Source organism: Camellia sinensis, chromosome 11 (genome assembly GCF_055761805.1).
Source record: "Camellia sinensis isolate YWXY chromosome 11, ASM5576180v1, whole genome shotgun sequence".
Classification (NCBI taxonomy): Eukaryota; Viridiplantae; Streptophyta; class Magnoliopsida; order Ericales; family Theaceae; genus Camellia; species Camellia sinensis.
The window spans coordinates 151330124-151474302 of NC_138971.1; the positions used below are offsets into that span (position 1 = coordinate 151330124).

A 144179-nucleotide genomic window follows, 5' to 3' on the forward strand; every position below is an offset into this window, starting at 1 on the left:
GGGTCGTGACAGAGTTTCTTTTCATTTTCTTTTTTTTCTTGATTTTTTGTATCTTTTCATTCTCTTCTTTTTTCTTTCTTTTTTTTTTGTTGATTTTATTTCTTCTCTTTTTTTGTATTTTTCTCTTGCTCTAACTTTTGCCTAGGTCGCCTTTCCGGGTTTTCGGCCCAGCGAGCCTCTTAAAGGGTAAAAGGGTAACAAGTCCATGCCAAATGGTTTTTGAAGTTGAAGCCTCTCTGTATCTAGGAGAACAGCTGTTGCAATGATTTGCAGAAGAATCCATCATGGTTGCTCCGCGAGCTTCTTCTGGTGAGACCTAATCTTTTTGATTCGGCTTCGGTGCCTCTTGTTCGAGGGCTGTTTCAAAACTGGCCACACGGGCCTCCTCCGACAGTTGACTGTTGAATGTTCCGAATGAGTTCGAGGTTCAAAACAAACAGGTCGAATCTTGAGGCTGAGAGCGATCCTAGGCTGCACAATCTCAAGAGCGATTCCACACAGGTCTTCACAGGGCCGCGCAAAACATTTGTTTTTGAAAGTTTTTAAGAAAGCGACAAATCGCTCGCGCCGAAGATAGTGTGGAACCAATCTGGATCAAGCCAGGGTCCTTCCCAGTACTCACGCTGACAAGCATGGTTTCATTCATTAAGGGCTTAGCATGCCTCTCTTTCTCTCAATTGATCAATTTTTTGCAAAACCGGAGGAATTCCTTTCCCTTCGTTTTCACCGCAGTGTTAAAGAGGTTTTGAAAAAAAACATAGGTCAATGCGATGATTTTCAGGGCACAAGAGAACAGGTGGAATGCACGGCCGTTTGATTCAAATCCTCTGGCACAATTAGCCCAAAACAAACAATAAGCACGGAAACATGATAGCCACAGCTGTTTCATTCAGGCTTCTCGGATGTAACTGGCTCCACAGTAGAGATAGACTCAAAAAGAAAGCAAAAAGGTTAACTACAAAAACGGTGTTCGAGGCAACAACCCCGGAATCACTCGTCACCCTATACAACGGGACTGACTCGGTACCACAAGACAGACCCAAAAACAAAAAGACTGACTAAAAGCAAAGAGGCAGACTCAAAAACAAAACAGAGAACTGACTCAAAACCCAAGCCAGAAGCTACAAAACTGCATTTACAAATGCTCAAAAAGTGCATGCCAGACGCCACATCTGAAATACACCGAGCGCCGCCCGCAGGTGGTCCAACCCCTAATCACATACTCACAGTATCCTCAAAGTCCAACAACTCGGTGGTAACAGACTTCGCTGAGGTAGGTGGAAGAATGACCTCATTATCGATCAGATCTTGCACTTCATGGCGAAGGCGGAAACAGTTATCGGTGGCGTGACCGGTCTGTTGGTGGTACGCGCAGTACAAAGCAGTATCATGTGTGAGAGGGAGATTCTTCGGGAGAGGCCAAGGTTCAAGGGGTTTGAGGTGCCCCCTTTCGGCAAGAATCTGAAGTGCCTTAGACAGAGGCATGTAGAGAGCATGAAAGACCCTACGCCCTCGGGGCAGGTACTTTGAAGTTTGAGTATTCTTACTAGACGCACTAGCAAAAGGGTCGGCAGGCACTGCCTTGGCTTTCTGATCTTTCCCAGTTGCAGGGTTGGGAATAGGAGGAACTGTTCTGGCATGACGGGGCCTATCTCGATTTTCTGACTGATTTGAACTACCCTCAGGTGGAGTGGGGAAAGCATCCTCCACAGTTTTTGCCACAACTGCGGATATCTGTTGCCTGTTCATCCCCCCGGCTTTCAAAGCCTCGACTGCCCGCAGCAGTTGTTTAATGGGATCGGCATCTGCCTTCATTTTGTTCTTGCCTCTGGCCTTGGTCTGATCAAGGGTTTGGGTTGCTACATCAGAGTGAAGCCCGGTTGTTGCTGACACGTCGTGGCTGTAGCTGGAAGCCACCTCTGGCTGGCTGAGCTCTATCACAATCCGCCCCAGTAGCGGGGGCTCCTGCGGTATGAAATTCCCGGCATACGGTGCCACTGGCGGTGAAGCCGACATTCCATAGGCCAGATCGGCCACGGATCTCTGGAGGTCACCAATCATTCCCATCAGCTCGAATGTAGTGGGCTCGCGAGCCTGATACAACTGGAGGGTCTAGACTGGGTGTGCGACAGGCAACCTAGGCGGATGCGATACGTCAACATTGGTTTCATCCCGCAGGGTGATCCCTTGATCTAGCGTAGCTGTCATAACCACAATCTCTTCTGAATTCTGCGTCATCATAAGTCCTGCCTCAACAAGGGGGAACACTAGCTATTCTGTATCAATTCTCTGGACACTCTGAACTGAAAGGAAGAACAAACAGCATTTTAGCCCACACAGATCAATCACAGGTGTAGCCGAACAACTGCACTCTACTACTGATCACTGTTCCCCAGAATCACTGTTCCCAAAACTGTACTTGATGCCCGCAGATAATTGATTTCTCAACAACACTGATGCTGGTGCCCTCGGGCCTAATACTTAATCTTGCAAACTGGTATGTACGTTCCTGCAGAGATACACTCTAAAAGTACATAGCAGATAAGTGAGAACCAAAACACCCCTATGTTGGGGTAGGGTTTCCCTGTCCTATTTTGTCAGGAGCTAGGGTTTCACTATGCACGCAGCAGTTTCAAACAACCTATAATCGGGTAAGCAACCTGTCCTAATTTGGAATGGTCACTATGGATCTGAATATGCACTAGGTCGAATGGTCGAAAAGGGTGCCCCGGTAAAAACCGGGGTTTGTGTTCCCATACTGTCAGAGCCCATAACCGGTCAGCCTTATGGTCATGCCTTGACAAGACAAGCCTCCGGCAAACCGTTCAGGAATGGCAGATGGCAAACACGGTGTCCTAGGCGCACCAATGCACATGCAATGCAAAGAGACACATAAATGAAATTAAAATAGGATATCACGAGTTTAAGTCAAGCTCTCTAATCCCCAGCAGAGTCGCCAGAAACTGTAGCACGCGCCCGCGAGGGACCCTCGTTACACGCTACAGTTCGGACTCGATTTTGTTTGCGGTTCTAAATCTGAACCAAAGAGTCCAAATCTGGCAAATCGTTTTGAGAAAATAGATTTTTGAAAAGAAGTGCCAAACATGGACTGCTTTGCCAGATACAGAGTCGCCACCTAAATGTTTTAATGGGGGAATTTAGGAAACCCTGACTCGGTGCCAAAGGCCACGTGTCCGTCATCACCAAAGTTACCTCGGCTCGGGAACTTGGGTACGATCAGGGAAGGTCAGCTATGAGCACCCCCTCTCGCCCGATCCGAAGATCGGCCTCTACTAACCATGATATCCGTTTTTGAAAACGTTATGTGTTCTTATTCCAGTTATTAGCCTAGAATTACTATGTTATGCGCACAGCAAACAAGTATAGACTAGATTGCCTAATTTGGAAATAAGCATTGCATATCCGTTTGTCTTGAAAAACACTTTGGAATTTGCTACTCGCAAGTAGGCTAAAATACGGATTTCAACGAGTTTTTCCAACTCAGACAATCCAACCTTCACCCACAGGCATTCAAACAGTTTATCATATAAGCATCTAGCCACATGGTAAGCATGCTGTCATGATAGCATTCACACGCATGTGATATGCTAAAGCATGAAAATACTTACATCGTACTCCGTGCCAAAACAATAAACTAGGTAGCCAACATGCATGGTCCTAGTTCATGTCAAATTGACTAATGCAACACATACAGGATGCAATTAGAGTAGGCTCGGCTAACCTAAACATGGCATGTGAAATGCAATCAATTGATGCACGTATTCAATTTAGAATTGAAGTACAAATGCAGTTAGCATGATGTACCGAGCCCGGTGCATGCAAGACAAATGTATGGATGCACGCATGCATAGCATAAGGTATGCTAATTTAAACATGCCCTAATCTACCTTCATAAGCAGGTAAATAAAAGGGAAGAAAGAAATGGGGATTGGAAGACATGCACACACACGCACCCACACTTATTACAAATTCGCCCTCGCCCGGAGGGACCAAATAAATATTACAGATAATTAACCTACAAGCTAATTAAATATTACAGGGCATCTAATTAGCTAAGCAAATTAACTAATCTCGGGAAAACAGATAAACCGCCTCGGGAAGAGAGCCCAATGCAATGTATGCTCGGTCCTGCTCGGAAGTACACTGCCATGCGCAAGCTGCCTCTGTTTTCCTTGCTGTACTCCTCTGAAGACTGCCAAAGTCTCAGGATGTGCTTACTGGATGTTGAGGAGTGCCACCGGCTGGAGGAAATCATCACCGGTTGTGATTTGGTGTCCATCAGCACACAATGAATCCATCGGCCACCGGTTTATTGCCGGTTGGCACTATATGCAGTCGATCGGCAAGAAGTTCCTGCAGAACCTGTTTGACAGCAGCAGAGGACAGAACTTTGCATGGCAATGCAATTCAAGCCATATGTGCACCAATCATGTCCCTTATCATGTGAGTGAGTCAAAGGGACATGCTCCTTGGTTCTCAGACCATCAATCGCGCATTTCTATGCGTGATGGCCCAAGGGACCAAGTGTGCACATTTTGATGTCAAATGCAATGCAAACCAACAAACCAAAGCCCAATTCTTATCACTAGATCAAGGAACAAGACATGCATGCTAGATACAATGCAACCTAGGCATGCAAGCTAAGGATGCAACATGGGAATGCAAGATGTACATGCAAGCATGCAAACAAACATGCAAGGTAAGCATGCAAGCAAGCAAAGGATGGACGCAAGCATGAATTAGGCAGCTCTAATTAGGCCCAAAATAGTGGCCATAAGTGCTATGAAATGAGGGCTAAACACACATACACACATGCACATGTTAAAGGGCTAACACTCAAGCACAAAAGGGCAACTCTCAAGCACACTTGAAAGAGGCATAACATGGACTAATGGCATGCAAGGTAAGCATTGAAAATCATGTTACAAAAGGTGCTAAGCCAATTAATCAAGATAAACAAGGCATGCAAACAAAGCCAAAAATCCAAGACAAGCCAAGAGGCTTAAACCAAGACTAAGTCAACCAAGCCTCACAAGGCTAAGATGACTTAAAATAGGTCTAAAGTGAACCTAAACAACACCCAAGGGACACCTAGATGGCATCTAAGTGGTTCAAATTCAAAAGCATGCACAATGACCAAAACATGGAGCATGCAAGACAAGCTTTCAAAGCTTCAAAGAGGCATCCAAGGCAAGCATACAAGCATGTTAAAGGGACTGAAATAACATGGCAAATGGTCCCAACCCACTAAATTAAGGCAATGATGCATGCTATACATTCACACACTTAAGGCCAACAAACCAAAAATGCAAGGGGCTATACTAAGCATGCCAAAGTCGACCCAAACAACTATGGGCAGACCTTAAACATGGCAAACCAAGCATGAAATCTTCACAAGGCTAAGCTTAAAATATGCTAGAATAATGGTTTACAACCTAAGGCATGTTAAGGCAACAAAGTGGCATTACAAGGCATGTATGCTAAGCAAGTATGGTGTACCAAAACCAACTAAAAACAGAGGCATATTATGACATAATAAGCACAAAAATCAATTAAGGCATGGTCAACAAGAGCCTAAGCTAGGTGCTCCCTCAAGAGGCCAAAAATGGTCCTTTTCAAGGACAACAAGGAGAGGGGGTGGCCCTCTCCTTCTTGGGACCTCAAGGCACCATCCTCACCTCTGAAATCCCTCAAGATTTTAGTGGTGAGGAGGCCCAAACACCAAGGTCTCGGAGCTCACACAAAATGGCACAAAATGGAGCCTTACAAGGCTTAAGAGGGGTCAAACAACCTCAAACCACAACACTCTAAACAAACTATTTAGAGGGCCTAGAAACAGAACTTTTATGTGTTATATGCAAAGCCGAAAAATAGTTGCAAGGTAGGTAAAAATACAATGCAAAAATGGAGAATAAATGGACAAACTTCTTACCCTTGAAGACCTTCTTCACAAATGGTGGACCAGCTGCTTCCTTGAGCTTAAACCAGCCCCAAAACTCCAAGAACAGACTTCTGGTCCTTCAGAACCAAGAAAAGGTGCAACACTATGTGTTTGTGTGCAATAGTGAGCCTAAACACACACACACACTAATCACAAGAGGAAGAGAGATATAGAGCTAGGATATAGACAAACCCTAACCCTAGAACTTAAACCCTAAAATGGCTGTCTAAAATGTCTAACCTCTTTCAACAAGAGAGAAGACCTCTCTTTATAGAGCTTTTTGTCTTGTAAAGCTTACAAGACAAGCTTCTAAAGAGAGAGATCCCTCTATACACATGTATGGAGGGGAGCCAAATGCAAGACAGCTGTGTTAAAATATCTGCAAAAGCAGATGAACAGTAGTCGGCTGCTCAAAATTGCCATTTTGACAAAATGGACTGCCGACCGGCAACAAAGAATGCCGACCGGCAATATACATTGCCGATGGCAACAAAACACCAGCCGGTGGCCTCTGGCCATGGCCAGTAATGTGTGGGGATGCCTCACAAGGTATACCCTGCCCCTCCAAGGCAAAACACAAGTGTTTGGTGTAAAACCAGACACTAAACAGTCGAGTTCGGAGATCCTGAGGCAAGGCGCGTAGCCGAGACCTCCGGGAACTCCAAACGAACACAAACATGGATGATCACCGGGTGTTCAAACGGTGACGTCCAAGTCTTGAGGACGGTCAAAAATGGGGTGTCTACAGGTGGGTAGTCCTCTATTTTAGATATGATGGACATGGGTGATGTAATTGTTTTAGGAAAATTCTCGGTTTGTCTTCGATGACTTACATAAGGAATATCCTAGAACGATTCTAGATGCAAAATTGCAAACCCATTGACTTACCTATCAGTAAAAGCTAGAGCCTTAGCTATTGAGTGAATCTTCGGATTGTCTTTGGGAGAAACAGATGACCTATATTCCTTGATCTTTTCTTTGTTGTGGGAGCCTAAAGTACGCTATGTGGGCGTATTCGGCATGATAAGTGTTATCTTTGGTAAATGGTCAACTGAGTTGTTTAGACATTGACCTTGCTCATTAGACTGTGGATAAAATGTTTTACTAGTAGTATATTAATTTGCTCCTTGTAAGATTCAATGCGCTAGTTGGGCGCATTAAGAATGAACGCAAATTGGTCACTAAAATATCTTTAGAGAGGTTATTGCACAAGAGGTAGTGATCTTAAATTACTTCATATGAGGCGCACATGGTGGATTCCGTTGTATATACTTATCGCAAGAGGTGCTGATAAGGCTTATGTTTGGAATCTATAATTGCGCAAGCTGTGATTTTTTTTTAAATCGATCACTTATTTTGAGATGATGGGATGTTGACACTATTATGGTTTGTGTCATAATGATTAGCAGATTATGATGTCAGCAGGCAAGATTGGCTTACTCACACGAGTAATCGCCCTTGGCGCTTGGGAGCGAGCAAGGATGAGACTAGTGATTTTTTATTTGGAGCTAAGAGAGGCTTAAATCATCCACTATGTATGTCGCCTTGGTTATAACCAAGATGAGGTCAAGTTAAGGACCAAACATGGATGTTAGTACCCACTTTCCATGTTGTGCCTGTTATGATTAGCCAGATGCGAGATCTCATTTGGCGCCTAGAAGGCGAGCAAATAGAGAATTCGGGTTAGGTGTTAGAAAGCGACTAGACTAATATCTGTACGGTGTATCGAGTATGACGTCACTCTTTATGGAAGAGTTACTCCACCGTAGCATGTATTCATACTATATGTGCTTGGCGACCGAGTAATGAGGTGAGAGAATGGATCCCTGCTTCCTCACCGTGTGAGTCTTACGTGTCATTATTGATATGACTTTCATTTATGTACCCTTTTGTGACTTTTGACTATGTCATAAGGTAAAGGGTTGATGTTCTGCTACTTTGGGGTGTTGCCTGCGGTCATGTATGATTCGGCCTTAAGGGACATCACTGGGAAAGCAATCAATCCTAAACTAAATGGCATGAGGGCAAAGGGAAGATCATCTAGTATTACACCACTGTTGTATATTCATTGCCGGCAACTCACATCGCTCTGTATGAGAGGCGGATTGAGTGTGAATATATTGCAAGAATTGAGAGGGTCAAACATGCTCTTTTTTGAGGGATTAGAGATGTTTTTTTTTTTGTGGACTGGTGTAATTAGATGGGTTTGGGGTATATGAGACACTATTTCTGTTCTTTTTGGGTAAATGTCTCTATGCTGGCTCATTTTGAGTTTCTAGTATAGAGCTCCCACATGCAGGTGTTCTCAGTGGTCGCACGGTGCATTGGCTAGTATGAGACTGTTCATTTTTTGGGGAGATTGAGATAGAGATGTGGCAGTGTCATGCCAACTCATGTGCGAGTGGGAGATGTTAGAAATAGGTGCCCATGTGGCATGACCATTTCAATACTTTGAATTTATAATTGTAACTCCTGCATTAATGAGGTTTGTAACTCCTGTATTAATGGGGTTTGTAACTCCTGCCTTTATTGCAGAGGTTAATGGTGCATTAATTACCAGCCATAAAGGCTGGAGGCTTTTCCTCTCTCCCCTATACATGTATAAATTGAGACCCTCCTGTCAAGTCTAAAACACTCAGAAATTTCCCATATTCTGACTCTCTTCCAAAAATAACGATCAAAGCCGTTTGCACTGTGATTTGTGTGGGTGATATTCACTGCTGTAATATCACCCCACTGCTGGGTTGACTGATCAGATTCAGGAAGCACGTGATTTACCCACGAGATCTTTTCTATTTAGACTCTGCAGGAAAGGTATGACCATAATTTTTATTCCACTGCATTATACTGCTGATTTACATGCATGATTAATTTCTACATAGTGGTGCAAAACTGATGGCTTAATCTATCATGAATGTAGAGGGGTTACACAAATTATATATACACATGTGTAATGTGTATAATTCTGCAACCCACACATCTGGTTTGGCCCAAAAAGATTAAGATGGGTGGGCCAAACCCAACCTCACACTTAATCCAGTTCCAAGTCCACGGACCTGTCCGGTCTGTGCGGGCGGACGACGCCTGTGGCAATTTTTGCATAACTAACTTGGACCATTGTCTTAGCCTAAATCCATCCTTGAAGCATTCATAACTCTCTTCTTTCGAAAAATTTGTATGTATCAAAGGGCTTACATCCTTAGGCAAAAAAATGAGATTTAAATACCTATCAATACTCTCCTCTACAATCAATATGGAATAGAAGGTTTTACACATTTCCCAATATCTCTTTCATGAAGACAACTTAATAAGTCAATTTCTCGTTTAAATTTTAATATTTTTTATTATTCTTTTTGTGGTGTAAATATTTCACTATAAAAAATCTAAACCCACTTTATGTTGTCAAATAAGTATTCTCTCAAATCAAGCTAGGTTTGGCAATTATTTTTTTTAGTAATTAAAAAAAAATAAAAATTGTTATTAAAAATTGATATATTTGACAAATGTTATTTTTTTTGGTTATTGAAAAAGTTTAAGTTGATGTAGGAGTATATTTATTTTTATAGTATTTTTAATTTTTTTTTATATTTTCTAGAGTAATAGAACTGGAAAAATACAAATTTTAAATATTTTCACTGAAGATTAAAAAATTGAAAAAATAATATTTTTTTTAACAGTTGTTAAATAGAGATGAATCTTATTAAAAAAAAGTTAAACAAGGGCAATTGAGTTAACTCATACAAATTTCAAAATATTATAAAAGATTCATCTTTTCATCATATTATACACAAAGTATTGAAAAAAATATTCTCAGCATTTGATGCCCAATATATCTTGATTTGAAAATCAACAGAATATTCTGCAAGACAAGTTCATAGTTTTAGATGTAGAGACGCTTTATCCATGTGATTGAAAACTGTGTTGATAATTTAAAACATAATTAACATGATTAAAATATTTCATAACAATCAGTATGGTATGTGGTAACTTTTCTTATCAAAATAATTTGTCACATTCCTTCACACATGATTCGTAACATCATAATAACGTTCATAATATAATTATAATATTCATAACTTTCACTTTAAAAATGCACATTATCAATTTATCCATTCGTAATTTGGCTATAAAGTGACACAGTTAATGTTTTCCACTTCAAATTGTTTGTTCGTTTTTAAAATTTGTACCCTTTAATTAGGTCAATAATTATATTTTTGTTAAAAAAAAGTTTAAAATACTTTTTCACAAATTAAACTTTTTTAATTAGTTCTTGTAGATAAAATTTTCAAAATCGTTAAAAAATATAAACAATTTTTTTGAGATATCTAAAATAGTAAAAATGAATAAATAATTTAAAATCTGTAATATATTTTTTTAATATTTTAAAGTCCACATGTCAATTAAATTGAAATAAGTTTGGAACCAAACAAAACAATTCAGAATTTTCTAGGTGAGTGATTGTGTGGTGAAAATTAAATTTATGTAATGTCAAATTTCGTATAAAAAATAAATTTGAATCATAAAATAATAATTCTGAATAATTAAATTTAGATTAATAGTATTATTGATTAAATTGAGGCTTAGAAGTCACATCATTAAGACAGACCTATAAATTGGAGGCCAATTGGATATATCATAGTTAGCTATAGTTCCACAACATTTGAACAAATACTATACGACACAACATTTTGGCGTGTAACAAAATTAAAAAACAAAACAACACACATTATTTTAATAATATTATTATCGTGATAAAAGCATACATGTTCAAATTAATTAACATGTGATTATAATTAAAAATAATATAAGCCGTAATATAACTATGCTAATATGTACTAGGTACTGCGTGGATGATGCTCTGCACATGTTATCTTTTATTTTTTAATAAAAATTATTTTCCAATAGATTCACACCAAACCAATCAGTACAAAGTAAACCGTTGTTTGACAATAGTTGAAAAAGACATTTTTTTTTTTACAAATTATAAATTGTATTTTGAGAGAAATTCATAAAAAAGTTTATTGGAAAAATTCTATTTATATACATCAATTAAATTGATCATATTTTTCATTTTCTACTCATAATAACGGTGATCCATATACCAAGTAATAATCTGGGGACTAGAGTAAGGTAGAGCGACCAACTCTATTAGAAAATATATGAATTCTTTGCGTCGTTATTTCAAAACAATAACAATTGTTAATTTATTCAAAAGTTTTAAAATATGTAAATTTCAAAATACAACCATAAATAAGATTTATCACAAGAAAACATAAAAATGAAAAATATATAAAATTCTTCTAACATTATTCTAAATTTAATTTGAATAATGTTAATTATTATATATCTAACTCTGTCATCTTAATATAAATAAATTTAAAAATAATATTTTAAGAATCTTCAACATTGTCTAGAACTTTAAAATATAATAAATAGACAAAATAAAAAATAAATATTTATATGTAGTCTTTTAAAATACAATAATTTAATCATTTAAATTTGTCAACTGGTATTCTTTTAACACTGGTTGACAAAATACAATCATAAAGAGACCATAGTCAAAAGTCTTATCCTCCGAGCAATTATTCAACGCCCAAACCATTGACGGGACCATGTTACAAATTAATATCAGCCATTCATAGATGTGGGTCCCATAAAATAAATGGCTAAGATCGATTTAAAGATTGCCCGATGAGGCACGAAATAATTGTTCCTCCAAGAGCATTAACAGAGTTGACGATTCTGTGTCATAGTAATTCATCCCAGCCGTCCATTTCGGGCTACACTAAAATCCAACCCCTCCACTCATACGCGTTCGTTTGTGCGGCGCGTGAATCCACAGATTTCACTAGAATACGCCACGTGGAATTTTAAAAAGTTCCTTTATCTAACTACGGTACGGTTTAGCAAACTCTAACTCTAACTCTCACTTTAACTCTTCTTTTTAGGCCTCGTTTGAAAAACAAGTTATTTTAGTAATTTTTTGATTTTTTATGAAAAGATGTGCAGAAAAATAGAGAGGTGATGTGACTAGTTTTAATTGACTTTTTGACTTTTTGACTAAAATAGTCAGTCCTCATATAATTTTTTGATTACTTTAACTTGGATAAAATAGTTTCCTTTGGAAATAATTTTTTAATTTTTTTGAGATAAAAAGTAAATTAATTATAATTTAAATATGATATTTAGTCTTATTAATTTATTTTATTTTTTTATACTTTTTTAATTTCAACTTATTTCTAGCTCCCTTGTCAAATGACAGCTAAGTGTTAGTAAAGAAATATATTTTTATTAAAAATTTATAATTTTAATTATTAACATATATTCAAATTTTTTTATTAATTTAAAATTATTTTTTCAAAACTCCATGACTTGATATTTTCCATATAAATATGGGAAGCCGCTTTCATATTTAGCAATTTTTTTTTAAAAAAAATTTTGATTCTAAAAAACTATTCATTGGTTTTAATTTTTTGAATTTAATCTTTTGAAAATTAAATTTTTTATTTTTTATTTTTAGTGAATATTTTTGAAAATTTTAAGCAATTGTTTACTTTTTAAATGTACTTTACTTAGATGTATCTAAAAAGTAAAATATTATGAAAAAATATTTTAAAAAATCAATAAATACATGAAAAAATAAAAATATATTGAATTTTCATATATATATATATATATATTATATTTTGGGTGTTTAATGAAATTTTTAAATGTTTTTTCAAAAGTACTATACTTTTTAAGCGTATTTATGTTAGGTGTAGGAGTGGATGCGGGTCAATTACGGCTACGGAACCTCCAATCCGTCATCCGTCCGCTAGATTGGAGAATTGGAGAAAATCAATCCGCATCTATCTGCCAATTCGACAGATGTGGATTGAGCGAATTGACAAATTGGTAGATGGATGCGAGTCGGTTTGACGGTGTAAAATTTTATAAATTTTCAATATAATTCAACTTGTGCACTTCCTCAAAAAAAAAAAAAAAAAAGAAAAAGAATTACTGTCAATGACATAAAAAAATATTATAATCACTGCATGCCTTATCCAAAGAAAGAAAGTTTGAAACTTTAGAATATTACAATCACTGCATGCATCATCCACATATTATAATCATAGCATGCCTCATCTATATAAAATATTACAATCTGTGATTTTTAAAATATAAAAATAATTCAAACCATTAAAATCATGAACAGAGTAATAGTAGAGATTGTATGCATTTGTATTGTTACATCTATATTTATTTTTGAAAATAAAAACCAACCAGCATATATCATCTTATTTATTTATTATTTTTAGAGTTAGATTTAAAAACTAAAAAATATATTCAAGTTGAAAATCCTTTTTAACAGAATATATTTAATATAATATTTAAACTCTTTTTCAATTAAAAATATAAATAGAATATCTAAACAAATTGAAAACATAAAATCTTACAAATTACTAGGGGTGCTCGCGGTTTAACGGTTCGGTTGCGGCTAAAGCAACCTCAAATCCGCTATCCGTCCAAAACTAGGCGGATTGAAAAAAATCAATCCACAACCGCCTGCTTGTTATCACGCATCCGTCCAAAATGCGGCGGATTGGTTCGGTTCGATCGGTTTGGGCGAATCGGTATATCCGCTGCTCATCCTAGTTAGGTGTATCTAAAAATTAAAAAATTACTTAAAATATTAAAAAAATTCAGTGAATTTTTTTTTTAATTTTCTGAAAATTAAATCCTGAAAACCCAAACCAAAAAAACTTATTTTTTCACTTTAAATTTTTATGTTTTAATTTTTTTTCAATTTATTTTCAAAGCTAATTTATATCTTAGGTCTCGTTTAGCAACCCTTTGTTTTAGTTAAAAAGTTAAAAAGTCACTATAAGTTGTTACATCACTCTCTTTACTTTTTGTACACTTTTTTCATAAAAAGTCAAAAAAATTATTAAAATAACTTGTTCCCAAACGAGGTCTAAAATTAAATAAAAAATAATACATTAATCACTACATGATATAAAAATATTTTATTATATATAATTCATACATTTGATACAAACGCAGATCTTAATATAATAATATATCGTTTATGTTATGTAATAGTTTACGTAATATCTTTTATCTAATTTTAAATAAAAATTAATTTCAAAAGTAAATTAAAAAAGTTTAAGGGCAAAAGTGAAAATACTAAAATGAGAAAGGAAAAAGCCTCCGACCCCAGTGGGGGTACTGGGGGTCGCGTGTGATTGGTGCAAAAAAAAAAAAACTGTTTATTTTTATTTTTATTTTTTTTTATTTTCAGCCAATGGGAGGCGACACCTCACTGGGGGTTGTCAGTAGGGGTCGCCCCACTGGGGTCGGTAGCACGGCTCAATGAGAAAATGGCTTGAATGGGGGAACTTTATGTAGGTGGAAGTTAGGGAAAAAAATAACCAATATATGGAGGGGGGATCTAAGAAAAATCGATAAAATCGAGCCAACTGATCGAAATTGATAGAAATTTTAGTTCTTGGTCTGTTTTATAATGGTCTGTTTCAGTTTTGAAATTTTTTATATCGATGCAAATTGAACAGGCAGAATATTATATATAAATATTTTTATATTATAATTTTTTAAGAAAAATGCTTGGGAGCACTAATTAGTGCTCCCACTAATTAGGTGGCAGTGGGTCCCGCCATTAATGATGTGATGTTTTGGTCTTGGAGTTGTATTTTTTTTTTTTACTTTTTTAATGCATTAGTGCTATTAGTGGTGATGTTTTTAGTGGGATGAATCATTGTTGATTTTTTAAATATTATATGAGAAGTAGCTAATATAATTTACTTTTGTGATAAAAATTATGGAGAAAAACATTTATAAAGTAATTTTCATATATTTTTTTCATTTATTTTTAATGTAAAATTCTATAATCTACGATAAAACTTTTTAAAACTTTATGTAAATTTATTTTCTACATCAAATGGACAAAATCGATGAAACTGAACCGTAACATACGGTTTGTATCTGTTTTTAAATTATAAAAATTAAAATGATCAGTTTGATACCAAATATACTCTCAATACCAACTGAATCGAACCGTTTATACCCTTAGGTACAAGTGACACTTGCAGGTCTATAACTTTTTATTTGTATCCCATCACAGACATACTTGCATCTTATATATTGGTAATTTTTTTCCCTTCTCTTACCTGCATGTAATCCTTCCATATAGAATGGTACACACAGTATATATTTTATAACGAAAGAGAAAAATGATATAATTTCATACTTTTTTGAGTTATAACTAAAAAAAAATATCATAACTAAACATAAGTAAACATGTAATGAATCATAATTAAAATAATATTATAATTAGAGAAGAAAATAGCATAATTAAGATGGATATAGCCTGTGTTTGGCAAGTGGGTTTGCAGGCTTTTTTGGCTATTTTAGCCACAAAAAACAAAATAGGCTATTTTAGCCATAACAAACAAAACATCACATCCAACCCATAATCATTACATTCTTCTCTCACAAAAAAATTCAAAAAAGCCAAAAAGCCCTTCCCAAACCAAGCTTTTAAGCCCAGGCTAAAATAGCTAAAAAAGCCAAAAAGTCAAAAAGCCAACCCACTTCCCAAACGGAGGCATAGTGGTGTTTTGAAAAGTTGGTAAAAAATTAATTTTTTGATTTTTTTTATGAATTTTTTGACAAAAAATTGAATTATTTTGGATAAAAAAGTTGACTTCTTCAACTAAAAAAAAGCTAAAAAAAACTAAAAAATTAACTTTTTTAACCTCTTTCCATACTGCCCCATAATGCAATTAACTTTTTTAACCTCTTTCCAAACTGCCCCATAATACAACTTTTCAAGATGTGTACATTAGAATTTCCCAATATATATATATATATATATATTTATATATGTAGGCCTTTTTTTTTTCTCTCTCTCTCTTCACACATTGTGTGTATATATACCCATATATCTATCTATCCATCTGTGTGTTTGCGAATCTAGTGCAGAGAAAAAGATTGATTAGGGCTTTGATTCACCGAATTTGAGAGTAGGGTTTCGAATTCCGAATGTTCTTGAAAGGTTATGAGTTTTGGAGCTGTTTTTTTTTGATTTTTTTTGTTGCCGACAGAGAGAGGTTTTTGAATTCGAATGGCGTCAATGGCGGAACCAATGAGGAGATTCGGAGTCGGTTACGCTCTCGCTCCGAAGAAGCGTCAGAGTTTCATTCAAGTTTCGTTGGTGAATCTAGCGAGAGAGAGAGGTATCGATCTCATTCGTATTGATACGGACAAGCCTTTGGTTGATCAAGGACCGTTCGATTGCGTGATGCACAAGCTCTGCGGCTCTGATTGGAAGAACCAGTTGGAGGAGTACTCGATAAAGAACCCTAATGTCCTGATAATAGATTCCCCTGATGCGATTGAGAGGCTTCACAATCGGATTTCGATGCTCGAGGTTGTTACAGGTTTGAATAACATTGAGACTGAGACCGAATCGTTTGGAATTCCGAAGCAGATTGTGATTTACGATACGAGGACGCTCTTAGATCCGAATCAATGGGGTGAGGGTTTGAAGTTTCCGGTGATTGCCAAGCCTTTGGTCGCCGATGGGAGTGCGAAATCGCACAAGATGTCTCTGGTTTTCAATCAGGATGGTTTGAACAAGCTAAAACCTCCGATTGTGTTGCAAGAGTTCGTGAATCATGGTGGGGTGATCTTCAAAACCTATGTGGTTGGGGACTATGTGAAATGCGTGAAGAGGAAATCTTTGCCAGACGTTTCGGAGGAGAAATTGAAGAGTTTGGAGGGTTCTTTGTCGTTTTCACAGGTTTCGAATCTAACTATTCAGGAAAGAAATGATGATGAGTATTACAAGATGATGAATTTGGAAGAAATTGAGATGCCTCCACAGAGTTTTATCACCGATATTGCTCGTGGACTGAGGCGAGCAACAAAGCTTCATCTTTTTAACTTTGATGTCATTAGGGACACTAGAATTGGGAATAGGTACCTTGTAATTGACATAAATTACTTCCCTGGGTATGCGAAAATGCCATCATATGAGACTGTTTTGACAGACTTTTTCTGGGATGTGTTAAGCAAGAAAGACACAACAACAGGTCTTGATAATAATCTTGAGGTCATTAGTTTTGAGAAAGAAGCAAGGAAGTTAGTTACCAATAATGGGTGTGAAGGAAATGATGAAGAAACAGAGAACCCAATTCAAGTCTGATGGGACTTGAGACCATGGTTTACATTGTGGGTTTATTGGCCAAAAGATTGGGTCAGCAGAAGCTGCTCAAAGCTATGCACATTTGTTTTAGATAGCAGTTAGTACAGTGGTGAATAAGTAGGTTCTTTGCTTCTGTTTTTCAGCCTCCCAAAGGCATTATTACTACATGGTGTTCCTAGTTGATCATGTACATTCCATGTTGCTTTGGAGATAGGTACTTCTCAAATACTCTGGAAGTTTTTAGGAAGGTTAAGTTGTCCCTTTGAGGCATATGTAATTCCTGGCTTAGAAACTGTTCTGATTTCTTCCTTTGGCAACTTTAATCAATGAATCTTGCCATTTTGTCAATGATAGTTTCATTTTGTTTCCTTTGCATATCAGTAAGCTTAATCAAATTATTATAATTTTTTTTCCCTGGAGCTGAGCTATGAAATTATTTTTCTTGCACCGCAAAATCCAGGGCCATTACCAGCCTCATGTACTATTTAATTCCCATGGTTGACTGCTGGGAAGTGATTGGCCATGAAGGGCCTTGGTTAATTTGGTAAATGTAAAAATTTGCTGTTAATTTTTGGGGAAGTATCACCTCAGTGTATACTCAGAAAAATATTTTCAGATCAGTGGTATTCATTGTAAACATTAATATGCAGAATTATAAACTTTTTCATGATTTTGTCATTTATTTTTGAAACCACCACTGACAAGTAATTCCCCCTTAATTTTTTATTTCTGCATTGTCCAAGAAGACTAGATTGAAAAAGAAATTACAGATTTTTATTTGCTTTGCTATGTATCCTTCGTTATCAATCTAGCTTGTACTTACTAATACAGAATGGATTTATAGTTCGCGACGGACTGCATGTTTTGAAGCAATTTGCCAATTTATTTTCATTTTCCTACCTTGCTTAGTCTATTTGAGCTTATTCTTGGTTTTTGTTAGACTTTGTATGCCACCAAAAAACATAAAAATATGCAAGGTAAGAAAAAAAGTGACTGGCATACTGACTTGGTAGTTTGAGCATCTCATGCCTGATGACATGGGCCACTTTTTGGAAGCAATGAAGTTGGATGTGAAGTTTTCATTTTCTGTATGTTGTTTTTTGGAAATTAAGATTCCATATTGCCAAAATGGGAAAATAAATTATTGATTTTGTTTTATTTTATTTTGGCTGCTTTGTGTATTACACAGATTGGAATTACAAACTTATAAATAGCTGTATGGTATTGAAGCGTTTTGATGCCCATATTTCATGCTCAGAACTGCAGTTTGCATGTGGACTGTACTAGGAAAGTCCCAATTGTGGTGCATTGATTGATGATTTTGTTTTATTTTATTTTGGCTGCTTTGTGTATTACACAGATTGGAATTACAAACTTATAAATAGCTGTACGGTATTGAAGCGTTTTGATGCCCATATTTCATGCTCAGAACTGCAGTTTGCATGTGGACTGTACTAGGAAAGTCCCAATTGGGGCGCATTGATTGATGCGTTTTGTTGGAGTTTAATGAACAACTGGAAGTAAATATACATTGAAAGTACCAAACACTTATTGTTTGTGAGTTTCCTTGAGTTAAGCCTGATTTTTTGTGCAGCTTCTAAGCCGATTCAGAGCCTGCTGGTAAAGCTTGTTTAGATTTGGGCTTTTTTCAGTCATATAGTGTAGGTCTGCTTTGTTTTGTGCAGTATTCTTTTGTTCATCTCTTGATGCTGCAGATTCTTGATCAAGTATTGACAAAGAATAATAAAGGAGGAGAAGGGGCTTGAGTTCTATTTACGCAAATGTTGGTAACTGCTTTGGTCTTGTACTTTAACTTTTGTTTTAGGAAATGTCATAGAAGATACGATACTGGTTTCTATTCTGACATATGTAAGCTTTACTTGCATGCTAAAAAGTATGGTTGAATGCATTATTTCCATGTGTAGATGAGAAATTAAAGATGATAATTTCAAACTTTTTTATTGTTGTTAATTGTTTATGCTCTTAATACTACAAGCTTTGGAGCTTCAAGGGATGAAGAAAAAACAACCATGTAAAAAACTTTTCTTTTCTTTTACAGTTGTGTGCATAGCGAGGAATGTACTGGGGTAGAATGTCGATCAAAATAGGATGAGTTCTTTTATTAACATCGCTTTCTCACCTTTGTTGTGGATGTCTTTGGTGTATATTCTGATAGAGAACAGAAAGGGAACTTACGAGTCCTGGTAACCTCATGGACGGAAATAATAAAGAGAAAACACGAAGAAGGAAGTTCTCCTTAAATATAGAATTTGACATATGATATCCTTGGCTCAGTTTTTCCAAGCTGATAAATTTATCTCCCAAAGTCTGAAATAGGGAATTGTTAGTCATGGTCAAGTATGAGTTGGTGGAGGTGAGGGTGGTGGTAATGATGGGTCGGTTTCTGAGATATAGTTTGAGGTGATATGGAGATCATAGTGTTGAAAAAGAATGTTCAAATGGCCATTAGTGGTGGTAAGGCATCGTCAATTAGGATTAAAAACCATGGTGGTGGTGGGGTGGATTTCCAGCAGTAGAGCTAGAGCTACTGGGGTGGCTAGGGTGATGGTTGAGGAAGTGGTGGTCTGGTTTTAGCTTCTACTTGTGGATGATCTGTTTCTGCTGAGAGGTTGTTATAGGTGTATTTTACAAGTTCGACATGAATGTCATAGCTTTAATCATTGAGTTGACTAAATTTGATTGTCATTTGGAGAAACTGCCTTACAAGTTACAGAGGATAATTGGAGGCGTTATACCCAACAAGTCTACAAGTGTCTAATGAATCATTGTCGCTGACTTTCATAGCTGTATTCAATGAATTTGTTGAAATGTTTCAGAGAATTGCGACTAGTGAGGGGGAACCAATTTTCAACCCTGTTCCTCTCCTAGGGGCTGGGAGTTCTGCAACATCTATGGATGACCTAATTACATGTGAATTATTCGTCCGGAAAACATCTTCAGCCCCGCTCTCTCCCCATTAGCTTTTATGCAAAAATTAGAAACCGCCAGCAATGGAAAATATTTAAAGAGAAACCAGTCTGCAGATCGGTATGTGTGTTATATTTTGTCTAACAGAAGCCAGAAATCACACATCATATTTTCATTTTCAATTTTTTTCCACCTTACTTTGGTTGTTTGATGGTAATTTGCTTTTGTCTTGAATCAAAAATTTTCCCCCTACTAATGGATTTGCCAATATTTTTTGAATAATACTAGGGATCATGAAAAAAATATCATGAAATGCATCACGAAAATTTTTCATCCTTTGATTAGTGTGTGATGTTTTATTGTGTATAATCTAAAGGTGGAGAATCTTTTATGATTATTTTTATGATATTTTTTTCATGATCTCTAGTATTGCATATTTTCACTTAGTTTAGGAGTTTGGTAATTTAGCTGCCTTGCATATTCAAGTTGTAGATAGATGAGATACAGCATAAATTTTCGGGGTCTTTCGTTTTAAAACCGACCACTCCAACCCCCCAATGCCAATGTTTTACTGGAAATCCACCATGAATTTTGTGCAGATACAAATGAGGATAAGTTGTCAAAAAGAGAGTTCTCTCTCTCTCTCTTCCCTGAATTTTGGATTTTGTGTTATGCCAGTGGGATCAAAATTGATGGAATTTTGTTAATAGAGTAAGGATTAACTGTGTTTGTGGGATTATCACCAAATTTGTACAGAAAAATGAACTATAACTTGAAATTTCAATTGTCTCCTTTTCTAAAGAGTGTTAGTGTATATAGAGCTTAAGCAAGGAGTTCTAGAATTGACACTCCCTTAGCCCCTAGTCCTAGTTTTGATGAAAATTAATCTTGATGACTGTTGATCTGAGTGCAGGTACTTAAAAGGAAATACTGAGGTCTAATTGTATGGTCTAGGGCTGCATAGAAGAGAAAATATTTTGTGTTAGCGGTACTTGGCATGGTGTATCAGTTACACAAAAACGGCTCGCTTGTGTTGTGAGAATAACCCAACACACCACTTTTCTGCTATGCTGAATGAAATTACTTGTACCTTTTTTGTATGCATAAGTAAACATAGAGTAGATTTGTGTGTGAATATTCTAACCCAACCAAAAAAAGAGAATTTAACTTGTTTTACAACTTTAAAAATCCTTTTGCAATATGATATGTGATGTTAATATCTTGAATTAAATAATTATTAGGTTGATTTATATAACAAAGTTAGTCTACTTGGGTGTTGTGAGATAGTATAATTAAGACTCAATTTTATCTTCATATAAAATTAGGTTCTATACAGAAATTATTTTGATGGATACAATTTTACTAGATTTATCGTTGTGGTCTATTTAAAAAATTATTGTCCATTTTATTTTGTGTCTGATTTTATATTTAATTTTTATTTTATTTTTTGTTTTGCGGGGTACAGAATTGGCAACAAATTTTGTTTTTCTGGTACAATTTATTTATTATTATTATTTTATTTTTATTTTGGAGTCTGAAAATGGCAACAATTCATGAGTACAAAATAAAGCACTATGGGTTGGTTTGGGGAGTGGGTTGACTTTTTGATTTTTTGGTTTTTTTGGCTATTTTAGTCTAGGCTAAAAAGCTTGGTTTGGGAAGGATTTTTTGGCTTTTTGGATTTTTTTTGTGAGAGAAGAGTGTAATGATTATGAGTTGGATGTGATGTTTTATTTGTTGTGGCTAAAACAACTTATTTTATTTTTTGTGATTAAAATAGCCAAAAAAATCCACAAAACCACTTCCCAAACGGTGTTTATATATGATGATTGGATTCCTCATTGCCTGCCTATATAGAAGGTCCAATTGACAAAAGTGAGGGGGCTCATAATTTGTAGGGCTGATCCAAATTTATTTCTGTGGTGAGTGTAAATTTGGCTCGGTCCGGCCCATGTTGCGACTCATAGGTTCTTGCCAAAATTTGGGTAGGGCCGGCCGGTCCACGGGTCAAAAAATTAGGTCTAAACCTAGTGGTATTCGGGCCTTGGGTGGGTTGGCCTTACCATTTTTTTTTTGTTTTTTAAATTTTTTTCTATTAAAATTTTATTATTTTTTACTAAAAAAAACATTGGACCTTGTGTAGACCAGGCTTTGAATGGGCCTTAAGCGGACCGATAAGTTGGGTCACGGGTCGGACTGGGCTTCAAAATGATGGCCCAAGCCAAAGGGCTTAGATTGGGTTCGAGCCCAGATTTAAATAGGCGGGGCCCATCCCAGGCCGTGGGTCATTTTCTCCATAAGTTTTTTTTAAAAGTTTTTTGTATTTAAAAAAAAAAAGAAAAGAGTATTTGTTGGAAGTCCTGATTTTTTCTCTTGAGCAAGGAGAACTCTGTTTGGAAAGATAGTTTTGAGGCTTTTTTGACTAAAATAGTCGCAAAAAATAAATTAGATTTTTTAACCTAATAAGACAAAACATTACATCCAGCCCATAATTATTATATTCTTTCTCTCACAAAAAGTTGAAAAAGCCTAAAGTCCTTTCCAAACCAGACTTTTTAATCTCAGGCTAAAATAGTCAAAAAAAGCCAAAAAGGTAAAAAGTCAACCACTTCCCAAACGACACTTTTTGGTATTGAGCTTTTAAAAATAATTTGAGTTTTTTCATTTTTCATGTTATGTTGTTTTAGTCTACTTTTTTTTTTTTAAGTTAATTTTTTTTATATGGACCAAATCTAAATGTACTTAAAATGTAAAATATTTTTAAAAAATTAATAAATGCAAAAAAATAAAAATATGTACTATTTTTTTTTTTGTATTTAGTGAATTTTTAATTTTTTTTAAAAAATTTATATATATTTTAAGTATATCTAAATTAAGTGGATCTAAAATGTTAAAAAAATTGATTAAAATATCAAAAAATCATTAAACAAAGAAATACGGATTGATTTTTTTTTTTGTTTTCCTGAAATTCCAAAACTAAATAGATTTATTTATTTATTTATTTATTTATTTTTACATGATAGGATTCATCCTTTTTGTATATTAATTATTTAATGTGTCTTACCATAAGTGTGCAAAAAATCTACTAAATTTAATGAAACATGCCCATTTGATTAAGTCATTCTATTTTTGGCTACTACCTAAAGATTCTAAATTCATTACTGATTTTAATAATTTTTAGCATGGTTCCATTAGTGATTTCATAATTCAGCCCCCTTTCAAATCCGGAGGCTTCATTCAGCCCCCTCTTGTTTTTTTTGAGATACTTTTATTTTATTTTATTTTATTTTTTATTTAGTAGTATTTTTGGGTCAAACATTCAATATTTTATTTCAGCATCACTGAGACTAAAAGACTCTGAAAAATTAAAAAAAAAAAAAAAATTAATTAGGCTAACAATCATCATTGTTTACTTGTAAAATTTAAGATATATTTATTCTTTATCTATCAACCACCTAATAAAGGTGGTCGGCATTATCTCCATATAATTTTTTTGCCACTACAATGAGAGAACTACATCAGTAATGCCAAATCTTAGCCATTTAATATAGTTAGAAAGTTAAATTAAAAATATTAGCTACATCTTAAAAGTGTCCCAGGACATTAATGAGCATATATATATCAAACATGTCTTTTGAAGGGGAAATCGGAGGTGGGGTTTCAACTTTGCATTTGCACTTGTATATAAGATAGGTGGATTAAGACAATTAACTATATATAGAAGGTTATGGTGGTTAATTCAGTTGGGAACATGGCTAAGCCCTCCCCAACTTTCTGGATTTTGTTTGTCCTTCTCCTTACTGCATCAGGTAAATTGTCTTTGTAAGAATTTAGGACAACAGTCGCTCATTTTGCTGGATTATGTTTATTGATCATTTATTAAAAAAAAATGGTATACTCCTTATTTATTTTTTGTTTTTATAGACAAATGTAATGCAATATGTGATTCTGGATATCCAGTTGATTTGATTTTTATTAAGCACTATTTACACACAAATATCTACAAAATGAACAGTTAAAATCATCGAAGTAAAACTCGTGAGGGGTCCGATGGACCCCAACATTACAGTGGACTGGAAAGAATTCTATCTTTTTTTTTCAGAATTTTGGAGTTGTACCAAATATGTTATTTGTTTTTTTTTAAAAAAAAAAAAAAAAAAACTTGTTATAAAACTGGCAACATTCCACTTTGAATTGTGACAAAATTTTTAAATGCCCAAACACAAAATGTATGTTTAATCATTTATACAATGCAGTGCAGTGACAACAATGGTGCCAACGGTGGAAGCAGCTAGACATTGCTCTGAAAATCTGGGCGGATGCAATTCAGCTAAGGACTGCAAATCCAAACATTCAAAGGGTTGGTCACATTGTGTCGTCAAATTATCATGCACGTGTTTCTACTCTTGTCCCCGTGGTACAAAACTGCCTCGTCCCCACCCTCTGCCACCAATGCCGCTGCTACCACCTGGTGGAGGGGGTGACGGTGGAGGAGATGAATCAGGAAAGGTGAAGGTGTAGTTTATTTTGATGCTATGAAAATTGAAGTATGTATAATGTACCTCAAAATTATCCATAATTGAACTAGTTTAATAGTCTCTTCTCACCTATGAAGCACAGGAGCGGGGTACAGATATAGATACGGGTACGGGTACGTCGATACAGTAAATTTTTAAAAAAGTAAGATACATGTATGGCTGGGGTATGCCAATTTTTTTTTTTTTAAAAAAAAAAATTTATAACTAAACATCCAGTATACAAATCAAAGTTTCAATATCAAAACTAAAAAGAGAATAGTTTGTTTAAAAAGTTATATAATTCTTTATTTTTCTTTTTTGATTGTCTAAAATAGGATGCAAAAGAGAACGAAATCATGACTCATGGGTGAAGGATGTTGGAAATAAATTACTTGATATTTTCAAAATTAAAAGAATAACAATAAAGGTTGCAACAAATTCTAGCTGCTGCTGCTGCTAAAAAAATAAAATAAAAAATACCACGCCATATCGATACTGTAGCCACTACGTACTAGTGTTGTACCCACGGCATATCCAAATGTATTTGTTGTACCTAACATGTATTCAATGTTCCCGGTATGTGTACCTGCACTCAGTAAGTAGCCAGTACTCGTACGACGCCATTTTTAAAGTACCGGTACTTCATAGCTCCTCTATCTCTTCCTTCTAATAAGTTTGAGAATATGTTTTTTTAGTAACTTTTTAGCTTTTTGACTAAAATATGATGTAAAAAAAACTAGTATGTTTAGAATGATTTTTTAATTTTTTACGAAAAGATATGCAAAAAGTAAAGAAAAAATAAAATCTTTGACTTTTGGTACATGTTGTTAACTTCTTAATTTTTTTAGTGACTTTTTAACTAAAAAAATTACTTGTCAAACGAGATCTAAATTCTTTTTCTCTCCTCCTCTCACGCAACATTTTGATTATTTAACTCATGGTTAATTGTTTGGCTATCAATCCTTGTAGAAAGGCCCTTTGTAAGTGAAAGTACAAGACATCTCATAATAATATAATTGCGAGTCACAAAATTTTGATTATTAACTCGTGGATAATTGTTTGGCTCTCAATCTTTGTAGAAAGGCCCTTTGTAAGTAAAAGTACAAGAAATTTCATAATAATATAATTGTGAGCACGTGATGAATAATAAATTAAAAATTTTAAAGGCAGAGAATCCTATAATGAATTATCGTGCATGTGCTTTTTATCCTCGTGAATTTTGGTGGTGGTGCACTGAGACGTGGTCTTCCAAAACCATTTATTCCCTCCATGTAAAGATGGAGATATAATAATAATGTTATAGTGATTACATTTTTTACAAAGATATTACATTAGAAAATGATGTAACTTTTTCAGTGATGCAATAACATTCATCTTTTCTAATTAGGCATCTCCTTTCAGCGCATCAAGTTACAATACACATGATGCATATTACATATAACAATGATTCATCCCATTAAAAATATCACCACTAATAGCACTAATGCATTAAAAAAGTAAAAAAAAAAAAAAAATACAACTCCAAGACCAAAATATCACATCATTAATGGCGGGACCCACTGCCACCTAATTAGTGGGAGCACTAATTAGTGCTCCCAAGCATTTTTCTATTACATATTATGTGTATTAATTTTTGACCACACTATCAATTAAGTACTTAATTGGAGAATACTGGCAGAATAGATTAAGTTCGAACGGTCTGTCACAAAAAGAAGAGATTCTGGCGGTGATTCGTTCACTTGGGACACTCCGACGATGAAGTTAGTTATCTCTCAAAGATAGCAAAAGTACTTAACTCACTATTTAGAACATAAAAAGCCTACCTTAGACCCATGAGGGTGCCTTTCTTTTATAGCCAACACAAACCTAGTCCCAATAGAAGTTTAGCTTCAATGGACTTATGATTACTGCTAATCTTGGATTCCCAGTAGGATTGTGATAAATTCTCTAAGAGTCTTATCTTTACCCAAACTGAAGTCCTCTCTCATTCTAGGACTCTTGTCTCTTATCCGCTTATATTGAATTTCGGTATCTTCGCAGATAACCTCAGCCTAGCCGAGATGATCTCGGCGTTATGACCAGAACACGTGACACCTTGGCTGGCACTTCGGTGACATCTCGGCCACGTGTTGTCATTCAAAAATTATGTCCCTACACACACAAATTATAATTTTAATTGGTATTAATTATGAATTATTAGGACATTTGGTTACATGTTATATTATAGTGTTGTGGTCAATTAATTTTTTTGATAACCTGATATCCGATCTATTGGATTGACTAATTTGGGGACTAATTTACCGTTCACTTGCAGGGATTCCAATTAAAATCAAGGCAAAAATCCCGTATAGACTGATTTCAATAAATTATTTGCTCTTAAGTGGTGGTCAATTAATTATCAAATCAAAATTAATTACAATTCATTATTATAATGTTTAATTATATCTCAAAGTGATATTAGGTAGGGCTGAGCATAGGATTATCTGACCTGCACAATCCGCCCCACCCGACCTGACCCCTACACGTGTGGGCAATTTTGCAAATACAACAGGGTAGGGTGCGGTTTGGAATATACTAAGTTTTCGGGTTGCGGGCAGGTTGCGGGTTTAAACCGCACCCGCCACAACCCGCCTGCACTTAGAATATATATATTTTTAAAACCTAGACCGTTCATCTATGATCTATCCTAGATATTTTTGTTTTGACCAAACAAACCAAAACCTAAGGCATTTGGAAACAATTTTCAAAAGCTCTTATCTGAAACATGAATCAGCAAAAATGCTGAGAACCATAATTGATGAAGAGATGCAATATTTTCTTCTCCTTTTTTTTTTTTCTTCTTCTTCTTGGATATATATATACCTAAGTTTTTTTTTTGAAAGTGTATATATATATATATATAAGTTATCTTGGAAAAGAATGATGCCTTAGGCTTGTCAATGAATCAGGTAACAGCTTTATGAATCATGTAAATTTTGTGTAATATTTAAAAATGTAATGTGTTAGTATTTATTTATAACTAAAAATTTCTAGATTGAGTTTCTGTATTGTAGGAAATTTTAGCATCCCCTATAAAATTGTCCATTCATTCGTTTTGAATGTATCATTGAGAGAACCATACTTGAAATCCTAATCCTGGTCTTTTTTTTGTTTGATCTGCATTATGAGTACTGCTTAGCCTAACATTTGCTTCTGTCATTGAACAGAACCGTGATGCATGGAATTGGAATTTTTGAAAGTTAGATGTCATTGATGATGGAGTTTGAGATGTTGTCTTGCGAATGTTTTTATTTTATTTAATGGGTTTGAATTGAATGATATTTGACGATAATTTTTTTTATATTTTATTATTGCATTTTGGATGAATGTAAAAGTTAATAAAGAATTACTTTTAGGTAAGCTTAAGATTTTGAATGATTTTACTTTAATTTTGTATTGTTGGATAGTGGATAGTGAATGAGATTGATGATCTAGCTTAGGATTTTGAATGATTTTATTTTAATTGTATTGTTGGGTAGTAGATATATAGTGAATATGATTGATGGTCTAGTTTAGAATTTTGAAAAATGTGCATGTGAAGTTTATGACTTGACTTAGGATTTTGAATGATTTGTTTGTGATAGGATTGATTTTGCTGTGTTTTTAATTTTATAAGTTTTAATTCAGGAGCATTTTAGAAAATTGGGAAAAAATGACCCAAAATAAATATTTACAAAAGACAAAATAGGCTATTTTAGCCTATTAATGCATTGTTTAGGAAGGGCTAAAGTGGCTATTTTAGCCACAAAAGACAAAACATCTCATCTAACCCATAATCATTATACTCTTCTCTCACAAAAAAAGTCAAAAAGCCCTTCTCAAACCAAGCTTTTTAGCCCAGGCTAACATAGCTAAAAAAGCTAAAAAGTTAAAAAGCCAATCCACTTCCCAAATGGAGAAAAAAAAACTCAAAAATAAATTTTTAAAGAAAAAAGTCCAAACCGCAAACCGCCTGCACATCCGCGAACCCTATGCGCACAAATCGCAAATCACACTGTGAGCAGTTGTGGGTTGACTTTTTTCCAAACCGCATAAATACGGACAAGTCAAAACCGAACCACAAACCGCACAAATCTAATCCGCGACCACATTAGGTATTCAAATCGGCCTCATAATTATTTTTCCTTTTTGTAAAATATATTCATATAGAAATCATGTACTATGCTTAGAATGTTAGGTTCTCCGCCATCTTTCAACATATTTACTTAGTTATGTAGTTGTAATTACAAGCATTTCTTTAGAAATAACTTTAAAAAAAAAGGGTAACAAAAAATAAAAAATAAAAATTTAAATTGAGGCTCTCTATATTGTTTTTTTTTTGGATGGACTCTAGATTTATATTGTATGTGTGTGTTAATTTACGACCACACTGCCAATCAAGCACTTAGCTGAAGAACACTGGCAGAATAGATTAAGCCCGAACGACCTGTCACAAAAAGAAGAGATTCTGGCGGTGGTTCGTCCACCCGGGGGCACTCTGACGATCAAGTTAGTTATCTCTCCAAGATAGCAAAAGTTCTTAACTCACTATTCAGAGCATAAAAAGCATACCTTAGACCCACGAGAGCACCTCTCTTTTATATCCAACACTTACCTAATCCCAATAGAAGCTTAGCTCCAATAGATTCTGGATTACTGGTAATCTTGGACTTCTAGTAGGATTGGGATAAACTCTGTAAGAGTCTTATCCTTATTCAAACTGAAGTCCTCTCCCAATCTAGGACTCTTGTTCCTTATCCGTTTAACTTGGATTCTGGTATTCTCGTAGATAACCTCAGCCTAGCCGAGATCATCTCGGTGTCATGACCAAGACACGCGAACCTCGGCTGACACTTCGGTGTCATCTCGGCCACGTGTTGTCATTCAAAAATTATGTCCCCACAACTGCCCCCTAGGTTCGATTACCTCGGCATCCTGAGGTGATGAAACCTATATCATTCTTTTCATTTAGCACATCGGCTAAGTTCGCTTTATCCTTCATTACCGAGGTCATCATTCGTCGGCTCAAATATGACCAAGACTTAGTCTGTTTTCATCAATGCCTTAGAACCAAAAAACCAAGTTTTGTTCAAGTTTCACAACCACGATCGTCCTCTTAGCCGAGGTCCTGCTCCATTAAATTAAGAACTCCAAGAGTTTCATCATGCGTATGAGCTGTCACGTACAGCAGCTCAACCGTTTTTGCCACGCATCTTTCCCCTATTGAGCCGTGCCTGACAAGCGCTATTAAGTTGCATTGCACTTGCATGCGTCGTCTGACAAGCACGTCGTCCTAGGCACACTAAATGCGTTTTTGTTGCCATTTCGTGTGTTTGATCAAAATCACTTCTCTCTCTCTGTCTTTTCACTTTTGCATCTTCGTCTTCATGCAAGCTTTCTCTCTTTAACTTTCTCTAATCCTCCTATTGCTTCAAGCTCTAAAGCTCTCTGCAATCACCACCGTTCACATCCTTTGGCGAGGTTTTTGCTGATCCTTTTCGTTTGCTGCCAACATCTGACTCCGGCGTACTCAACACCGGCTTCATTTTTCTTCGATGAGTCACTATTTCCTCCTTTATCAGTATGTGTTTTTCTTTGTACCTTGTACTTTTTTTCTTACTTTTTGAAACAATATAAGCTTTAATTCGGCCGACGTGCCATTTTTGTAATCTAAACAATCATTCTTCAATGTCAGGCCAAGGTGCCTTCTTTCTTTATCTGAATGCATATACAACTTTTTTCCTTTTCAAATGCTTTAAATGTTTGTCTTCTTTTTACTCTTGCATGATTCTATACTTAGAATAATTTGTATGTCATCAATGTACACCTTAACTATGTAACCTCCTCGGGGTGGAATACCTCGGTTAAACCACTATCGGTTTATTTCGACAAGTACATAGGTACTTATTTTCAATACAACCTTGGCTTAACTTGTAAATTTTTCTTAAAAATTTCAACAAGTGTTTAAACCAATCTTCCTTTAACATAACCTCGGATTCACTTCAACTTGTAAATTTTTCATAAAATTTCAACAAGTGTCAAACATGACCTCAGTTTAACTTCAATATGTAAATTTTTCTTTAAAATTTCAACAAGTGTTAAACTGATCTTGGCTTGAAAATTCTAACTCCCAAGCATTATTCTCCAGCCCTCTGCCCTCTAATGTGAACTTAAGTTCCACTTGGGTTCTTATTAAGCATGTGGCTCTGACCTCGTTGCCTAAGTCTATATTTAAACAGAGACTAGCTGATGTTCTCAACCTTGGTTCTTCTGTTAATCTTACCCAAGTACACTTAGTTTCAATCTGTGTTTGACTCTGCCGATGTGGCAAGTCCAGGTTAATTCAACTTAGTTCAACTCTATTATATGCAAGTAGGAACTCTGCCATTTAATAAGTCTAAGTTATTCGTCATGTTTCAATCAGAAATATTGCCAACTTGTTCAACTTTATTATATGCAAGTAGGAATTCTGCCATATAATAAGTCTAAGTTATTCGTCATGTTTCAATCAGAAACATCGTCATAGGACTAGTCGGTCTTATCACACAGATTTCAAATTCACAAAAATCAAACTAGCACTTTATTATTACTTCAGCTGATATGCCCCATTGCCGGCAACCGAGATGATTCTATTTGGGCCAAGTTTGGCCTTCCTATTATCCTTCTTATTGCCAACAACCTTTCTCAGGATGAGGTCCCTAACCTTGAACTCTCTTAGGCTGACCTTCTTGTTGTAAGCCCTAGTAAGTTGTTGTTGGTATGCCCCCAGCCGAATTACTGTTCTCTCGCACATTGCAGGTGGATTTCAACAGCATTTTCACGCTTTTTTACATAGGCTTCAGCTTCCTTTTGCATGTAAGGCCAAAAGAATCTTTGCGATATTGCTCTATGGGCAAGGGATCTGCCCTCTGCATGGCTTCCACCTACTCCTTTGTGGACCTTATATAAAAAGTCTTTAACTTAGGCTGAGCTTTTCTCTTCTCGGACTTAATTATCTAAGCCGAGATCTTGTCTTCTAGAATCTGAGATCTACTCACTTAGGTTGGAGGGATCAGTTGTGACTGCCTGTGCAGCCCTTAATCCTGCCTCTTGCTTACTGTATCCAGTGTTACCCCGGTCTCGCTTCGGCGAGCCGTTTCTCTTTTCTTGTGTTGACGCCTTTGTCCTTGGCATGTCTTCCTCGGCCCTTGCATACTTCTCTATTTTGGCCATGAGTTCCTCTATACTCTTTGGCAGTGTCTTTGTCAGTGATTTTCGTAGCAGACAGTTATCTTTCAGGCCGTTCTTAAAAGACACGACCGCCACCTCTTGGTTGCATCTTGGTATTCGGTTGAACACCTCGTAATATCTCTTGGCATAAGCGCTAAGGCTTTCATCCTCACTGATTCTTAGGGCCATCAGGGAGTCCACCCTTAATAGCTGTAGTTTGTTTGTCACAAACCTGGCCACGAACATCTCAGCCAGGCCTTCCCAGGTTTTCACAGTTTCTTTCGGTAACTTGTGAAACCAGTCTGATGCAATTTCCCCAAAGGACAAGGGGAACACCTTGCAGAGCAACGGCTCGTTCCCGGTATATAATGCCATCGAGTTCAGGTACAAGTTGACGTGAAAGTTCGGGTCCGACTTACCGTCGTATATCTGGAATCTCGGCATGTGGAACCTTTTCGAGACCTCAAATTTGTCCAACTCTACCAAGAACGGTGTCCTCGGCTTGACTGGAGAGGTCACCTTGGCATCTTGTCGCTTTCTCTAAAGGTAATCCCTCAGATCCTCCTTGGTTCGTCTAGGAGCTCGGCTATCTCTGGATTTCAGCCTCTTTGGTGCACTACTTCCAGTGTCATTGTGAGTCCTTTTAGACCTCCCTTTATTGGTCGTGTCAAAACAGAGTTCCTTCCCCTGAACATCCCGATGTTCATTGGTGCAGGTTTCTTTTGTTCGACGTGTCTTCTAGGATTTTCCATGCTCGACCTCCAGCAAAGGCCGGTAAGAATGTTCCTTGGTCCGGCCATGCTGAGGGACTGCAGGAACCGTTTTCTGCCCCCCTTTCTGGGCACCTTTCTTGGCTACTGGAATCGATGTATCTTGAAGCGAGAATGGTAGTTGCATGACGTTGTTCTGCATCATGAAATTGACGACTGTTTGCAGGTCCGCCAATTTGTCTGTCATTCCCTTTATCTCATCGTCCCTCCGCAGGCATCTATCTTTCCATACCTGGAGCTCATCCTCGTTATAATACCCGCTCCGGTCCAATTTCTTCGGTACGCCGCCCTCTTGGCCAGCGTCCTTTCCTCCGTGATTCTTATCATGAGTCTCTTCGTTGCAGTTGTCTTCTTCGACGTCAAGGTCAATATGTTTCCCATTCTCAGTAGGGGTGTAGTACCCAACCTTCTCTTTCTATTTGTCGTTGGCTATCTATTCTCCTTTCTTTCCCATAGACGGTGCCAAATTGTATGTGTCAATTTTCGACCACACTACCAATCAAGCACTCAGTTGGAGAACACTGATAGAATAGATTAAGCCCAAATGACCTATCACAAAAAGAAGAGATTCCGGCAGTGGTTCGTCCACTCGGGGGCACTCCGACGATTAAGTCAATTATCTCTTCAAGATAGTAAAAGTACGTAACTCACTATTCACAGCATAAAAAGCATACCTTGGACCCATGGAGATGCCTCTCTTTTATAGCCAACACTTACCTAATCCCAATAGAAGCCTAGCTCCAATGGATTCTGGATTACTGCTAATCTTGGACTTCTAGTAGGATTGGGATAAACTCTCTAAGAGTCTTATCCTTATCCAAACTGAAGTTCTCTCCCAATTTAGGACTCTTGTCCCTTATCCGTTTACCCCGCATTCCAGTATTCTCGCAGATAACCTCGGCTTAGCCGAGATCATCTTGGTGTCATGACTAAGACATGCGACACCTCGGCTGACACTTCGGTATCATCTCGGCCACGTGTTGTCATTCAAAAATTAACTTTACAAAAAATAACTTTCAAAACTTTAAAAAAGGGTAACAAAAAAAAAAAAAAAAAAATTTAAATTGGGGCTCTCTATATTGTTTTTTTTTTTTGTGGATGGACACTAGATTTATATTGTGTTTATCACAAAATATCTTATGTATTCAGATTTTTTTTTTTTTTTAAAGAATGGAAAATTGACTGGTGTGAATTACACTAAAAATAAATCAGATTCACACTAAATATTATTTGAAAAAATTGGCATGTCGGACTTTGACATTAGCTCGAAAAGGTCAAAGCTTTCTTTGAGGTCATCATAATTGGGACTAATAAAATTAAAATGGCGTAGGGGGGGTCTTTTTCATGTATGTATTGTAGTTTCAACCTAACACACTATTCAATTTTAGTATATAAACCGGTTTATGATTTTAATTTTTTTTTTTGAATCAGGAAAGAGGATGAACAAATTGTTACTTAACATTATCCATTATCAATGTTTGCACCATTCTCCCCCTTTGTTGATGTAATATTTTTCTACTTTGTATTGGTTATCTTCATCAATAAAGATATCCTTTTGTTGATAAAAAAAAAAACCGAAATGTAATGTAATTCTGTTACTGGATGAACAAACGGTTACAAAATGGGTTCGTAATAGATTACGTCTATACATCCAGATGGTTGGTGTGAAGAAGTTTCATATTTAAGTAAAAGAAAATTTCTTGCATTGAATAGTGTACGATTCTGTAATCAAAGAATTGTAATTAAGGGGTTGCTTGGATGATCAGTGTATTTTTTAATTTTTTATGAAATATGAGTTGAATTTAGATTAGATTTGAAGTGATGTGTTAAAAAGATGATGTATTTTAAATAAGGTGATGTGACTTAAATATGATAATGACTTTTTGATTTTTTTCAAACATGCCAAACCAACCCTAAGTTGTTTGGGAAGTGTTAGATAAGCCACCCCTTTTTTCGGTTTTTTTATTTTATTTTATATATCTTTAGTGACTTTGTTTTTTGAAATTACGTCAAATTTTTTTTAAAGTCTTTTTTGGTCTGCCTTATGTAAACAAATCTCAAAAGTAATTTTTTTTTTTTTTTGAAACAATTGAAAGCTAAAATAAGCACCAAAAAAAGTCAACTATTTGTTTTTTACTTATTTTTGTCTTTTCTGAATTTTTTTTAAAAAGTAATTTTTTAATTCATCTCATCAAATAAAATCTAAAAGTTTAAAACTTATTAAATTTTTGATTTTTTTTTACTAAAGATGTAAATAAGTTTAAAAAAAAAAAAATACTTAAAAAACTCTAAACATCAAATCAAATGCAGTAAAAAAAAAAAGTACAGCAATCAAAGAATCTAGTACAATGAACATTATGTAAAGAAAAAAGATTCTCTCCATTTGAAATTATTTTGTCCAGCATGAAAGTGGAGAACTCAAAAATAATATAATTCTCATATTAATATTTTCAAAAAAAGGATTTCACCAATTGAAAGATCTCATTAAATATTTTTAATTTGTATTATTTTTCATATGAATAATTTGAGACCAAGGTAGTATTTGACATCTCATAAGGTAAAAGACATGAAAATATGATAGTATTTTTCATTCTCTCTCTCTATATATATATATATGTATATATCTCTTCGTATTATGTATATTAAAATGTTACATACTAAGAAAAAAAGAAAAAAAGCAAAAAATTACACAATTCAAATGTGTGGTGTAGAGATTTAAACATATGCTTATTATTTTTTTATATCACATTTAGTTTATTATCTGATATAACACATGAACAAAATAATAAATTAAATGTGATATAATAAGATAGTGTGAGTAACATTATTGATAATACGATAAACCTACTCAAAGAATATCTTCCCATGAGTGGCCTTCATCATCCAAGAACTTCTCCCAAGCTTCAAAGATATTGGAAGTTGGTGATTGACTAGAAGCGTATGTTGGGCCAATCTTGCTTTCAACTTGGTTGATACTAGGAAGTGCACTCTCTGATGATTGAGTATGACAATCACTGTTCATGTTGTTACAATTGGCACCAACAACTTGTGGTTGAAACCCATCTCCAAACCATGCAATTGCTTTATCAATATCAGCGAAGTCATTGAATTGTTGTTGAGAGTTCACATTCACATCCAAGTTTGGAAACTCCAATGGTGCTTGTTGTGGGATAGTAGTGTTGTTGTTGTTGTAGTGTCCCGAGAGACTAGTTTGAGTTTGTGCTATGTTTGGAAGGGGGGTGGTTGTGTTTATGACTTGCATCATGGTTTGAAGTAGTTGGATTTTGACTAGTTGAGTAGTGGCATCTGAGTGTTGCCTAAAAGCATTGTTGTTGTCCCAAGGGTTCATCAAATTGGTCAAGTTTGAGGCATATAGCAAGTGAGCAAGGTTGGCAAGCAAGTTGAGATCAGAGATGGGCTTGTGGGTTTGTGGATCAATACCCCTTTGGAGGAGCTTCTTCCTGAGATGGGTGTTCCAATGGTTCTTGATTTCGTTGTCAGTCCGTCCCGGAAGATGAGAAGCAATCTTTGACCATCTGCAATTAGAAAATTATTAGATACCTCTTGAACAAAATTCTTAAAAATTACTTGATACAATGGATTTTATTTAATAAAATGGATGAGTCACATGTAAGGATCCTAATCTTTCTTACACACACACATATATTTTTGTGTGAAAAGATTCTATAAGCGTAAATTCTCTTTTTAGTATTATTTTAGAGGGCTCCACCTTGTGAATGTATTGTATATCTTTTGTGGCACGGTTTCTATATTCTAAGTTTTTAGTATTACTAGCGACGTTAAACAAAAATTTCAATAAACACGTACTTGTTTCCAAGAACCGAGTGGAGGTTGATGATGATTTGCTCTTCTTCATCCGAGTATTTTCCTCTCTTAATATCCGGCCTCAGATAGTTAGTCCACCTGAGTCTGCAACTCTTTCCACACCTGTTCAAGCCCGCACGTTTTGGCAGTGCCCTCCAACTCCCATGGCCATGTAGTTGAACATAATCAAGGAGTTTCTCATCTTCCTCCGGCGTCCAAGGTCCCTTCTTGACCAAACCACTGTTTTCATCACAACATGGAGCTCTAACCATTTTGCCGCAAGACACACAAAACAAACACCTAACTTGAAAGTTGAGAAATTAAGAGACTTGTTTGTGTGTGTGTGTGTGTGTGAGAGAGAGAGAGAGAGAGGAGTGGAGAGAGAGATAAATCTACGACTAGACTTGGATTATGTTGCAAGATATGGTTAGTTTTTATAAGTGCATGGGAGGAAGCAATTAACACGATGTAGTCAATTTTGATTTTTTCTTTTAATATTTTAAACCAAAAGCCTCCAAGCACAAGGCAAGTGAAAGGGAAAGTCGCCTAGCTTAGCCTTTTTCAACAAAAGGGAGAAACAAAAAAGAGTTAAATATGATCATTAAAATTAGGGTTAGGTATTGCTAATGTCATTCATGAATAGTAAAAATGACTTAGTTTTTTATAAAACCATAGGTGTAGAAAGCCACCATTACTATTTACGCGTCTTCGTGTTCAAACGTTATTCTTTCAGAATTTTTATACTGAATCTTCTATGGGCCAAGTACATAGGGCTAACATACATTCAAACGTTATTTTTTCATAATTTTTATACTGAATCTCTTTATATTGAATCTTGTATGAGCAATGGTACATGGGGATGATATGCATTCAAACGTTATTCTTTCAAAAAATTTATATTGAATCTTTTATGAGCAAGGATACATGGGGAAAGTTGAAGACAATCGTCTCATTAGGATTTAAAAAAAAAAAAAAATCATTCAATTTAGTTTTGAGTTTTCAAACTAATTTTTGAGTTTTTTATTTTTTGTGTTTTGTTGTCTTTAGTGGTTTTTTTAAAAAATATATTTTAGTCATTTTAAAAGTAAAATAAAATAAAATAAAAATTACCTAAAAAGTAAAATATTTATGGGGGAAATCTTAAAAAAAATAAAATTACAGATACAATTTTTTTTTTGTATTGATTAAAATTTTATATTTTTTTGTATTTAATAAATTATTTAAAGATTTTTTCATAAATATTTTACTTTGTAGGTGCATTTAGGTTAAGTGCATATAAAAATAATTTTTTCATTAAAATATTATTAAAATTCACTAAATACAATAGGTAAGAAAAATAAAAAAATTCAAAAGGTAAATTACACTTTGCACCTTACACTTTACATCAACTTTCACTTTGACTCATGAAATCTTGATAGTCAACCTCTTGTTCTCTTGGTCAAATCCCACTTTGATCCATGCACAAGTATCAATGTCCTACTTATGTTACTCCACTGTTTAAATCTTTAACATAATCCAGTCATGTGACAAAAATGTGACAAAATGAAGGTAAGAGAAGAAAATCATTTTCATTTTTCACCAATACATATTTTATTCCAAAATTTATATCAAATTGTGATTGTATTAAGCTAAAAGAAAATGCAAATTATGAACAATTAAGCAAATAAACTAGGGTTTTGCATAAATTGAAATTAAAAAATTCTATTTTTTTACAGTAACACAGTATTTTGTTTATTCTTATTCCTTTCTCTTCGATTTCTCTGCTGCCTTTTTTTTTATATTTCAAAACCTTTATTTTCTTACCTCTTTGTCTCAATTTTCAGCATACGAACATATATATACATATATATACTAGTGGTAAACTTGTATTATGCACGTGACTAGTTTAATAATGTGTAAATTATTTTAATAATGCATTAAATTCTAATTTAATTCATAAAATTATAATTACAATGTATAGAGGTCATCTTTTCATCAAATTTTATAAGTAAAGAAAATAATCTTTCAAAGTAAATATTCACAAAATGTTCTAATTATCCAACCGATCTATTTTTCTTGAAATATTAAGCTTGATTTCTAACTAACAAAATACTAACAATTAATAAGATGTTTCTAAATGAATCTAATGTCTATTTATATTTGATAAATTAAAACTCAATAGATGTAACCCATCATGTCCAAATATCCCAAAAAAAGTACTTGTCAAAAATATAAAAAAAAAAGTGTTAACATTTGTTTCTCATCATTTTTTACATACATACAAACAAACTTTTAAAAAATAGATATATTATCTTATGAGGTGTGTTGATTTAATTGTATTAGGTTTTTGTTCCCGTTTGACAAAACTCATTTTAGTTGTAATTTTATTCGCGTTTTTGTTACAATGAGACTGTGAGTATTTGGATACAAATCCAACTCAAATTATGCCTGTGTAGAGGAGTTTGTGTTGACCTTCCATGTCTTGAGCATTTCTTATTTGACACTTTGTTGACTATGTTTTTTATAGTAACACAGTATTCTGTTTATTCTTATTCCTTTCTCTTCGATTTCTCTGCTGTCTTTTTTTATTTCAAAACCTTTATTTTCTTACCTCTTTGTCCCAATTTTCAGCATACAAACATATATATATATATACACTAGTGGTAAACTTATAATATGCACGTGACTAGTTTAATAATGTGTAAATTTTTTTAATAATGCATTAAATTCTAATTTAATTCATAAAATTATAATTACAATGTATAGAGATCATCTTTTCAAATTTTATAAGTAAAGAAAATAATATTTGGAAGTAAATATTCACAAAATGTTCTAATTATCCAACTGATCTATTTTTCTTGAAATACTAAGCTTGATTCCTAACTAATGAAATACTAACAATTAATAAGATGTTTCTAAATAAACCTAATGTCTATCTATATTTGATAAATTAAAACTCAATAGATGTAAGCCATCATGTCCAAATATCTCAAAAAAAGTACCTGTCAAAATATAAAAGAAAAAAAAAAGTGTTAACATTTGTTTCTTATCATTTTTTACATACAAACAAACTTTTTAAAAAAAAAAGATATATAACCTTATGAGGTGTGTTGATTTAATTGTATTAGGTTTTTGTAATTAACAATCCTGTTTGACAAAACTCCTTTAGTTGTAATTTTATTCGCGCTTTTGTTATAATGAGACTGTGAGTATTTAGATGTAAATCCAACTTGAATTGTACCTGTGTAGAGGAGTTTGTGCTGACCTTCCATATCTTGAGCATTTCTTATTTGATACTTTGTTGACTATGTACGGGGATCGAGTTGGTTTGACTGCTTGAGCAGTCTTTCGTGCACTCGAGCGATGGATATTATGCTTGAGTGGTTGGCCTATATATGAGTACCGCCTTTTAGTTTCATAGCTCAAATGGTAAAGTGTGTGTTTGAGCGATTTTCGTAGCTTTGTTTAGTATAAAGTGCGCTGTTTGCTATTTTTAAGGTTTAACTCGTCCAAATTCTCAGAAAGGAGAGCTACCAAGGTTTTTTTATATTGGAGGGTGTTTGTATATTGGTTTCCTTGATGATTTAAGAGTGATCAGTGGATTTACGAATTTCATATTGACATCATCAAGGGATTTGTTTTTATTATTTTATTCACAAAAAAGAGAAGTGTTTTTGGTAGATTTTGAAAAATTTAGGCTTGAAGTTTTGGTGGATTCTGGAGTAGCTTATCGTTGTGGATTTGACATCGGCGTTGTTGATTCAATGTTGGACAAAACAATTTCAAGGTGAAAACTATGGTGAAAGAGGCATATCAAGTTCGGTTCAATTTGGGTGTAGATTCGTTAGGTAATTGAGAGTTCTCGTGTATAATTCTTTTTGTTTTCTTAGTCGATTATCGGTGGTTTTGGTTTTGATTTTTTTATCACAATTGGAGGTGCTCTGATTGTGATTTTTCAACATTAAATCGTTATGCCGATTTGTTATTGATTGTTTAATTGATATTGATATTTACTGTTTAAAATTGAAATATAATCATGAATCAATATCTCAAGAGTTTTTTCATTTGTGGGGATAATGGTTTGGAAATACTTTTTTGATCCACTAGGACGCTCGAGATCCTCAGCTGAAGACCTGGACGACCTGAAAAGAAACAAACACTCCGATCGGGGGTGCAGGAATTAGCACTCCGACGGTCAAGTCAATGTATAGTCTCTTGGTTACTTGTATTTTAAGTTAAGCGTACTAATTTTCACATACGTCTTTCTGGATGATGTTATTCTGTTTATATCTTTTCTTTCTTGGGCCTCGGGGTTGGGCCCACTTTCGATTCGCCGTACAACTGTTTATTCGGCTTCTTTAACTGCAAACCGCTTTCCACTCGGCTCCTTACTCAACCGGCTATTTGGGCGAATAGGGCCGAATGCGATGTATATATTTCGACTCTCCTGGTCTAATTATTCGACCTATTTACATCTCCCAATATTCGGCCCCCACAATTGCCCCCCAAGCACTTCACTAACGACAGTTAGCTGGAGTGTTTGGTTTTGAACTCGAAAAGTCAGAACCGAAATTCGGCGGCTAACCTCATTCCAACGCAGATGTCAGAGCACATGCCTCTCGGTTATCGTTTCAACTTCCCGCCCCTTCGTACGCTTCCATTTATTGTGATTTAAAACCTTGTCGTCTTTTCGAACACACATTTTTGGACGCTTAAGAGTTTTTGGACTGTCTTCCGACTCACCTCTGCAATTTCCATTCATCCTTTGTTGTCCTCTCCGTCTTTTGTAAGTTTTCTTCCTCTCTGCTTCCTCTTTACTTTGAATCCCTTTTCTTGGTTTGCCTTTAGTTTAGTACGCTTCTATAGGCTGACTGAAATGGCAAAGCATCTGAAAGACCTTCTCTCCGCAGATCGAATCTCTGGCTTTCGACGCCCATTTTTTATCCCTAATGATGTCCGTTTTTCGCTTGTGACAGACGACACTCTCGATATGGAGAGGGATGATGCAAGCACAATTGTCTTCCCTCTCTTATCAATTAGAGAGGGCGGAATCCGTTTCCCGCTTCATCCATTCCTTAGGGCTATCCTTCGCTATTGGGGTCTAATTCCATCCCAACCTAATGTCAACTTTTTTAGAATCGTAATGGGGATAATAGAGGTAAATCGTCGCCTTAGGATCAACCTCGGCATACCTGCTATGCGGCATTGTTACGCCTTGGCCAAATCTTCTGGTTGACATGGACGCTATTTCCTTAGGGCTAAGGACACTGACCATCAACTAGTGACTATGCTTTCCAGCTCTAGCAAGCGAGTTGATGATGTTATGGTCGTTGTCTAAGGTAACTGGGAATTCGGCGAAGGCGAGGATGGCCTTGATCCTATTCCTAGACGGAGGGGCGAACTAGGTGGCTGTATAGTTTTTTGCATTTATTTCTTCTTATATTTATAAAGCTTTATTTTTGAGACCTCATGGTTCGGTTTGTGCAGGAAACAATTTGAAGAAAGTCTTGATCTCGACCGACGACGCCGTTCTTTCAGAGATCAAAGTCGCACTGAAATACTTCGGCTGTCCAAGCCTTCAGAAACAAGGGAGAGCGGCCCACATTCTTCTTCGATACGAGCTGACATACACGACTTTCTCGGCAGCAGAAAATATCTCGATTTCGAGGGGTGAAGAGTTTCTTACGGCTCTTATTTTAACCAACTTTAGAAACTTGTGCCAAATCGGTTTCGAAGGATACGACTCGGAGCGTGCGGAAGTCACTGAGGTTGCTGAAGAATCAGGCCAGTCCGAGGCCAAAGTATACGAGGCTTTAAGGATAGTCTTTGAGGAAGCAGGCCTCAGTTCAGCCAACCCTTCGTCCACCTCTGGTCGAGGAGATGTTTATGACGACGTCTTTATTGGATTAGAAGACCTTCCCGACGTGTACCCTGAAGATATGGTCGGGTTGTCACTCACACCACTCGCCAAAAAGAAAAACGCCGAACGAATGGCCACGCGGCGGAGAGCAGAGGCCATTCGATCCGAAGTGCCACCCGTCGCCTATGTGAGCCCTCTCTGCCTGTTATTGTGGAGGAGACGGCTTAAACCTGAGATGTCGAGTCAGAGCCGATTGTGCCGGCAAATCAGGAGGCTGAACGAAGGGCGGAGAAACGTCCTGTCGAGGTTGAGGCTGGCTTTAGAGAAGACCCTGCTGACAAATGGCCGCGTTTAGAGGAGTCAGATATGGTTGTGCCTTTCGTGGTTCAACCAAAGATAAAAAATATGCCGATCTCCTCTGACGCGTTGGCTATGAAAGATCCAGCCGCGGCGTTGAGCATGGCTTCATCGGTTTCATTGCCGTCTGACAAGGCGACTTTCTGCTCGGAGCCAAACCTTTTGGCAATCGCGTTAGCCACTCAATTGGCTCTTCTGGTAAATATCTTAATCTTGCCTTTCCTTTTTATGCATATATTTTGGTTTTAATCTCTTGTTTTGTAGACGGTCGAAAGGATAGCCGAGATAGGCCGTCGCCAGCACGACACCATCGAACGAATTGGCCGTTTACAATCCGAAGTTGAGGGCCAAAGGAGCCGGGCCGAGTTCGAAGCGGCGAGGGCGAAAATGGAAGCTACATAGGCCGAGGTCGAGATGGAGAGGGCCAGAAATGCAGACCAGCTCAGATTGGCTGCCGAGCAGAGGGCGGATGCGAGTGAAGCTGCACTCAAGTTAGCCCAAGAGGCGATCGCCAAACTTGAGGCGGACTTGGCAGAATTGAAGGTGGCGAATGAAGTAGCCGATTCTGAAGCTTCGAAGACGTATGAGGCTGGGTAAAGCGCTGCCCTTACCAATTATGTGGAAGAAGTCTCCAAATTCGAGAATCGGGGATTCAAACACGACTGACTCAATGCCCTTGCTGCTGCTAATGTGACATTGGCTATGCCGATTCCATACGAGCAAGTGGATGTTAAGCCGCTGGAGTTTGACTCCGAGGATTGATTAGGGCGACAGTAGTTATTTTTGTTTAAAGATTTTGAATGTAATGTTACAGTTTTTTGTTTAGTAGTTTTTATGTATGGCTACAGTTTTTAAGTGTTTGCTAGGCATTTGCCTGCAAACTTGTAGCTTTTTATCTAGTAGTTTTCATATGTAAAATGGCTGCAGTCTGTGCCCAATTTACTAATGAAAATTTCCCTTGTACTTTGCTATTATTTGTGTTTAATTTTTCTATTGATGTATAGTATTGTTTTTTGCTTCTTTGGATAAAACATTCGTGTACACTTGACGATTAGATAATTAGGCAATTCAGTAATTTACCATCGTAGAATAGTCGACCAGATTAATAAACCTGCCCTTGCCCCAGCTAGTATGAACTCCAAAGGCCGAATACCATGAGTTCATGGAGTGGCTGCGACACAGATCGATCGACATTACACCCAGGCGACTAATTTACCATCATCGAATAGTCGATCAGATTAATAAATCTGCCCTTGCCCTACCCAATTTATGAACTCCAAAGGCCGAATACCATGAGTTCATGGAGTGGCTGCGGCACAGATCGATTGGCACTACGTTCAGGCGACTGATTTACCATCGTCAAATAGCCGATCAGATTAATAAATCTGCCATCGCCCCAGCCAATTTATGAACTCCAAAGGCCGAATACCATGAGTTTATAGAGTGGCTGCACATATCGATCGGCACTACGCCCAGGCGACTAATTTACCATCGTCGAATAGCCGATCAGATTAATAAATTTGCCCTTGTCCCAACTAATTTATGAACTCCAAAGGCTGAATACCATGAGTTCATGGAGTGGCTACAGCACCGATCGATCGGCACTTCGTCCAGGCGACTAATTTACCATCGTAGAATAGCCGATCAGATTAATAAACCTTTCCTTGCCCCAACCAATATGAACTCTAAAGGCCAAATACCATGAGTTCATGGAGTGGCTGCGGCACAGATCGATCGGCGCTACGCCCAGGTGACTAATTTACCATCGTAGAATAGTTGATCAGATTAATAAACCTGCCCTTGGCCCAGCATGAACTCCAAAGGCCGAATACCATGAGTTCATGGAGTGGTTGCGACCAGATCAATTGGCTCTATGTCCAGCCGTCAGTAATTAATGAAACCGCCTCGGGGGTGTTGCATGTGTTAAGGATAAATGGGGTGGGTTCTTCGCGCCCATAATTCCACTTATTGTGTTAATACTCGATTGAAACCAGTTTGTTGCGGAAGGTTAGATTAACGCGGATGTCAAGTAGACTGTTCTTCAATAGTAGAGAAGAAGGACGAACATTGGCTGAGCTAGACATTAAAATGAATCGCAGCAGCGAGCCCACACGCATGGGAGGTAGGACGTCCAAGGAACAGGAAAAACGTCAGCTCCCAAGTCGTTGAAGAAGATCACCCCAAAAAGAAAACAGCAACGGGGAAGCTCCCCGCGACCGCAATAGAGAAATGAGCCCGACGGGACACCGCGACCGTTGAGTTTTACGATTTTTGTGGGGAATAAACCAATGACGGAGGCGGACTCTATTGCTAATGACCTAGGTGTAGCAGTCGAGTTCGCTCGATAGATTTTTCCACCGGGAGTTCAGCAGTCGATGGTTGGTCGACAGGATTTTGAACTATTTCGAGAGGGCATCCATGGGGCGCTGAAAGGGCTGTATACCGCTTATGAAGTCAGTATGCGCCTGCGCGCCGCCTGACGAGAAATAGAGAAGAAAGACGAACGAATTCGAAGTTTGGAGGCTTGTGCGGAGAAGGCCGAGCGTGAGCTCAGGGAGCTCAAGAAAGCTTAGATCACTGAGTCGCGTGCAGTAGGTCAATCTAACCCGGTCGTGGAGGAGAGAGTGACCCAACGGCTGCTAAGTCACGCGATTTCCGATTAAGATATGGAAAACATGTTTGCCGTAGAAAATGCAAGGACCATGGGTTATGAAAAAGGTTTTCACAACGGCCGGAAAGTCGAGATAGACAAGACCAAAGAGAAACTCGCAGAGGAGGTCTGCCGATGCGAGAACCGGGGCTTTAGGCATGGATGGATCAAGGCTCTTCAAGCCGCAGAAGCTCTCCAAGAAACGGGAGTTGAATCGGCGTCGCCATTATACCAACGTCAACATTTTTCTTATGGCGCTTTCGAAATTGAGAAGAGCGATGACGAGGGTGACGCCTAATAGAACTGAATGTATTGTAAACGCTCCAATGTACTGAACTGAATGTGTTCATTGGTTATATTTGTTAATTTAATAAAATATTTTGTTTTAAATGTTTGCGTTGCATTTTGAATGTTTGCATGCTTAATTAAGCATTTCATTTTGAATGTTTGCATGTTTTAACTTGTTTATGCGGTTTGCGCCAGCTGAACTTAATTAAGCATTTCATTTTGAATGTTTTCATGTTGTAACTTGTTTATGCAGTTTGCGCCGGCTGAACTTAATTAAGCATTTCATTTTGAATGTTCGTATGTTCTAACATGTATACGGTTTTCGCCGACTCAACTTAATAGAGTATTTCACTTTGAATATTTGTATGCTTCAACTTTCATGTACGGCGAGCCGAATTATGACGTGTTATGCACGGCTCTGGCTCTGAATTCGGAGGCTTTTTATCTACAAAGGGCACTCCGAGTCCGGAGTCTTATTCGGCCAATAATTGTCCGCGAATGAGGTTTCGAATCCGAAGTCTTATTCGGCCCATAAGTGCTATGCACTGATGGTGGCTCCGAATTCGGAGAGTTAAATATCGGCCAATTGTGATATCCATGAAGGGCGCTCCGAATTTAGAGCCTTCATCGGCCCAAAGGTGTCATGCACCGATGGGGCTCCGGATTCGGAGACTTAAATATTGGCCAATCGTGGTATCCACGAAGGACGTTCTGAATCCGGAGGCTTTATTGGCCCAAAGGTGTCATACATCGATGGGGCTCCGGATCCGGAGACTTGTATTGGCCAATCGTGATATCCACGAAGAGCGCTCTAAATCCGGAGGCTTAATTAGCCCAGAGGTGTCATGCACCGATGGGGCTCCAAATTCGGAGACTAAGTTTGGCCAATCGTGATATCTACGAAGGGCGCTCCAAATCCGAAGGCTTAATCGGCCCAAAGGTGTCATGCACCGATGGGGCTCTGAATCCGGAGACTAAGTTTGGCCAATCGTGATATCTACGAAGGGCGCTCCAAATCCGAAGGCTTAATCGGCCCAAAGGTGTCATGCCCCGATGGGGCTCTGAATCCGGAGACTTATATTGGCCAATCGTGATATCCACGAAAGGCGCTCCGAATCCGGAGGCTTAACTGGCCTAAAAGTGTCATGCACTGATGGGGCTCCGAATTCGGAGACTAAGTTTGGCCAATCGTGATGTCCACGAAGGGCGCTCCAAATCCAGAGGCTTTATCATCCCAAAAGTGTCATGCACCGATGGGGCTCTGAATTTGGAGACTTAGTTTGGCCAATCGTGATATCCACGACGGGCGCTTTGAATCCGGAGGCTTTTGGACTCAATTGCGCGATGAGGAAACGGGAAACTTTTCATTGCAAAAGTGAAATATGTACATGGTGAACCATTCAAAACTTTTCATTCCCCACAGGTCGGGTTTAGTGATAGAATTTACGCAAGTGCGTTGAATTCCAAGGTCGTAACAAACTCCTTCTAGACATGTCTTTGAGCTGATAGGCCCCTACTCTCGCGATCGAATCGACCTGATAGGGGCCGTCCCAGTTAGGACCCAATTTTTCATCAGCCGGTTTCCTGGCAGCTGGAAGTACTTTCTTCAGGACCAACTCTCCTGGTGTGTAGCGGCGTAGCTGAACACGTTGATTATACGACTTAGCAAGCTGCTGCTGATATCATGCCATGGATGCAAGGGGACGGTCTCTTCGTTCTTCAATCAGAATAAAATCCAAGGCCAACATCATGTCGTTTTGGCCTATATCAAAAACGTTCGATTTCAAGGTTGGGAGGCTGATCTCCAAGGGTATGATTGCCTGGGTTCCAAAGCATAAAGCAAACGGCATTTCCCCAGTGGATCACCTCAGCGTAGTTCGATGAGCCTACAGCACACTCGGCAATTCTCTGACCCATTTGCCTTTAGCTTTCTCCAGCCTCTTCTTGATGCCGTCCAAGATGGATTTGTTAGAGGCTTCAGCTTGACCATTGCTTTGTGCGTAAGTCGACGGGGAAAAGTAAGGCCGGATACCATACTTGCCGCACAACTCTCGGTAGACGCCACAATCAAACTGGGTGCCGTTGTCTGAGATAAGTGCTTTTGGGAATCGTGTTATGATATTTCTCCAGACAAAATGCTTAACATCAGCATCTCGAATGTGCGTTAATACCTCCGCTTCGACCCATTTTGTGAAGTAATCTGTCGCGATAATCAAGTATCGCTTGTTCCCCGGGGCCCTTGGCAATGGTCCGACGATATCAAGTCCCCACTAGGCGAATGGCCAGGGACAGGTGATGGAGCTTAACTCTTCAGCAGGCAGATGGGTTAAGGGGGAGAACTTCTGGCATTGTTCACATTTTTTCACATAACATTCGGCATCTGCTCTCATTGTCGGCCAATAATACCCCTGTGTTACAGCTCGATGAGCCAAAGAGCGCCCGCCAGAATGTGCGCCACAACTGCCTTCATGCATTTCAGTCAGAAGCTCTCCGACTTTGTCAGGATGCACGCATTCCAGGTATGGACCAGAAAGGGATTTTTTATAAAGCTTTCCTTGCGGATCCAAGTAGTATCGCAGGTCTTTGTTTCGCAGCTTGTGTATTTCTTTCTTGTCCGCTAGGAGCTGTTTGGAAGACAGGAATGCAGCAATGGGGTCCATCCAACTCGGTCCTGACTCTATGACATTGATCTGGACTTCCTCCGAAGGGCGAATGCTTAGCTCCGGAATGAAACCTACTTCGATGGTCCGTTTAATCTCTGAGTTAATAGTGGAGGCTAGGCAAGCCAGGGCATCTGCATATGTGTTCTAATCTCGTGTTATTTGATTCAATTCATGATGGTCAAATTTTACAAGCAAGGAGATAACCGTTTTTATATAAGCCGCCATACGGTCATTTTTTGGCCGCATACTCCCCCTTTAGTTGATTGATCACCAGTGTTGAATTGTAAAATACAAGCAAACGCCGAGCATCCAGAAGATGTGCATTCCGCAAGCTGGTTAGAAGGGCTTCGTATTTGGCCTCGTTATTTGATGCTTCGAAGCCGAGTTTGACGGCCTGCTCAATTGTTGCGCCGTCGGGAGCCATGATTATTACTCCGGCTCCACAGCCCCGTTGATTAGATGATCCATCATAGTACAACTGCCAAATGTCCCCAACATAAATTCTCCAATTCGGCTTAGGTCGAATTTCATAGACTTGAAGTCGGCAAGACCCCTAGTGAATTCGGCCACAAAGTCGGCAAGCACCTGTCCCTTGATTGAGGTTCTAGGCAGAAATTGAATATCGCACTGGCCGAGTTCAAGAGCCCACTTTGAAACATGCCCTGAAGCTTCTGCACTACGGAGTACTGACTGGAGGGGGTGGTCCGTTAGTACCTCGATGATATGCTCCTGAAAGTAATGCATCAGCTTTCTCACTGCCATGACGAGGGCCAGAATGAGTTTTTCCAACGGCAGGTAGCGTGTTTCGGCGTCAACCATTGCCTTGCTCACATAATACACTAGCTGCTGCTCCCCCCGCTCTTCTTTTATTAGTACGGCGCTGACGGCTCGGTCGGAAACTGCCAGATACAAAATGAGTGGGTCGCCTGCCGAAGGTGTTGTCAAGAGTGGAACTGATTGGAGCTAGGTCTTGAGGCCGTTGAAAGCGGCCTCGCACTCGGTGGACCATTCAAAAGCCTTGCCTTGCCGTAGTGTATGAAAGAATTATCGGCAGCGATCTGTGGACCGACTGATGAACCTGTTGAGTGCGGCGGCCATCCCCATAAACTTTTAAACCTCTTTCACTGAACGAAGGGAGCCGAGCTCCAAGATTGCTGTGAATTGCCTCGGGTTGGCTTCAATTCCTCGGTGGTTGACAATGTAACCTAAGAATTTTCCAGAGTCGATCCCAAATGCACATTTGGAAGCGTTCAACTTCATTTTGTATTTGCGTAAAATGCCGAATGTCTCTTCCAGATCGGCTAGATGAGTTTGCTTTTCTTTGGACTTGACCACCATATCGTTAATGTACACTTCCATAGTGTGGCCGAGTTGCTCCTTGAACATGGCAGTGACCAGTCTTTGGTAAGTTGCCCCTGCATTCTTCAGCCCAAAAGACATAACCTTATAGCAATAGGTTCCTCTTGGGGTGAGGAATGCAGTTTTGTCTTGGTCCTCCGGATGCATGGCAATTTGATGGTAGCCTCTGTAAGTATCGAGGAAGCTCATGCGTTGATGGCGTGCCGTCGCATCTACAAGTTGGTCTATTCTGGGGAGGGGAAAATAATCCTTGGAGCAGGCTTTGTTTAGGTCCGTGAAATCAACACACACTCGCAAAGTCCCATTTTTCTTCTTTACAACCACAGTATTAGAGAGCCATGTAGGGTAGGTCACTTCCATGATTGCCCCGTCGTCAAGCAACCGGTCAACCTCTTCAAAAATGGCGGCAGTGTGCTCTGCGGCTAACTGCCGGCTTTTCTAAATGATTGGCTTGCATTTAGGATCAACATTTAAACAGTACTGTGAAGCAGACGGATCTACACCCGACATCTCATATGGAGTTCACGCAAATACATCAAGGTGGCTGAGCAGGAAGGAAATTAGCTGCTGTCTGTTAGCTTGATTCAGGGAAACGCTGACCATGAAGAACCTGTCTGGGTTTTCGTCGATTTCAACTCGATCTAGGGCTTCCGTGGCCTTTTCACTTGGGAGCCGCCCAACATCGTCGAGGCTCTCCCGATCCGTCACCTCAATAGAGTTCACTTGCAACTCCTTTGGCGTCTTTCTAGCAAGGAGATAACATGGGAACCACGGATTTGCTCAATGCCGTGTTCTGTCGGGAAGCGTAGCAGCTGATGATAGGTGCTTAGCATGACTTGCATAGTATGTAACCAAGGTCGCCCCATGATAAGATTATACGGCGATGACAGCTTGACGACCAAGAATTCCATATCCACTGTTCGGGAGCCTGCTCGAACGGGTAGTGTGATTTTCTCTGACGAGTATTCTAGATTGGCGTTGAAGCCAAATAGTGGATAAAGAGCCGGAGAAAGATCCGATTCGGAGAAGCTAAGTTTAGTAAATGTCTTGTAATACATAACTTTTGATGTGCTTCCTAGGTCAATGAGTACACGCTTAACGGTCAATCGGTTTATGCGTAACTCGATTACCAAGGGATCGATGTGGGAAAGTGTCACTCTGGCCAAATCTGAATCATCAAAAGCAATGCTCGTAGCTTCATGGGGCCGTTTAGCCGGAGTGAGGTGATTTTGAGGGTCGGGATTTGACTAAATCGTATGCACCGCGAATGACATTGGCAGGCTGTATATCATGTGGATCACGCCGAGTGGAGGTGAATCCTGTCTTAAGGCTATTGCTTTGGTTGAGTTGTCTTTTCGGACGTACTGTTGTAGCCGACCATCTTGTACCAATTCCTCCAGGTGATCCTTCAATGCATAACAACTCTTAGTATCATGGCCATGATCCTTGTGATATTCGCACCGCCTATCCCGTCTTCGTGTGTCCGGAGATCCCACATTTTCGACGGCCATTTGAAGAACGGAAGATGTTGGATTTTGGACATAACTGCGCTGATCGGCTCTGACAACTTCGTATATTTCTTGTCAGCGTGCCTTGTGCGCCTGCTATCGACTTCCAGTTGTTCATTTGCTCGGTGGGAGCATTGGTCGCTTGATCGGCGAGAATCCCGTCTCTTGTCTCGTTTAGCCCGATGCCGTGGTTCAGGGCTCTGAAGTGGTACATAATTTAACGGCTGAGCAATTTCAGAAGGAGCCGACTTGTTGGTCGTGTTTCCGGCCTTAACCCGCAAGGCTTCATCTTCCACTTTGCAGTATTTCTCAACTTTCTTCATCAACGACCAGACCGTTTTGAGAGGCCGTCTGGTAAAAGAGCTGCGAAGGGCATTGTCGGGATGTAACCCCATCTTGAAGGTGGTAATGGCCATGGAGTCATTGCAAGCATCATCTACCAGATTAAAACACTCACAATACCGCGCCGAATACGCACGATGGGTTTTCCCCGGTTGAATCTGCATTGCCCAGAGTGAATCGGCTTGCTTTGGCTGGACCTCATTAGTGATAAACCTTGCCCTGAAGGATTTCTAGAGTTGGTGGAAGCTTTTAATTGAAGCCGACTCCAGTTTATAATACCACCTGACAGCCAGTGGTCCTAAACTGCTCAGAAATATTCTGCACAGGAGAGCCTCATCGTCTGCGTGCAGCATCATGGCTTGCTTATAATGGTGGATGTGATCGGTGGGGTTTGATTTACCGTCGTACAAGGTGAATGTCGGTGCTTTGAATTTCTTGGATAGCACTGCCCTTGCAATCCGTCGTACAAAGGGATCGTGCTGGTCTTCTTCGTCTGAACTGTTTCTTCTTCGCTTATGCCTTATATGTGGACTCTCTTCAGAGGAACTGGTAGTTTCGGGTCGTTCATTCTTCTTGGGCTCCAGGGATAATGAGTCGGAATCGGTATCAGTGTCTTATTGTCGTGCTAGAGGTCGTCGACCACTTGCCTTTAGAGGTCTTTCCGGATCTTGGCGTACAGCTTATTTGGACTTCGCCATTTCCAAAGCCAAATTCTGACGGAGACGTTCGTTCGCAGTGATCATGTTCTCCAACCTCTATTCGTTTTGCTTTGCTTGTTCCATGATCGCTTGCATTGTCTCATGCGCTGAAGTCGAGAGTGAGGCGAAGTTCAAGGCGCGCCTTGCGGCGATAGTCTCCGGTCCAAGCATGTTTGTTGGAGTGAGGTCATCTCTCTGTGTGGTTTCTTCAGTGACTATCGGAGGGTCTTCCGTTACGCCCACCATGGATATATTTGAGTATTCCCATAGACGGCGCCAATTGTGGGGATAATGGTTTAGAAATACTATTTTGATCCACTGGGACGCTCGAGATCCTCAGCTGAAGACCTGGACGACCTGAAAAGAAACAAACACTCCAGTCGGGGGTGCCAGAATTAGCACTCCGACGGTCAAGTCAGTGTATACTCTATTGGTTACTTGTATTTTAAGTTAAGCGTACTAATTCTCACATACCTCTTTTCTGGTTGATGTTCTTCTATTTATATCTTTTCTTTCTTGGGCCTCGGGGCTGGGCCCACTTTCGATTCGTCGTATAACTGTTCATTCGGCTTCTTTAACTGCAAACCGCTTTCCACTCGGCCCCTTACTCAACCGGCTATTTGGCCGAATAGGGCCGAATGCGATGTATATATTTCGACTCTCCTGGTCCAATTATTCGGCCTATTTACGTCTTCCAATATTCGGCCCCCACATCCTCATTTTTGTGTTGTTGCTTCATTGCATTGTCTTCAGTATATAATTTTTTTTTTAAAAAAATAATCTATTATACAACTTGCATCTTAATGTAAATTTTTGTAAAGAAAATTATAACACAATAATTTTAAAGTAAGCAAAGATAACGTCGTCAAATTATTGTTGTACATATAAAAAAGAAACACAAAGGAAAAAGAGGATTATATTTTGTAGTGTTAGTTACGGTACTTTGTGTTATGACACTTTATTTTTCATTTTGTATAGGGGAAATGGAGTGAAAAAACTTTTTTTTTTCCTTTTAAAATTATGAGAATTTAGGAATGAAGTTTTGGAAGTTTTTTTATTTTTTATTTTTTTTATTTTTATTCAAAAGAAGTTTTGGAGCCTTCTAACATAACAACTAGATTTGCTTATATATTTGTGGATTTGTATTTTTCGTGATATTAATTTGTTTAATTGAGAGTGAAATTTATTTTAATTTATTTAAGTTATAGGTATTTGTGGGTTTGTACTTAATTGAGAGTGGGAGACGTGATGTGTGATATTTATGAGTTAATTAAGTGAATTGTGAGTGATGGATATGAATAATTTTTTTATTATTTTATTTTGTATAGGGAGATGGAGTGAAAAAGTGAAACAAAATGATGAAGGGAGGTGCCGCGTTATTTTTCTGTCTCTCAAAATTATGACAATTTAGTAACAAAGTTTTAGAGCGTTCTGACATAACAACTACATTTGTTTATATAGATAGTATTATATAAATTTCATGTGCTTATCACGCAAGACAAAATGTGTATTGGTAAGAAATATGGATGATTTTTTTTCTCTTATCTTCATTTCATAGTCATGTTCTTGTCACATTTTTTTTTTTAATTTTTTGAAACAGCCAAAAAAACCTTTATTGATGTAAATCAAACAACACAATAACAGAGAGGAACATCAACAAAGACCGAGGGTGCAAAAAGCATCAAAGCTAAACTAGCCAATCCCAACTAGGTTGACACTAGCTAACAAGCCCAATCATTTGCTAGCACCACCCAAAGTTGGAGAGAGCCCAACCTCAAAAAAGAAAAATACAGGCAACATAGGGAACAAAACACAAAAAACTGAGATTGTTACACACTTCTCCCTTGAATGTAAAATCTCATTTGCCTGAGATTATAGAGTAAGTCTTGCATTGAAAACAGATACTTAGAGTAACTAGGTTTTATCCATAATGTAATCCTCACCTTTATCACTTCTCACAACTCCACCAAATTAGGAACAGATGCATTTAACACACAATCATTCCAGTGCTTCTAGATAGACCACAACACAACCAAAGGGACACCTTTTCAGATCTTCCTCTCTAACCTCTTAAAACATTGACCTTCCCACCATAAGAGAATACCTTCAACAGAATCAGATAAAACCCCTTCAAGATCCCACCAATTCAACATTTATGGCCACACCATCCAAACAAAGGGACAAGAAACCAACATATGATTCACAGATTCATTCTCAGTCTTGTAGAAGACACACAATGTTGAAGCATTACTTGGAAGGACACCAATTCTTTGGAGGAATAATGTTGTCTTAATTCTACCTCTTCAAGCTAGCCAAGTAAAAAATTGAACTTTTGGAGGCAAATAAGTAATCCACACCAGTTTATTTGATCTTAATTGAGGGCCTGTTGAAGCTAACAATCCTTGATATACATAACACACTGAGAACTTCCCTGAGGATGACGTCTTTCACATAGGGCAATTAGATTGATCTGCTACAATGATTGGAGCTGCCACAAGAAAGTTTCTAAGCCGGGTAACCTCAGAAACCTCTTAATCATACAGCCTTCTTTTGAACTGACATTCCCAATTTCCTTCAGAAATCTTTCTGTCATATATTGATCTGAGTGATTCCTTCTTACCTACCACCAAGTTGTACAAACCAGGGAATTCATCTTTGAGACAAAAAGCATCCCGCCATTTGTCCATCCAGAATCGAACACTAAATCCATTCCCAATCTTTATCTGAGAGTTATTCATGTAATACTCTAGGAGAGTACTATTAGACCTTGCAATAGTGATAATACCTTTCCAAACACTAGACATATTACCAGTGGAACTAGGAGAAAGAATCCAATCTCGAAAGTCCACTTTATACTTACTACAGATAACTCTCCACCTCAATGCATTTTTTTCATACCCAAATCTCCACCACCATTTAATTAATAGGCAAAAATTTACCACCTTCACTCTTCTCAATCCCAGACCTCCGTAAGCCAAACTTTTAGTCAATTCCTTCAATTTAACCATATGTATCTTTCTTCTTATTTGTGAGCCTCCCCAAAGAAATGGGGCCTGCAACCTCTCTATCACTCTAGTGACCCCATCAGGCATTTTAAACAGGGATATATAACATATAGGCAAAGATTCAAGAACAAATTTAATAAGAATAAGCCTACCTGCATAGGATATAAGTTTTCTCTTCCAGCTAGCTAGTCTGCTTCTAACCTTATCCAACACCGGTTTCCAAGTTGCTTTACAACTAGGATTAGCCCCCAAGGGTAGCCCTAGATACTGCAAGGGCAACTTACTGGACTTATAGTTCAAAATAGATGCAAAACTAGCCAAAGATTCATCCGGGACACCTATTCCACAAATCTGACTTTTATGATAATTTATCCTCAAACCAAATATCACCTCAAAACATCTTAAGATCCTTTTCAAGCTTTTAACCTCCCCATCTTTAGTTTCACACAAAAATAAGGAATCATCTGCAAATTGTAAATGGGACAACACCGCACCCCCTATGCCTATCTTTACACCCTTAATAATTCCTATTTGATAGGCCCTTGTTAATAACAGATTCAATCCCTCAGCTACCAAGTTAACTAGCAAATGGGACATTGGATCACCCTGTCTAAGACCCGTTTGAGGACAGAACTTATTTGTAGGAGAACCATTTACAGGAACTGAAATTCAAGCTGTGGAGACACACTCTATGATCCATTCAGACCATCTTGACCCAAACCCAAAATTTAGCAGCATTGAGTGAAGAAATCCCCAATTCATGGAATCATAGGCCTTCTCAAAGTCAAGTTTAATGATCACACTCTTTTTCTTAGACTTTTTCCACATATTCACCACTTCATTAGAAATGAGTACACCATCAAGAATGTTTCTCCCTCTAAGAAAGGCTGATTGAGTTTCACTGATCATAGAAGGAAACACTACTTTTAGCTTTTTAGAGAGTACCTTAGTTAGAACCTTATACACTGATCCGACAATGCTAATAGGCCTAAAATCTGAAAGTCCCACAGGGTTCTCCTTCTTAGGAACAAGAGTGATAAATGAACTGTTCAATCCCCTCACCAATCTGCCATTCTTATGGAAATCCTTCATAAAAGAGATTAGATCACCTTTCATCACTTTCCAGAATTTTTGAAGACAAAGAAGGTTGAACCCATTTGGTCCTGGAGCCTTATTACCATCACAATCCTTCACAGCTGCCTTAATCTCTGCCTCTGAAAACTCTGTTTCTAACATTGCAAACTGAGGGCTATATTGAACTGATTTGAATAGACCACCTAACTTGGGCCTAACCACCCAATCCTCAGCAAACTGCTTCTTAAAGTGATCAAAAACCTCGTTCCTCACCTGAGCAGGATCTTCAATCATTGAATCCCCTACTGTAAGGGATGCAACTCATTTCTACTTTGTCTGGACCTAACCACCACATGGAAGAATCTGGTATTTCTATCATCTTTCAGTGCCCAATTCAACTTTGAGTTTTGCAACCACATCCATTCAATTATCTTATTTGGCCTCCATACCTCTTCTTTAACTGCCTTTTTCGAACTTTTTCAATCTGATCCAGCTCTCTTAGCTCAGCTTGAAGGTCAATATTATGCAATTCCTCCTCTAGTGCTTTCAATTTGGTTGAAACATTCCCATACACCTCCTTATTCCATATTCTAAGAACCTGCTTCAAAGCTTTTAATTTACTGAGAAGTATAAACCCAGCCCAACCAATTACCTCAGTCTCTTTCCAAGATTTCTCCACAAGTGGAAAAAGAGTAGGATGCAAACACCAAGAATTAACAAACCTAAAGGGCTTAGAGCCCCAATCCCTTTCTTCCTCCATCAATAGTAGTGGACTATGGTCAGAGATTAGTCTAGGCAATCCCCACAGTTTAATCTTGAACCCTTTCAACCATCTTGGTTCCACTAACACCCTATCTATTCTATTCTATCTGTCCCCTTCCATTGAGTTGCACCATGTATACTTCCTCCCCAATAATGGTAAGTCATGTACTTCACATTTCTAAATAAACTCATTCAAATCAGCCATTTCCCTATCCCTTCTAGAGCAACCTTTCCTTTCACTAATAAATCTGATTTCATTAAAATCCTCACATAAACACAAAGGTTTAAGAAAGTCCTCTTTGAGTTTCAACAAGCTATCGCAATATCTCTCTTTAGCTCCCACTTTATTAGGTGCATATATATTCAAGATCACACATTCAAAAGAATTAAACAACATACCTGACAGAAGTATTTATTGCCTATTGCCGCAACAGCCTACCAATTGGAATACCAGAGGATCCCAAATGCATAAAAGCCCTCTAGCTGAACCATTCGAGCCCATAGCCATAAACTCCATTCTATCCCTAACCCACATTGCTCGGACTTCTGTCTCTAATAAACATTTCTTCTTTTTTTCTTGAATCAAGACAGTATCTACGTTTCTCTCTTTCAGTAACTTCCTAATCTTTCATTTCTTCTCACTCCTACCAATACTTCTAATATTCCATACTAATATTTTCATAAATAGCTAATATCACTCCTTACAGACCCCTTTGATGCTGCAATCTAGGCAACTGCACCACACACCCCTCAAATTCTTTTCTTATCTTTTAGTTCAAGCTCCACTATTTTGCTTAGAACTTCAGCTTCTTTTCCATTATACTGAAGACCCAATAAATTATCTAACTGTAAAATTGCTTGGGCCTCAGTGAGAACCATTCTTCCTGCACCATTACCACTCTCAATGGATGTTGATAGTGAAGCTTTCGCAACTGAACCCCTAAGGACTACCTGCTTCAAGGCTGGTTTACTTATTGATCCTCCTTTATTGCCATACCTTCTCACTAGGTCAAAGAAGCCTTTTTTCAGAGGTTGAAGCTTACTCTTACCTTTTTTTGATCCATTTCTGCTTTCTTTTTTTCCTTCTATTAGTTTGCAAACTCAAACTTTTAGCCAATGGGGCTTTTGAATCACTATCCTTTCTATTATTTGGCCCAACTACCTCAGCCCATGCAGCTGTGCTAAAAATCTGATCACTGGGCCCATTCTTACCTAACCCATTAGTCACATGATTACAGCCCAATGCCACTTCCAAATTCAGGCCTGGCTTAAGCAAGCTAGACCCACTTAAACTCCTCATGTACCTAGGCGTGAACACCTGATCAATACACTCTAAACTCTTGTCTACACAACCATATTTTGGATTTCCCACCATCATCATTGGATGACATTCTTCCATCTCGAGCTCCTTATCCATTACACCAACTGACTCTACAACTATTGTCCCACTCAACCCAACCACCTCTTTGTCCACCTCTATGTTGTTCATCAGTCCGCCTGTCAAAACCCCTCGAGCCAACACATAGTGCTGCTCCAGCTCATTAGCTGACTTGGTTGCCATGTCATCCACGTCTTCTTCCTCTCTGGCCTTCTCCTCTATGGCCAGATTAGACTGAGTATTTGTGCTGAAATCCTTTACCAGTGGTGGATGTTTCTCACAATCAGAAGCTTCTGAACTCGTTTGGACTACAACAATCTGTTTTTCACACACCTTCACTGGGTAGAGCAACCTTTTCCACTCCATGTTTATCACCTTATTAATTGGCTTCATGCATTTCGTGACAATCTTTATCTTCCCACACATAAATGAGTTTGCTTGCCCCAAATCACCTTCAACATAAATGATTTCACCCCATAAGCTGCTAATTCTATTCAGATTGGGTCTATTCCACAGATTTAAAGGAATTCCACAGCAACTAATCCATACACATCTTTCTTGTTCCAGCACCAACCCTTGTTCCCAAATCACTATATCGTCACACCAGTCCTCACACATTTCTTTTACATCTTTCACTTTTAAGTTCACCTCATTCTTTGATTTAAAGGACAATATCATCTCACGTCCGCAACCCTTTCTAACCACTGTATCTTTCATTCTTCTATCCTCCAGTTCCATCTTCAGATCAACATTCATGTGCTCAACTTTCATTTGCAGTATTAGACTCTCATACAGTCATCCGTTGCCTATTTCTTCAGATTTTATTGTAACACCTCATTCTCGTACATTAGTGTCCTATTTGACCACTTCCATATAGGACCTCTACCCTATGTACAGGTTCTTAATCGTTGTATCTGTAGCTTGTCGAGGTCTTTGTACGATTTGTTTCCTAGAATGACACTGCATTAGGCTTTTTTCTTTCCGACCCTTCCAAAATCAGCAGTTTTCACCACCAGAGCTTTATCATCCATCCAAAATCTATTAGCTTTTTGCACTGCTACTTTTGTTGCAACTTCACAACTATACCTTACAAACCCAAATCTTGACAACATTAGCCTTCTCCTCTTTTGGGGTATGAACACATCTTTGACAACACCAAATTTCATGAAAAGATTGAACAAGCCTTTAGAATCCATTTTATGTGGTAGATTATCCACAAACAATGTATAAAGATCTGTTCGATCATCCTTGCATACTAACCCTTGCTGCCAATGCTATTTCACAATAGGAATCCAGTCTCTCCGATGTGCTCCTTTCCTCTCCATTCATATTCTTGTCACATGACTGGAATTTGTTAAAAAATTTAGAGGGATTTGGTTAAAATCTCCTCATAATAACATTTTAATGCATTAAGGATAAGTACAAAAAGTTTTTCTTGAAAAGTCTAACAAGTATCACTATTATCAAAATATTAAACTTTAAAATAATATAACTTTTGCTGTAGATGTCGTTTTTTAATAAAATTAATATTTTTAGAATTCTCTCATCAAGATCTATCAAACAAGATCTATGTTGACTATGAAATTCTTTTAAAAAAATTATTACCATTGAAATTGATGTAAACAGTAACAGTAACATTTTACTCTGTTTAATAGTAACATGTTACTCTGTCTCACAGTAACATGTTACTTTGTTTGACAATTCCTCTATTTGATAGTGACATGTTATTCTGTCTCACAGTAACATGTTACTCTGTTTGGCAGTAATATATTACTTTAGTTCATAGTAACATGTTACTATAGTAATATTGTTCACGAAAGAAAAAAAAAAGAAGATATTTTGTTTTATTCTTACTCAATTATATATTTTCTCGTTAGGAGGTTTATAAAGAAAAATAAATTAGGTTGTCCAATGGAGATGTTTTGACTAAATTTTTCAAAAATTTAAATAATAGAGTAACAGAATGGAAGTATTGACACTTGCATAGGATAAAAATGAAATTTGACCAAAAATAATTATTCATATATATGATATTTAAAAAATGTTTTGGCCAAACCCCCCCCCCCCCCCAAACTTGCCTTGCCTCACGGTGTGACGGAAATAAATTTTTTCTCTTATGTTTTCTTCATTTTCACTCTTCTAATTATAAAATTTATATTATACTATTTTATCAGCACGACACAACATGATAATTACTCATTAGTACAATCTTTTCGCTCTTTCAAGTGTTGATTTTTAAGTTTATTTTCATTGTCTGTTAAAAATAAATAAATATTATATAAATAATATATATATATATATATATATAGTTGTTGGTAAATTTTGCCGCAATAGATCTCAGAGTCTGTCCATATACGAAAATGATATTAAAGAATGATTTTATTTTATTTTTTTAATTCTTTCTCATGGCTGTTGGCTGATTCTAACTTAGGAAACAAAGAGTCGTGTTGTTGGAAGGAAAGGCATCACTCATATTAATTAGTTCTTATCAAGTCTAACTTACATATGTGAACTAATTATGTCATTCTAACTATGGCACGATATCCAAAGTTTTGAGTTTGAGTTTTTTAAAAGGGTTATTAAAAATTAGAAAATTATACAATAGTCTTGTAATATCATGTCATGTTGTCATGCTCCTTCACCAATCACTATTTATTATGCTTGCTCAAATTCTTCAAATAATGTTTGAGAATTCTAATTTGAGAGCTCTAATGCAACTCTAATAAAGTGGAGAGTACCCATGTGAAGGTGGGTCCACACTCTTCTCTCTATCTCTTCCACCTTACTATAGAGTTTCATTTAAAACTCTAGTGTATCATTACTACAAATTTCTCAATCACTTAACACAAATAATTAATACTCTAACTTGTCCACCTATCACAGGCTTTGTTTGGCAAAAAAATTGGGGCTAAATTAGACAATGTCACATCTAAACTATAATCATTTTACTTTTTCTTTTATAAAAATAAAATAAAAAATCAAAAAAACCTATTCAAATGAACTTTTTAGTCCCAATCTAAAATAATCAAAAAGTCAAAAACTAACTAAAAAGGGTTTTTTCCAAACGGCAATATACTATCATAGAATATCATGTAGCCGTAATCCTGAATTACTAAATAATCATTCAAATTTATTTAGTTTTTAATTTCAAATTTTTTATGGAATAATTTTTACCTGTCTAAATACGAGGTAATTGGGTCCAATTAAACTATTATTTTTCTTTATATTATTTTTCTTTAAAAAAAAAGAAAAGAAAAAAAAAAAAAAAGCACCAGACCAGACCTCAATCCCTTGGTCTTAATACATTTCTAACTACTGAGTTAGGTAGACAAGTTTAGGTTAGAAGCCAGGCATGGACATGCCTCGCAACGCTCGGCATGACCGAACTTGCTCGAGTTACCCTCTTAATATTACTATTGTTTTAATAACATGGACTTGTTAATAAAAATGTTGGGCTTCATAAAAAAAATATTAAGAAAAATTTTATGAATTTTTTAAAAATAATTTATGTGGTAGGTAACAAAATAAAAAAAGAAGTTTACCTTAATGTAAGTATGTTTTAATTTTGAAGTCTTAGTTTGTAAATAATATAAATTTTGTTTTGTCTTATAGTACTCTATAATTGATAAGTTGTAACTTTAGTGTATGTGATTGCATAATATATAATAAAACACTTAGTTTACAAATAGTATAAATTTTGTTTTGTCTTATAGTACTCTATGATTGATAAGTTGTAATATGTGATTGCATAACATATAATAAAATATCATAAACTAATCTAAAGGTAGAAAACCTTCATGACCATCTTCCTGAAATTTTTTACCATTACTCGTTAATACTTCAAAGCTAAAGTCATACCACTACAAAAAAAATTAAGATTTTAGAGATCAAAATTTAGAAACAATTATTTTGTAGGGACCGAATATTTTTGTTGCGAAAAGTGTCGTCATTCTATTTTTAGCAACGAAAATTAGATATTAGTGATGAATTATTATCTTTTTGGGACGAAATTATTTTGTGCCTAAAAATCTATTTATTAGTAATATTTTCAGAATTTTGTTGCAAAAAACCTTATTTTTTTACTTTTCGGGCAACCTTTTGGTGACTATCTTTACGAGGATAGAAATTGGTCATTAAATATTTTTTGCAACAAAATTTTTACTTTTAGAGCTCTTATATGTTGTAGTGTATGTTTTTCGAACGGAAAGTGTTTGGTGTGCAACCCTTATTGTATGCACAATTTATAAAATTGCGTAAATTTTCACGAACTTACACATAAGTGATGTCACAAAAATATGTAAGTTGAACATAAATTCGTAAGTCTATTGATAAAATTTTGAAATTTACAAAATCACATAAATTTTCACGAATTTAAATAAATCATTTCACAATATGATATGCAATGCAAGAGTTTTCCTAATATGCGAATAGCTTTTATTTTTTAATTCCTAAAATATCCTCATAAAAATTACATAATTCCATATGTATTTATATTTGTAATAATACTCTAATGTAAGTGTCGTGTCTCCTGTGTTCAGATCAAAAAAGCCTCCTGCAACTAATACAATTTAAATTCAAATCAAAATTTGTAACATATAATAGCACAGCCATTGAGTGTGGACACACCGCTAAAATTGAATATATTGTGATAGACACTTAGAAATTTGGAAAGTAGGTTGAAAGTTGACTTTTTATTTTTTTTGATTATTTTTAAAAGAATATGTAAAAAAAATAAAAAAATAATATGATTTAAAAAAAAAAAAAAACTGACTTTTAACCATATTGTCAAAATAAGACAAAACAATCATATCCTCAGCCTGGTTTGCTGGTTTACCTAATAATCATTGGAAATTCATTTATTCCGTTTACTTTCTTCTGTGATGTAAGTTTGAGGCACTTTAGTGACTTTTTCCAAGTTCTTAATTTGTATTATCGTTAAGAGTGACATATTGTATGGGTATTATCGTTAAGAGTGACATATTGTTAATCAACTAATGTTACATTTATCACTCTTTTATATAAATTTAATGTATTATTTTATGTGTGGGCACATTATTAATGTAATGGTTCCCAGTATTAATTTTTGGGGAACTTACTGATAAGTCCCATGTAACAAGTTCAAAACCCAATTAATCCCAAAACAAAATACTTGCACCAATTAGTCCAACACATTTTTAATTGTTACCAAATTTTTTTTTTTTTTTTTAATTTATAGACATTGTTCACATCTTACTACCGTCGGACTTCCGTTTAACGGTCGCCGGAGACTCACCGGAATGTCTAGAATATTGCCGGAAAAAAAAAAAATTAAAAACATGTTATGAAACTGTAAAATTTTACAGTTTTAAAGAATGTTATAAAACTGCAAAATTTTACAGTTTTAAATCATGATTCATTCCAGCACCAAAAAAAAAAATTGAAACTGCAAAATTTTACAGTTTTCACCGCCTGTAACTAAAACTCGAAAACTGCTTGTTCAGAATTCGAAAATTTTCTCCATTAGAACAGAAAAACAGAAGTGTATAGCAGAGAGAAAAAAAAAAAAGGAGAAAGACGAATGTCTAACCAAATCTGTGTAGATCTACTCAGATCTGATGTAGATCTGAGTAGATCTATATTAGATCTAAGTAGATCCATTCATCTTCTTCGTCGGAAAATATATCATCTTCTTCGTCGGAAAATATATCATCTTCTTCGTCAGAGTTGATTTCAATGCTTGGTGGTTATCAATGAACCCCGATCAATGGAGAAAGACATGATCACCGGTGGTCCTCTTCCATGACAAACACGGTGATAGAAAAATGTAGAAAAAAAAACGAGAGAGAAAGGGAAGCAAAAAGCAGAGAGAGAGAGGAAAGGACTTTTGGGTGTAGTGAAAAAGTTATGGGATTAAATGGAGATCACATGTTTCCCATGGGACCTATGGGTAATTTCCCCTTAATTTTTATGGTTGGGCCCAACATTGTTAATACAATTACTTGTGGTTGGGTCCAACATTATTAATACAATTACTTGTGCCATTCATTTTTGCATTGGTGCATATTTTGACAATTCCAAGAATTCATGACGCATAGATATATACATATATATTGGAGAGGTAAGTAGGTTAAATATACCCAAAAATAAATAAATAAATAAATGTTATAGTGAAACTTAAACTTTCACAACAACATGCAAAGTTAGAAGACCACACCTATTATTTCATAGAAGACATACGACGGGATTTCTTACACTTGGTAGAGAGGTTAGCATTCTCACTAGTAAGTTTAAGATTTGTAATGCTCTCAAAGAGTTTCCTCTTGTTTTCACCTCTTGAAGATGGGTTTGTCCATGAAACAACAAATATTTTCACACACGAAATATGATACACAATCCAAATAAATTTAAAATTCCGGAACTAATAGTCCTAGAAATGTTAAACTCATCTATTTCAATTTGTTCAATCAAACATGGGCCATAAGTAATTGCTAATGCCATGACTATTAGTAGCGAGATTAATTGTCACAAGTAATAAATTCCAACAAAACAGACATTTAAGAATGACAACTAAAATAACGTAAAATGTATATTTTAAAAATTATACAGAATTTGATTGATGTTTACCATGATGTATTTTGTTATGTTATCATCAATAAAGAGTTTTTTCTGCTGATAAAAAAAAAAAATTATACACATTTGAAATTTAGATAATTTGACTCAAATTTTTATTTCTTGGATACAGAATTTGATTCAAATTTAAAACTTCATAAATTAAAAAGGAAATATTATTTTACCCCCAATCTATTACGCGAAAATTAATTTGGCATCCAGACTTCACCTTATTTTAATTTGACCCCTAAACTTTTTTAAATTTGATCAATTTATCACCCGCCGTATGTTTTCGTCTACAATTAAATGGAATTTGCTAACGTAGCACAAAATTTCATTTGTACCTTCATATACCTTAAAAATCAATTAGCCTTCTCAAATATTTAAAAAAAAAAATTAATTTTAAATAATATACTTCGCCAAAAAATAATTACAAAAAATATGAAAATTCTCATTCAGAATTATCTCTTTAAGTCTCAAATTATCTTGAGTCGATCTTAGATAAACTAATTGTGTCGAAAATTTCTTTACTACTCTATGTGCATGCTCATGCGCAATTGTAACCAATTTATTCCCCAAATTAATTGCAATAGAATTGATCGACTAATAGTAATTTCAAAATTAAATAGGTGGAAAAAAATTTAAAATTCAATTATTGTCTAAAGAAATACTCAACATGACTAATACTCAATTTTTTTATTTAAAATTTTTGATTCCAGTTTCATAAATTCAATTTTCTGAAAATTGAATTTTTTGTTTGTGTGTTTTTTTTTTTAGATGCACCTAACCTAGATATACCTAAAAAGTAAAATATTTGTAAAAGAATATTTTAAAAAATTAATAAATACATAAGAATATGAAAATGTACTGAGTTTTTATTTTTTATTTTTTTAAATATTTTTTGCATTTAGTGATTTTTTTAAAGATTTTTTTTCACAATTATTATACTTTTTAATTGTATTTATATTAAGTGTATCTAAAACTATAATAAATATTTAAATTATCAAAAAAATTCATTGAAAATAAAAAAAAAAACACAGAAAACAAAGACTCAAATTTCAAAAAATTGAATTCAAAAAATTAGAACCAGACAAAGTGATTAATTAAATTATTATTATTATTATTATTATTATTATTATTATTATTATTATTATATATTTTAGGTGCTAATTGATTTTTAAAATATAGTTTGAGAAGTAAAATGAAATTCCAAATGAAGTTTAGTAACACATCAGCAAGTTCCGTTTGATTGTAAATGAAAACATACTGCGGGGGGTAAATTGATCAAATTCAAAAAAGTTTAAGCGTCAAATTAAAATAATGCGAAATCTGAGTACCAAATTATTTTTTATGTAATAATTTAAGAGACAAAATGATATTTCCTCTAAATTAAATTGATAAATTTGATTTTGATAGTTTAACAAAACGCTAGGCACGCCAAGTGTATTTTATCCTTCATAAATAATATATTTATAATGTAACTATCTATTATTTCATTGCTTTGCAAGAGTAGTTACTCATAATTAATTCCATATGTCTTGCTTCTTACTCTGTATAAGTTCTCATTAACTATATTAATTATAATGTAACTATCTATTATTTCATTGCTTTGCAAGAGTAGTTACTCATAATTAATTCCATGTATCTTGCTTCGAACTCTTTATTAGTTCTCATTAACTATATTAATTATAATGTAACTATCTACTATTTCATTGCTTTGCAAGAGTTGTTACTCATGAGCAAGGATCCTCTAGAGTGATTTTTTCCTAAAGTTTTCTAGAGTGTTACATTGTGTGATTGAGATTTACTGGTAAGTCACATCAATTTTTTTGATGTGACTTGTCAGTAAATCTCAACCACACAATATAATTATATAACACTTTAGGAAACTTTAGGAAAATTTCACTCTAGAGGATCCTTGGTGGTTACTCATAATCTCATTAACTATATTAATTATAATATAACTATCTATTATCAGTGGTGTTACATGTACTAATTAGTGTATTAACTAGTGTACCAATACTAGTTATAATATTATTATTGACCACACTCTTTATACAAATTATAAATACCAAAAATATATTAAATTATGTCATATCATCGATTAGTATATTAATTGATGTATATAACATTATTCATCTATTATCTCATTGCTTTGCAAGAGCAGTTACTCATAATTAATTCCATATATCTTGCTCATACTCTTTATAAGTTCTCATTAACTATATTAATTATAATGTAACTGTCAAACTATTATGTCATTGGTTTAACGAGAGTTGTTACTTATAATTAAATTCCATATACCTTGCTTCGTGCTTTTTTTAAGTTCCTATTAATTTATATTAGAATAAATTACACTTATTATCCTTGCACGTTCACCAAAATTTTATTTTGGCCATTTTACTTTCAATTGTAATAGTTAACCCCGTAAACTTTAAATCAAGTTCCAATCTCATTTTTTCATCCATCTACCGTTAAGAAAAATTGAAAGTGGAGGTATTAAAAAGAGATTTTGTTGAAAGTATAAAGATTAACGTGAGATTTTAATAAAAGTGTAAAGATGCTAATGAGATAACAAAAATGTCACATATGTTTTAAATGATAGACGGATATAAAGATAAGATTACAACTTGACTAGTGCTCGTGGGTTGGATCGGATGACCTCTCATCTGTCTAAACTTAAGCAGAACTTAAGCAGTTTGATTTTGGATTCGTTTGCTTAGTTAGTGGATGCAAATTGAATGAGTTGTGCAGGTGGATGCGAATCAGTTTGTCGATTTGGCTTTACTATTTTAGGCCTTATTTTGAACTATTTTTCAGTAATTATTTACTATATTGAGCTCAAAATTTTTTATTCTTGATTTTTTATAATAAAAATAAAGCCCCAATTTTCATATTTTATAAATAGAAATATAATTATTAAATAAAAGGCCTTTTTTTAATATACAAAGGATAAAAGTATAATATCATTTTCTTAGGGGTGTTGGTGGATCAAGTTAGGTTCGGTGTCGTCCCATCTAACATCCATCTGAACTTAGGCGGATTGAAAAAAATACATTCACATTGTCTGCTCAGACCATTGAAACTGACCATTCTGTGATGGATTGGTTTTGGCCATTTAGTATGGCGGGTAGAATGGATGCTTTGCCCATCCTTAACTTAAAATGTATAAAAGTTGACTGGTACAATTAAAAATGAAGGGATCAAAATAAGATTTTAATAAAAATGCAAGACAAAGTGTTATTAATCCTTTGTATTAATTAATAAATTAAATCCTCGAGAGCCATCGTCAAAATGGTCATCATTTGCGTCACATTGTTTCCCATAATTTGATTATATTAATTTAAGATTTTTACAAAACTGTTTTTGTTATATTTAATGTTTGAATCTCTAACTGCTCTTTTTGAGTCTCCCTGTTCCACGGTTCATCTCCCCCATCCATTCCACCAACATGATCCATTTTTAATTTCTTGAAAGCGTCAGTCATTTTGTTCTTATTATTTTTAATTTTTTTTTGAGAGTTGTAACCTTAGCAACTTTTAACTTATATTGAAATTCAACACCCATGTAACAAAATGGTAAACATAAGATTAATTAAAGTTACGTTGATACTTACGTATATTTGCATGTCTAGGACTGTTTTTGAAATCGACAGTAGGGGAATTTAGGTTTGAAATTGGTGTAAAATCGACTGTGTTCTATCCAATCAAAAGCGGTTAAATAAGCATGGCGAGTGGTAGGCTCCGTTTGTTTTGACGTAAAAATATTTTACTCATTTTTTGTTGTGTGGTTGAACAAAAAAGAAAGTAAAATATTTTTGTATCATTTTTCAAAATATGACTTACTTTTAAAAATTCTTTAATAGTGTGTTTGGTTGGAGGATTTGAGGAGGGATTTAGAAAGGGAAATGAAAAAGGTAGGTGAAATGTGAATAAAATATATCTATATTTCACTTAACTTCACACACTTTTTCATTTTCTATTTTCAAATCCCTTTCCAAATTCTCCAACCAAACAGAGCATAAGTCAATACATCGAAATTATAACCTTTTCAATACATTTAACATTTTCAAATTAGTATCTTAACTCACTAAAAAATTATAAATAACAATTTTTTTTTTTTGATCAGCCAAAAAAAGAACTTTATTGAATAAATGACACTTTATCGAATCAAAATTTCATTTTAGGTAATAAAATGTTTTTGTTTCATGTACCAACCAAACATCGAAAAACAAAAACAATAATATTTTTTTGCATAATAGTTTCCGTCAAAACAAACCAAACTGCAATCTCAAACGTTTTACTAGTGTTTTTTGGATAGGACTATAAACAAGTTGAGTATAGCTAAGTAATTTAAATTTATGCTCTAATTGTTTTGGCAGAAAATATTTATTTAAAAAAAATTTCTTATTTTTTTTTTCTATAGAAAAGTTTTTTCATTTTTTTTTAATAGAAAAGATTTTCTTATATTTAGTTGCGTTCGTGAAAACAATATACTAATAGTTGCATTAGTAGTGGTAGTAGTGGCAGTAGCAGAGTAGAAGTAGAGGTGGAGGTGTTGGGTGGCAACGGCGGTAGTGGTGGTGATAACGGGGAGGAGGTGGTAGTGGCGGTGGCTGTGGGGCGGTGGAGACAACAATGATGATGGTGGTCGTGGCTGTGGTGGTTGAGATGGTGGTAGTGATAGTAATGTGATTGCATTAAGTAAAATATAGTTTGGAAAATATTTTTCTCTTTTTAAAAGTAAAAATATATTCAGTTCAAATAAACTTGTTTTTTGGTTAATTATTGAAAAATATTTTACGTTAATTTTTGTGTTTATACCAAAAGTCAAAAAATACCGCCCAAACAAATGGAGTGTTAGTTGAAAATTTAATGAATTTAAAAAAAAATGCTTAAGTGCTTCATACTTATATAATAAGTTAATCTCAAATAAGTATTTAACAAGTCAAACTTGAATAGCTTAGTTTTTTTTTATAACATATAAAAGTTTATCGAATCAAGTGAGAAGATGTTTACATTTAATTTGAAATTTTACCAAGTTTTAAAATGTGTCAAAATTAACTTCTTTACTCTAAATTTTAGCTTTTTATACTTAGGGATTATTTGAGGTGTCCTAAATAAGTGCACTTTTTGTCTTTTTAAACTAAAAAGTTGAGGAAAAAAATATGTATTTTTGGATTAATTTTTTGACTTTTTATGAAAAAATGCATATTAAAAAATTGTATAAAAAAGAGTGTAAGAGAAGATTAGAGATTTGTATTGTACAGCCGTATAATCTACTTGGAGAGATGCCAAACTTGGCCTTAAAGTTGTATAGTAACGGTTCCAAAGCCTACTATGGGAGGATTGCTTGGCTCCATAACTTTGCAATCTCAGCCAAAAATCATATTTACGTTGTGTTTAATTAGGAAATTTAAAAATAAATTTGGAATAAAAAAGAAAAAAACGTGTGAAATTAAGTGAAATATATATATATATATATATATATTTTATTCATATTTCATATACATTTTTCTTTTCTTTTTAAATTTCTTTCCAAATCTCTCAATCAAACACAGTATTAATGACTCAAACACGAAACTTGGACTTTTCTTATAATTTAAAGAGTAGTATTTTATTAAAAAATAAACCATTGCAAAGATATGAAGGAAAGAATGAATAGACATTAATTAACAATACCACTTTTTAGTTCACTAGTTCACCTAAAATCAATTTATATTTATATTTGTCTTCATGATGGTCAGTCTACTGTTTGATGTTAATCCGCAAAGCTCACTAGGATGGATTGTTTAAACTAGGGTTTTAAATCTTGGTAATACCGTTTTCCATCGCTTTTTATATATCAAGATTGTGAATTTTTTATACTGTTATATGGCTAATATTATCCAACATATGATTCTATTGCCAGTATCAACACATATCTCACTATAATATATAAGAGTTTTATAAAACTAAATATTTTGATTTTTAAATGTGAAATTTTTGTTACAGAAGATATTTAGGAACCAATTTTTATGGTCATAAGGATAGTCACTAAAAAGTCGTATCGAAAAGCAAAAACAAGGTCTTTTAGTGATAAAATTTTAAAAATGTCACTAATAAATAGATTTTTAGAGACAATATAGTTTAGTCTCAAATGGGTTTTTTTTTTTTAGACAAAAAATTTGGTCTCAGAAGGATAATAATTCATCACTATTGTCCAATTTTCGTTACTAAAAATATAATAACGACATTTTTCGCAACAAAAATATTAGGTCCCTAAAAAATAATTTTATTCCTAAATTTTGGTCTCTAAAACCTTAATTTTTTGTTGTGTCTCGAACTACTATTTAAACCTATTGACTATGGTTATCAGAATCCCGATCCGGATCGTAGAATCTTATGATTCTATGATCTTAATTGGGCTAAACAATTCGAATCACTCTAAGATCTTAAATTTAGTAGGATCTTAAAGTGATTATGATCCTATTCATAAAATCGTGTAAATCTCATATGATCCAAATTCTATTACGATTCCGATCTTACAATTTTTTTGTCATTATTTATTTCTTATATATATGTATGTGTATGTGTATATCTGCATAAAAAATTTTAATTACAAACTCATTTTTCAATCGTCTCTTCTAACTTATATTAACATAGAAAGTGTATTATATCACATTTATCTTTTTAAAATTATATAACATACATTATTATTATCCACAATTTTTCATTTTATTTTGCCTTATCCTCGATCTGATTCTACAATTCAATCACAAGTTTCTTCTAACGATCCCATTTAAGATCCCGAATTTATTATTATTTATTTATTTATGGTGAACAAGGATCTCAATTTTAATTAACTTGCTATTGACCCCTAACCGAATAATACTAATCAATACCGGTTACAAAAGAAAGTAGTAAAATACATAAGGGTAATTAGTCAAGCTACGCAAGTTTTGTTTTTTTAATCACCCCAACAAACATTTATCAAACCCTCATTCTCATTGACCGAACCTCATCCATGAGACAAGCATGCTCTACTTATTCAAGATAATTAAGTCAGCGTCAAAGCTCTGTTTGTGCTGAGTAAAATGAAAACAAGAGTATGCAAAGTAAACCTATGAGCTTACCGCGTGACAAGTTAAATCGTGAAAAATGTTTGAAAAAATGTAAGTTACAAGATCAAATCTCATTAAACACTTGACTCATTATCTCCTAACCCCATGTCTGATAATTACTTGATCTCTACGTAGGGATGATAAACAAATCAAAAAGTTTGAATTCAACTCGTGTTCGGCTCATTAAAAATTTATTTGAATTCAGTTTGTCAAGTAAGTTAAACTTGAACACATTTTGAAGTTTGTTAAAGTTTTGAGACCAAACATAGTTAATTGCACAATCGACTTGGTTCGATAAGTCTAAAACCATATAAAAATACCAAACTACTTGAGCTTGACTCAATAAAGGCTCGTTTGAGATCATCTCAAAAGTTTAACGAATTAAACCTAAACAAATTTTGAAATTCATTAAAATTTTCAAACCAAACTTAAATAGTTAACTGTTTAACTCATTCTTCTTCATTCTTAAGGGGAGATCTCGATTATATATATTATCCAAAAAATTTGTAATAATTATTTTTAAATTTAATATAATGTTAAATTTTCATAATTATTTCATAACTATTAAATAATATAATGGATATCTTTCATTACACTATCTAATGGAGATGATCGCTGTCGCTATAGAAGACCAAGAATGTAGGTGGACAAGGAATAGATGGACATGGGCAGTGTAATTCTGAGAAAATGATAAGGAATATATGAATATGGGCAGTGTAATTCTGAGAAAATGATAACAGTGTATCAATGGTCTCATATTTTTTAATTGGTGACTTCTTGTTTGTGACTTATATTTTGAGTCTTTGACCTCAAAAAGTTAGGTCAAGGTGATCCATTCACAATGGTCACACATTTGTATCATTCCCACCCATTTGTCAATGGGGAAGTTAAGAAAGGCAGTAGATATGCTAGGAGATTTCCTGCCTTGCTTACCTCATTCACTATTTATTAACAAGTTTACCATTTAAATGGGGGTGGATTGAAAGTTGTTAAAATCGGGATTCTAAGTAGGATTATTGGGAGAGATTTGTGAATCGGATTGAGAATTGTAAGATTCTACTTTCAATGTAAAAAAAAAAAAGAGAGAAATTATTCGAAATGATAATGTATCTTAAATAATTTTAAAATAATTAAAGAAAAATGATAAATTTGATATAATACGTGTTTTATGTTAACATAAACATAAATTAGAGGAGATGTTTGGAAAAAAGAGTTTTTGTTAAATTTCTTATATAAATATAAACATATAAGAAATAAATAATAATATTTTTTTAGTAGGATCGGGATCGTAATGCGATTTTACCTAATTTAATGACTAGAATCATAATCACTTTAAGATCCTACTGAATTTAAGATCCTAATATGATTTGGATCGTTCAATCCAAGTAGAATTGTACGATCCAGATCGAAATTTTGATAACTATGAGTGGATTATATGAAATGGTTTTAGTTATTTATTCTATTGGCAGTACTATATTCACATAAAATCTTCCCCAGCAAACCTCCTTAATGGGTCATTAATTTACTTTTTTCTTGCCACATCATTCAAGGGGTTTGTGGAGGAGAAATTGTGTGGATAAAACATTTTTCTTATTCCATTAAGGATCATATTGTCAATTAAATTAAAAATATTTTTATTTTTTTTAATACCATATCCTATATTAGCTTAGGAGTATAAATTTGGTTCGGCTTGGCCCACCTGGGCCCGGGCTCGGGTCGGCCCATGTTGGGCTGCATAGGCTCTTGTAAAAATTTGAGCCGGCCCATAGGCCAAAAAATTAGGTCCAGACCCAGGAAGTATTCAGGCCTTGGGCAGGCCTAGGTTTGGGCTCGGGCCTGAACATTTTTTATTTTTACTTTTTTCTTTGTTTTTCTACCAAAATTTTATTTCTCTTCACCATAAATGACATTGGGCCTCGTGTGGGCTGGGCCTTGGGTTGGGCTTTAGGTGGGCAAGGCTCACGGGCCGGGCCGAGCTCCAAAGCACACAGCCCAAGCCTAGGCCCAAGGTCTCGGGATGAGCTTGGGCCTAGTCGGGCTATGGGCAGGTTTCAGGCGGCCCATGAGCCATTTTACACCCCTAGTTTAGGTTTTTCTTCTCGCCTAACAAATTTATTTCTAATTTTAAATATTAGTGATATGTATGAATTTTTTGCCTTCTAATACTAATATACCTTAATTTGTTAGTAAAATAAAAAGTTGTATATGTATAAGTGCACTTTATAATATTTTCACAATCCGATTCATAATTGATACAGCTAGTTTTGCAATCATAAAACTCTTTTTTGCCATTGATGATTTAAAAAAGAGAAATTCTATATAAACAAAAAGTCTATACAAAATTGTGTTTCAGAATGATATGGTAGCTATGAGTCATATCTCTTTTAAAATAAAGATTCATCAACGGGATTTATATTTTTAAAATTGTTATTGCTATATCATTTTAGTATGAAAGTATGAATAAATTTTTTTACTTATTGATCATTTTCATTTTTTAAAATTCACAATTACATCATTTGATTTTAAATACATATTACTTATTACTTAATTCTTGTAAACCACTATTTAAAACTCTAAGCTTATTAAGTTATACAAAAAAGAACAATGCGATACATAAAAGAACATTTTCACAAAACTTTTTCCTATATACAAAGGCAGTAGGGTTCATATTAATAAATAAATGTGAGATCTTGCCCAAATGGTGTTACATTCCTCTAATTTCGCACCACTAAGGTCACCCCTAATGACGTGGCTCACTTTCATTTTAAGCGATCTCACACTTTGAAAAAGAGTTATTGGTTGTTATTATTTACCGCCTCATTAGAGGTGCAATTAAGAGTGATGAAATAGGAGGATGAGACATTTCTCTTTATTTTGTTTACTTGAATTGTATATGGATTATGTGTGTCTATTCACCTAATATTTTAAGTGATTTTCGTGCATAGTGTGGATACAAAAAATTGTAATATTCATGTTTATACATGCAACTAAATTATGCATAGGCACAGGCAACAAAAAATTAAAGATACTTATTATTTTACTAACATATATATATTTTTAAATATATATGAAGGCCCCTCTTTTTGAGTTGGTTCTGCCTGTATTTGCGTCCAGTTATTCGAAAATCCAATAAAGAATTTCATACAATAAATAATAAGCACATGGTAGAAAAGAAAAGAAATAAACATTTTCCATTGGCTATAATCCAAAACATGTGGTTGAGATTTTACTTAATCAAACTTTGAATCCTTGGATGAAGAAATTCTTCGAATGCTTTAAGAAACTTTTCACTCTTTTCATCGAACCTTCATAAAAGCAAAAACAGTTTGTTGGAGATGATGATGTGATAAGCTTGCTTGCTTTGCACATCCTATTTTTTTCAACTAGAATTTTTCAACCCATTTTTGTTTTTGCAAGTTGCTTTGAATGGAGACACTACACATCAAATTATTTTTGTGTTTTTTTTTTTTGGGATCATATGGAGAAGCAACAACTATATTTGTTTTCTGTTAGCCTTGATTTGACCATAAATTATTGTTATGTTCTATTGATTAAATATTGTTTTGTGCTTTCAATCTTTTGTAATTTTTGTATTAAATGTTAAAAAACAATCTTTAACTGCCCCTCTGTTTGTTAGCCAATTGGTTCGTTAGCCATGGTCAAGTACGAGTTAGTGGAGGTGAGGGTGCTGGTTAAGAATGCTTGCGGTTCGGTTTTGAACGATTTGCTTTGTGACTTGGATCCGCTCGCTTATGTGTAGTTTGGAAAAATTTGAACCCACAACCACTCGTAATGCGGATTGTGATTTGTGCAGATAGGGTTCGTGGATGTGCAGGCGGTTGGGGACGGTTTGCAGATTGGATTTTTTTATTTAAATTTTTTTTTTTGGCCTTTGTTTTCACCCGTTTTGTAAATATTTATTTTGGGCGATTTTCCCTCCATTTTCTATAATGCTTAACATTAATAATTAATGAATTAAAACTTATAAAATTAAAAACACAACAAAATCAAATCTTAACACAAGTAAATCATTCAAAATCCTAAACTTTTAAATAGAATCATAAACTAATACAAGTACATCTTTCAAAATCCTAAACTAAATCATCAAAATCATTTACTACCCAACAATACAATTAAAGAAAAATCATTCAAATTTTAGACTTACCTGAAAGTAATTCTTCATTAACTTTTACATTCATCCAAAATACAATAATAAAATAATAATAAATTGTTGTCAAACTTCATCCAATTTAAACCAATTAAATAAATAAAAACATTTACAAACTCACAAACTCATCATGAATTACATCCAACTTTCAAAAATTTCAATTCCATGCATATGTTTGATGAACCCTGCACAAAAACAAATTGGAAAATATATAATTTAATCATCGATCTTTATAATTCTTTTAATGAAAAAAGTGTAAAAGAATAAAGTAATGAAAAGATAAACAAATGTGTATATATTGCATCTCATTAATAGTAAGAAAATGTGTTGAGAATATTTAGGACAGGATGAATGAAATCAACGGTCCAGGTTTAAAAAAAAAAAAAAAAGTCCAAGTGCGGGCAGGTTCTTGCGGGTGTGGGTAAAACCCATAACCTGCAATAATGCCATATTTCAAACCTTATCTACCCGTATTGTGTTTGCGAAACCGCCCATTTATATGCTGATCGATTTGGATTGTGCGGATTGTGCGGTTCGGACAACCCTATGCCCAGTCCTAGGGCTAGTAATGATGGGTCAGTTTTTGAGATATAGTTTGAGGTGATACAGAGATCATAGTGTCGACAAATAATGTTCAAAGGGCCATTAGTGATGGTAGTGGTGGTAAGGCATCAACAATTATGAAAAATCTAGTTTTATTAAAAAATCTTTTTGAAAATTTAGATTTATCTCGTGGTAAGTGATTATCGATTTAAGTAATCCAAATTAAAAATTATATAGCCATGATCAATGTAGATAATAAATATATAGAGAGATAGAGATAGAGAGAATTAATCCATGACATAAGATATTTTTTACGTGAAAAAATTACGATTGGAATCCATGTTGTGATAAAAAACTATAGGCCCTCAGCCAGACGAAAAACTCACTATGAAAGAAAAGATTACAAGAGATACCTTACAAAGGCTACTCTGGGCACACATGTTTACTCAACCTACGAGTAACACTTCTTCCTCCACTGGGTCTCCGCAACGATTGTCAAATCGCCACGATGCCAAAGACTCTAGAATTCACCAAAGTCTACAATCTTGGAATCCACCAAGAAGGTTCACTTTTGGAAAGATGTGAAGAATTTGTGCAGCTTGAAGATTATATTAGAAGTTCCCAGATGCTAATCAATTATCAATCAAATGAGAGTATTAAAAGTAATCCTCACTACAAAGTTTACTCTCAAACACTAGACAAAATCTCTCTACAAAAATGTATCTCAGTCAAAAAAACAATCTCTCATAATAAAAATATTCAGAAGAGCTTGAGAGAGAGTACTTAGAAAATAAGTGTCAGAGATAGAAAATGTTTCCGGTGAGCATGCCTTAAATAGACCTAGATCAAGACACCTCAAAGCCGTGGTACACATGGTCGCGAGCACAGTCATAGGGGTCGTGGGCGCAACCTATCTTCGCGGGATGCAGAGCAACTTTTGGGAGCATGTTTTGGACGCGGCCTAGTCGCGGGCGTGATGTGGCATGTCAGCCCAGCAGCCCAACGACTTTTTTAGACTTTAAATCCATGTTTTCATCCTTACTTTTGGCCATACTTTGTCTACCATTTCCCCCAACATAGACCCATTTTTTTAGTCTAGAAACAATCTTCCACACATGTTTGTCCATCAAAAAATAGCCAACTACATCATCTTTTGACTAACCAAACCAAAGATAAAACTTTGGCAATCTTTTAGCACATGCCTATGCCAACAAAACAAGGTCAAACAAAATCTTTAGCAACACATGCCAATCCATCTTCAAGTAGCCAAATCTATAACAATCATGTTTATAACCCCAAGAAAATAACCAATAAGATAATATACTACAAATAAAAAATCCAACAAAGAGAAAAATAAAGTGAAACAAATGTATCAATTTGGTCACGAGATTTGCAAAAATAAATTGCATGCAACAAAGATTAGGATAAAAATCCTAACAATCTCCCCTTTTGACAATTCTGTGGCAAACCCCAATATCCTACACAAAAACTTGTTAGAGCAATTTCATTGTGCCATAAATAAAAGCAAAACAAACCATAATAAAAAAATTTCATAACAAAATGACTAAGTTCATAAAAACCATAAAAACTAACCAAGTTCATCAAAACTTCCCCTAAACTAATACTCCTCCTTTTTGTTTGGAAATGACAAAGAAAAAGTGTTGGAATAATTCGTCTTGAATTCTTTAATTGGTGGTATTCGGGTCTTCAAAACTTGGCGATGAACTTGTCTATGTAGAACATAAATATGATGCTTTAAGTCGCGTTACTTAGTCGCTTTCCTAAAGACAATATTTGCACCCACCAAAAGGTGTATAGGGGGGTACAGCAAATTTGCCTCCAGGATACAATGAAGCCTGATTTAAAGATCAAGTTTATCGGTGGTTGCACTGATGACAGTAGATTGGAATACTCTTGATATAATTAAGAAAACCAAGATACTAATAATCAAATTTCAGAACGTGATTACCAGTAAGAAAAGTAGAAATTTGCTTAAGAAACTCTTGATCAAAAACTCAAAATCAAGAGGGAGCGGGGGAGAGAGAGAGAGAGAGAGAATTGCAGGAATGCTTCTGAATTTTTTTTAGATGGAATGAAATGACTGCTTTCGTAGCCTATTTGTAGGCCTTGATGCACCTGATTGAATTGTCATGTCCCTTGATCGCATCCGACCAGATTTGACCGTTGGATCGACGATCTACAGTACAGATCATTCTCACACCGAATAGATGCCTTGACTAATCACACCTGATCACGATCGGGTATCATCTCATTCGTACGATAGCGCGCATCTCCAATCAACGACTATGATCAAATCCCTCCAGATCGGACATACAACTGTGCGATTAGTTGGTTGACTCACCGCCAATGGATGCCATGTCACTGCTACGTGGAGCTGACTGTATTCTATATCACGCATGCCACGTTGGATCCACGTCATCGCTCCAACCTGTTCGATGAAAATAAGAAAGCACCCTCATGGCGCTGATGTGTCTGTGCTAAGTGCAAAGTGCGCCATCAAATGCCACACAGCCCACTGGCCACGCTATGCGCGTGTGTGCGTGTGTGGATGGTGCGAAGCACCATCCTTGCGATGTAGGTGCATGCACACTAGCTTTCACCTCACAATTTCATATTCAAAGGAATATTCCATGTAGTACTTTATTAAGTGCTCCATGTTTTCCTCTCTTTCCGTTGTGGGACAAAGCCCCAAGTTTATTTCATGCTTTCCAAAGAAAAACATGGAAGGTTTTGAAAACACCCAAAAATAAACTATAAATTTTAAAAACCATTTTGAAAATTCCCTAATATTCCCCCACCGTTTTCAAAATACCAAATGATGACTCTTGGTTCACTTGGCAGCCTTATGCATAGGTGAAGATATCTTACAATTTGAATCATTCAATTAATGAAGACATCTCAAAGTTAGTCAAGATGGCAAGTAGACTTGTCTTTGAACTAGCAATCTTATACGACTAACCGAACATGTTACCTCAAGTATTCAAACAAACCGGCACATGGATTGGCCTTGTGTCTATATCTTGTTTCATGAGAACTCTAGAGTCAAGCCCTTGGACTCATAGGAAGCGGCACCACCTCCTATATTTACATAGGTAAGCTTACTAAGAGTACCCCTGTAATTTACAGTACCCTAACAACTTAGTTATAAGCTTATTAAGAGTTTGCTAACTCATCTTCTTCTTTTACATTACAGGTACCAAGCACTTTAACCTTGGGATGAAAATGAAATAAAACTAAGTGCTTGCAATCACAACATATAGTATACTTGGGCTCATTGAACTCAAGACTTGATGTTTATTCAAGCGTTGAGTCGAGTTTTCACCAGGAGTGATTATGTTAAGTGGGCTTAAGACCTATTCCCCTTAATGTTTTCCACACCAAATCCCTTGCAAGTCCATTTGTTAAGGGGTTAGCCAAGTTTTCACTTGACTTTACATAACTAATGGTAATCACACTTTCTGTGATTAACTGGCTGACAAAGCTATGTTTCAGTCCGATATGCCTGGACTTTCCATTATAGACATGGCTACAGGCCCGTGATAGAGTTGTTTCACTATCACAATGGAAAGATATTGGTGACATAGGTTTTGGCTATATCTTAATCTCTAACAAGAGATTCCTTAGCCACTCTGCCTCTTTGCTACAAGATGCTAATGCTACAAACTCAAACACCATGGTTGAGTCTGTTATGCATGTTTGCTTCTTAGAACCCCAGGAGATAGCTCCTTATCGAAGAGTAAAAATCCAACCACTCGTGGATGAGTGATCTTCACAGTTAGTTATCCAACTAGCATCTGTGAATCCTTCCAACACTGCTGGATAGCCATTGTAGACTATTCCATAGTCTATGGTTTCCCTCAAGTACCTAAGTACTCAGTTAATAGCATGCCAATGCACATTACTAGGATTACTAGTGTATCTACTAAGTTTTCTCACTGCAAATGCAATATCAGGTCTAGTGCAAGTCATGGCATACATTAGGCTACCTATTACTCTTGAGTATTCTAGCTGATCAACAGCTCTTCCAATATTAGGATACAATTTCAAATTTGAATCAAAAGGTTTAGACAGGGGTTTACAATTATATTGATTAAATTTCTTAAGAATTTTCTCAATATAGTGCGTCTGGGTTAGAATCAAATTATTGTCTTCTCGTTTGATCTTAATACCCAAAATTATATCAACCAAGCCCATGTCTTTCATACTAAAGCTAGACGACAAGAAACTTTTAGTACTTTGAATGACATCATTGTCAGTACCAAAAATAAGCATGTTATCTACATATAGACATATGATTACACCTCTATTGCTAGTAAACTTACTGTATACATACTTATCATATTCATGTATCCTAAAACCATTTGACACTATTATTTTTTTAAATTTCTCATGCCACTATTTTGGAGCTTGTTTCAATCCATATAGTGACTTCATGAGTTTACACACTTTGTGCTCTTGACCTTGTACAACAAATCCTTCTGGTTGTTGCATGTAGATTTCCTTATCTAATTCTCCATTTAGGAAAGTGGTCTTAACATCCATTTGATGGATTTCAAGCTTATAGATTGAGGCTAAGGCAATCAACACTCGAATGGTGGCAATTCTAGCCACCAGAGTATATAATCGATACCCTCTTTTTGAGTAAAACCTTTAGCAACTAATCTTGCTTTGAACTTGTCAATTGTGCCATCAACTTTCATTTTCCTTTTGAAAATCCATTTACAAACAATTGGTTTGGATCTAGGTGGCAAATCAACAAGTATCTAGGTATTGTTAAACATGATAGAATCCATCTCATCGTTTATTGCTTCTTTCCAGAAAGCAACATCTTGAGACTTCATAGCCTCCTTAAAGGTTAATGGATCTGAATCCATATTCAAAGAAATCATTGTTTGCTTACAATAAGCTTTCCTAGTTCCTTCTACAAGGTAAACAATGAAATTAGCGCCAAATGACTTCTTAGTCCTAACTCTCTTACTCCTCTTTAGCTCAACAGGCTCATTTGGTTCATTATGCTCAATGTGTTCATGCCGTTCACTTTCCTCTATAGACATCAAAGGAGTTGATTCATTTTCTTGATTATAATCCAACCTTAGAATGGTTGTGAAACGATTCTCATAAAATACCGCATCACGTGATTTAATGAGGGTATTTGTTTCCATTGAACCATTGGGCTCTACTACCAGAAGTCTATATGCTTTGCTATGTATAGCATAGCCAAAGAATATGCATTCAATTCCTTTTTCACCTAATTTCTTCCTTTTAGGTTCTGGCAATCTGACTATTGCTCTACAGCCCCATGTTTTCAAGTAACCTAGATTAGGATTTTTGTTTTTCCAAAATTCATAAGGAGTAACATTTCTTTCCTTGAGAGGAATTATATTGAGCATGTGATAGGTAGTGAGTAAGGCTTCACTCCAAAAGCCAGAACTTAAACTGGAGTAAGAAAGCCTAGCATTTATCGTTTCTGTTAATGTCTTATTTTTTCTTTCAGCTACTCTATTTTTGTTGTGGTGTGTAGGGTGCAGGCTTCTCATGAATAATACCAACATTTTCATAATATTCTGGAAAATGGTATTCACCACCTCTATCAGACCTAAGTCTCTTTATTTTGACATTACACTGATTTTCCACTTCTGTCTTAAAAATCTTGAATTTATCAAACACCTCATCTTTTGAATACAGATGATAGATATGACAGTACTTAGAAAAATCATCAATGAATGTTACAAAATATCTCTTACCACCTCTAGTGGGGGTACTATGCATGTCACATACATCACTATGCACAAGTTCAAGAAGAGATGTGATTTTATCTATTTTAGGAAATTGGATGCGAGTAATTTTAGATTGCACAAAAAATTTACATTTTTCAAAAATATCAATATCATACTTAGGAATTAAATCTAAATTAACCATATCATGCATTTTCCTAGTATTAACATGACCTAAACGTGCATGTCATAAAGAAAGAGAATCGACAATATAAGTAGAAACAGATGTGTTATTGATAACGTTAAGTTTGAACATTCCTTGATACATGTAGCCCTTCCTAACAAAAATCTCACCCTTAGACAGGACAAATTTGTCCGACTCAAACACTAACTTGAAACCATGCTTATTAAGCATGCTTCCAAATACAAGATTTTTCTTGACATTAGGTACATGATAAACATCACTAAGACTTAAGACTTTTCCAGATGTGAACTCTAAATCGACCGTCTCTTTGCCTTTGATAGCAGTTATTAAAGAGTTGCCCATGTAGAGAACTGTTCTATCATTCACTTGTTCATAAGTAATGAAATGACTCTTGTCGTTGTAGACATACCTTGTTGCTCCTAAGTCAATCCACCAGTTACCAGCATCTTCGAACATGTTCACCTCGAATATAATAGCCACGAACTTGTTCTTGGCATTTGACGCTTCTGGCTTCTTCTTGTATGATCGACATTCATTTCTGAAGTGCCCTGGCTTGCCATAGTGCCAGTAAACTCCTTTTGGCTTCTTAGCATCTTTCTCGGGTTGGGGTTCATGCTTACGCTTCTTTTTGTTAAACCTCTTGCCATCATCCACCATGTGGATCTTGGAAGTCTGAGCCAATTAGTTATCTTTGCCTTTAAGAAGCCTTGACTCAACTCGAAGCCAATTGGTTATCTTTACCTTCAAGAAGCCAATTGGCTCAACTCGAAGGTGTTGAGCCAATTCCTCTAAAGTAAGATCTTCCTTTTTGTATTTTAGAGTTTTCTTAAAATCCTTCCAAGAAGATGGCAGTCTCTTTATTATAGATGAAAGTATAATAGATTCATCCATGTTCATATTCTTTTTGTCGAAACTGACTCAGAATATGTTAGATCTCATGGAATTGTTTCATAATGGGCTTTGTATGAAACATAGTAAAATGCATAAAATTACTAACAAGAAATTTTTTACTGGTGGCATCCTCGGTGAGGTACTTTGACTGTAAAGTGTCCCATAGTTACTTTGTCATTTCCAGATGTTGATACACATAGAAAAAAAAGTCTAACAGCGCACTCAGAATGTGTCCTCGGCAAATGTAGTTATCATTCTCCCATTTGGTTCTAGTACGGGTTTGCTCCATGGTCTCGTCTTTTTGCTCCACCAAATAGGGGGTAGTTAGCACATAGACCACTTTGAGAGTGGTGAGCAAAAAGTGCATCTTCTTTTGCCAGCATCAGAAATTTCCTCTATCAAAATGGTCAAGCTTTATGAAATCTTGAGTCATTTTCTGAACAAACATCACTATATCTAAATATTGTCTTTAGATTGTTGGAACAATTCGTCTTGAATTCTTCAATTGGTGGTATTCAGGTCTTCAAAACTTGGCGATGAACTTTTTTATATAGAACAGAAATATGACGCTTCAAGTCGCGTTACTTAGTTACTTTCCTAAAGACAATATATGCATCCACCAAAAGGTGTGCAGAGGGTTACAGCAAATTTACCTCTAGGATACAATGAAGCCTAATCTAAAGATCTAGTTTACGGGCGTCTGCACTGACGATAGTAGATCAGAATACTCTTGATATAATCAAGAAAACCAAGACACTAATAATCAAATTTGCAAAACTTGAGTACCAGTAAGAAAAACAGAAATTTACCTAAGAAACTCTTGATCGAAAACTCAAAATCAAGATGGAGAGAAGGAGAATTGTAAGAATGCTTCTGAATTTTTTTTTTGGATGGAATGAAATGGCTAATTTCACAGCCTGTTTACAGGCCTTGATGCACCTGATTGAATCATCATGTTCCTTGATCACATCCGATCAGATCTGACCGTTGGATCGACGATCTAATGTGCAAATCATTCTCACACCGAATAGATGCTTTGACTAATCACACCTGATCACGATCAGGTGTCATCTCATCCGTACGATCGCGTGTATCTCTAATCAAAGGCTATGATCAAATCACTCCAGATTGGACATTCAACCGTTCGATCGGTTGGTTAACTCACCGCCAACGGACACCACGTCACTGCCACATGAAGTTGATTGTATTCCATGTTACCTATGCCATGTTAGTTCCACGTCATCGCTCCAGCCTGTCTGATGCAAATAGGAAAGTGCCTTCATGGCGCTGATACGTCTGTGCTAAGTGCGCCATCAAATGCCATATAGCCCACTGCCCACGCTATGCGCGCGTGTGCGTGTGGTGTGAAACACCATCCTTATGGTGTGGGTGCATGCACACTAGCTTTCATCTCACAATTCCATATTCAAAGGAATATTCCATGTAGCACTTTATTAAGTGCTCCATGTTTTCCTCTCTCTCCGATGTGGGACAAAGCCCCAAGCTTATTTCATGTTTTCCAAAGAAAAACATGGAAGGTTTTGAAAGCACCCAAAAATAAACTATAAATTAAAAAAATCATTTTGAAAATTCCCCAACAAAAGTACACAAGAAAAGAATATCTAATCCATGAGACATAAAAAATAAAAATCAAGATGGAGGTGGAGGACGAAACAAAGTAACAAACTGCTGAAACTACTAAGCAAGATGTGCAGTGGATTGATCAATGCAGTCAAATCAGGAATCAAACTGACTAAGCAGTGCATCATGCTGATCTATCTATCCTTGCATTTCCTCCAGAAATGCTAGTTGTGAAGTTATTACATCTGAAAAATTTGATCTTGAATGGTCTGAAAATTTGCATTCTTCCCTTCAATTGCTTCTTCACCACCATGTCGCCCTCATCAACCACGACTACCATGCTCACTTAGAGCTTTTCCAACTCTCCCCCCAACTTGAGCATTACTCAGATTAACAGTAAGTTTGGAGATAGGTTTATCAAGCTTAACCATATCATCAACATTGTCAATGAAAACTTCTTGAGAAGACAGAAATTTGGTGAGAAGTGATGCATATGGAAAACCAAGCGATTTCTTTCCATTAAACACGACTATCATGTGACAAAAGACAACCAAGGAAACATCAATGGACAAATTTTGGCTAATGGCATGTAGAAAGTACCCTTGGTCATGTGACACATTAGAAAAATGGGATGTAAGAGTGACATTGTATGAGACAATGAGGTTCAAAATCCGATAAGGTGCAATGAGAGAACAGTGAGGGATAGAAACACCGAAAAACCAATTGTAAGAAGCACCTAACAAAGTAGACGCAATGACATTAAAATTAATTGGCAGCGACTCATCACGCCTATCTTGGGGATAGACACACAAGAGGATGTTTGAGACGAAGAATATTAGCAACAAAATCAAGATTAAACTTAAATCTTTTACCCTGAACATAACTGCGAAAAGAAGATAAATCTGGGGCAACAAAATACATGTTGCAATAAAATTCTCTAACTTAACTCTTATTCACAATACCATCACCCAAACAATCAAACCAATTTTTAATGGAAAGATCATCAAATGTGTTGGGATTAACATTTCGTTCTCGCAACACTGGACGATCACAGAAACGTGCATGAAAAAAGTGTTGATGGCCTCCAGAATGAAAGGAATGAGAATCAAAGGTAGTGTTTGGTATAGTTTTAGAATTATGATTTGTGAATAGAGTTGTATTTTGAGTTTGTGAGTTTTGGAATTATGATTTGAAAAAAAAAAAAATTGTTTGGTTATGAGTTTTGAAAAGAGTTTTGAATTTTTGATGTGACATATGAAATGAGAAAATTATATTCAAAACTTATAACCAAACTCTTTTTAAAATTCAATTTAAAAAAATAATTTGTCATTTTAGTGCAAAAAAATAATTTGTATATTTAAAAAATATCAAAAACAAATATATATATATTTTTTTCCAAATAACAGGTGGCAACTATGGCGATTGACAATTGCAAAAACAAAAAAAAAGTGTATTGTTCCAGTCAGGCCTGTCAACGGATCGGGTATAACCCGAATCCGATTTGAATCTGATCCGATTAGCCCAGTTCATTTATACAAATCTGAATCCGAATATCTGTTTAATCTGTATCTGCGTAGCCTGATTTAAAACGGGTCGAATTCGGATAAATCCGATCCGGTCCAGTTGTTTGCCCAATCCGATTACATTGAATTCCCAGAAACGATATCAGATTTCTCAATCTCAGAATCAAATATCTCTCTCATCATCTCTTTCATCATCTCTCATCAAAGAATACTTAGATCTGAAAAGTGCATTAGGTTTGAAATCAGATCTCTCATAATCAAGTCTCTCTCTCATCATGTCTTCCTGCTCCGATTGATGACAATGAACTTAGCCAAATCGAACTCTTTATTGTTTTTGATCTAGGTATTCTTCGGTGAGCTCTCTGGTTAGTATCAAATCTTTTTCATCGTCTTTTTCTCCGACTTCGACGAAACAAGCTCAGATCAGGAGAGCTCTAAATCAAACTATTTCAGGTAATTGAATTTCTAAGCTTTCTTTGAATTTTTGGCTTTGATTTTTGTTCTGTTTTTTATTTCTAAGCTTGGGCTTAGGTTCCTCTAGTTTTTTGATGATTGATGTTCTTAGAGTGGATCTAGTGTATCTATTTCGAATTGTTATTTTGAGGGTTTATGGCTATGCTCCATTTGTGCTTGTGCTTGTGCTTGTGTTTCTCCTTTATATAAGAGGTCTGGGTTGTTTGTTTGAATGGAAAATCAATTATGAAACATTTTCTTGGATATTTTGGGACTCTATATATTTGTTATTTGATGGGTACTTTGGAATTTGAAAATTAAGCTATGCAGCCTTGGTGGCTTGTTCATTCTTTCACTTCCCTCCTCTCCTCTGGTTGACAGGCACCTTAGTTCATTTTATATCTGAAAATTAAGAATGCCGGTTTTGACAACAAAATTTCAATGTAATGTATGATTGTATAACTTTCAATTAATGGCTTAAACGACTAAACCTGAAGGCTGACAAGGGTGTAATCTTCTATCAGCTAGAATGTAACACCTTTTACTTCTTCTGTTTCCTCCAGTTGTAGATGAAATAAGATCATTTTCAAGATGCTGTATGGCTTCATTAGGTTTCTTCAATCAAGATGTCCTTGATCTCAACCATTCATTGATATGTTTAGTTGTTGCAACACATTAAACATATCTATTTCCAATTTTGAATTGCCCCTGTATAGCAGATGAGTGGTGCCATACAAAATTATTAGAATATATGTATATATGGATATTCATTAAAATATTTTTTAGGACTGAAGTTATTAGAATATTTTTTAGCAAATGAGTGGTTTGTTTGTTTGCTAACAATATACACAGGATAAAATGAGGCTTAATTTTATGTGTTAGTGTTTGTTAATTTAGCGAGTGTACCTAGTTTTCTTTGTATTCTTTCCAACCACTCTCTTATATTCTCTGTTGTATCTGTGTAAAAATCTAGTTAGCTGAATCTGTACATAACTTCAGTCTTAAATCTGTACAATTTTGGTTCTATTTTGGTGCTAATTTGAAAGATCTTGCATCAGTTATTTATGTTTGATTTCTTGTGCAGTGTATATTTGAGTTGTTGAGGCAAAGATGTCTTCGGATTATAGCGAACCTATTATTGCTGATGATGCCGAGTTGGATGACGATGTATCTCAAGGACCCACAAAGAGGATTTGAAAATTGACTTCAAAGGCATGGAATGACTTTGTCAAATTTAAAGGACCTAATAGAAATGACATAGCTAGATGTAAGCATTGCAGTAGGGAATTTTTTTGGAAAGAGTAGGAAAGGGACTAGTCATTTAAAAAAATCATTTGTCGAAGACATGTCCAATACTTAAAAGACCAAATGCCCTTAGGAATGCTAGTAAGGCTACTTCTAAATCTACTCCTAAGGCTGCAACTTTTAAATTTGATCAAGAGAGAAGTCATATGGATTTTTCTAGGATGGTAATCAAGAATAATTATCCTTTTAACATGGCTGAGTATGAATTTTTTGAAATATTTTACAACAATCTTCAACAAATGTTCAAACTTGGTTCTCGTAACACTATTAGGGCGGATGTCCTTGATGTTTATGAAATAGAAAAGGCCAAGTTATATCAATTTTTGGATGAACCCTCTTCTAAGATCACCTTAACAACTGATATATGAACTTCAGACCATTAGAATTTTGCCTATACATGTTTGACTGCCCATTATGTGACTATTGATTGGGAGTTAAAGAAGAAAATCCTTGCTTATAGACGCATTGATACCCACATGATGGAGACCATTTGTTTAGCTTTATCAAAGATCTAATTTTGGAGTGGAATATAGATAAGAAGTTGTTTTCAATGGTAGTCGATAATGCAACGCGTAATGATGTCATGGTGAGACTCTTAAAGCAATGGCTACATGACCAAAGATTACTACATTTGGGTGGACAATTGTTTCATGTGCGTTGTAGCGCTCACATATTGAATTTAGTTATTCAGGATGGTTTGAAGGTGATTGGGAGCCTTCTTTCAAAAATCTGAGAAAGTGTGAGATATTTAGGGAGGTCTCCTTATGTGAAAAAAAAAAAATTGATGTTACAGTGAATCATGTTGAGTTACATCATAAAAAGAAAGTCCCCATGGATGTTCTTACTTGATGGAACTCCACTTATTTAATGCTTGAAGCTGCATTAGGTTTGAAAAGTGCATTCTAATGCTTAGGGCAAATTGACAAACAATATAAGCACAATCCTTCTGAGGATGAGTGGAAAGTAGCAAATATGATTTGTCGGTGCTTGAAGGTTTTTTTTGATGCTACATCTCACTTTAGTGGTACCACTTTTCCTACTTCAAATGTGTTTTTTCCCAATATTTGTCTTATTCAACTCGAAATGAAAAAATGGGAGCAAAGTGAGTATGATTGCATTAGATTGATGGGCGGTCCAATGAGAGTGAAATTTGAAAAATATTGGGAAGAATGTTCTTTGGTGTTAGCAATTGCAGTGGTTCTCGATCCGAGATTTAAAATGGACTTGGTGGAATATTATGTTAGGTTTTTATTCTTAGCAATCCCGTTTGACAAAATGCCTTTAAGTTGTAATTGTATTCGATCTTTTATTTCAGTGAGGCTATGAGTTTTAGATGCGAATCCAACCCGAATTGCACCTTGCAGAGATGTTTCAAAAGTTTATTCTTTCATGTTTGCCACTTCGCTGACTATGTTGGGGATTGAGTTGACCGATTAGCTCGTGAGGGTCCAGGGGACAGCGCCCCTTGGTGGGTCCGAGGTAGCACCCAGGTGGGGTCATGGGGTAGTGCCCCGAAACTAGAAGCAAAATTGCAGTCGAAGTTGCTTGTCTACTCGAGCGGCCATTTGTGCGCTCGAGCGGAGAATTTTTGCTTCTAGAAGTTTGAACTATCTGCAAAGTACTGGAAGTTGGGATTTTACGCTCAAGTGAACTTTCTAGCATTCAAGCGGAGATCCCGGATTAGTTTTTTATAAATATGTGGTTTCATCTGTTTTTAGGGTAATGGTTTCTAGACCTTCTTCTTAGATATTAGGGTTTATATTTGGAGCTTCTTTGCAAGTTTCTTTGATGTTTGTTTGAGTTTAAATCTGGTTTGAAAAGTATACATCAAAGGATTATTTGTTTTGTTCAATACAAAAGAGAGTGTCGTTCTTTGGTGGATTTCGTGGAATTTGGGTGTGAAGCTTTGGTGGATTCCAGAGTGGCTCATCGTCGTGATTCGATATCGGTGTTGTGGATTCAACGTTGGGCAAGACAATTTCGAGGTGAAGACAGGGCTGGAAGAGGCATATAGGGGTCGGTTCGATTCAAACGTGGATTCGCTAGGTAATTTAGAGCACACTTGTGTAATTCCTTTATGTCTTCTTAGTGGATTGTTTTATGGCTTTTGCCCGTGGTTTTTTTTATCACAATTGGAGGAGCTCTAATTGTGGTTTTTCCACGTTAAATCATTGTGTTGATTTGTCTTTGATTGTTTGGTTGGCATTGCTATTTACTCGTTAAAATTGATACATAATCACAAATCAATATCTAGGGGATTTTTAGATTTTTTCATACTACTTTGGGCTTATTTATGGTGTTGATGCTAATAAGCATATTCAGAGGGTCCGTAATGGTTTTGTTGATCTTTTTTATGAGTATAGGAGTGATTCTTCTGATTCTATGAGTTCCATTGCACTTGTTTATGAAAATAGTAGCTCAAGTGGTAGTCAATTGCTTGTCGGTTCTTGAAAACAAGAAAGTTTGGCTGCTTTTCATACGTGGTATGCCCAGGAACGTGCTTCTAACATTCACGCCTATCAAAAATCAGAGGTGGAGCAATACTTGGAGGAGTTGGTGTTTCCAAGTAATGAGATTTTCAATATTCTACATTGGTGGAAAGTCAATAAAGCAAAATTTCCTACTTTGTCAAGGATAGCTCATGATGTTTTAAGTGTTCCAGTGTAGACACCCCATTTTTGACCGACCTTAAGACTCAGATGTCACCAGTTGAGCGCTCGGTGATGTTGCATATTGTGCTCGTTCTGAGGTTTCAGAGTTTCGGCTACGAGCCTTGCCTCCGGACTTCGGGGCTCTTTTGTGCCTTGCCTCGGTTTGCGAACCGGGTCCTATTTTCTTCGTTTTCTCTTCCTGAAGGGAGGGAGAGGTCTCGTAGACCATCTCTCAGTGGCCGTAGGCTACGTTTCGTCGTCGTAGGCCATTTTTCCCGTTTGGAGCCCAGTTTCCGATTTTTAGAGCCACCGGTTGTGTGCCTCGGTTTGGGACCGCTTAACTACCTCCGATTGCTCTGGTTTTTGGCACCCACCTTATTCCCTCCCTTTAGGGAAACACTGTGGCCCTGGAGACCACCTTCATGGTCATACGCCACTTCCGGTGCCTAACAGCTTGTTTTTGGGGCCTCGAACCGCGCATTTTGGCCCCCGAACCTTCGTTTTGCATCCGTTTTGGTCCATTTTTGGTAGGGACCCTATTTTCATTGCTAGGGAGGTGGTAGGATGGTGGCTGGCCCAATTTTCTCATTTTCTCTCTCCAAAGTCGGTTTTTCTGACAGAAAGCTGGTTTTTCTCACTTTTGAGCCACATTTTCTGGTTTTTCATACCACTATTGTGTTGTGCTCATCTGGGAGGCCACCAATATGGATAGGCCGGCCAGAAATTCATCTTGACCCTTTTGAACCTTGCTTAAAAGCTAGCTTTTTTCTCTCTTGGGTCACTTTTTCTGATTTTTCTCCACACAGCTGTATTCTACTCATCTGGGAGGCCACCTTTCTGGGTAGGCCGACCAGCAATTTTGTTGACCCTTTTGACGCCTGGTCGGCCGACTAGGGGGGGTGGCCGGCCGGCCACTTGAACTGGCCGGCCTGCTTCTTGCTTTTTCTTTTTCTGGGTGTAATCCAGCTGTGCCAATTGGAAGCCATTTGGTGCATCCTCCATACATATGTATGGAGGATACTTGGGCCCTTTTTGGATATTTTGGAGACTCTCCTCTATAAAGGAGAGGCTTGGCTTCATATCAGCTGGTGGAACAAAAATTGCTTAAGGCTTATCACCTCCCTCCTCCATTGTCACTACTCAAAGCTCCAAAACCCTAACTTTCTTGGTCCATTTGCACTACAACCCTTGGCACCACACCCCCATCATCCATTCCAGCACCTTAGAAGTCATTTGCAGAGGTTGAAAGCTCACCAACTTGGTCCAAAAGCTACTGGAGGTCGGCTCTTCAAGGGTAAGTGTCCATTTCCCTTAAACTTGCGTTTTTTTGCATGTTTGGTTAGCCTTATTTGGAAGAATTTCTGGGCTTCGACCCAAACTGTAAAGTGTCTTATTTTGATCCCCTCTTCAACTTTGTTTAAGGGCACTTTACTGTTTGAGGTCATTTACTTCCCCTTATCCTCTATCTCTCTTTTAGGGCTATTTTTGCATCCTATTTTATCCTTACTTGTGAGCATTTTCGAGATTTCCTATAAACTGGAAAAAGTCTTGTTTTGACATCCTCTTCAATTTTTGTTAAGGTACCATTTCTATTTGGAGTCATCTTCCCCCTATGCATGCTTCATCTCTTCATGATTAAGGCTATGCATTAGAGTACTTGCATTGGCCATGGTTTGGCCTCTTAGCCACTGAAATCCAGTGGATTTTCAGTGGCTTTGATGTATTTTTGAAGGCCAAAATTAGAGGGAGGTGACCCCCTCTTTCCTTGTCTTGTTTGGGGGTCTTTTGGGCCTTCCAAAGGAGCTCTATTTTGCATGCATTGAAGTCACTATTTGGGACCAATTTTGTGGGTTTTAGGGTCTGCCTTAGGTCTGTCTAGGGCCCACCCTTTTGATCATATTTTATACCTACAATGCATGTGTAGAACAATTCCATTCAAGGCCTCTTGAGGGGGCCTTTCTTCGTATGCTTCCTTGACTGATTTCAGGGTCAATTTTGTGAGTTTTAGGGCTGTTATAACTCATTTCCAGAGTTGGTTTGGTCATGATAAGTGTCTATCTTATATGTGCTTAATAACCCCTTGAATGGCCTTCCAAAGAAGCCCCTCATTTTTGTATGCATTGGCTGCATTTCAGTGATTATTTGGGCATATTTTGGCATGTTTTATTCACTGTTTTTGGCTGGTTTGATAAGTTCTCATTTGCTTCATATACATGTCATGTAAACCATGTTTGCTAGCCAATGTTGCATGCCATTTTAGTCCATCATGTTAGCATCTTTTGGCCATGCTTTAAACTGGAAATGTGCATGTTTGGGGACTGCCTTGGCTCTGTCTTTAGACTTCATGATCAAATAATGCTTGCTTGGTATACTTGTGGTTCAATGTATTGGACTAGTTTTGAGTTTCGGGGCTTATTCCATGCATCGGGTGCTATATTTCCATGTTTCGGGACCATTTAGCATTATGTTTCAGTACTGAAAATTACATGTTCGAATGCCATGCTTCATCCTTGCCATGTTTTGGTAGAGTGGCATTCAATGCCTTAGGTTCGGTTCTCAGTTTGCGTGCATGTGTGCACGCATTTCGGTTGTCTCATTTTCATCTAATGGCTACTGATGTGAGTGTGGCTGAGGTCCACTCATGTTGGTGTAAGTCCATTATGCATTGTGCATGCCATTTCATAGCATTGCGTATGCTAGGTTGTATGTTAGAGCATTGTGTACGCCATGTTGCATTATGCATTGTGTATGCCATTTCATAGCATTGCGTATGCTAGGTTGAATGTTGGTCGCATTGTGTATGTCATCTCATTTGCATTGTGTTTGGGATAGGAGTTAGCCCAAGCACGGGAAACGAGGGACGTTTCGTACTTCGAGTGACGGAACGTGTCTCAATTCCCTGTCGCCGACACTCCGAATTACCCATGATGGAGTTTAGGTCTTGTTGTGTTTTCATGTGCATTCATCTCATATTGAGTCGTGCAATTCGACTCCTCAGCCATCATGCATCGATATGCGTGATTGGTGGCATGAGGATCGAGGACTACACTCCCTGAAGAGTAGTCATGCGTACATAAGTGAAATACTTTGCCATGCCCCTTTGTTGCTCTCTGTTGCAGTAAATCAGAAATCAGCGGCCTTTTGGAGCGTTGCGCAATATTCCGAAAACAATTGCAAACAGAGGCGAATCGGGGCATCGCAATGGATTTTCGCGCCAGGCAACTCGAGCATGCATCATTCATCATTTGGAACAGAGTTGAGGCGGTCCATGAATTTGCATGCCGATTTACCTACTTTCCTAAATTAATTTGTTAATTAATTAGGATTTTCTATTTATTCGGACTGTATTATTCATTCGGACTGTATTATTCTTTCAGACCCTCCGAGCGAGGGCAATGTTGTAATAAGTGTGCGTGAGTGTGATGTATGTCTTCCAACCCCACGCCTTTCTCCATTTTATTTACCAGCTTATGATGGTTAGATTAGGGCATGTTTCAATTAGCATACAGTATGATAGAATGTTTGCATCATTCATTTGTCTTACATGCACCGGGCTCGGCGCACCATACTAACTGCATTTGTATTTCAATTCCAAGTTGAATACTTGTTAGTTACAGCATCACCATATGCCATCTTTAGAATAGCCGAGCCTATCTTAGTTGCATTTTGCATGTGTTGCATTAGGCATTTCTGTATAGTTAGGAACATGCATAGATTTCTAACATAGCTTCTGTTTTGGCTTGGAGTACTCGGTAAGTTTTGTGCTTTAGCATCCTTGCATGTGTGTGAGTGACTACCATGATAGCATGCTTACCATAAGGCTAATTGCTTATGTGATATACCTGCTTGAATGCCTGTGGGTGAAGGTTGGGTTATTTGGATTGGAACAATTCATCAATTGTGAGTTTTAAGCCCACTAGATAGTGGCAAATCATCTTGTTTTCTATGCCCACCTGAGGGTGGCAAATCCACATTTTAGCCTACTTGCGAGTAGCAAACCGCTTTAAAAAACAAACATGAGATATTTTGTTCCAGTTCAGGCGATCCAGTCTATACTTGTATGTTGTGCGCATCACGTAGTAAATCTAGGCTAATAACCAGAATAAGAACGCATAATGTTTTCAAAACTAGATATCATGGTTAGTAGAGGCCGATCTTTGATCGGGCGAGGGGGGGTGCTCACGAAGTGACCTTCCCCAATCGTACCCAAGTTCCCAAGCCGATGCAACTTTGGTGATGACGGACACGTGGCTTTAGGCAACGAGTCAGGGTTTCCTAAATTTCCCAAAATAAAATATTTAGGTGGCGACTCTGTATCTGGCAAAGTAGTCCATGTTTGGCACTTCTTTCAAAAAATCTATTTTCAAAAACGATTTGCCGGATTTGGACTCTTTAATGATTTCATCGGTCTTGCATTGCACTCTGCGAGATTAGATACAGGACCGTGACATTGAGTCCTGAACTGTAGTGAGCCCAATGAACAAAATGGGGGAGGGGGGGGGGGATTCCCTCTCGGGACGTTCGGGGACGTCTACATCCAGCTACTACGGTTACATCAGAGGCGGCATTTAGTGTAGGCAGTAGGGTGATTGATGAGACATGGGCTTTATTACTTCCAAATATTATGGAGGCCCTGATCACTTGCAATGATTGGATTGAATCAACCAAAAATAGAAGTAAGTGAAATATTGAAGTTTTTAAATAATTAGATGTTCTTTAGTTTAGTTCTATAATGTCTCATTATTTTGAAATTGCAGATGTAGAAGAATGCTCACATAGGTAGATGGATTGAAATAAACTAATCCATTTAAAGTTATTTGGTGGGGGAACTAATTGGTTCTTTGTTCTAAAATTTTTAGTGTGTTGTGTTCCGGTGTTCATTTAAGAATATTGTAACTCGCACTAATCTCTGTCCACATGACTATGGTTTTCTATTGTTAAGAAAGCTGTATTAATCAATATGGGCTGACCAAATGCTATTTAATTTTTCAAAAAGAGAGATGTATATCGTGAAATGCTCGGGAAAATTCGTTGAAACTTCACAAATTTGTAGTCCATGTAATTGTCATTGTGTTTTCTCATTTTTTATACTGTTCGCTTACTTTAGGTTTTTTAATAAACGATTACATTTCCATTTCCATTTTTATACTACAATGGTGATTATGAACCTATTAGAGACATTAATTTCCTATCCTTGTTGATTTGGGTTTGCTTTCTGTCTGGCTTTTAGTTCCTAAAAGTTCCAGAATAAAAACTCAATTTAACCCATTTTGAATTCGGCTGAACAAATCGTTTTCTCTCAAGTTGTGGAACCATATCAGATGGAATTTTTGCTCATGGTATTTCCTTTTAGCATATGAAGTTCTTGCATATGTTGTTATTTCAGGATATTCATTGCGTTCCTTTTATGTGAACATACTTATTTTGAACTCCATGATAGAATGTTCACCACACATTTTGTTTTTTCGCTAGCTGTAGTATATGCACATGCGCACACATGTTTCATTATTTGTCAGTTGAAATTACATACTCAAATTTGTTTTTATATATTGCCTATTTGGAGTTATAGAATTCTGAAAGAAAAAAGAAAAAAAAGTAGAGAAAGTAGGAGATGCAGACGTCAATGTTTCACATTCTTCATGCATCTGTCCTTTGTTTTGAACTACATGATAGAACATTTAACTTTTTATATCGCATATGTTTTTTTTTTATTTTTTTATTTTTTTATTTTATCTTTGATATCTGAACACTCGCGAACACACATGTTTCATTACATGCCAGTTGAAATTGCATACTCAAATTTGTTTCTGTTTATTGTGTTTGGAATCATGGAATCTGGAAAAAAATGAAGGAGAAAGTATGGGATGCAGACACATATATGCTTCACATTCTTCATGTGTGTTCCATGTAGGCCTGTCAATGGATTGGGTATAACCCGAATCACTTGGTTTAGTTCTATAAATATCTTAATGTCTCATTATTTTGACATTGCGGATGTAGAAGAATGCTCATATGAGTAGATGGATTGAATTGAATCACTTGGTTTGTCATTCTCATTGTGATAGGAGAAGTTATCTTAAGTTGGAGAAATGAGTGATCTATATGGACAGAGGCTCTATCACAGAGCAATGTGTTTAGTTTTGAGTTTTTGAATTCTGCTTTGAAACTTTTGCAAGTTTGATGATCTTCATACTCTTCTCTTTGTTCTTTTTCTTTTTTTGTCCTTTTGATTGCCTGGATTATTGGTGGAAGTTGCACATTGATGGATAAATTTGATCTGTTTGGTTGCCAAGAAAATAAAACAGAAGGAAAGGGAAGAAAAAATGTTATGTCTTATAATATCATATGAGAGGGAGATTTATGAGCCGAAAGTGGGCCGAGATAAAAGTCGTGCAAGTTGAAGGCCCAAGGGCGTGTTGGGCTGAGATAGCTTAGGGTTTGCCCGGAGGTGAGGCTGCTCGGCCCGTGGCCGAACTACTTGCACCGGTGGTGACCGTGCAGCTTGAGTTGGTCGGCCAAAAGGCATACACCTTTGGCTCGGCAGGGAAGCTCGTGCCCAAAGCTCGGCAGGAAAGCCTTTGGTTGATCGGCGTGACCTTTCTGGAGCTCGACTTCGCCGGAATGCAGTCGAGCATGATAGGGACGGAGCTCGGCTATTGCTACACTTGGGCATGAAGTGCAGCCTAGATGTCGGCGGTCGTGATGCTGTACCCCGGTTGCCGAGCTCCCAACATAGTGGGCTGGCAGTTGGGTTAGGCAATGTACAGCGAGATTTGTGCTGACGGATGGGATAGCAGTACCACGTGTCGAGAGAGCACTGAGGGTAGATTTGGGGCGCAGAAGGTATATAAGCATGTCTGCGTTCCCCATGCTAAAAAAACAAAAAAAGACATTTGGTGAGACAAACACTTAACACCCTCCTCTCTCTCCCTCTCTATCCTTGTGTGTATCTGTCTAACTTGATCGTCGGAGGGGTTTTCCGGCCACACACCGCCAGGTAGCTCACCGCCGTTGTGCTCGCAGGTCGATCGGACTGGTAGGAGCTTGGAAGAAAGGAGTGCGGGCTTGCCTGAATATTTGCTCCCCGTACAATTGGCGCCGTTTGTGGGAACTTTGAAGACAAAACCTTGTCTTCCAGACTCTTCTGATCACCGTCCATGGCGAACAACGAAGAGATTCCGTTGTCCGCCGTCGACGGAGTTACCCCGGGGTCAGGCAGACGGAGAGAAGGACATCCCACCATCATTCCTCCGATGGCGGACCTGGAGACTTCTCCAGGAGGACACTCAAGAGACGCGCGGGATAAGCATGGAAGAAGTTATGGTCATTCACGGAGTCCAGACGGTCATCAGCGGCGGAGAGAATCGCACGCCAAACGTCTGGAGCACAAGCTAAGGGACCAGGACGCCGTCATCCGGCGAATGGCGACGGAGATAGAGGAGCTGAAGCGGCATGTCAAAGGGAAGGGTGTAGCTGGAGGGGGAGACCACAGTGAGCGCACCCAACCCCGCCGTTCAGGCAGTCAGAGTCAGTGGCACACTCCTTCCATTTCTATCACCAGAAGTTACAAGGTTGCAGATTCCGACGTGCATGTAGAGAAATCCAGCGTGCAAGATAGCACTTACCAGCCCTCACGTCCGGTGACGACGTCGAGGTGCTCCTATTCCGCTCGTTCAGAGGATTTGCTGGCAGTTTTGAAGGAACAGGCTCGCCGGCGAGAGGCTCAAAGGGTGTCGGCGTTCCAGCGGCTATCCTATGGGGTTCACGCCAGCGAGGAGGTCGGAATGCTCGCCATTCTCAAAAAGCACAAGCTACGCCTGAATGCGTCTAAGTGTGCCTTCAGCGTGGGATCCGAAAATTTTTTGGGTTTCCTAGTCACGAACCAAGGTATCGAAGCAGATCCTACACAAATCTAAGTCGTGCAAGAGTTAAACGGCCCAGCTCGGCTAAGGATGTGCAGCATCTGGCCGGAATGGCCGCCACATCAGATCGCTGTCGCCCTTTCTTTCAAGCCTTGAAATCCAAGTTCTCATGGGATGAAGAGTGTGACCGGGCTTTGGCCGAGCTCAAGGAGTATTTGTCTTCAGCGCCGTTGTTGGTCACACCGGAGCCCGGAGAAGAACTCTACCTTTATCTGGCCGTATTGCAGCACGCAGTCAATGCGGTGCTTGTCCGGTTGGAAGGAATCAAACATCTACCCATCTTCTACGTCAGCAAAGCCTTGCTACCAGCGGAGTCGAGGTACTTGCCGCTGGAAAAACTTGCGTTAGCTTTGATGATGGCTTCATGGAAGTTGGCATACTATTTCCATGCCCATTCCATCATCGTCTTGACCGAGTTCCCCCTCAAAGCTTTGTTCGAACGGGCAGATTTTTTCGGTTGGATTCTTAAGTAGGCGGTCGAATTGGGACAGTTCGATGTGAAGTTCCAGCCGCGCATTGCCATTAAAGCCCAGACTTTGGCCGACTTCGTTGTTGAATTCTCACTTAGAACTCATCCGGTATGTCCGGTCGATATTGCCGTGGCAGATGAAGAGGTGAATGCAAGCTCGACCGAAATACCACAGCTCGACGGCATTGGCGACGCGAAACTTGCGCGCCCTGCCAAAGCACCTTCAGCTAATACGATACCACAGCCCGGTGATGCGATGACGGAGTTGGGTATCACTGCCCAACTCGCTTTGTCCGACACCACATCATCGAGGAGGGAAGAAATGGAACCGCTCAGCATAGAGCCTGCGGCCGGCATAATACCGCAACCTGGCGATTCGCCGATGGACTTAGGCATTATGGATCAACTTGCTGAGTCCGGCGCCGAATCACCAAGGGGGGTTGAAGTGGAACCGCTCAGCACGGGACCGGAAGTCGAGCAGCCGAGCAACCGTGATCCCATCAACCTTCAAGCTTCTCAGGACCCCTCAGAATGTTGGAAGCTCTTTGTCGGCGAAATGTGAAAACTTTTTGTTGATGGAGCCTCGAACCGTCACGGTGCCGGGCTGGGTATAGTTCTGATTTCGCCAGACGGACTGACTATTGAACATTCTATCACCCTTGGCTTCCTAGCATCCAACAATGAGGCCGAGTACGAGGCGCTATTGGCCGGTCTAAAGAGCGCGCTTCAGATGCAAGCGTCCGAGCTAATGGTTTACAGTGATTCCCAACTTGTAGTTAACCAAGTTTCTGGGGTTTACAAGGCAAAGATGACAGAATGATGAAGTACCAAGCTCTGGTCAGAGACCACATCAAGCGATTTCAGGCGATCAGGGTCCAACAGATTGGCCGAGAAGAAAACGGCCGAGCAGATATGTTGGCCGGCCTTGTTTCTATGGTCAACAGCACATCTCCCAACCCTCTTTTGATTGAATTCCTTCCGAGGCCCAGTATTGAGGAAACAGGGCAGACAGAAGTATTCTGCGCCGAGCTAGGTCCTTCATGGATGGACCCTATAATCCTCTTTTTCAGAGAACGGACCCTTCCAGCTAACAAGAAGGAAGCGCATAAAGTGCGGGTGAAGTCCGAGTGGTTTTGGCTCTCTCCATCAGGCGCTTTGTATAAGAAATATTTCACCGGTCCCTACCTGAAATGTGTGCACCCCAGCAGCGTGGAAGCCTTCCTTTACGAAATTCACGAAGGCATCTGTGGCAGTCATATAGAGGGCAGGTCCTTGGCCTACCGAGCTATTTCGCAAGGCTACTGGTGGCCGTGCATGCAAGCCGACGCCTAGAAATATGTTCGCAAGTGTGAGAAATGCCAGAAGTTTGCCCACCAGATCCACCAGCCGGCCAAGGAACTTCTTCCTCTCACCAGCCCTTGGCCCTTTGCGATGTGGAGGCTAGATATAGTGGGGTCGCTCCCAACAGCACTAGGCAACCGGAAGTTCTTCATCGTGGCCACAGACTACTTCACTAAATGGGTTGAAGCGGAGCCTTTGGCAACAATCAAGGAGAAAGACGTGAAGCGGTTTGTCTGGCAGAACGTGGTCACGCGGTTTGGCGTCCCCAAAATTCTGATCTTTGATAACGGCACCCAGTTTAACGATCACCTATTCAGAGGGTTTTGTGAAGATTTAAAGATTGAATTCTACAACTCTACTCCGCCTTACCCACAGTCCAATGGCCAAGCTGAGGCGTCGAACAAGATCATACTTGATGGGTTGAAGAAACGGCTGGAAAAGGCCAAGGGAAAGTGGGCTGAGGAACTCCCCAGCGTCCTTTGGGCATACCGAACAACCCCGCGGCAGTCTACCGGGGAAACTCTATTTGCTTTGGCTTATGGCATGGAGGCAGTCATACCTCTGGAAGTCGGCACGCCCACCTTCAGACGTGAAAGCTTCGAACCCGAGCTGAACGCCGAAGCCATTGCCCTTGAACTAGATCTTGTGGAAGAGCGTCAGGAAAAGGCTCTTATCCATGTGGCTGCCTACCAACAAGAGCTCTCAAGGAAATACAACAAAACGGTGCACCCCAGACCCTTTAAAGTAGGTGATTGGGTCTTGAGGAAAGTCATGGGCAATACCCTGGTGCCAGGTGAAGGCAAACTAGGGGCAAATTGGGAAGAACCCTACAAGATAACCGGTCTGGCAGGCAAGAGGGCATATCACCTAGAGGACTTGGATGGTAGAGGAATACCCCGGCCATGGAATGCAGCCAACCTCAAGCTATATTATTTCTAGCTTTAGCTTTCTTTTTGTGCAAAAGAAATTTTTGCCTTACACTTCATGCAATATTCATTTTTGTCAATATATAGAAGCGACTCAGCTTTGCCTCAGCATTTTTAATGTTGTTTTGAGTTTTGAGATTCTCAACCAAGATGATTCACTCTGGTTGAAAGAGTTGATGTTTTGCTCAACTTGGGTATTCTCAACCGAGATGATTCACTCTGGTTGAAAGAGTTGATGTTTTGCTCAACTTGGGTATTTTCAACTGAGATGATTCACTCTGGTTGAAAGAGTTGATGTTTTGCTCAACTTGGGTATTCTCAACCAAGATGATTCACTCCGGTTGAAAGGGTTAATGTTTTGCTCAACTTGGGTATTCTCAGCCGAGATGATTCACTCCAGTTGAAAGGGTTGATATTTTGCTCAACTTTTGTATTCTCAATTGAGATGATTCACTCCGGTTGAAAGGGTTGATGTTTTGCTTAACTTTTGTATTCTCAACCGAGATGATTCACCCCGGTTGAAAGGGTTGATGTTTTGCTCAACTTTTGTATTCTCAACCGAGATGATTCACCCCGGTTGAAAGAGTTGATGTTTTGCTCAACTTGGGTATTTTCAACCGAGATGATTTACCCCGGTTGAAAGAGTTGACGTGCTCAGCTGTATCTACTACCGAGATGCCTTTGCCTGTTAGTTAAGTTAAGCAAGATGGTTAATGTTGCCGAAGTATTTTGTCCGGTTGAGTTTACTCAGCTGACCGTGCCAACACTTTAAGAAAATTGAGCTTTTTCATTGATGATAAAAATATGTACAAGAGATGGGGCAGACAGCCCAGTTACATGTGCTGAGCAAAAAGAAAGAAAAACTAAGAAAACTACACTAGGGGGGAAAGGTTAGTGAATTCGTCGCCAGCTTCCTCCAGGTTGATTGGTGGGCTTTGACCTCGGATGCCGGTTGCAGTTTGGCCGGGCTGCTCCTGCTCTTGGCGGTCCTCTCCCTCAACATCTGCGTTGGCTGCTCCTTCAAGTCCTTCCTCGGCCTCAGCCTCCAACGCCCTGAAGACGTCGTTGGCATATGGCACGAGATAGGTCGGTAGGAAGATAGCTGGCGGAGAGGCAAACACGTCGGTATCAGGACCTTGACCGAGTTGTTCGCAGGCAGACTTCCAACCTTCTTTGAAATGGATGTCATGGGTGGCGAAGACCTGTTTCTTATAACTGTCCTTGGCCTCTTTAAAGTCGGCGTTGTTGGCGTCTTCGCAGTCTTTCTCCCTTGACTCTTTGAGTGCGTTTAGCTCAGCCTGGAGCTCATCCCGTTTTTTCTCGGCGTCGCGAAGCTGGCCGAGCAACTTGGTGTTGTCAGCGTTGGCAATCTGCAGTGAAGACTTTGCTCGGCTGAGCTCGGTTTGAAGACTTTGGACTTGGCTGGCAGTGTCGTTTGCCTTCTGCCGCAGTCGATGAATTCTCTCCATGACCAAGTGTTGCTTCTGGATGGCCTGCAAGAAGAAAGCTTGATTAGAAAAGAAACCGTGCAAACACTTGTGAAAATTTAAGTATAAGTTGGGACTTACCCTGGTCATGGACTTCACTACGGATTTCACCAACCGGGTGTCTGGCACGTGGTCGCTGCCAACCATGTCGCTCGGTAGAAGGAGTGCTTTTGAAATGTCAAAGGTGAGTAGATGCTCTTTGTCACCCTTAACAGAAGCAGTTGTCGGGATGTCTTTACCCCGATGTTTGAGTTGGGGCCTCTATGCCGGTGTTGGGTCGACGGTGATGGCAGGTTGCTCGGTGCTGAGTTTACTCACTAGCTTGGCAGAAGGGTCCGCACGTGGTCTTTTGCCAGCACGGCGTGTCTCTCCGCTGGCTTGACCGACAGCCGGAGAAACCAAGGCAACCACGACCCCACTGGATTGACCGGCAGCAATTGGGCGGGTTTGGATGCTCGGGATCTCGGTGGAAGTTGCTGTGAGTAGGTTCTTAATGCGGCTTCTCTTTGCCATCTCTTCTGCCTCAATTAACCGGATTAGGGGCACGTCCGGTAGTGTTGGGTCTGGAAGAGGTGATGGAGCACGGAGAAAGTCTGTGACTTTACTCCAGCGTGGATCAGAGTACCGGTAGGTTGGGGTGTAGCCGAGCAGCTTGTTGCAATCCCGGTTGCTATAACAGAGCACGGCCCTGATGGCTTCTTCGTTGGGATAGTGGTAGTTGGCTTGTAAGGCTTAGATTGCTGCAAAGGAAAGAAGAGAAGTGTTAAAATAAAGAATATGGAACAAAGGCAATCGACCGAGCAAGTTGGCACGGCTTACATGTGGAACCGAAATTATTGCTGATGAACCAGCCCGGTACGTCGGCCGTTTCATAGTTGCCGGACACCCAGAAAAAGTCGTCGTGTAAGTCCTTGTCTGGGGTGCCGGTCACTATCTTTTCTTTGCCCGGTCGAATTTTTAAGTAATAGGCGAGGCCGTCGCCCGTGTGCCCAAGTGTGTACTGTCGCAGTATCTCGGTTAAACCTAAGTTGGTCCCTAGCCGGTTATTTAGCTTGTGAATGCCGTTGATTATTCGGTAGGTGTTGGTTGATACTTGTGTGGGTGCTAGCCCGGTGCGGCGCAGGAATTCGGTCAGCAAAGGGTTGACCGGAAAGCGGAGGCCTCCCTCAACGATGGAAAGAACGGTGAAGGGGCACTGGTCTAATTTGTCCCAAGGGGTTGTCTCAATCTCGGCGAGCTCTAGGTGAACATCTGCCGGGATGCCTTAGTCTTCCCGGAATACGGCCAATGCAGCCGGGGTGTCGACAAGGAAGCGGAAGGGCCCCATGTGCAGCCGACTGGTTCAGCTCGGCAAGGTGGTTTGGCACAGACTGGTGTCTTGATGGCTGCTCGGTCGTTGAGAGCCTCGATAATGGTCTGTGGTCCCCTTGGACTCTGCAAGAAAAGGATGGTAAGTGTAAGAGGGAGCGCGGTCGCGCAAAGCGTGCTTGACTTTAGCTCGGTCATGCAGAGTGCCAAACCACCTCGGTCGTTAAGGCTAACCAAGGAGGCCGGTCGCTCAAGCGAACCAGATGTTAGCCCGGTTGAATGGCCAAGTCATTTGGTTACCCCGGTTTCTACTAAGGTTGGGACAAACTGCTTATTTGCTCGGTCCGAATGATTTTTTGGATCAAAGGAAGACCTGGAGCCCGGTCCGCCCCAGATCCTCAGTGTTCATCAGAGAAAATGAAGAACAGCAAGGAGAGTGAAGGGTTAGGGACGGTTTTGGGTGCCTATGTCCTAAAACCTACAGATTTAGTGCCCCAATATGTGAAATGCCGACTGAAATAGCAAAAACGAGGTTCAAGGAACTTACCAGTTGAGGGCAGGGCCTACTTCTTCGAGCACAAATGCAAGGAATGACAGGGACGAAGTTTTGCTGGGGGTGCTTGAGCTCTGAAACATCGAAGGCTTGAAAAGAGGCAGTAGGAATGAAAGGAAGCCAGAAGGGGCATGTTTATAGAGGGGAAGAAGCCGCCCAAATTCAAATTTGAGGGGACAGTTGGGTTGGCTGCTCGAGGGCAGCGTGCCCCCATTAATGGAAGAAGGTATTGACACGTGCCCCCATTAATGGCAGCGTTAGAGTTGAAGAGATAGGAAGGCCAGACGAGGCGTCGACCGAGTGAATCAGGGAGCCGAGCAAGAAAACTAGCTCGGTTGACCTCTTGCAAAACTGAAGACCGAGGAAGTGTTACCCCGGTCAGGATAAATAATCCTAGTCACGCTTGCGCGGACGGAATTAATGGGCAATTAAGAGGGAGATTTATGAGCCGGAAGTGGGCCGAGATAAAAACCGTGCAAGTTGAAGGCCCAGGGGCGTGTTGGGCCGAGATAGCTTAGGATTTGCCTGGAGGTGGGGCTGCTCGGCCCGTGGCCGAACTATTTGCACCGGTGGTGACCGTGCAGCTTGAGTTGCTTGGCCAGAAGGCATACACCTTTGGCTCGGCAGGGAAGCTCGTGCCCGAAGCTCGGCAGGAAAGCCTTTGGTTGATCGGCGTGACCTTTCTGGAGCTCGACTTCGCCGGAATGCAGTCGAGCATGATAGGGACGGAGCTCGGCTATTGCTACACTTGGGCATGAAGCGCAGCCTGGATGTCGGCGGCCGTGATGCTGTACCCCGGTTGCTGAGCTCCCAGCAGAGTGGGCTGGCAGTTGGGTTAGGTGATGTACAGCGAGATTTGTGTTGACGGATGGGATAGCAGTACCACGTGTCGAGAGAGCACTAAGGGTAGATTTGGGGCGCAGAAGGTATATAAGCATGTCTGTGTCCCCCATGCTAAAAAAACAAAAAAAGACATTTGGTGAGACAAACACTCAACACCCTCCTCTCTCTCCTTCTCTATCCCTGTGTGTGTGTCTAACTTGATCGTCAGAGGGGTTTTCCGGCCACACACCGCCGGGTAGCTCACCGCCGTTGTGCTCGCAGGTCGATCGGACTGGTAGGAACTTGGAAGAAAGGAGTGCGGGTTTGCCTGAATATTTGCTCCCTGTACATCATATATGACTTTTGATTTTCCAAGTTTAACAGAATAGATAGAATGCTATCAAATTCTTACATTTGTTTCTTGAGAAACAATCAAATGGGTGACTGATTCTCGAGCCAGAGCAATGTGGTGTTTTTTTTTAATGGATTACAAATATGCATTACCCTTTAGTTTAGTCTTTATCCCCGCTTCAACTTTTTTAATGGAGTACAAATCTCTGTACGCCAAGTCTTTGTCGACATTATGAACATCAGTTTAGTACACGCCTTGGTTCTAGTTACAAAATGCTATAATATGGTTAATTCCACTATTGGAAGCTTCCATGTCATCTGACTTCTGTCTGATAATGGGGCTAAACCGCATCATAGAAGGAAAACTTAATTTTTTAACTGTTCTCTTTACAACATAGTTAACTTTTTTTAGGTTTTGGGAAGGAATTAGAGGATGCAATGTTGCTTTTCTATAGTCAACATAAAGAATATGCAGGCAAATAAACAATGCTTGTGAGAACTGACAAGTGAATTTGAAAGAAATAACTACTCCTTATTTTCTTCCAACATACATCTCAGCAGGAAAATACTAAAATAAGAGAGTTATACTGCATGGTAACTTCATGTGAATGGTAAGTTCATGAAGCCTTCGTAGTCTAGATTGGTAGGTGGTAACATAGATGAATTGAATCACTTGGTATGTCATTTGCATTGTGATAGAAGTTATCTACACACCTTTTTTCTTTTTTCTTTTTTACTGTCATCTCACTAGAATTACAAGGGTTTGTTTTTGTTTTGTCCTTGAACCCAAGGTCAATTGAACTATTTTCTATTTCAATTGTGCAGGACTGAAATAGTGTAGGACTTCACAATGGTGTTAATGGAGAAAGAGATGGAGTCAGTTAAATGCATACAAACAAAGTCTAAGACAATTTACTTAGGAGAAGCTTGTGGATAATTTGTCATTAATTACTTTATTTTGTTTTTGTGGTGAAATGTGGGTGTAAATGTATAAATCAATCGTTAACTATTATAATTATTTTATTTTTGTCTATGGTTGCCATGGTTTAGTATTTCATGAGCTAGATAGTGAAAAAAATATTAAGTTTCATGATTTAACTTTGAATGAGTTAGATAAAAAAAAAAATATTAGGTGCATTTTTTTTTTATAAGTTAGATACTGAATGATTTATTTGTTTGCTTTTTGTATTCATCTCCCCTTCTTATGTTCTGTCCATTTTTTTTTTCTTCAAAAAAAAAGCATTGAATGTTTTAGATACTGATTTTTTTTTTTTTTTTTGTATAATCTTATGAGTAGTAGAAGTATTCAAAATTTGATGTTACAAACAATGTTTTTTTTTATAATTGGTATTTTATTGACTTTATATGGCTGCTAACCACACACACAGAGAAAGAGAGAGAGAGAGAGGGGAAAAAGGATCGGATTGGATTATATGGATCAGATATTTGTTTAAAACGGATCGGATCGGATTACATGTAATTAGATTTTTAATAATCAGATTTGGATTTGGATTAATGGTTAATCAGATCGAATCGGATTTTGACGGATCCGACTCGGATCTGACTAGTTGACAGGTCTAGTTCCGGTCAACCAGTCGAACATCCGGGATGATATCCAGGCGGACGACCGGGTAGACAAAAAATTTAAAAATTGTCTGGTTTACCAAATATGTTTTCAATATGTGTTTTGAAATTGATTTGGAATCATAATTTGAAAACTCAAACCAAACATAGCATTCAAATATAAGGATGGAAATTTGATTTGAAACTCACACCAAACACAGCCAAAATTTTCCCTTTTTGCAGGTTGCTTGGTTCTCTTTTTAGATGAAGAGGAAGCCATGGACACCCAAAAATTCCAAAACTATAGTTACGGAGGAGACAAAAATACCAAAGACCCAACGAATAAGAAATGTATCACCTAACAAAGATAAGGAAAAAACACTCTAGGGCCACAAAGCCTAAAAAAAATATGAAAATCAAATGAGACTAAAATCTAGGGATCTAAGCAAAATGACAACAAAAACACAAAATAGATACTTAACAACAATAAATTTGCCACTACCATCAATATGGAGAAAATAAATTGCTTGGACCACAAACCCTCAACTCAAATCAAAGAGAAGAAATTCTAGGGATTAAATACGAGAATAAATCATGGAGGAAAGAAACAAAAATTGATTAACACAAGAGAGAGACACAAGAGGGCAAAAACCTAGGGCTTGAAACCAAAATCAAAACTCAAATCAACAAAATAAAACATGAAATCAAGAGGGAAAAATGAAGAAATTACCTAGAAATCATCAGGAATTGATGAAAACCCAAGGAAACCAAACCCTAGATGCACAGGAGGAGGAATAGGCAGACAAGAGGTGAAAAACCAGGTCGCGGTTGCGATTGAAGTGAGAAATAAGGGATTTTACCCAAAACGCTCGTAGGCACGAGGAATGTGACTCCGGGCGCGAGTATGCTGACCACAGCCGTGAGAAAAGTGCCGCGGACGCGACTGGGCTCCTTTTCAGACATAGTCCAAGGCTCGAAATGAAATAATACCGAGCACTCTTTGGGTCATACATGAAAAATAGAGTTTTAGAAGTTTATGGCAATGTTCATTTGATTTTAAATACACTCACTTAAAAAGAAGTAAGATTCGGTAAACAAAACTCTCACATAAAGTAAGTGTGTTGTGTGAATAGGGAAAACATCATATTTAATAATGCCATGAACATTCCGTTTTAAACATTTAGTTTCGAAAATCTGCATTACAATTTTTCGGAACTCAAACCTTGAGTTTTCAATGTATGATTTAAAGTGCCAATACCAGCAATTTTCCAACACCTCCTTCTCCATTATTTTTTAACTTTTTTTTTTTTTTATATTGTTAACATTCTTAAAAAATGAAGGAGGCTTTCATACTGCTAAGAGCGGTAGCTAAAACCAATGAGATATGAATTTTATCCTCTGAAACATGGTAGCTATAATTCACTCTCTTATGCAGCCCTTTTCCTTGAACATAACACAAAATCAACATTTCAGCATAATTCTCATCAAACATTGATAGCTCGATAATGGTCAATCCGAAAAAGTTACATTAATGAAAAATGGACACAAGGTTCAGGAACTCCTATGAGCAAAAGATAAACATGTAGGTTTCCCAAAATATATGTACATGTTAGTAATGGGCGCCCATGTGGCATGATCATTTAAATTTAAATTTGATCATTATCCAAATAGGTTTTGAATTTGAATTCAAACCTATTTAGGATAACCACTCAAGATACAGATGTTATCAGTTTTAACTGATATGGATAGATATTATAATATATTATATATCTGATATATGGTTATGGGTAATCCAAGTGAGAAACAACGTATAGTCTGTTTCTACCCATATACTGACTCTCTCCCAAAAACACAACGATCAAGTCTTTGATACTGTGGTTTGTGTGGGTGATATTCAATCTGTGATATCACTCCACTGCTGGGTTGGTTCATCAAGAAGTTTCTTGGAAGCACGTGATTTATCCAAGAAGGTTCTATCATCAAGAAGGTATGATCTGATTATTTTATCCGCTGCACATTCTGTGTTTTTAAGTTTACATTGGTATCAGAGCCTGTTTATGGATATTTTCGTGTTTCCTTTAATCATGTGTATACTTTTATATGTATATGTATATATATTATACACATGAATATTTGTAGAGGAAGAAAAAAATTTTATCAGATTAGGAGCATAAAAATATTTTTTTTTATGTTCATTAATGTCTTTTTTCATGTTCATTAATGTCTTTTTTCATATCATAAATAGTTTTATTTTGAAAAAAGGAGTCCGGTAGTACAAAAATCGGACCAGAAAACACCCTGGAAGGCGGCGCGTGGTCTGCACGCGCCACCTGACGCCGTGGGCCGTTTCCACGCGCCACCACGCGCAGCCACGCGCCACCACGCGCCAGCTGCTCAACCGACGCGCTTGCACGCGCTCTCACGCGCGCGTCAGCGGCGCAGCCACGCGCGCGCCCTCCGCGCCACGCACGCGCGCCGTGCTCTGAGCCGCGGGCTGAGCCGCGGGCTGAGCCGCGCGCTGAGCCGCGAGCCGAGCCGTGCGCCGAGCCGCGATCTGGGCCGCGTGCTGAGCCGCGCCGCGCCGTTTTCCTCGGCTGGCTTGACTGCTGGCGATTAGGCACTGTTTGTTTTGTTTTTAATTCTGAATTGCGTTAAATCGTCATAATTAATTCATTACATATTTGTTTTATGCGTGGCTTATACTGTTAGACTCAGAATTAATTTTTCTACATTCTGTAAAATTTTGAAAATTTTCAGAAAATATAAATTATTTTTCCTGTGTTAATAATTCATGTTTTATGCTTTAAACTGCTTCTGGTGTTGCATAAATATTTTTCTGGAGCTGAAATATTTATTGTAGACTTCTGAAAGGTTTTATTATTTACTGGTAATATTGTCTCATTTTATCAGTTTCTGAATTTTTTATTTCTAATTTTATGTGTATTTATTAGTCATTTAAAATTCCAGAATATTTCAGAAAAATTTCAGAATATTTCAGAACAATGTACATTTTAATTATGGCATAATCTGAATATTGTTTCTGTTTACTAGTTTCTGAATTTTTTATTTCTAATTTTATGTGTGTTTAATTAGTTATTTAAAATTCCAGAAAATTTCAGAAAATTCCAAAAAATTTCAAAAATGATGTACACTTTAATTATGGCATAATCTGCATATTAAATACAATTTTTTTTGGTTTTTTAATATGTTGCAATTAAAGAAGCATGATTAATTATTTATTTGAATTCCATCATTAAATAAATATAGCATGAGTTGTTTGTAAATTTATATTGAGATGCTATTGTATGGAATTTATCATGCTTTGTATATGCCATAAATAGTGGGAGATTGTTTGATTATTTTTTGCGCATGGAATGAAATTAAATTTTGATAATTATCACTAGAGGCGCAAGAGATGATTACGAGCATAGCAAATTTTCGATCTTGAGACATGTGTAAAATTATCATTATTTAATTTAGATTCTTTTTTGTTGCAAAATATTTTGTTTTGTGTTGCTATCATTAATATCCCCTGCGCATTTATTTACTCTGTATGTAGAAATGGCTGCTAAGACAGTGGTGGCAGACTTAACTAAGGGAGAGAAATTGGATGGCGACAATTATGACATATGGCGCCGTAAGATCCAATACCTCCTCAATGAGCAAGAAGTGTTGACCACACTTGAACAAGTGATGGTTGAGCCAGAGCAGGGCAATACAGCTCAACACCGTCGTGATCTTGAAGCCTTTCAGACTTGGCGTAACAAAGATCGGTGTGCGCGCTTTACTATGTTAAGCAGCATGCACAACGACTTGATTAGTGAGTTTGAGCATTGCCCGACTGCATTTGAGATGTGGGAAGCTCTCAAGCAAAAGTTTGGTATTACCTCTTTGGCAAAGCTACGTGGGCTGACTATGAAGTTTGACTCATATCAGAAAAGGGCGCATCACTCGATGAAGCAGCATTTGAGAGTCATGTCAGCCATGATACGTGAGCTTGCGGCTGCTGGGCATAATTTGACTCAAGAGCAGCAAGTACAGGCTGTGATACGCTCTCTGCCAAATTCTTGGGAGCAGATGAAGCAGAACATGATGCATAATGAGAGTGTGAAAACATTCGAAGACATATCGCGTCATTTGGAGCTAGAGGCTGAGCGCCTTGAGGCGGCTAAGTCTGATGGTTCTGCTATGGTGGTTGAGTCAAGTTCACGTAGGACTTCTCAGTTCAAACGTGGAAAAGCAAAGGTGCCCCTAAGAAGCAAGCAGCGGCTGCGCTTAAGCCCAATGGCGCTAGAAATTTCAAGCGTAGGGGCAAGAGAGGTGGTAAGAAGGCAAAGGCTAAATTGACATGCTTTAACTGTAACAAAGAAGGACACTTCGCTCGGGATTGCCCTGAGCAGAAGAAGGTACTCCCTTACTTAATTTCTCGCATTCAATGCTTTGTGTCTAGTCAAGCATTAATTGCTCATTCTCCTCATTTTTGGGTTGTAGACTCCGGAGCAACAGACCACATCGCGAGGGACAGAGTAGGGTTCATTGAGTATCGTCGAGTACCTGCTGGGAGCAGAAACGTTTACATGGGGAACGAGTCCAGTATGGAGGTGCTTGGCATTGGCCCATTCAAGCTGGAAATGCGACGAGGGCGCACCTTGTATCTTCATGATGTTCTTTATGCTCCGGATATTCGGCGAAACTTAGTTTCAGTTATTAGCATGATGAGCCTTGGTTTTAGTTTTTGTTTTGAGAATAATGGTGTTAGCATTTATTTGGGAACAATTTTTTATGGTTTTGGTTATCTTTCAGATGGTTTTTTAGTTTTGGATGTGGATGATTCTAGTATTAATAAAAATGCCAATGGCTCTATTTCTAATATTGCATCTTTTTGTGATAATGATTCTATGAGATGGCATGCTAGATTAGGCCACATAGGGCAAGACAGGATGACTAGATTGGCTAGAGAAGGTCTTTTAGGCCCACTCGCTAGAGTCACTTTGCCTACTTGTGAGCACTGTCTTGCTGGAAAGGCAACAAGAAAACCATTTGGGAAAGCCATAAGGGCATCTATCCCATTGCAACTTATTCATTCTGATATATGTGGACCAATGAATGTGAGGGCAAGGCATGGAGCCCCTTATTTCATCACATTTATAGATGATTGCACACGTTTTGGTCATGTCTATCTGATTTCTCACAAGTCAGAAGCATTGGATTGCTTTAGACGGTATGTTAATGAGGTTGAGAATCAATTAGACAAGAGCATTAAAGCACTAAGGACTGACCGAGGACGTGAGTATCTATCTGAGCAATTTAAAGTGCTCTGTGAGGAAAAAGGAGTTATCAGGCAATTGACAATTCCTAGGACTCCGCAACAAAATGGTGTAGCGGAGAGAAGGAATCGCACATTGCTTGACATGGTTAGATCAATGATGACGCAAGCTAATCTTCCAATTTCTTATTGGGGAGATGCTTTGTTGACTGTTGCCTACGTCCTTAACCGTGTGCCCTCCAAATCAGTTCCTTCCACCCCATATGAGATGTGGACTGGCAAAAAGCCTGATTTGGGCAATTTGCGGCCTTGGGGTTCGGCAGCTTACATACACAACGCTTCTCATAAGTTTGGGAAGTTGGGCCCTAGAGGAAAGAAGTGTATCTTCATTCGCTATAGTGAGCATTCTAAGGGCTATGTGTTTGTTGGGGAGCATCCGGATGGAAGTGTGACTGAAATTGAGTCGCGAGATGTGGATTTCCTAGAGGAGGATTTCCCTAGCAGAGGTGAGGTAACTAGAGAAGTAGAATTCTACGAGATGAAGGATTTACTTGAAGGCGCACCTAGTAGCTTAGTAGAGAATGAGGAAATAATTCCTCAAGCTCCTAGGGACAGTGGGAGCGATCTACCTACCCATGGATTAGATCCAATGGATGAGGATTCTCAGGATTCTCAACTACGTAGAAGCAAACGTGGAGCTATACCCCGTCGTCGTTTTGAGATTGAAGGGGAAGCATTCATGATTGCTCCGAGTGATGAGATGGAGCCTAAGAATCTCAAGGAGGCTCTCTCATCCCCTGCTAGTAAAGAATGGAGTACTGCAATGGAAGAAGAAATAGAGTCTATGAAGAAAAATCATGTCTGGGACTTGGTTGATTTGCCGCTAGGGCGCAAGACTATTGGGAACAAATGGGTCCTCAAAATCAAGCGCAAGGCGGATGGTTCCATAGAAAGGTATAAGGCTCGCCTAGTGGCGAAAGGTTACACCCAACGAGAGGGTGTGGACTATGAGGAAACTTTTTCACCAGTTGTAAGGTTTGCCTCTATTCGCCTAATCCTGGCCATAGTAGCTCAGTTGGACTTAGAGCTATATCAGATGGACGTTAAAATTGCATTTCTCAATGGAGAATTGGATGAAGAGATCTATATGGATCAACCAGAAGGCTTTGTGGCAGTAGGTCAGGAGCGCAAAGTTTGCAAGCTTCAACGATCTATTTATGGCTTAAAGCAATCATCCAGACAGTGGAATCTGAGATTTCATCGAGCCATTGTTTCAAATGGGTTTACGATGATTGATGAAGATCACTGTGTGTACGTTAAGCGGTCCAAGGACATTTTTCTGATATTGTCATTATATGTAGATGACATATTATTGGCTGGAAATGACAAGGAGATGATTGTCGCCACTAAAATGTGGTTGTTCTCTACATTTGAAATGAAGGACATGGGTGAGGCGAGCTATGTGCTCGGTGTTAAGATCCTCAGGGATCGCTCTAGGAGACTTCTTGGTTTATCTCAAGAGGCTTACATTAAGACTATTCTAGAGCGGTTCCAGATGCAGAGCTGCAAACCCATTGACACTCCTGTTGCAAAAGGCGAGAGCCTAAGCCTTGATATGGGTCCTAAGACTCAAGAAGAAAATGAAAAGATGGCCCGTGTTCCCTATGCAAATGATGTTGGAAGCTTGATGTATGTTATGATGTGTACACGTCCTGACATTTGTTATGCAGTCGGATTGGTGAGTCGTTACCAATCCAACCCAGGACCAGCTCATTGGAAAACAGTTAAGAGGATATTACGATATCTTAGAGGAATTGCAGATTACACACTTTGCTACCAGAGTTCAGATCTACATCTAGTTGGCTATTGTGATGCTGACTGGGGAGGAGACCTAGATGAGCGTAAGTCTACTTCAGGATATGCTTTCATGCTTAGCGATGGTCCTATTTCTTGGAGCAGTAAGAAGCAATCCTGCATCGCCTTATCGACCATGGAGGCTGAGTTTGTGGCTTGTTCATCTGCCGTTCAGGAAGCCGTGTGGTTGAGGAGATTCCTTCAGCATTTGGATGTTGTCACACACACTTCAGACCCTGTGACTATCCATTGTGACAGCATGGCTGCACTCGCTTACGCTAAGGATCCTAAATACCATGGCAGAACCAAACACATTGATGTGAGGTTCAATTTTATCAGAGATATTTTGGCGCAGAAAGAAGTGATCCTGGAGCACATCCCTACGAGTCGCATGGTTGCGGACCCTTTGACTAAGCCCATTGCTAGAGATGTTTATCTTACTCATGTTAGGGCTTTAGGACTACGTAGGTGGTGATATTTTTTATGTGTATTCAGTTGAACTCATTTTTTGGGGATATTTATGCCATTAGTATTCATACTTGTTTCTATCACACATTTATGTTTACTACTTTTAGTAATGGTTTGTGAATTAGCATACACAAAACAATTAAATTGATGTTAGCAGGCAAGATTGGCTCACTCACACGAGCAATCGCCCTTAGCGCTGGATAGCGAGTAAGGATAAGACTAGAAGCTAAAATTATCCACTAGCTATGTCGCCTTGGTTGGAGCCAAGATGAGGTCTTGTTAGAGACCGACCATGGATATGAGAGTACCCACTTTTCCATGATATGTCTGTTATGGATAGCCAGATGCGAGATCTCATTTGATGCCTGAGAGGCGAGCAAATAGAGAATTCGAGTTAGACGCTAGGAAGCGACTCGTGTGCTTAAGAGCGACTAGACTAAGATCTGTATGGTGTGTGAGTTTAACATCACTCTTTGGAAGAGTAACTCCACTATAACATGCATCCATACTGCATGTGCTTATCGACCCGTTAGCGAGGTGAAAGAATGGATCCCTACTTCTTCACCGTGTGAGTCCTAAAAGTCATTTTTTCCTAAATGACTTTACTTTGTGCCTTTTGTGACCTTTGACTATGTCATAAGATGAGGAGTTGATGTTCAGCTACTTTGGTATGTTGCCTGCGGTCATGTATGATTCGGCTTTAAAGGACATTACTGGGAAAGCGGTCAATTTCAAATTGAATGATATGAGGGTGAAGAGAAGATCATCTAGTTCTACATCTCTGCTCTATATTCACTGTCGACAACTCACATCGCTCTTTATAGGATGCTGATTGGGTGTGAATATAATGCGGGACCTAGGAGAGTCAAACATGCTCTTTGAGGGATTAGAGATGTTTTTTGGACTGATGTAGCTAGATGGGTCTGGGTACATGAGACACTATTTCTGTTCTTTTTGGGTTGATGTCTCTATGCTGACTCATATTGAGTTTCTAGTATAGAGCTCCCACTTGCAGGTGTTCTCAGCGGTCGCACAGTGCATTGGCTAGTATGAGATTGTTCTTTTTGGGGAGATTGAGATAGAGATGTGGCAGTGTCATGCCAACTCATGTGCGAGTGGGAGATGTTAGTAATGGGCGCCCATGTGGCATGACCATTTAAATTTAAATTTGATCATTATCCAAATAGGTTTTGAATTTGAATTCAAACCTATTTAGGATAACCACTCAAGATACAGATATTATCAGTTTTAACTGATATGGATAGATATTATAATATATTATATATCTGATATATGGTTATGGGTAATCCAAGTGAGAAACAACGTATAGTCTGTTTCTACCCATATACTGACTCTCTCCCAAAAACACAACGATCAAGTCTTTGACACTGTGGTTTGTGTGGGTGATATTCAATCTGTGATATCACTCCACTGCTGGGTTGGTTCATCAAGAAGTTTCCTGGAAGCACGTGATTTATCCAAGAAGGTTCTATCATCAAGAAGGTATGATCTGATTATTTTATCCGCTGCACATTCTGTGTTTTTAAGTTTACAGTACACAATGAGACAAAGTTCACCAGTATTCAAGTGAGATGTGAGTTACAAAAAGAAAACATGTCATGCAATTATAAAACAAGGTTTTTCACAAGAAAGAGTTCAGAAACACATAACCAATTAAGCCAAAAGCAATATGTTCAAAATTCAAGTTTGCCCGCACAATTCCTTTTTCCCACAACCATTCTAAGGTACTCCCCCTGAGACTGAAAATTGGATAAAAATGTAGCAGACTCAAGAACACAGAAAAAGACTCAAAAACTCAAAGAAGAACGACTAGACGATCAAAAGAGACAACTACAAAAGTAAGATCATATGTACAAAACCATAAATTTTTCATCTCAAATCAACCTTTCTCACCCAAACCGATCTAGGCTTAGCATGAGAAATTCCATCATGATTTTTTGAAAAGTGACCACCTTATTGATCATTTGAATTTTCTCTCAGCAAATCGTAACCACTAAGCACATAACAATAAGGGCGAAGATGGCCTAATTTACCACAAAAATCACACCTAAACATAGAATTACCATCCTTTGGATATCTTGTTGCTGGCTTACCCCATTGAATGTTCCGTTTGTGCTCATGTTGTCGCTGCTTGTGCATATGTTGTGACCTTTGAGCTTGTCGAGAAACAACACCATCTTTGCCATGGTTAGCCTTATACAAATTCAAGCAATGAGGCCTAATGTAACCACTCACTCCACAATGATGACAAACGGGTATAAATTTCTTTTCCAAAGCATTTTCATAAGTTGACTTTGACATTGAAGAAATTCTACCTTTTCCTTTGACAAGGCCATTTAACTCTTAAGTGCTTGTATTGTTGGAGGATGATGCTTCTGGCTTGAAGTCATGATTGTTGAAGTAACCAAGTCCACTCTTATCATTTGCCAATTTTTGTTAATTTAGAACAACATCTAAATTATTTGAACTTGTGTTTCATAATTTGAGTGTGGCATTGGCACCGATTAATTTAAGTTCCCTCTTGGCACACTTCTCTTCAAACTCTTTTTAAGCTCATTATGAGCACCAAGAAAAACTCTATCTCATTTTTGCAAATAGATAGTTCATCAATCAAAATGCTCTTTCCAGTGGGGAGAGAGCTTAATTTTTTATGAGCTTCTAAGAGCTCCTTCATCAATTGAACATTCTCATTCTTACTTTCTTCTAAGCTAGTAATGAGTTCGCTTTTTTGTTTTGACAAATCAAGGCACTCATTGTATGTCTTCACATAGGTGTCTTGAAAATTCTCAGCTTCACTATCATAATTGTTCTCTTTTTTTTTTTTTTTATGTTGGATTAAGACTTGCAACCAAAGCATTGTGGGTTGCTTCTTGCTCATGTTTTGAACGTGTTAGACAAAAGGCCATGAATGGACCTTCGCTTGAGCCTTCATTTCCTTCCTCATTTTTGGAATTGCTCTCATCATCCCTTAATTTTGAGAGCTTTCTTTATATTCTTCTTGGAAGGACACTTGGTTGCTATGTGACCAAATCCTTGACATGCATAGCATTGTATTTCTTGAAAAAAAAATTCTTTTTGTCAAGGTTAGCAAAATTTTGCTCATCATTACCTTTCTCCCTTGGATTTGAATCCCTGAAATTAAGCTTTTTCTTTTTCAAAAATTTCAAATTGCTTTGTAAATAGACCCATCATTACTAATTCAAAATCGTCTCTTCCTTAGGAGATTGAACTTTCTTATGAGAGCTTGTAAAAACAAGATTTTCTTTTTGTTTCTTTTTTGAAAAAATGTTACTCTCATAAGTTTGTAGGTTTCAAACCAGTTGATCCAGCTTAAGATTATCAACCTCTTGAGCTTCTTCAATAACTATAACTTTTGATTGAAAACGATCGGGTAATGATCTCAAAAATTTTAGCTACAAGCTTAGACTTCGGGATTTTTTTCTCCTAATGCAAAACATGAATTAACAATGTCACTGAGCTTGGCATAAAAATCACCAAAAGTCTTATTATCTTTCATTAAAAGAATTTCAAAATTAGATGTGAGCCTTTGAAGTTTGCTTATTTTAATAGCTTTTGTGCCGTCGTGAACTGTTTCAAGTATATCCCATGCTTTTTTGGAAATTTTACACGTACAAATACAGCGAAATTCTTCTTGTGTGACAAAGCCAAAAATAGCATTGATAGCCTTGCTATTCTAATTCGCATTAGTAAAATCCAGTTATCAACGGAGGTTTATGTGAAACATTATTTCCTTGGATTGAATCCTTAATCAATAATCACTTTAGGATCACACTCTTATAGTTTCGAGAAAACAAAGTACGAGCGATCTGCTTTGATACCAATTGAAAAATCCTTTTGAAAATCTAGATTTGTCCCGTGATAAGTGATTATCGATTTAGGTAATCCAAATTAAAAATTATATAGCCATGATCAATGTAGATGTGAGAGAGAGAGAGAAACAGAGAGACAGAGAGAGAGAGAGAATTAATCCATGACACAAGATATTTTTTATGTGAAAAAATCATAATTGGAATCCACTAACTTGTGAGAAAAAACCACGGCCCTCAGCCAGACGAACAATTCACTATGAAAGAAAAGTGTACAAGAGATATCTTACAAAGGCCATATTGAGGACACACGTTTGCTCAACCTACGAGTAAGACTTCTTCTTCCACTAGATCTCCGCAACGGTTGTTGAATTGCCACGATGATAAAGACTCCAGAATTCATCAAAATCTATAATCTTGGAATCCACCAAGGAGGTTCACTTTTAGAAAGATGCGAAGAACTTGTGTAGCTTTATGACTATATTAGAAGTTCCTAGATGCTAATCAATCATCAAGCAAATGAGAGAATCACAAGTAATCCTCACTACAAAGTTTACTCTCAAACACTCAACAAAACCTCTCTACAAAAATGTATCTCACTCATAAAAACAATCTCTCATAATAAAAATATTCAGAAGAACTTGGGAGAGAGTACTTAGAAAATAAGTGTCAGAGATACAAAGTGCTTTAGCTGAGCATGCCTTAAATAGACCTTGATCAGGACACCTCGTGGCCATAGTACACATGGTCATAGGTGCGGTCATGGGGGTCGCAGACGCGACCTATCTTCGCGGGATGCAGAGAAAACTTATGGGAGACGCAGCCTAGTCACGGGTGCAATGATTGTGGTTATGGACGTGATGGTGAGTATCGCGGGCGCGATGAGGCATGCCAGGCCAGTAGCCTAGTAGCTTTCTCAGACTTTTAAATCCAAGTTTTCATCCTTACTTTCGGCCATGCTTTGTCCACCATTTCGCCCAACATAGACCCATTTCTTTAGGCTGGAAAATTCAACAATCTTCCACACATGTTTGTCCATCAAAAAATTAGCCAACTACATCATTTTTTGACTAACCAAACCAAAGATAAAACGTTGGCAATCTTTTAGCACATGTCTATGCCAACAAAACAAGGTCAAACAAAACCTTTAGCAACACATGCCAATCCATCTTCGAGCTACCAAATCTGCAACAATCAAGTTTATAACCCCAAGAAGATAACCAAGAAGATATTATACTACAAATAAAAAATCCAACAAAGAGAAAAATAAAGTGAAACAATTGTATCATTTTTCTCACGGGATTTTCCAAAATAAATTACATACAACAAAGATTAGGACAAAAAGCCTAACAAATTAGGATGAAAAACTATAATGGCTCGGGTTAAACAAACCCAATCCATTTTGTTTTTGGTTGCAACACGGGGTTGTCCTGTGTAATTTTGGTTGTACCTGGTAGGTTTGGACCTTCGAGTATTGTCGGTTGACTGCTGGGTAGTAGCCTAGGTTCTAATTGCGCTTGTGAGGAGGGAAAGTCACGTTTGCGAAGGGCCGTGACTGTCACGCCTCAAAATTCGGACAATTAAATATTAAATTAAGACTAAATCCCAATCAATATTCCATCATTCAAATCCTATGGGTGAAACAAAAAAAACTAAACGCCAACCAAACCATCCACCATAATTTCATTATATAACAAATAGTCAAAATAACTTAAATAATATACAGTTACAAACCATGTCAAATTATCCTAATACAAAAGTCATAAAAAAAAATTAATAAATATATAAATTAATATCAACCCTAAGCTCAAGAAAAACAAAAGAAATCGAAGAGATATGTCCAAAAACTATAGTTACTCCACGTCACCACCATAGCCCCAACTAATCCTGCAAAGGAAGCTCAACTGCGCTCAAACAGAATGCACCCAAGTTGCCAAGAGACAAAACAGGGTAGTATATAGGTATAAGTACATGATTTAACACCCACGTGTGTACCAGGCACAAACAAAAATACATTTAATTCTTGTTACGGGACAAGACAAGTAGTTCCAATCACACCGAGATGAATGGGTAGTTTCTTAAGATACGGTGGCATTTAGTTTCTTGCCCGTACACAACGAAATATAAATTGAGTATAAAATATATAAAATAGAAATAAAAATATGGTGGGTTAGCCCTGCATAAAAAAAATTAGTAAGATCTACCATCCTGCAAAAAAAATAAAGTTAGTATAATTTAATCATAAGTAACTTGCTGAAAAAGTATAAAAATGTACTATTTCATGCTTAAATAATTTGAATTGACCAAAATTCAAAGAACAAAAGTTGTACTAAATCAAATTTTCTAAAAGGCAATGTGAACGAATTTAATAAAAACTAAACAGGTTGAGAGAAAAACTTGATAGAAGAACTTAGACGGAATTCAACCGGAACATCTGAAGTTGAAAATGAACAGAAATTTCCCTAAGATGATTTTTTTCAGTAAAGTTCAAAACATGAAAAGTGTACAGAATAATGTTTTATCTAAGTTTTCACGAAACCAAAAAAAAAAATGAGCTCGTTTCGTGGGTTAAAACACCCTCTAAAATCTACATTGACAAAATGAATTAAAACTACTATAATCAAGATCATCCAATTATAAGTGATAATTGATCTTTTTAATAAAAAGTTTAAACAAAAAAGTTGTCTAGAATCACGTATACATGCCTCTTCTCAAATTTCATAATTTATCGAGATCGTTTACTATTTTTCAGGATATACAAATCAACACAATTCACACTATACCAATAAACTCGTAATTAAATTTTTTGTACCTTAACTCCACCACTTCGGCCCTTCACTTCTAGCCTACACATATATCCCATGTGCCTTCCGTATACCTAACACCGCTCCGAATCTAAACTTGCACAGGGATATCGTCCCGAGTTTGACCCACACTCCCCGGATGGTTAGCGTAAACGTACGCGCGTAAATCAAAGTACCCGTTTACTCATGAGAACGAGACAACAATATACATATACAAAACATCTCACTCATGAGAACAAACATAACAATGCCAAGCCTAAGGCATTCAAATAAATCTCATAATCCTCACTTTCTTTTTATACACTGTTTCTTACCAACACTTAAATAAAATAACAATCTATGGAGTTATGGTGGAGTATAAGGAATTTATTTATGGGTTCTAAGTTTATTTTAATTTCATATAACCATGAGTGTGATTACATCCATAAAATAAATCCATATAAAAATCTTAAACCTGGCATACTCAACTAATCAAAATAATTAAAATCAATCAATCAATCAACTAAAAATCCTAAACCTTACATATACAACTAAACAAAATAATTAAAATCAATCAATTATTTAAAAATCCTAAACCTTACAAATACAATTAATCAAAATAATTAAAATCGATCAATCATCTACATGTAAATATGAAATTAATTTAACATCAAATAAATATAAATAAATAAATAAAAACAACGAATTAAATATAAAGAAAGGGAAGTGGGTTTTGTACTCACAATATTTTTTGAAGATCAAAGAATTACTTGAAGAATTAATAAAACTCCTAAAATAAAACCCTAACTCCTTTCTTTTTTCTTCCCACTCTTCTTTCTCTGGCCGTCTCTTGCTCTCCTTCTGGGCTTTCTCAAATTGATCACAAAGTGTCTCTCTCTCTCTCTCTCTCTCTCTCTAACTCCTTTCTTTTTTCTTCCCTCTCTTCTTTCTCTGGCCGTCTCTTGCTCTCCTTCTGGGCTTTCTCAAATTGATCACAAAGTCTCTCTCTCTCTCTCTCGGCTTTCTTTCTTTTTTTTTTTTTCTTTTGTTTTTTCCTTTCTTTTCTTTCAAACTCTTCGTGGCTGATGCTGCTAACTTAAACTTCCACACACCTTTTTGTGATAAAACCTAGATCTAAGTATATTATACCTAATGTACTATTATATTATATTATACAACATAATTATAATATATAAATATAAATATAAGATTAAATATATATATATATATATATATATAACACCTCTTTTTTTTTATAACAAATATAAATATATAAATATATGGATTAATTAAATAACACGTTAAATTAATTAAATATCACATTAAATACTCATGTGACCACACAATTAATAAAGCAAAAAATAAAATAAGATAATAATAATCGTAATAATAATAAATAATGACTTAAGAAAATTAGGGTCGCTACAGTGACCAAACTCGAGCTTCAGGACTTTTGGCTGGAGAAGAAGTGTGTTGCCCACGGTGGGCCGCAATGTTCGCCCACGAATAACATGGTCCTGCTCATGGCCATAATGGTCGCACCCTCGACTAGTATCTGGCTGTTCAACTTTTTGTGTCGGCAAAGTCGCACGTGCGAGGTTTTAGACTGCGATCGTGTTGGTGTGAGTATATAGGCAGTCAATGCATGGAAAAGTCATTTTTCTGGTTCTCTCTCTTTCCTCTCTCTCTCTCTCGCCATCCATCATTTTTGGGTTTGTTTGACCTAAAAGCTTGGGTTTTATCTAGCCACACCCATTTTCTACCCCTAGTACTGTAGACCAAAATGTAGAGGGTGGCAAAGGCACCGTTTTAATCTGGGCAGATCGTCGTTTTGTCGTTCGTGATTTTCGGCTTTTCTCATCTTCACTTTAAGAAGTAGGGATTCTAGAACTTCTTTTCAATACCTCACTATAGATAGACCTGTGATAATTTTTATAGAATTTAAAAACATAGTTCTGTAGTTGATTTTGTTAAAAATCATATGGGTTGGTTTGGGTTTAAGTTATGTGTTATGGGTTGAAATTGGTGGGTGATAAAGTGCTATGGATGATGTTTAGAATATGAGGTTAGGAAGTTTGAGATTTTAACCAAGAAATTGAGAAGAAAAAAAAAATGTGATTTGTGTAGTGTAGTGTTGGGTTATGTTGAATATAGCTAGATTGGGGATTTTTGGCAAGCAATTTAATGACTATTGTTGAGTTGGTTATGTTGAAAATTTGGAGGCGGGGAATTGGTTTTCAAACAAATTATTATTTCATTAACTCGTTTATTAAATTTGGAATTGGAATTAGGTTCATATGTTTGGTTGTTTGTCATTATAATTGGTGTCTAGAGTTTTGTCCTTGGTCATCGGCAGAGGATGGTATTGATTGTTGTTAGATATATGCTATAAGTACTATTGGAGAATGGGCTATGTAATGTAGGATGATATGTTATTGGTTATAAATGGACATTGTAAATAGACAATTTCATTATTGAGTCGTGGATTATGTCGTTAGGAAACGAATTGGAACGTTTATGTATGTTGTTTATGTTATGAAACTGTCGTTGGATAGTTATGGTTTTGATGTTTAGTAGTTCGTATTGTGTTTTGGAAACATTTTGGAAATGTAGGAAAATCCGTTGTTGAACGGTGGTGCACGGAGCACATTTTGAAATAAATGGGTTAATGTGGTTAACTGGAAATAGTTGTGGTTGTCAAAATTGGACTAAGTGTATGTATTACACTCGTGTGTTATCTATGTTTGCTAGCATGTTGTACTTTTATTGTGATGTAGTTCGGGGGTCCATTTCCTGCCGTATCGAGCCGACAAAGCATGGCACCTTGATAGTGGTTTTCTCGTCCCTTCCGGCTTGCGCCCAGTAAAGTGTGAAAGGGGCCCGTTTCCTGCCTTATCTGAGCCGGCAAAGCGTAGTGCCTTGTGATAGGTTTTTCTTCCTTCCGGTTTGCGCCCGGTAAAGTATGACCCAAGGGGCGCCTCCTTCTGGGTGAGGCCAATAAAGCGTCATGTAGTATCGGTGTTGTAGAATCTGCCATCCGTGCTATAGGCGAGTGGAGATGGGATTGATAGTATGTATTACTTTCAGTTGGTTATTTTTGGATGTATGTGTTCTCTGTTTCTTTTGGTGGTTGTCCCTTGCCCTTGGGACTATGGCCAGGGAGATAGTAGATGTATAAGTACATAAATGCATATAGTGTATTGAGGTGTGAGGCTGGATTATGACTTGCATGTGGGGTTGTGCTTTGAAACAGAGCTACTGGTGGCTAGGGTGATGGTTGAGGAAATGCTGGTCTGGTTTTAGCTTCTTGTACTTGTGGATGATTTGTTTCTGCTGAGAGGTTATTATAGTTGTATTTTACAAGTTCTATATGAATGTCATAGCTTTAATCATTGAGTTGACTAAATTTGATTGTCATTCGGAGAAATTGCCTTACAAGTTACAGAGGATAATTGGAGGCTTTATTACCCAACAAGTCTACAAGTGTCTCGTGAATCATTGTTGCTGACTTTCACAGTTGTATTCAATGAAATTGTTGAAATGTTTCAGAGAATTGCAATTAATGATAGGGAACCAACTTTCAACCTTGTTCCTCTCTTAGGGGCTGGGAGCTCTGCAACATCTATGGATAACCTAATTACAATGCGAATTATTTGCCCGGAAGACATCTTCAGCCCTGCAAAAACCGCCAGCAATGGAAAATATTTAAAGAGAAACCAGTTTGCAAATCGGTATGTGTGTCATATTTTCTTTTTGTTATTTTTTGTCTAATAGAAGTCAGAAATCACACAGCATATTTTCATTTTCAATTTTTTTTCCATTGTTTGATGCTAGTTTGCTTTTATCTTGAATCAAAAAATTTCCCCCTATTAATGGATTTGCCAATATTTTTTATAGTTTAGCTGCCATGCATATTCAAGTAGTAGATAGATATCGACATAGCATAAATTTTCTCGGTCTTTCATTTTAGAACCAACCACTCCAACCCCTCAATGTCAATGTTTTATTGGAAATCCACCATGAATTTGTGCAGATACAAATGAGGATAAGTGGATCAATAAAGTTTGAAGCTGTCAAAAAGTAAGCTAACTCTCCCTCTCTCCTGAATTTTGGATTTTGTGCTATGCCAGTAGGATCAAAATTGATGGAATTTTGTTAATAGAGTAAGTTTTATATGTATTGGTGGGATTATTATCAAATTTGTACAGAAAAATGAACTATAACTTGAAATTTCAATTTTATGTCTCCTTTTCTAAAGAGTGTTAGTATATATAGAGCTTAAGCAAGGAGTTCTACCCACCCAAAAAATATAGAGCTTAAGCAAGGAGTTCTAGAATTGACACTCTCTTAGCCCCTAGTCCTAGTTTTGTTAGAAGTTAATCTTGATCACTGTTGATCTGAGTGCACGTACTTAAAAGGAAATACTGAAGTCTAATTGTATGGCCTAGGGCTGCATAGAAGAGAAAATATTTTGTGTTAGCAGTACTTAGCGTGGTGTATCAGTTATACGGATAGGACTCGCTGTTGGCACATAAATTTTAACTAAATTTATGACACGTATAGAGCCTATAATAAAGAAGGCTGTAGGTAATCACTTCCTAAAAAAGATCAATATGATCCGTTGAAGTACATAAATAAAACGACGTTGTATCTCAACAACGTTATGACACGTGGAGCCTACGAAAGATGACACCTGTAGAGCCTACAGCAAGGACACCACACAGGATGAAACCATCAATCCGGTTAATAAGATATACGATTAATCAGATAGCGCTATTATTCAAAATTCAAATGGCGCTATCATTCAATTTGAAATTCAAATTGAAGATGAAGCATTCCTATCACCTGATGGCCCTCCATAAATATGAGGACCATCACACAAGACGAGGAATCAGAAAATCAGAAGTGAAAAGATCAGAGAGAGAGAGAGAGAAAGAAATTGAGAGCTAAAGAAGTCGTTGCCAAAAAAAAGAAGAAGAAGAGAAGCCTAAAGAACTGAAGAGCCTACGCTAATGGCGATGAATAGGTAAAGGGTTCCAAACCCAAAACTTGTATTTTGTATTCGAGGGTTCAGAGCCCATAATAATTTCAATAAAATATTTATTTTTTCTTAAATTGTCTTTATTTTGTTTTTTTTCATTAATCGGAGGTTTCATTTATATAAAAATGTGTAATTAACGATCTGAAATATAGATCGGAAATAAGAACCTGCTATTCAAATAATCAACACTGTTTAGTCCAAAGACTAAACAGTGGACATTTGTAACATAAAATTTTGAAATGTGTTGAAACACTTCATGTTTTAAAATTTGTGTCTACAAATTCTGGCACGCCCAGTGGGACCTTATTTCTCCTCCAATCTTTTGAAGAACAAAATTTATATATATATAGTTGAAACTTACTGACGTATTCTTTTGTTATAGGAATGCTGAAGCAACTGTTAGGAGACAAACCTACACTCCAGTGGTTCTGAAATCACCAAGGTTGGAGATAACACCCATCACCCAAGGGGCTCCAGAGCGAATGCTCTTGGCTGTCCCAAAGGTAGAGCCAACGAAATCCTGGAAAGATGCACTTCTTTCCCCTGCCACCCATGGGGCTCCGGAGTGAAAGCTCTTGGCTGTCCCGAAGGCAACTGGTGTGACGAAGAAAGTCACACTTCTCCAGAAAGCTGAAAGTTTGAGAAAGATTACTGAAGATTATGTGAAAGCGTCAAAGCAGTACGCAATTATGAGGACCACAGCCCGAACAAAGAACTTTCTAATTCAGGCAAAGGAGGCTAATCAGTTTGCAACTGCGACTTTTGTTACAGCTTCAACGGGGGCAACAAAAAATGTTGTGGCCCAACTACTCAAAAGGGTAGAAGACTCTATTAAAATGGTGGAGTCTGCCCAGAAGAAAGCTTCTGTTGAAAACATGGCCATCATTAGGGCCATTGGGAGAAGGGTAATGACCCAAACTCCTGTTGATGGAAAAAAGGCCCCTGCTGTTGAAAAAACAGTTGCTGCCTACGAACCGATAGTTCTGTTCAGAGCACAAAATCGGTTAAACCAAATCTCAGTCAACTCTCAGGAGCCAAAGGAACACTTGTTAGCTCAACAATGTTTGAATAAGAAACACCCGTTGGCTCAACAGGGTTCAAATAAGGAACACCCGTTGGCCCAACAAAATAAGGAACACTCGTTGGCTCGACAGGGTTCGAATGAGAAACACCCGTTGGCCCGACAGAATAAGGAACACCCATTGGCCCGACAAGGTTCGAATAAGGAACACCTATTGGCCCAACGGGATTTGAATCAACATCAATTGACCCGCTCTAAAAATGTAGGGACTGTTTTGAAAATTCATGAGGAATTTACAAAGGCACAAACGGTTCCTTCTATGCCCTTAGGGGCTCGACTTGATATGTCATTCGATCCAGTTTCGAAAAGACAAAGGCGAAGAAGAAATAAGGCCTTAAAGAAACTGGAACTAAGAATAGTGGCAACAAATGTTATATGAGCTATTGAAAGGGCTCCCTCAAAAGATGAACCCCAAAAACAAATTGAAAGTCCTGTCTTTGTTGGAAAATCTAAGGTGGAGGAGGGTAAGCAACCATTGGCAAGTATTTCTACTTTGGTTGAACTATCTATGGAGGGAATAAGAAAAGGGCCTGTAACAAGGTCCATAACCCGTCAGGCTCAAAACAAAGCATCGCAGTCAGATGCTTCAAATATGAGTAATGTTGTGGGGGTTGATAATCCTTTATACGAACAAGATGATTCTATCTCGTTTGTTTCAACGAATATTGGAAACAACGAATTGAAAGATATCAACAAAGTCGCAATTATAATGACTGAGGTTGAGAAAGAAGGTGAAAATTCGCAGGTCCAACAAGACCAAGGTCTCAAGGAAAAAGTGGTGGCCCTACAAGAACAACTTGAGAGAAGAAAACGGGAAATGGCTGCTATGTTGGAGCAAATGCAACAGTTACAGGCCTAAATGAGAGGACCAGGAAGTGCACCCAAACAAATGACACAACCTGTTGTGGGGACATCCGTAGGCATACAAAGCACACTAGCCCCAGGGGGCAATGGTCCTTGTTACTCCGATCTAACCAGTGGTGGTATGAATCCATTGCTCATGGCCATGATTGATGATATGGTGAGGAGACAAGTAAAGAAAGTCAAAGAAAAGATGATGAGAATTTTTGAATAATTACAAAACCTTACCTAGCATGGGTAGATGTTGTTCCATTCCCTTCTGGTTTTTCCCAACCAGATTTCAAAATGTTTGATGGAACAGGAGATCCAAGACAACATGTGGCTCATTTCCTTTCAAGATGCGGGCCAATAGCCCAGAATGAGGCCCTGTGCCTGTAGCTATTTGTCCAATCGCTTGAAAGTTCTGCATTTACTTGGTATGCTAATCTTCCTAAGGGATCAATCCTAAATTGGGATTCCATGGTGAAGGAGTTCCTTAAATAATTCTGCAACACACAAAGACGAGTTGGAGTACCAGAACTGATTGAGACCAAGCAACGAGATAAAGAGTCTGTTACAGATTTCATTGCAAGATGGCGAGCTTTGACATTTGCTTGTCCTCAAAAGTTTACATAATTAGAGTTAATTCGGATGTGCCTTAACAACTTCCGACATGAGCTCTCTACGGCTCTTATGGCTCAAACTTTTGAAGGATTCAATGATTTATGCACTAAAACTCATGATATGGAGCTGCATTTAGCTAAACGAAGGAGGCCTAGGACCGTTGAAAGGATTGAGTCCTCGACTGCAGCTACAATCGAAACCAGAAAGAAGGGTCCCGTTGTAGTAGGGGCTAAAAAGCCCAAGGAATTTAAAAAGGTGACTATGAAAGAGAGGTTGGAGAAGAAATATTCCTTCATGGATGATCTGGTCGAAGACCTATTTGAAGATCTGTTAGAGCAAAAGTTGATTGCTCTCCCTGAAGTAAAAAGACCACATGAGGTAGGAAAGGCCAACGATCCAAAGTATAGCCCCTACCATCGTTTGATTAGCCATCCGATAAAAGAGTGCTTTGTTTTGAAAGATAAAATTTAGGAACTTTTGGACTCTAAAATTATCGAACTCCCTCCTCAAGAAAAAGCATCTGCTAACCCAATCACTATCGACAATGATAATGAAGGTGAATGAGTTGTTTATCAGTCAAAAAGCATGAAGAAAAAACAAAATGCCACAGTGAAAGCTAGAAGTGTGGTTGATTCAACAACACAAGGGCCAAAAGTTTCCAAAAAGCAAAAACCAAAAGTTTCTAGGAAACAGAAAAAGCCAAAGTAAGTAAGAGAAAAGGAAAAAAGAACCCAAAGAAGGAAAATAGGGAGAAATTGGTCCCTGATGAGCAGTTAGAGCAAGGTCCTCTTGTCCCAGTCACATTGGAGGAATTTCTACCTTCAAAATTTCAATCTATAGAGTTGCAGACATACTTTGATAAAAGAAGGGAGGAAAAGTTTACTTTGGCCCCTTGCCTAACCATCATTGTTTTGAGTGATGGTGAGGAAGATGAGGGTGAAGTTGGTTCAAAAGTTAGGGAAGGGGATTGCATTACATCTCCTATCTGTATACCTGACTCACCAGAGTATACACCAACTTTTCCAGAATACACACCAGTCTCTCCAGAATATACACCAACTTCTCCAGAGTATACACCAGAAGCCTTTTCTCCAGAGTATTCGCCAGTACCACCAATGTATATCAAAGTACTCCAGAATATGTAAGGGGAACAGAACAAGGAGACACTGGGTGTAGATCCGGCTCTGAGCTTGTGAAAAAGGTGAAAAAATGACTACACTTCAAGGATGATGAGGTGAATAGCAGGTGTATGTCAGATGATAAAGTATGGAAACATTTAAGTAAACAAGCAAAGCCATCTCAAGTCGAGGATCCTAATGAAGATTGGGAACTTGACTTTTCTCCTGATAGTTCACCATACACATCCCCAGCTAGGACATACGATGGAGAAAGTGTATCAAGTGACCACTTTGACTTTCCTTGTAATTTCATCACTGTGGATGTAAATTTTGAAGAACGAGAAATACATATCATTCGCAATCCAGGTGATGATGAGAAAACAAAAATTGAAGCTAGAAGGGAAGCGGAACATCAGGCAAAAGTAACAGTCTCTTTGAAAGATGAGGGTTTTGAAGCCCATCAAAATTTGATTATTGAAAGAAATCAAATTTCTGGACACCATTTCCCTAATTGGGTCGAATGGGTTCAGTTCCCACGAGGATATGCAGTACCTCGTTTTCCTTTATATAATGGGATAGGTTGTCCAAGGCGCCATTTGGTCCGTTTTCTTGCACAATGTGGAAACACAGTAAAAAGCCAGGCGTTACTTCTACGGTAGCTCGTTCTTTCTTTGGAAGGACGGGCAGCGGATTGGTACTTCAGCCTGCCACCTAATTCAATCCCAGATTGGGACACCATGGCTGATCGATTCTATAGGACATTTTATAAACCATGGCCAATAGAAATTGAGATGTCAGAACATTTGGATGACGAAGGTACATCTTCTCAAACATATGATTTCATAGAAGGCACAATTGAGGAGAAGATTGAAACTGCCCTTGACCTTCGAGAGATGGGCACTTATCGCCCAAGGGATTTGTTCCCTTTATGGGTAGAGCAAACACCATTTCCTGAAGGATACTAACTTCCAAATTTTGTCCTATATGAGGGGTATGGAGATCCTCAAAAACATATTAGGCGTTTTTTGAAACAGTATGGGGAAACAGCTCAAAATCAAGAACTTTGCCTAAAACAATTCCCCCTTTCCTTAGAGGGGATCGCCTTTGACTAGTATTGCTCTCTCGATGGAGTCGTGGTGCCTAGTTGGGAGGCCATGAAGAATGGTTTTGAAGAATCTCAATGCTTTTATAGGCGTGACTCCCGGTACCTAAGAAATGGGAGAAGAATGCAGCTCCAAGAAGATGGAGAAGTGACTGATGATGAAGATCACCTTGCAGCTGGACCAGTTAACATGGTCCAAATAAGTGAGGGAGTAAAAGAAGTTGAGGTCAACGAAAAGGCAGTTGCTGAAGTATGCCAGACTTACTTGACCTACCGGAGGAAATTACGAAATCCTCAGGACCCTCAAACGTCAGAAGTTCCACAAGTTTTGCTGGAGGAAGAGCAAGTGAAATATGATGTACTAGCTCATCTAAAGAAAATTCCAGCATTATTGAGCGTATATGATGCACTAAAAATGTCTCCAGAGCTTCGAAAGTCTTTAATATATGCCCTGTCCAAGCTAGAGGATTTTCACAAAGAAATTGAGGGTAGAAATCAAGAGAAGGCAACTACATGCATGGCTATGGTAACCTTTGGTGACAAAGACATGTGTGCTGAAATGACAGACCATAATCGGCCTTTGTTTATCACTGGGCTTATCCATGATGTGAAAATTTCTCGAATTCTCGTTGATGGAGGATCTGCGGTAAACCTTCTACCTCGGAGGGCCTTAAATTTATTAGGGGTTCGAATTTCACAACTTCGCCCAAGTCATTTGGTCATTCAAGGATTTAATCAGAATGAGCAACGCCTAATGGGAAAAATTGAATTGCAAACCAAGTTTAGGGATATTGAAGAAAGCACTGAGTTCTTGGTTATTGATGTAGACACCTCTTACAATGCTTTGCTTGGGAGACCATGGATGCATAATCATCATGCAGTGCCATCAACTTATCACTAATGTATTAAGTACCCGTTGCCTTCACCCAAAAAAGAGGGGATAATTGTGGCTGACAATGATCCATTTGGAGAAGTAGAGGCCTACTATGCTGATGCTCGCTTCTATACAAAGACTTCACAAAGAAAGGGAAAAGATGTGAAGAAGTTTGAAGATACTCCGAATGTCAAAGACGCTCTAGAGTCTACTGCAGTTTCAACAAAAAGAACTTTTCGATATGTGCCAAAGTCCGAAAGGAAACTGGGGGCAAAGGCTCTAGCCCCAATAAATCCAATTTTGGATCTCAAGGGTGAGTTCACATTGCCATTAAAGAGGACAGAATACACCTATGTGGAGAAATATAATAAGATTGTGGTCCCTTCTAAAGGAAAAGGGTCGAAACCCATCATATTCCACTCACTTGGAGATGTTGAACAGAAAGTGAAAGTTGAACAAGTGCCAGAAGAAAACATCTCGAGTTTTGAGAAGCCTACCTTCAGTGTAGAAATCACACAGATGTTGGTAAAAGTTGGTTTAGATCTTGAAAAAATACCAAAAATAATGACACCCTTTGACTTTGCATTAACACCTTCACAGAGGCAGGCTATCTAGCAAGGTGGTATTATCACCGCCAGGACAGAAGGGTTAGGCTATCAGGGGAATGAGGAAAAATTTCTAGTAAACATGACTATTACTCAAGATGTGTTGGAAGATGTTGACCAAGATGAAGCTCAACCTGCACCAACAGAATTTGAAGCAGGAGGCCAAGCCACTGTGGATGACCTTCGTGAAATAAATCTGGGTGATGAAGGAGAAAACAAACCAACCTTCATTAGTGCAAATTTAAAGGAAGAAGAAGCTCGGCAATATATTTCCGTTTTAAGGGAGTATCATGACATATTTGCATGGAACTACAGTGAGATGCCTGGTCTTAATCCAGAGATTGCAGTCCATAAGTTTGCAATTCACCCTGAGAAACAGCCAGTTAAACAGCCTCAGAGGGGAACTCGACCAGAGCTTACAGCCCAAATTGAAACTGAAGTCGACAAGCTTATCAATGCAGGATTCATCAGAGAAGTCAAATATCCAACCTGGCTAGCAAACATAGTGCCAGTCAAGAAAAAGAATGGTCAAATCAGGGTTTGCATTGATTTCCATGATCTCAATGAGGCTTGTCCTAAAGATGACTTTCCTTTTCCCATCACTGAACTTCTTATAGATGCAACTACTGGGTATGAAACCTTACCTTTTATGGATGGATACTCAGGATACAATCAAATCCGAATGGCACCTAAAGATGAAGAAATGACTGCATTCAAGACTCCAAGAGGAGTCTTTTGCTATAAGGTAATGCCTTTTAGCCTGAAAAATGCTAGGGCCACGTATCAAAGGGCGATGACTGTAATTTTTGGTGATATGCTCCATGACACCATCGAATGCTATGTTGATGATCTTGTCGTCAAGACAAAGGAAAAGGAAAACCATGTGGAAGATTTGAGAAAAATCTTCGAACGTTTGAGGAAGATGAACCCACTAAAATGTGCATTTGGAGTTTCATCAGGAAAATTTCTTAGGTTGGTGGTTCGAAACAAAGGGATTGAAATTGATCCTACCAAGATTAAAGCCATTGCCGAAATGCCTCCTCCACGAAATTTAAGGGAATTGAAGGGGCTACAAGGGAGATTGGCCTATATCAGAAGATTTATTTCTAACTTGGCTGGTCGATGTTTTCCATTCTCAAGATTGATGAAAAAGGGTGTTCCATTTGAATGGGATCAGCAGTGCCAAAATGCTTTTAATAGTATTAAGGAGTATCTTTTGAAGCCTCCAGTACTTATGAGCCCAATAAAAGGAAAACCCTTTTGTTGTACATAACAGCCTTGGATGGTTCGTTAGGGGCATTGTTGGCACAACATAATGAGCATGGGAAAAAAAATGCCTTGTATTACGTGAGTCGTACTTTGGTTGGGGCAGAGGTCAATTACTCCCCTATCGAAAAGACATGTCTTGCCTTGGTGTTCGCCTTGCAAAAACTAAAGCACTATGTCTTGGAACACGAAGTCAAGTTGATATCAAGAGCAGACCCCTTGAAATATATACTTTCACGGCCCATACTTTCAGGGAAAATTGCAAAGTGGGCTGTAATTCTCCAACAATTCGCAATTGAATATGTTCCCCAAAGAGCTGTAAAGGGGCAGGCTCTAGCAGATTTTTTGGCAGCACATCCTATACCTGATGACTCACCTCTAGTAACTGATTTACCAGATGAAGAGGTTATGCAAGTAGAAATTCAGAAAGGATGGGAGATGTATTTTGATGGAGCTTCAAGGAGTCCAGATGGCAAAAAGCAAGAAAATCCTAAAAACAATAAGGCTGGAATTGAAATTGTGTTTGTGACTCCAGACAATGCTATAATCACCCATTCTTTCGCCTTAAGTGAAGGATGCTCCAATAATGAGGCAGAATATGAAGCTGTAATTGCTGGATTAGAATTGGCATTATAAATTCCTATTGAAGAACTCTCAATGTATGGAGATTCAGAATTGGTGGTAAAGCAACTCCGTGGAGAATACATTGTTAAGAAAACAAGTCTCATCCCGTATCATGAAAGGGCTGATCAATTACTTTCGCAATTCAGGAAAACACATATTTTTCATGTGAAGAGAAGAACAAATGCTCGAGCTGATTCACTTGCAAGTTTGGCTGCATCACTCACCCTACCAGATAGCAAAACAATTACTATCACGGTAGGTGAAAGAAGGGTGTTACATCCTTTAAAAGAGGTTTCTGACTTGGTTCCAATCTTGGTCGTCACCACGAAAGGAGAAAACGAGGAGGATTGGCGGGAACCATTCATAGCTTACCTCCAACATGGTAGGCTACCTGAAGATAAAGTAAAAAGAATTGAAGTGAGACGCAGGGCTACCAAATTCGTCCTGTGGAAAGATGGAACGTTATACAAAAGGTCTTTGGATGGAATGTTCATGCGGTGTATAGCCAAGGAGCGTATTCAAGAGGTAATGACAGAAATACATGCAAGTGTATGTGGGGCACACCGAAGTGGTCCTAAATTACATATGCAGCTAAAACGGTTGGGATACTATTGGCCGACTATGATTGCAGATTGCATAGATTATGCTCGAAGATGCCATGTCTGCCAATTCCATGGGAACTTTCTCCACCGACCCCCAGAGCTTTTACATTTAACAACTTGTTCTTGGCCATTTGCAGCATGGGGTATGGACATTATTGGTCCTTTTGTACCTCCATCTTCAGCAGGATATCGATACATCCTAGCTGCAACTGACTATTTTTCAAAATGGGCAGAGGCCGTGGCTTTGAAGGATATAAAAAGCACAGTTGTCTCCGAGTTCATCAGAACCCATATCGTTTACAGGTTCGGGATTCTAGAAAGTATCATCATGGATAATGGACAGCCATTCAGGAGTGATGCTTTGAACAAGTTATTTGCCAAGTACAAAATAAAAAACAACCATTCATCAAGATATCATGCACCTGCCAATGGTTTGGCAGAAGCTTTCAACAAGAAATTATGCAAAATTCTTAAGAAGATGGTGGATAAGAACAAAAAAACTTGGCACGAAAAGTTACAAGAAGCTTTGTGGGCTTATCGAACTTCGCACAGAACTCCTACTCAAGCAACCCCTTATTCGTTGGTTTTTGGAGGAGAAGCAGTGTTACCACTTGAGGTTCAAATACCGTCATTACGAGTGGCAATACAAGAGTCCTTAACAGAAGATGAAAGTGCAAGAGTGAGGTTGGCTGAGTTGGAGACCCTGGATGAAAAAAGGTTGTATGCTCAACAGAACTTGGAAATCTACCAACAAAGGATGACAAATGCATTCAATAAAAGAGTGAGGCTTCGTTCCTTTAAAAAGGGAGACTTGGTACTAATGGTTAGAACACCCATAGTAGTCTCACGAAAAACCAAAGGAAAGCTTGAGCCCAAATGGGAAGGACCTTATGTGATTGAGAAGGTTTATTCTAATGGGGCCTATTTGTTGATAACGATGGATGGTGATAGAATCATTCCCCCAACCAATGCAAGGTTCTTGAAGAGATATTACCCTTAAGAAAGCCTGCTAGGTTGAAAACCCGAAAGGGCGGCCTAGGTAAAAGTTAGGGCAAAGAAAAAAAAAAAAAAAACCACCAACGGTATTGTATGTGGTTAAATTGCTAAAATACCTCACCGAAATCTAAGGTGATAAAATATTGGATACTCCTGGCCCGCAAGAGTATAAACTGTGTACGGCCAAACAAAAGTCAAACACCACCAACGGTATTGTATGTGGTTAAACTGCTAAAATACCTCACCGAAATCTAAGGTGATAAAACATTGGATACTCCTGGCCCGCAAGAGTATAAACTGTGTACGGCCAAAATAAGATAAATCAATGTATTGTATTAGGAAATTTCATATAAACAAATAAATCTATTGTGTACGGCTAAAATAAGACAAATCAATGTATTGTATTGAGAAATTTCATATAACAAATAAATCTATCATTGAGCGAAATTTCATAAATACATTATGTTTGGATGAATAAAAAAATAAAATGCATTCATTCATTGAGAGAAGCCTTAGCCCTTTCAAAAGCACGTTCCACAACACTGTGTTGTCCATTCTTCTTCTTGTGTTGGCGCAAAACATTTAGAGCAGTTTGCACGTCTTCTTCTGATTTAGAAACACTCTCGGAAACTTGTGCAAAATCACATATAAAGGATGCATGTTCTGCTTGGGTGGATGACAATTCCTCTTCAAGTTGTTTAAGTAACTCTTTGGTTTGAATAATCCTTTGATTAAGACCCGCAATGTGCTCATCCGACTTGATAATTGAAGCAGCCAATTGTTCATGTTCGCCAGAAACTTTGTCGAAATGAAGCTTCTTCTCATAATATTGGGCCTCAAAGTCTGCAGTAGACAAGTTTGAAGAATCTGCAAGTTGGGTTTTCAAAGCAAAGCACCCAAGGAATATCTTCACCTTCTCATAAAAGGAGATGAAGTCTACACCCAAACTCTTCAAAATCATGAAAACGTTATTTGCTACAACAATCATGCCATTAACATCCGTCATTGATTGGATAGAAATAGGTGGCTGCTTCGTTAGAGGAAGTTCCCAAAAGAAGGTTAGATGGAGCAAAGGGTGCTTTAAGTTTGTCAAATAATTTGTTAACCCCATTTGCTTCAAGTAAGTTTGTAAGAATTTGGGCCTCTTTCGAGGTATCAGAAGTAATTTCGTCTGTCTCTTCCAATGTGTCAGAAGTATTTTCTGTGAAAATAGAAGGACATACTCAATGAAAACGCAGAAGGTAAAAACAATATATATATATATATATATATAGATGAATGAAGTATACCTTGGTGTACGGCTTGAAGAGACTTAGGTGGAGGAGACAAGTTGTGATTCCCACAAGTGGACCATGGATTTTGCAATGTGGCATGATCTAAAGAGAAAAGAGTTCTTTGAGTATCTATACATGATGAAATAAAATGAGGTACAAGAAATGAATAAGAATACCCTTAAAGTAGCCAATGGCATATGCGAGGCAGCTGGGGAAGTCCGAGGCGCAGTGTCTAAGAAAATGAAAAGTATTAAAAAAATAATAATAATAAATAAAAATAAAAAAATAAAAAAAATAAAAAAAGAAAAAAAGAAAAAAGAAAAAAAGAATTATACCTTTCTCTAATAGCTTGGATGACTCGTTCGAAGGAGAAGAAAAAGCTACATTTGCTGAAGGCGATTTACTCATCTTAGTCGGTGTGCCATCTAAAAGAGGGGTGTAGTCATAAAACTTATCTTCACTCTCGCTACTTCCATTGAGAGAACAATCAAATGATTTGGTAGGAGAAGGAATTTTAACACTCTTAATGCAAATACGACCCAAGGCAGTTAATTCATACCTGTAGACACCCCATTTTTGACCGACCTTAAGACTCAGACGTCACCAGTTGAGCACTCGGTGATATTGAGTCCCGGCTGCAAGCCTTGCCTCTAGACTTCCGGACTCTTTCGTGCCTTGCCTCGGTTTGCGAACCAGGCTCTGTTTTCTCTGTTTTCTCTTCCCAAAGGGAGGGAGAGGTCTCATAGATCATCTCTCAGTGGCCGTAGGCTGCGTTTCGTGGTCGTAGGCCATTTTCCCATTTGGAGCCCGGTTTCTAGTTTTTCGGAGCCGACAACCGTGTGCCTCGGTTCGGGACCGCCTAACCACCTCCGTTTGCTCCGGTTTTTGGCATACACCTTATTTCCTCCCTTTTGAGGAACACTATGGCCCGAGAGACCAACTTCATGGTCGAATGCCACCTCCGGTGCTTAACAGCCCATTTTCGGGGCCCCGAGCCGCACGTTTCGGTCCCCGAACCTCCGTTTTGCATCGGTTTTGGTTCTTTTTTTTAGTAGAGACCTTATTTTCATAGTTAGGAAGCTTGTAGGAGGGTGAGAGGTCAGCAATTGTTCTGAAAAGCCAGCTTTATTTCTTCATCGCTCTCCGACGCCCGTTTTCCTCACTTGAAAGCCAATGTTGACCACCCCGGGGCCACTTTCTTAAACCCTAAACCCCATATTTGTGTTGTACACACCTGGGAGGCCCCCAATATTTGGTGGCCGACCAGTAATTGTGCCTGACCCTTTTGAACCCCTCTAAAAAATGGTCTTTTCTCTCTCCTGGTTCACTTTTTCTGGGTTTTGACTACATAGTTGTGTTGTGCACACATGGGAGGCCACCTTTTTGAGGTGGCCGACCAGCAATTGTCATTGATCCTTTTGACCCTTGATCGGCCGGCCATGGGAGGTGGCCGGCCGGCCCCCTGAACCCTCAAAACCTGGCCGGCCGAAATTTGAATTTCATTTTCCCTCCCTTTTCCTTGCCTCTCTCCCTCTATAAGACCAGCACCTCTCCACCATTTCTAAGGGTTGACAAAAACCAATTGGAGCCTTGCATACATACATCCTCCATCTCTCTCATTTAACCATCAAATACCTTTGTTCTTGGACCATTTCTACACCATCTCATAGCACCACACCTCCATACTCCATCCCAGTAACTTGGAGGTTATTTCCAGAGGTTAGGAGCACCATTTTTTCAACCAAAAGCTGCTGGTTCATTGGTCTACAAGGGTGAGTCCCATTTTCCCTCTTTATTACCATGTTTTGCTTTCTATCTAAGCCATACTTGCAAGCATTTTTGGGCTCCAACCCAAACTGTAAATAGTCATATTTTGAGTCCCTTTTCATGTTTGATCAAGGACCTCCTGCTGTTTGAGATCTCCTACTACCACTTGCCTCTTTATCTCTCTTTTAGGCCAATTTTTGCATAGTATTTTAGGCTTATTTTTGAGCTGTTTTGGACTTTTTCATAAACTCTAAAATATCTTGTTTTGATCCCCTCTTCAACATTGTTGAAGGTCTCTCCTCTGTTTGAGAACAGCAGCTACCACTTGTCTCTTTACCCCTCTTTTAGGCCTTTTCTTGCATGATAGTTTGGCCTTATTTTTGATTATTTTCGTGGCTTGATGTAAACTGTAAAGTGCCTTTTTTTGAGCCCCTCTTCAACTTTGTTGAAGGGCTCTTTTCCATTTGGGGTCATCTGCTGTCCCTTGTGTTTAATCTCTCATTTAGGGCCATTTTTTGCATGATAGATTAGCCCTATTTGTGTTCATTTTTGAGACTTGTTATAAACTAGAAATATGCATGTTTTGGGACTTTCTTTCATCTGTCTTCATGCTTCATGATCAAATAATGCATGCTTTGTATAGCTGTAAGTCATTCCATGTGCCTAATTTCGAATTTTGGGGCTCATTCCATGCATCGGGTGCCATGTTTCCATGTTTCGGGGCTATTTTGTATCACCTTTCAGTGCTGAAATTTGCATGTTTGCATACCATGTTCCATGCCTTGCCATGCATTGGGTAGAGTGGCATTTGATGCCTTAGGCTTGGTCCTCGGTTTGCGTGCATGCGTGCACGTATTTTGAGAGTCTCATTTTCATCCCATGGCTACTGATGTGAGTGTGGCTGAGGTCCACTCATGTTGGTGTAAGTCCATTGTGCATTGTGTATGACATTTCATTTCATAGCATTGCGTATGTTAGGTTGTATGTTAGCGCATTGTGTATGCCATGTTATCTCGTGCATTGTGTATGCCATCTCATAGCATTGTGCATGCTAGGTTGTATATTAGTTGCATTCATGCATGTCATGCATATTGCATTGTGCTTGGGGATAAGAGTTAGCCCGAGCACGGAAAACGAGGGACGTTTCGTACTTCGAGTGACGGAACGTGTCTCAATTCCCAATCACTGACACTCCGGATTATCCATGATGGAGTTTAGGTCTTGTTGTGTTTATATGTGCATTCATTTCATATTAAGTCTTGCAAATTGACCCCTCGGCCATCATGCATCGAGATGCGTGATTGGTGGCACGAGGATCGAGGACTACACTCCCCGAAGAGTAGTCATGCATACATATGTGAAAATACTTTGCCATGCCCCTTTGTTGCTCTCTGTTGCAGCAAATCAGAAATCGGCAGCCTTCCGGAGCTTGGCACGCATTCCAAGAACAATTGCAAACAGAGGCAAACCGGGGCATCACAAGGGATTTTTTGACAAAGGTAACCGGAGCATGCATCATTCATCATCCAGAGCAGATTTGAGGCAGTCCCTGGCTTGCATGCCAATTTATTGCTTTCCTAATTTAATTTGTTAATTAATTAGGGTTTTGTACATATCTGGACTGTAATTATTCATTTGGGATTGTATATTATTTATTCAGACCCTCTGCGTGAGGGCAATGTTGTAATAAGTGTGCGTGTGTGTGATGTATGTCTTCCAACCCCACGTCTTTCTCCCTTTTATTTATCAGCTTATGATGGTTAGATTAGGGCATGTTTCAATTAGCATACAGTATGATAGCATGTTTGCATTCATTCATCTGTCTTGCATGCACCGGGCTCGGCGCATCATACTAACTGCATTTGTATCTCAATTCCAAGTTGAATACATGTTAGTTGTAGCATTTCACATGCCATCTTTAGAATAGCCGAGCCTATCTTAGCTACATTTTGCATGTGTTGCATTTTGCATGTGTTGCATTAGGCATTTCTGTATAATTAGGATCATGCATGGATTTCTAATTAGCTTCTGTTTTGGCTTGGAGTACTCGGTAAGTTTTATGCTTCAGTATCCTTGCATGTATGTGAGTGACTGCCATGATAGCATGCTTACCATGAGGCTAATTGCTTATGTGATATAACTGCCTGAGTGCCTGTGGGTGAAGGTTGGGTTATTTGGATTGGAACAATTCATTAAATGCGAGTTTTAAGCCCACTAGATAGTGGCAAAATCATGTTTTCTAAAGCCCACCTGAGGGTGGCAAATCCACGTCTTAGCCTACTTACGAGTAGCACCATCAAACCATTTTTAAATAAACAAACATGAAATGTTTTGTTCCAATTCAGGTGACCCAGTCTATACTTGTATGCTGCGCGCATCACATAGTAAATCTAGGCTAATAATCGGAATAAGAACGCATAATGTTTTCAAAAATAGATATCATGATTAGTAGAGGCCGATCTTTGATCGGGCGAGCGGGGGTGCTCACGAAGTGAACTTCCCCAATCGTACCCAAGTTCCCGAGCCGAGACAACTTTGGTGATGACAGACACGTGGCCTTAGGCAACGAGTCAGGGTTTCCTAGATTTCTCCAAAATAAAATATTTAGGTGGCGACTCTGTATCTGGCAAAACAGTCCATGTTTGGCACTTCTTTCAAAAAATCTATTTTCTCAAAACGATTTGCCGGATTTGGATTCTTTGGTTCAGATTTAGAACCGTGACAATTTGAGAGTCCGAACTTGTAGTGAGCCCAAATGAATAGAACGGGGACTCATCCTCCCGGGACGTTCGGGCGACGTCTACAATACCCATCTCCCTCAAAGAGTTCTTGAATCATATTCTCATCTTTATTTTCAAGAAAAGAGTACAAGTATGTGCGAAATTGATCCATTGGGGTTTCGGTCGCTACGGTGGGTTGGGAAGTTCCTGTACAATCACTGATAAACATAGTCTCTGGAAAAAGCTTTGCGAGATTAGAAAATTGAGGACTAGAATCTACTTGCTCAAAGCTAAATCTCATTTTAAATTGAGAATTACACATATCCTCGAAAAGATGAAGGAGATCTGAAACCGAGTAACTAGATCGAGAAGGAGCAATAAGTGGTCGACTATTATCCATTCTTTGAGGTGATGATGCTTCTAGAGCAATAGGTGAAGATGATGACCTAGCTCTAGAGTAAGGAGGATTCTTTGTCTTTCGGTCTTTAATTGACATATCCAGTTTTCTCTTGCGTGAAGATTTCGACTGGGTATGAGTAACATATTGAAGCATGGTAAAGGAAGTTCCCAACCACCAATTGGCATAAGGCATGGTTACGTGAGAAGTAGATCGGGAGCCTGGTAACTCCAATGAGACTTTTGTACCGCAACGTAGCATATGGCGCCAGTTGTAATAAAATTTAGACCACTCAGAGGGCTGCCAACAAGATACATTAAGCGGTGTAGGGCACGCTTGAGCAAACCCAAATTGACGACCATATCGGCTAGGGGAGTACGGTTCAGAAATGAAATTAAATCCCATTTTAAAAGTTAAAATCCCTTGCCTCAAAGATATAAGATAGCCAAGGTGGAACGGTGATATCCTTTCAGAGTCGACCAGAACGCCTGAAGGTTCGCTTTCATGGGTAAGAGCCCTAAACTGACACTCCGTACGATAAGTTAGGAGAGAGTCCACAAATGGAAACTTATCAGTAAAAAACTGGGCAGCCAATTGGTTTCCAATAAACCCAAGATATGGCATGAAATGAATATCAGAAATCGGACAAATCGACTGAGGATCCCCATGAGAGTAAGTCTTAACAAAATATAATGAAATCCATCCAAAAAGGTAATGTAAAGGACCCTGAATATTTTCTTTTCCAGGTGAAGATGATGATGCCATTTTACCAAGAGAATGATAGAGGTATGCAAGGACGGGGATGGCCAGGCTAAATAAGGTTCCACCTGCCATTTTGGTGGCTACATGAAAGGTCGTCGGACGAATTTCCCCGGAAGGGTGAGGGAAGACAAATCCGCTAGGCCAGCTCGCCAAAAAACCAGAAAGATACACATCATCGGGAATTCTATCTTTTCGTTGAAAACCACTAATCGAAGTTGGGGATTCATCAATGAATTTGAAAGTCCAATGGTTAAACTTCTTGGATTGAGAAGAGCTACATAAATGTTGAAAAGCCCACGGCATGCCTTGGATGCTTGGGATGAATATAAAATGTCATTGGAGGGGGTGAACTCCTCATAAAACTCACTACGGATGGGGAGCCCACTAATGCGATGAAGGTCCCATAAAGAGATCCCAAGTTC

General features: G+C 37.8%; 3 protein-coding genes and 1 long non-coding RNA gene across 4 annotated transcripts; 2 read left to right on the forward strand and 2 right to left on the reverse strand.

The window, feature by feature from the left end:
* Positions 1-8447: 8447 nt before the first annotated feature.
* On the forward strand, positions 8448-112084 carry LOC145803295 (uncharacterized). The gene is made up of 2 exons (XR_014345406.1): positions 8448-8776; positions 111405-112084. It is a non-coding gene; the product is annotated as an uncharacterized LOC145803295 (long non-coding RNA).
* LOC114281532 (inositol-tetrakisphosphate 1-kinase 1) lies at positions 15835-17516 on the forward strand. The gene has a single exon (XM_028224033.2). It carries the CDS (start codon positions 16086-16088, stop codon positions 17166-17168), a length of 1083 nt encoding a protein of 360 aa, XP_028079834.2. The 5' UTR covers positions 15835-16085; the 3' UTR covers positions 17169-17516.
* Positions 35229-36841, reverse strand: LOC114317492 (transcription factor MYB93-like). Its single transcript, XM_028264229.2, has 2 exons — positions 36439-36841; positions 35229-36146 (listed from the first exon to the last, which is right to left on the reverse strand). Exons 1-2 carry the CDS (start codon positions 36705-36707, stop codon positions 35459-35461), a joined length of 957 nt encoding a protein of 318 aa, XP_028120030.2. The 5' UTR covers positions 36708-36841; the 3' UTR covers positions 35229-35458.
* LOC114270562 (uncharacterized) lies at positions 102550-107862 on the reverse strand. The gene is made up of 2 exons (XM_028212085.2): positions 103330-107862; positions 102550-103254 (listed from the first exon to the last, which is right to left on the reverse strand). Exons 1-2 carry the CDS (start codon positions 103393-103395, stop codon positions 102634-102636), a joined length of 687 nt encoding a protein of 228 aa, XP_028067886.2. The 5' UTR covers positions 103396-107862; the 3' UTR covers positions 102550-102633.
* Positions 112085-144179: the final 32095 nt, after the last annotated feature.

Bases quoted from the DNA above. Each gene is read 5' to 3' on its own strand.
- LOC114270562 (XM_028212085.2), bottom strand. From the start codon at position 103,395: ATGGTTGGCAGCGACCACGTGCCAGACACCCGGTTGGTGAAATCCGTA. The intron at 103,255-103,329 runs GTAAGTCCCAAC...TTCTTCTTGCAG, and splicing joins TAGTGAAGTCCATGACCAGG to GCCATCCAGAAGCAACACTT.
- LOC114281532 (XM_028224033.2), top strand. From the start codon at position 16,086: ATGGCGTCAATGGCGGAACCAATGAGGAGATTCGGAGTCGGTTACGCT.
- LOC114317492 (XM_028264229.2), bottom strand. From the start codon at position 36,707: ATGGTTAGAGCTCCATGTTGTGATGAAAACAGTGGTTTGGTCAAGAAG. The intron at 36,147-36,438 runs GTACGTGTTTAT...TTCTAATTGCAG, and splicing joins CACTCGGTTCTTGGAAACAA to ATGGTCAAAGATTGCTTCTC.